The sequence below is a fragment of the Trachurus japonicus genome, chromosome 3 (assembly GCF_045865225.1).
Source record: "Trachurus japonicus isolate A0001 chromosome 3, Traja_1.0".
Classification (NCBI taxonomy): Eukaryota; Metazoa; Chordata; class Actinopteri; order Carangiformes; family Carangidae; genus Trachurus; species Trachurus japonicus.
In genome coordinates this window covers 5,933,967-6,078,145 of record NC_140909.1, presented here as the reverse complement: position 1 = coordinate 6,078,145, position 144,179 = coordinate 5,933,967, and the positions used below count along the sequence as shown (strand labels likewise).

Below are 144,179 nucleotides of genomic sequence, written 5' to 3'. Positions count from 1 at the left end.
GCCAGGATACCACTTCTGTAATGCACGGCCCTAATTGTTTTGACTGAGTAACAAGCTGTTTAATAAAGGCACCTTGTACAATGTTTTGATTCAGGTCATGCGCAAGCTCAGTGGATTAATTTGAGGAGGTGGCAGTTGGTAGTGGAGGGGCTGGTTGTGGTTTATATGTTCAAAACAGCCTCATGTAAACATGTACAACAATTATATTGGATGGTCATTTAAAGCGCAACATGGGGCGACAACAATACCTGTAAAGTGTCAGCTTTTATCATATAAAGGAGCCACTTTGCCTCTTTTTTTTGCTGTAATATGGCTCTAAAACAAGAATGGCATCTCACCAAGTGGTAAGGTGTTGATATGTGAAAGTTACCACTGTTTTTTCAGCTGCTGTACTGTAAGCCGACAATGGCGATAAGCCAAAATCAGAATTATGCCCGTGTAAAGCTTTAATACCTCCATGGACCTTGGTGCTGCTGCTTTTTTTGTGTGGTATCTTCCACCTCAACCCATTTTCCAATTAACAATGGCAGCTCTCTCCAAAAAGCCCTGCTGCAAAAGGTTCACAACTACTGTGAGCCTCCAGGAGAGAAAAATCTATTCCACTATATCCAGCACTTTGCACCAACATGTCAACAAAGAGGCAGCTGCTTCAGAGCTCACTATTAATTCGACAACCAGTATTCTTTAGTGTTTATTTTTAATCATGAATTTTACATTGTCTACATTCAATTAAGACCCATTTTGATTAGACACGTGCGCCTAGATGCATTTAACAGCACAACATCATTAACCAGCCTACAAATCACACCTATTACCATTTCATTATAATTTCTAAGTCAATCAGATTTGACTTTTTTCCATCCCAAGCACTGTGAGCTGTGCTGCAGCCCAGCGCCTGACTGGTTACTGGGGGAGGTCCACATGACTCCTGTCCCGGCTTCTCTCCACTGGGTCCCAAAATGTTTTCAAATTTGGTAATTTAAGCAAATACTATAAACTATGAAAATACTAAACATTCTAAAACAAAGATCTGTTTTCACTGACTCAATTGAAATTATCTATTTTTTCAATAGTGTATAAAAAACACATGTTGCTTCATAATGTAATAGTATTTATCTACATATATTATGGAAATCTTATAGATGAAAGAAGCTAAATTGAAATGTTCACACAGGTCAAATGATTCAGAAAACACATGTAAATGTGATTGTGTCACAATAAGTGGCCATTACTTCCATATTATGTACCGTTTGTAGGTAAAAATGTCCAGATGAGAGAGGCACTCAGTTGCACTTGTTTATGTTTAGGGTTATTTGGTGCAGAGGAGAATGCTCTTAGTGTTTCATCTGAGCTGCAACAACAACAAAAAAATCTTTAGATTATTTTCAAGTGCCTTTCTCTTGTGGTGAATGCATTAGCAATTGAATGAGCTAGTAGCTGCATCTACAGTATATTTTTAAAAATGCTAATCACAACTTTCGTGTCATATAAGTACTTCCACTTCCAGTATAATTGTTGCATAACAAGGTGAGAACATCAATAATTATTTCTATTCATGCACTGTACTGTCTCCCAAGCCAGCTCCCACAAAACCACATGTCGGCTCTGATGGAGACAGTGATGAACATGCAAAAAATAATTTCATGTCTTTCTTTAACAAACAGACCTATGCCCTCCAGTTTTTCTAACAAATGGTGACATACATGGCCTCTCTTTGCCCATCCTCAGTTCTTTGCACAAGATGTTGGAAGCATTCATTGCTGGTGTGTCCATCTTGACCATATTTCTGCAGATTCGTCAGCTGCACACTTGTTGCCAATCTGCTGCTCTACCACATCCTAAGTGATTCTGATCTCATCACAAGAGGAAGTCATTTAACTCATCGTCAAGTTCATGAAGCCAGTTTGAGATGACGATAGGTGGAAGTAGCCGTTGGATGATGGTAAATTTTGGGCATACAGAGATACTGTATGCTCTTTGGGCAGCAACTATACTTTGGCATTCAAACCATGATTGATTGGTATTAAAGAGGCTGGAGTCTGCCACTATACCACCACCAGCCAGGACTCTAGACTCAAGTCAAGGTTGAGTCTGTGATTTCATTTTGTTTATGCCAAGTTCTGACCCAACCATCTGTTGCCTCAGCAGAAATCCAGATTCATCAAACCACATCAAGTATTTTTCCAGTTTTCAACTGCAACCTCAGGTTTCTGCTCTTGGAAACTGTCTTAGTCGTCTGCTTTTCATAGCTCACCCACCTCAGTGTTTGAAGTGTTCGGAGATGCTCCCCACATTTTGAAAAAAGTGGCCATCCGTGTTTCTATCAGCTCCAACCAGACATTCTCATTTGACCTCTCTCAGCAACAAAAGCCTTTCTGTCTGCAGAACTGCTGCTCACTGGATGTTTTTTCATATTTTGCTCGGCCGTGAGTGAAGATATTTGCACGTGAACTATCCCAGGAGATCCGCAGTTGTCTTAACATGATGCGCCAGATGGTTTGATACACGGAACCATCAGGGAGGCCTTCATTGGAAACTGGAAAAAGGCTGCCGCTTTCAAAAAATATTGGCAGGTGATTGGAGTGAACCATCTGTCGATCATACTGTATGATGTGGTAAGGATGGCACCAAAGAGGAAACACAATACAACAACAAGCTGCATTCTGAAGAGCTACGATAACTGGTTAGCACACTATTCAATGATTTTTGTTGTTGTTGCTATTTTTAAAAGGAAAATCAACGCATGAAAGGTCCTTTTACGGAAATTCAGACAGTCACTTGTCCACAGCTGTTTGTAGTTCCACTCTCATGGATGCTGATTGGTTTAAAACCAAAGGATTAGATGGGTTACCAAGATAGAAAAATGGATTATTGCAAGGTTAACATACTCTGGGACCAACAATCCCATGGCATCATCACATTTTTACCCCATTTGTATGTCTGATATAAACATTAACTGAAGCTTCTGAATAGCAGGTGTACAGGTGTTTCTAATGAAATGCATAAACATAATGCAACACAATTTCCCCTCCTATAACACAGACTACAGCTGAATCAAAGTTACTTGTAACATGTCCCTTTTTTTTCCTTCCTCAAATCAACATTCGAAACACTTTTTTTTTTTTCAAATTAAGAAGCTCATTTACATTTAATGTATCAGACATTGCAATTTATTTGGGCAAATAAATCCTCAATTGCTTGAGGAAATTACATCTGGCAGGGCATTTTTAAAAGTCATCTCAGCATCTTTCTTAAAGAAATGACTTTAAGTTTTGGGAAATGGGTTTATAAGCATTTGATTGGGAGGCTGATGTAAATTTAGAAATGTATTTGCTTCTGGATTTATGGAGAAACATTTGGTGACTTTTTAAACATTTAAATATACTGTACAGTTCATGTTACAGAAAAGACTGAGCACCAGTTGCTCTGTGACCACATACAGTTGTTGTGTGGTGAAAATTGGTCCAATGTAGATTATGTAAAATATAACAGGCCTTTAGAAACATTACAGGTCTGTGTCAATAGCCACAGAATCAGATCAAAGACGATGCTCAATGCAATAAAGCATAATCCCTTCTTGCAGTCTAAAGGAAAATGAGTGTATGAATTAACCTGATAGGTCACATATATTTCAATCATTATGCAATTGAACCTATTTTATTATTACCCAGCGGCCAGTTTGGCCCACTGTCTCCTTACTATAATGCTACATTAACCTTAGTTAAGTGCTTATCATTCAACCTATTACAACGCTGAACTAACGAACAACTATGAGGACCAGCTTGTATCTAATGCTACATGATCAAATCAGTAACACAAAATACATAGAAATTAATTGCACAAGCCTTGGTAACTTTCTTTTTACAAGTCATAATAGATCTCAACATTTTGTATTAAAGATTAACAGTAATGTAAAGTGCAGCACAGTACAAAACAGGAAAACGCCTCATTCATTTACACTCTCAATAAGCCACAGTTCACAACTTCACTAACTGCAACTTCCAAACGAGAACATTTATGAAAAAAGAAAAAGTTCCCCACAGCTTGATCAAGAACGTAAGCGTACACAACAACAGCAATGATGTCACCACCGCCCGTGAAACAGGAACTCAGTGGGAGCTGCCGGATGTGAGAGGATTTTCACCTTCATTTTTTTTTTTTTTCCCCCGGTTAAAATGTTTCACAGTTTATACTGTTGGTGTGTTTTACACCCCAAACACACACGTACACACTAGCCAACTCTCATCTCTGTACGCTTATGAGCCACTCCAGCCTTATTAGTACATGCCCTTATTTGCCACTAATTCTATTGTCTGTTATGTCTAACAGTTAATCATCAGAAATATAAACAATTTATTCTATTCTTCAAATGAACAGCCAACAACCCAGAAGGCAAAACAAGTCACCATTTATCGATTATACTCCATCAGTAGTTAGACTTTTTTCCACACCAATAACAGAACACCGTATGATTTGTTTCGTTTAAATGAGAACACAAAGTCGTTCGTTAAAGATAATAGCTCTGAGTACTATGGGCGACCAAAACACACGCAAACACTGAATAGATTTGAAGTAAACCTATGTACGTTGTTGTACCGATGGAAAATTACCTCCTGTTTATAATTGTCAGTCAGTTTGAGCACAGGGAGGTGAGAGTGAGAGCTGCATGCTAATGACCAGGATGTCTCTGCCGGGGCTCCATGGGGGATGCTAATGTGAACATCGAGCTTTCTTTAGAATGCAACTCAGACTCAAGTGGAGTGCACACAAACATGAACTTATACCTGATGAGGTGAGCGCTGTCATTCAGATGCATTCGAACCAATCAGCATGTGACAGGATTACTGACTTTGCCCTTGCAAAGTCAGGTCCTCTGTGTCTCAGGTAGCTGTGGAAAACCACGCTATTTTTTTCAGTTGCCATTGGGCAGCTCATAAGTATTCATTACACTCGTGCATAAAAGTTGTTTTCCTTCATACCAGCCATAGATTATATTGTCTTAAACCTTTTCACACTGCAGTTTGCATGACTTGAATGCCCACTGGATATTTCATTTAATAGATTCCTTTAAAGTCCAAAAGCGATGACATTTCCCCGAGTATGAGCTGGATTTCGAATCTGAAATATCACGCTTACTTATTAAACTATTTCTTGTAATTGAAACACGTTAATTGCCCAAATATTCGGAACAAGGAATGCCATTTCCATGTTATCCATTTCACTTCTGCAAACCTCATTTAACATTAATCATCGCTGTAATTGAGGATGATGAACAACAGGGACATTATCAAGATGACTTTAGATGTTACGCAGACTGGTGCAGATTCTTGAAATGCTCAGCTATCAAAGTCAATGACAGACTGAGGATGAAACGTTTCTCAGGATCCTGTCTGTCTGATAAAATGTCTGGTAAATGTAGCTGGAGTCCACAAACACTTTTCCACCCACAGTGAGTCACATAACATCGACTGAGCGACTCCACCGAACACAGTTCTTACCGTATTCAAGTTTTTATTTAATAATCAGTGGCTGATATAAAGATAAACATTAGTAAATTTAGACAAATTCCTTCTGTGTCTTCTGTGGATCCTGTTAGATAAATGCTGTCCAAACATTGTAAGCAAAGTCAGTGACATGAGAAGCAGAAAGGTAATAAATAAGAAATCTCCACTGATACAACTAAACCATTTCCGTGCTCAGAGTCAGCCACCAAGCCATTATCAAGGGAAGACATGAATGTCACCGTAGGACACATACTGATAATATGACACTGCACTTAAAAGAAAATCCAAGAAACTGATTAGCCGCTCTCTTGTGGAAAGGGTGGGCCACGTTAAAAATAATCAAGTGTACTTGTTATAGCACAAACTTGGCAAATCATGCAAGGACGTAATCATTGGTCAATTGGACCAATTTCTGAATTTATAGTGTAATAAAAAACATCAATATTATAAAAAACAAGAGATTATAGATGTGCTACTACGTCAGGACAGACTGGACGCTACGGCATCTCACTGTCTAAAAGTGACAAGATGGGTCGACCGGGCAAACCGACATGAGCTAGATAGTCAGCACGCTAACCTCGGAAGAAGAAAGAAATTGATAGAAATAGAAAAAGAGATATTTTGATGCTGAGAGTTTAATGTGTTGCTTGGTTCACTGTTTACAGTATATTCTCTAAAACTTTTCAAAAGAAACTCTCAAAAGTCTCTGATACTCTCTTTGCTTCTCTGCTGAAAATAAACAACTTCAATTCACGCAGGCCACAGTCTGTAATGTAAGACTGTGACCAAAACTGTTGCCGCAGTCAAATTCAAAACACTGCAGCCCGTTGTTTCCCCTCCCCTCGCCCCCAGACAGACAGCTACACGCTAACCTCTGCCCTTCTCCAGCTTTGTGGCTATGGTACCCTGAGACTCACTCACACAGTCTCTACAGGCTCAAATTAAAGATGACCGTGCCTCTCTATAATATGTAGGCTGCATTAGTGAGAGGGATGAAGCAACAGCACCGCTAGTACATCTATTATCTCAGCAAAATATCTCCTACATGTTCACGTTTCTGTAGGTTGAGCAGGTTGTTGATGAATATTTAGCTTTTTACTCTGTTTTATTGCTCAAAGACTCACAGTGACGTCAACTCAGGTGATCTGCAGGTTATTGTTTCACTTCACCACTCCGACGCTATGCCCCATGTGTGTGTGTCTGTGTTTGCGCAGTGCTGGCACACACACACACACACTGTAACCCTGCATCTACAAGAGCCTTAATGCATATTCTTCATGCCAGAGATGAGCCAACACACAGACGTGTTACCGCAGAATAAACGTCACAAGCAGCTCCATGTTTTCACAGTCGGACTTTTCTCCTCCTCTTTCTGACCGTCGGATCATAACACATGACGAGCGGAGACAGGCGAACTGACCGGGCCGGACTCATCTCAACCGCTCCACACATTCACCATCACTTTATTCACCATCGGTTCCATTTCACCACATTTCCTCCCTCTTTTCCAACTTTGACTTTGTAAATCTTCCCTTTAGCTTTAGCTGCAGCTCAAACAAACAATATGCTCACAACAGGATGCGGTGTATCAGACGGTGACAGGCTGCTTATTTCTGCCGTGTGATATCAAGGAAATATTGATATCCAAGAATGCATGGACAACAACTACATGCTTTATTGTCAAAAACCGCCATTTTATACCTCTACATAAATCACTTTATGGATGACGTCAAATATGACCATAGCCGATAATCGAAATCGATCAACAGTTTTATCGCAATCTCAATTGGAGATCGTTTTATCCCCCAGCCGTAGCTGCAGCTCAGTGGTACAGTAGCTTAACTGGCAACCCAGAGGCTGAAATGCCACTGACACTGGGAGCTGTGGGTGGTGCAACAGGCCAAAACACAAAATCAAAACATGAACATGATTTGCAGGCTGCAAATAAAATTCAAAAATGTGAATATTCTGGCTGTAGCCTACTGTTGTGGTCAGTTAGATCAGTAGGCCTATTTCAAATTAATATGATTCCTTACATACATGAGTGATTTTATGATTAAATTGTTCCTCCTTTAATGTCTGTCAATTCAAATGAACAGATTAAATCAAGTCTGGTCTTCAAACAGCTAAATGGCAACTCCCTCCTTTCTTTGATCTCTGTCCAAACAACGTTGGTTTGACAAAAAGAAGAAGAAAAAAGGCGCTCATCTTAAGTCCATCCACACAAACCGGAAACACAACCTGCTGCAGCTCCTTGCAGTAACGCAGCTGTCCTCCCGTGTCGGCGGTCTTTCTCCCGTGGGCTCCACCAGTGGACACGGCGAAGTAAAGTTTCCTTTCCCTCGGATGTTGGTCCGTCAGCAAAGTGATAATCCAACAGATGAAGCGCCGGTAAAACCGCGGACTTTGACGCGCGCATCTGGCCGTGTTGGGCCGACAGGTGTCCCGGCCGTCCTGCTCTCTCGTTGGCGCCGGACGCCATTTTTCTTGCGTGGACCAAACGCCTCCTACCTGACGCCGCCGCGTCGGTATACGGCCATCACATGCTTCAACGTCAGAAGTGAGTGTGAGGGGTAAGTCAGCAGAAAACATAAATATATTTTATAATAGGCTCTATATCTAAAACTTTATTTCAAAAACTTCACTAAAGGGAAAAAAAACAAAACAAAAATAAAACACAGAAACACATTGGTTAAAAGTAGCTACAAAAAAATAGATAAATAAAAATAAACATTGTGCTTTGTTTTTATTTTTATTCTTTCTATGGAACATCACTTCTTGTTTGAAAGTTTTTTGTGATTGATTTGTTTTGTGGATGTGAAATTTGGCAACAAGCTACATTAGATTCTTGATAAAGAATATTGTTGTCCTGGTTTAGCCAAATCTAACATTCTTGGAGTAAATATGTTGTTGATTTATAAAGGCATTAATGTCTTTCTAGAGTTTATGCATGAATTCACAAGACCAAAATAAATGCGAGACAGTTTCATGGTGCACTTACTGTATATAAAAGCGCTTTTGTGGGGTAAAACCCATGGAGCAACTTTAAATATGGTAATATATTAAATACAGCTCAATTTCCCCATGTCCTCATCATTTTCCATATGGTCATAGCAAAAATAATGCAACAACTTATACTGTATATATTGTTCATTAACTGAGGTTCTGTAATGCGGGGGCAGTTTGTCACAGTTTCATTTTTTAAATTCTGGGTCCAGGCAGACTCACCCAACATGGGGTCTTTCAAAACTGTCACAGCGATGGATAAGTGATATAGAAACGATGCTAAGTCGTCTATTGACTTTATTCTATTCTCTGAAAATCACCAGGGGGTGTTATATGTGTCAACCTTTGAAAGCGCTGAATTCCATGAAGCAAGTCTATTTTAGTTCAGAGTGTCTGGTAAGACAAAGGATAAAACTAAAGTTGTCACAGGTTCAAGAAAATGAATCACTAACCAACGCCGGCACAGAACCCGATAACACCAGTAATTCTTTTTAAAAGCAACGTTAATCCAATCGAGGCCTAGTTGGGCCAAGAGGCCATCTTTGCAGCAGAGCTCTTCTGCTTTTGGCTGATAGAGAGACAGAGAGAGACGGGGATTACTGCCATCCAAACACCTGGCCTCTCATCGAGAGAAGAGACGCTATAAATCAGCCAAGGTCCCCATTTACCCTGCTCTCTTGTTTTCATCTCTGTCATATACACCCGTCCAGTTTAGATTGGTGCACTGAGTTTGCTCTTGTATTGACCCCGTTGAGTATGGACAAGAACCGAAGAGTGTGTGTTTGTGTGTTCACTCTTCTTCTGTTGTGGACCCACTACATGCCCAGACATTGTGCCAAATAAGAGAAGATTTACACTCCATAAAACACAGGAAATAACAAAAGACAAACTGGCAACTGAGTGACTGTGGGTTTGGGTCTTTTGGTAAGATCCATTAAATCTGCTTCAGTATTTAAAATACTAAAGCCGATTGGCAAATATTTTCAGGTGGATTGTCTCACAAACGAGATAAGTCTTGTGAGGTGGAAACGTATTAGTGGTACTTGACACAGCTTTAGAGTAAGCGGCAATGGTAATGGTATTTTCATGTATTTTAGATTTAAATGGCAAATACCAAAAACCATAACAAAACAAACATAACTGTTTTGTGTTTTTTTCATGTTTTTGAGTGAGATTCTCTGGGATCAGATTTCCAGTAGCCTATAATCTTCTTTGTAAAAACAGTTCCCAACCTTGCAGGCCCTTCGGAGATAAATGATTGCGGCAGGTTTGAGTAGATTTTTCTTTCTTAAACTGTAATTTGAAAATACTGAAATATCCCACATCCACATGGAAACAGAAAAAATAGAATTTGATTGATGCAATTTAGTGTATATTGTTTTCTCTCCATTTTGTTGTTTTCCTGACTTATTATACCCACCCACATACATGTGTTATATATTTTTTCATATGCTGTGAATTTGTTTGTTTCACGCTTGGTAGTGAAACTTATCAATATGTGTTTTGCATTATATGATCAAAACGATTACAAAGGTGTTATTTGGCACCAACCTGAAGTTTTCCTGTGATTAGTTTTTAGGACCATCTGTGTAGAATATTTCTGGATTATTGCTCTAAAGCATCTGTTGTGTCTCTGATTCAAGTGGCAGAAAAGTTTCATAAAAGGCACCAAAGACTTTTCAACCCATCTTCACCTGAATCAGACCTTGAGTTTTAATCAATAGACAGATGCTTTACCGTTGATTGTGAGGCTTTACTAATCCAAAATCCCCTCTCAATATAGACAAAACCACATTTTCTGTTATAATGTTGAAGCGTTTTTCAAGGATATTACTCTGAATATAGGAAAGCAGAAGAGGAGGTATAATGAATACAGCCTGGTACTGATGGAGAATAACCCTGGACTTGTGGCCAGAGACTCAGATGGACTGACTCACTCTAATGGGAAGTGCCCTTTAATGAGAAGTGATAGTGATTGTAGGTGGTAGTATTAAGAAAAGGCAAAGGAGGATTGAAAAGTCAAGGGTCGCACTTGCGCTCACCTCCTTGGGCTTTGTTCTCCATTACCACCGTGGTATACAGTCGTCGTGGCGCTGCTTGCATTACGCTCCCAACATCAAAGAGGAAACTCATTTTCTGCCTCTTTAGCGGAAGACCTGGGGAAACAGAGATGCTGGGGTGGGAGTGTGAGGGAATGGTGCTGTCGAAGGATAATGTGTGTTTTCAGTTGCTAAGGAACTGTCTGGCAGACCATCAGAATAGACGGATGCAGAGAGAAAGATCAACAGAATTAAAAAAAAAAAAAAAAAAGACTTTTTGAATTTTTGCATAGCCAAGGATTCTTGATTCTTCAAGTATGAGTTTATCTCAGTATTAACATTATGTTATAATGATCATTAATATTGTTAATGTCAAATTCTGTTCTCCAGCAATTGTGTTGACTTTTTAACTATCAAGTGTCATCGATTATGTTGATTAGATGTTGCCATCATCATGTTATGAGGAATCAGAGGGAAAAGCACTGAAAAACCCAGGTGAATATGTTTTTCTAAGCGGATATGAAATTATGAAATGTTCCAGTTAGAGAAAAGGATCTGGACTCAAATTGTGTTGACAACAATTACAGTGTTTTTCCCGTTCTGTAAAATCGCCTTTTCTGTTTCTATTGCCACTCTGAACTGTTGCTAGTGTGATAACATGTAACAATTCAAGAGGTGCACTACTACAGAGGTCCCATAAAAATCTCAGTAGATTGTTTCATTTAAAAAAAGAAGAAATCAGCCACTCTGAATCACTGCTTCATGTTTTGTTGCTGTGTTGGTGTACAGATTTACTTCAACTTTGTTGTGGCTCAAACCTTCAGGACTTTTAGGTTTTGCAGTTTTGAAACATTAAGGAGCTTCCGATCCTACAGTCTCATTTTCTCTTCCCTGATTTTTATTCTTTTCTGGTACAACTTAATAGGTTTCCTAATTAATTCCAACTTATCCTCAATACTCACCCTCAACTTTATTGTAAAAGCAGCTTGTGAAATATGAGATACTTATCTATAAAAGCATATATCTTCTTTGGCTATTCACCCTGACTTCGTCTTTAAGATGTTTTATGGGGTTCTTCTGACAACATGGCACCACTTTTATTCTTAGAAAGAGCAGTAAGAATATCAGCACTGATTACAGACATTGTTGTTGTGAAACTTCTATTATTCTGAATAACTTTCCTTGTATTATAAAGATCTTCATTCTTCAGTTTGGTAAAGATGAGAAAGCTGCTTGCCACAGCTGGCATGCATGAATGCACTAAGGACACCAGAGCAATTAGAAGCAGGAGATATGCTCAACAAATGTGTTACCCTGGCAAAAGCATAAACACTGTCTGCAGCCAACAAGACCACACAGTGTAACTGCTCTACCTCGACCTCGGCAGTCACAGTCGCTCTCTGGCTTTAGGAGTGAAGTCAAGACCAGAAAGTATTAATGGGAGAATATCAACAGGGGAAGACGATGATTAGAGACACAGTGTGTTATTGCATGGTATTTTACTGGTGAGACAAAGCAGCCTCTGGTTAAACTCAGCTTTGAGATCAGCACCATGGAGAGTTCTCCAGTCCACAGAGTCTAAACCAACTTCCTTCGCTAAGATCCATATCTTCCTATTCACTCTTTAAAAAGCAGCTAACTTTTCTTGAATTTCCCGCTCTCTTCATATCCCACATCCTTACTCTGTCTTTTTTATGATTTCAATCTATGAGTCTTTTGTACCTTATTTCCATTGTCTCTATTTGTTACTGATCATTTTGTTCTCTATCTCCTCATTTTTGCTGATATAACGTTGATTATGTATGCACTTTATCTCCTTTTTTTCTCCATGTTCATTTGTTAGCCATATAAATTTGTTTTGTCGTAATTAGTGACAGGGGTGGAAGCCAATCAGCTTTGTTCCCTCCTTGCACCATCGAATATAAATGTGTGTTAAAATAAATAAACCTAAACCAACTCTTCAACTGTAAAGTCAACAGAGGAAATAACAGAATCTGACTAAAATTTAACAAATGGCCGGAGTGAATCACACACTTGTGACGCAGGTGAAGCCCTCGTATCCATCAACTCTCCTCTGATTCATTATGTAAGTTACCACAGTGTATTTAGTGTCTGTGGCGGTGAACACTTGCTTCTTTTTGGTTTTATGTCTTTCTGTTTTTTATAAGCTTGGAGCGACATCAGAGGAGGTGTGTGTTTTGAAGGTTGTTTCGTCTCTAATCCAGCAAAACATTTGATTTATTCCCCCTGCTTCACGTTGTAGCAGATTGAGGCTAAATAATATTATTATTAATAATAATAATAATAATAATAATCAAGGCAGAAGTTACAGCATGATTGATTTTCAGCTATTGATATACAGACCGTGCTTTTTCTCTTGTCTCTCTTTGTTGCCTACTGTTTCCATGTGGGTCCCTAATAAGACTCCCAAAAATATCACGCTGCGATTTCATGCCTCCTTCTTCCTTGTGTCCTAGCAGAAGACTACAATTACATGCAGTGTCCATAAATTACTGTGTTTACTCATGCTTTTAGCTTGACCTTCACCACAGGCCTTACAGAACAGGGAATGGAAGAAAATGAAGACTAGAAGAAAAAAGACGACAGTGGAAAAATATTTATTTTATGCTTCATTGGTGATCATATAACTCTTAGGTATCAAAGGAGAAACAGTACAATAACATAAACCTTCATATTCAGTTCCTTTAGACATTTAGCTCCTGAATTATATTCATATTAAACATTCAAAAACACAAAGGATTCAAATTAACTTTTAATATTACTATTTTTGATGTTAGAAGTTCAACATTAAATTAATGAGGTTCTAGAAATATGTAATACAATCTTTTTTAGTTTTCCTATTTTGTGAAAGAGAAAATTGAAGAAAGATTCAGGAGAAACACAATGAGACATGGCAAAAGATATAAGTAAACTGAAAATGACATTAAAGGCATGCAGACAGTTGACAGAGTCGTCAATTGGTTTCAGAAATACAGTTGGTTAGTCATTCTTCGGCAGATTGCTCCTTCTAAAGTCGCAATACACCTGTTTTCTGGGGGTGAAAAGGGTAAATGAAATACAAAATGCTGTTACTTTTGAATAGGAGCCCGGTTACACAACAGTAAAAATGTAAATCCTCTGAGCAACAAGCTCGACGAAGCCATCTGTTAAAGCACTTGGATGCTGACATAAAAACCAGTGGCAGAAGACCTCTGACACTTTCCTCTCTTCTACAAATACCAGAACACCACTGTGTATCGCTGACATTTGGAGGGCTTTATTTTTATCTCTGGAAAAAAGAAAAAAAAATAGACCGCTCATTTCAGCACAACAATCTGTCCTTTGGTTCATATTTAAAAAAAAAAAAAAACTCCTAGAAAAGAAATCAAAGTGAAGTTTTTCTTATCAACTAGAAGTAGGAAATAGGAAACATCACAGAACTGAACCCTTACGGATCTTTAAACAATCAAATGTTAAGATACTTATTATGTATTGTATGTGCTCTATCTGCCTAATAACATGAATAATATCTGAAACGTGGATTATCTTTGCAGATACAAACAAGGACAAATTTGCCCCTGAAAGTTACCAGGCTACAAAAGAAAATGGTGGCACCAGTCAGATCATTGTGTATTCAACAAATGCAAAACTCCCACAAGAACAGCCTGTGCCATACCACAATTAGAATCATATCAATACCCTGACCACAATAATTAACTCCATTATGCAGATAAATGGCACATTTATTCTTGCAATCTGGACTTCCAGGCATTTAGATTTGACATGAAGTCTCCTACATTAATTAATAGGTACTTGTTTGGCTGGGTTAATTCTTCAAACAGCGAACGTGCAATTAAATATGGATGCCGCAAAACCAAATACATCCCAGAGGGAGTAAGACGGTGGTTTAACATGAGGCCAGACTGATTCAATATTTACCTCAGTGAACTTCAGTGCACTGCTGCTTCCAGTTTAACTCTCATAGATACAGAACCAAACAATAGCCTGGACCTCAAATGGATTAGACTCCCATTTTTCTACATGGAAACATCCACACTTATGATTGATAGCAATTAAAAAATCACAGGGTGATAACACCACGGTATGCACATGGAGAGGCTGGTTTATGCACATTGATGTCTTCGATTTAGATGGTGGAGAGGAGTCGTGACTTACATAAGCGAGCCTTATTAGTGGTGTATAGACACTCTGGCAAATGGGCTGATGTATTATATATAACGTGAAGCACTGGCACTTTCACACAGGTAAAGGGTTTTTTTTTTTTAAAGGGACACATTTGGAGTTAATTACATGAACATACTGGGAGTGAATTCATAATTTACTTGACATTCATAATTCTTTATTATCGACTAATTAACTCTAGGTTTGAGATTTCTGTTAATCAGTTGGAGCACTTCATCTGCATGGCACAGTGACAGCATGTCAGCTTATACAATCAAATGTAGATAGATAGATAGATAGATAGATAGATAGATAGATAGATAGATAGATAGATAGATAGATAGATAGATAGATAGATAGATAGATAGATAGATAGATAGATAGATAGATAGATAGATAGATAGATAGATGGATAGATAGATAGAAAAAATAAAATTTAATGTATGTAAATGAAAAATAAAAAACATGTGACTCTACATAATGAGACAGAAAGGCTCTTCTGAACTCACCACTAGATGGTACTAATGTGTTGCCCACCCTAGTCCTATTAGTAGATGTGGATGTCCTGTTTATAATACTTTGTACCATTAAAGGTTAAACAGGCTGAACATATTCATTTAGCAAGTTGTTGATGCATTTTCTACAGAACTAAAAGGAGGGAAAAAAAGACAGTAAGATCTGTTTGCATCTTCTGCAAGGACAGGAGGTAAAAAAAGAATATGTGGATGTGGTTTCCATGGACGACCAGAGATTGAGGTGTAGTATAAAGTATAGAAAAGTAGAAAGGACTTATTTACTTATTTCTTTTTCTTGTGCGTAAGGACATACACACTTGAAGTGGACAATGGAAACAATGGAAATTGAATACGACATATCAATGTAAATCAGCCATTTCTACTCAAACCACTCATCGTCAGCTCTGTCTCCAGTGAATAACACTCTGTAAATAACTCAGATGTTTGTGGGAAATGCGAAATGCGAGCGCCTCAGTCTCTTATTTTGCATGTTGAACATCATTGTGAGTAACACCTGTAGGCACTTCACAGCGTCAGAAGGTTGTCTCCTGCTGTTGTGTACATCAACGGATGACGAACACAACCCATATGCATACTTCAAGGCCCCCGAGAGTCTACAAAGACTGAAGGAATCGGGTGCTGCTGCTGCTGCTGCTGCACTCACACTTCAGCGTGATACACATCTAAGCGCAGGCACTGCACCGCTCTATGGGGATGGGTTGGAGTCTTTGTTTTGCATTCAACCCCTTTGATATCTCCTGGTGGGAAGGTGGGGTGGAGGAGGATGGAGGGAGGGAATAGGTGAGCGGGAGGTGGGGGTGGGGTGCATGTGTTTGCAAGGAGAAGACGGAGGTGAGAGAGGGGAAGGAACAAGGTGGGCGGGAGGTTGATGGGGAAACACAAAAATGTACCTCCTGTTTCGCCTCTGCTGTCCAGGATCAGAGCCGCTGTGGATTACTCAGTAGCTACATGTGTTGGCTTGTTGTTATTTATATAAGCAACTATTCAGTGAATGAGAAACAGCGGAGGAAGGCGTCATGAATGAAGAGACTTACTACATCTCTCCGTGACTGTAGATACAGTTCATTGTGAAGCTTCAGAAACCTTGCAATGTCATATTCTGACACGTGTTGCTGATGCCTTGTAATGCATCACATGTTACGTGGTTTTAAAGGTGTTCAGAAATGGCCTTTTGTCCTGTTTGCCGCGCCTCCTTCCATGAGTTGCCGCCATAGATAGATAGATAGATAGATAGATAGATAGATAGATAGATAGATAGATAGATAGATAGATAGATAGATAGATAGATGGGGGACGTCCGTGACGTCCCCCATAGGGGAGTCGTTTTTGTGACTCAAATATGGCGGCCTGAACAGCGCCATGTTGGATTGACCGGCCGAAAACCCGCCCACTGGCCTCGAAGCAGCTGTCCACGGAGCTGCTCGGACCTGTCACTCAACGTTTCCGCGCCCTAATTGGCCAGAGTTTTAACCTAATAACAGTAAAAAAAAAGAATTAAAAAAAAATTCACCCCCCTCAGAGTGTGTGCGGGGGTAGAAACTATCGATAGAGACGAAAAAACGTTCTGACACCAGGCTTTGATCATGTTTATTGAGGATGTAAAGTCGGCGATTTTAACATGGGGGTCTATGGAGAATGCTGCTTTTTGACACCAGCCCCCAGAGGAAGAAGAGGGGATTGCAGTTTTTTGAATACGGAAGTGAGCTTCACTTCTCAGACCGACAACTGCCCCCTTGGTTGCCGCACGAGTTTACCCGAGTAAGGAAAACAAATTTGATTGGTCGTTATCGAGCAGGTGGGATATTCAATGTTTGGGGCGGGACCGAGCTCGGTGTGTATATGTGTTTAACTGTTAGCTAGTGGACTTGCTACATTATAGCTTGCTAACTTAGCTAGCGAGGCTAAGTGATGGAGCGCAGGGATCTGGAGGAGGAGAGTGGAGTAGAGATGGAGGAGAGTTTGTGTCAGTGGTGGTGGACGAGTCTCCTCGTTTGTCTCAGACGTTTGATTTACGGATGACGGATCCAATATCTGGCTGATGAATTGTGAGCAACGTGACGCATTTCTGCACCTGCATTATCCAATGCAAAAACAAACTACCCCACTTTCACCCTGGATTTACTCGAAGATAGAATTTTGCATAAGTGATTCTACATTAAAGCAGAAGTAAGTGGTCCGGTCATTTTCGCTAATGCTGCGTTCCAGGCAGGCTTTTGAAATCGTAAATTACAGCTTCAAGTCACAACTTACGACTTTGTAGCGTTTCAGGCAACCCACTCGTGTTTTTCCGACCTGTTTTACCGGTGAAAGTCACTATAACGGCCACTCGTAACTTCTGACCTGTGAACTCGTACCAGATCCAACTGGTACCACTTCACGGTCGGAAAAATACGAGTTTCCTTGAACGCACCATTACAGTCCTCGTCCCTACGTCGCCACATTCACGGCGTCCCTTGGCTGCACACACAGCCCTGCATGCCGTTCTCTCTCCTCATTGGATAAAAACTGTAGGATACGATAAATGTTTTCTCTTCGGCTCAGAGCAGAGCAGAGGGACTGAGAGACCCGTGTTTCAGTCCAAACACTCTATGTAAGTGATTGCTGTCGGAAGATATAACTATTTAAGACTTATATTAACACAAATATATCACTTACTTCTGCTTTAATTTTAAGACCCATAGTGGGCTCAAATTCATTTTTCTTTTCTGAATACCTTTAAGCTATTTTCATATTGATTACAGCCGAAAAGAAAAATCCAATCACCCTCAGCTTTACTGTTTCTAGCTTCACTCTCATCATGTTGTCCAGATGCAGCAAGCAGGTGGCTGTTTTCAGGCAAAAAGAAAGACTCACTGTACGTCACGTCCGACCAGCAGATTATCTTGTAAACACAGTGAAGTATTTAGCAGCTAAATATCCAGATATTTCCCCAAAGAGTTGGTGGAAACGAGACCGGAGCCGGCCACAAAACATACAACTCCCAGTGAATGCTAATGCTGCTGCTTCATATTTGCAAGTCTTTTTAAATAGGCAATTGGTCGCTAACACGTTTACCTCATGACTGTAATGGAGGATAGTATATCAGTGTGGTGTTTAAAATGTGTTTCTGCTGCCGGGAGAAGCTGTAATCTCAGTTAATGCAGGTTTAATTTAAAAATACTGAAGTTGCTGATGAGCACAAAAAAAAGAAAGGAAAGAAAATCATCACCTCCTCTCTTTCCAGGATACTTTTAGGGATGCGTTTTCAGATTTAAATGAATATATATCAAAACTTAACCCCTTTGTACATGTGATAAAATGGCAAATGTGTTTTTGAGAGTTCAGTTCTTCAGCTGTATATGTAATGAACTTCTTCCTGCTTCCTCTTGAGAGCACAGCAGCTTGATGTGTTGGAGGAACCAAGCTGAGTCACTCTGCATTAATCTCCATACAAGTTCAGGAGGGGGAAAAAAAGAGCGATAGGAAAAAAAAAAAGAGGTCCTGGAAGCTGGTCACCGTGGCACCGCACTGCAGTGTCACTCCCATCACCTTTAATGGGTGGAGGAAGGTTACTCCGTGTGGGTGTTGTCTGTCTGCGTGTCGACTCCCTGACATCCAAAGCTGACCGAAGTGACTGTGGACCAGATGGACCTGGATGTGAATGGCTTGATCAAGTGGAGCGTTATCAGACCACCCACTCTGGCTGACATAAGCTGCGAGGGCTAAGCGTATTAGGAAGCGGGGGGTCCGAGGGGACCATGGAGACACTTCAGAGTAATAAACTCATCAGGAGAGAGACAGATACACCTGTTTGCTACAGGGTGTCTGAGACAGAGGGCACAGAGGAGGAAGGAGACGGAGGAGGAGGAGGAGGAGGAGGAGGAGGAGGAGGAGTTGGTTGGTGTAGTGGACGGACAGAGAGAAGGAAGATAGCAGCTGAGGAGGAGGAGGAGGAGGAGGAGGAGGGAGGGTCGGGGTGGAAAAGGGAGATAAAGAGGAAGAGACAGAGACGCTCAGCTACTGAGGGTGGGACTGAAACCATCCCTAGAGTCAAAATCGCCTTAGACAAGACAAACTGAGCTGGCCTACTTGAGTCCAAGTCATGCCAAACACCAAAGAGGAAATCTCAAATCCTGTTTACACCCCCCCCACCACCCACCCCAATCTTTTGAAATCGAAATGACAATGCTGCTCAGACGCGTCGTCGGGTAAAACAGCTCAATTAGGAGTTCATTTGGGGATTCATTAAGAATAGTCGTTTGATGTCAGACACCACGGCGTGTCCTTATACGCAGATCTCCAAAACAAGGCCTTGAGATAGTACCAGAAAACACCATGCAGTTTGAATGAATGGTTTTTTAAAATGCAAATGTGTACAGTGTTTTGTGTTTTCGTTGCCTTGACAGACGCGGTGAAGCTAACACAGACAGGCAGCCATGTCAACACAGAGAGAGAGAGAGTAAAGACTATTAAGTCCAGATAAAGTGAGCTGAGATGTGAAAGTGAGAGAGATACAAATCCACTCCTTCCTTCCTTCCACATACAGTAAGCCCAATGCAGGACAAATATAGACACTCTACTAGGTCACCTATATAAAAATTGGTTGGTAATTTTCAACAATCCTACAACACTTGTTCTTTCTGATTTTCCAGAAATAATGCAGTGACCTATATGGTTCTACTTCCTCTGTAGGAAATCTCTTTGACCTATTTTGATGCAAACTAGTCCATGTTCTTATTTCTGTGTTTTATCACACAAACCAATGAATTAGATGTAACACGGGAGTGAGCGAGTCTGGACAAATGCCTGAGCAGTCTAGACATTGTTCAGTATCATTTCAAAAAAAGGGCTGCTGGTGATCCCACTGCAAACAAGAGTCTGCTGACCTGATACCATCCTGAAGCATTAGATTTCTTGTTGTAATTTTTGTGATATTCGCTGCTTGGATGGTTCTTTAAACAAAAGTTTGTGTTGCGTTGTCAAGTTATAAAAGATGACAACACACAAGTTGTTTTTTTGTTGTCTTGTTGCAGCTCAAGTGTGCAGATGTGTATCATTTTATCCAAGCAAGTCTTTCACAAGTGGTAATGAGTGAACTTTTGATAGTAGCTTGCTCATGTTTTTAGAATAGAATAGAAAGCCTTTATTGTCATTATATCCCAAATACAATGACAATAAAGGTTTGCAACTATCAATGGTTTTCATCTTGGGATATGTTGGTGTTAAAAGTGATGATTGCATGTGGAAAAAAAGCTGGTTTTGAGTTCATTGGTGCGGGTTTTGACCTGAAACACCTGCCAGAGGTTCAACAGGTCAACCAATGATGATGCTAATGATGATGTCGATGCCTCTGGTGAAGCAGCGGGTGTTTGCAATGTCATCTAGGGAGGGAAGAGGGCAGCCAGTGATTTTTTTTTTTTTTTTGTGCTCTGTGATATGTACCTATACTGTGATGCAGTAAGTGATCAGGCTCTCTATGGAGGAGCGATAGCAGGCTGTGAGAAGTTTTCCCTGCAAACAGCTCCTTCTTATTTCTCAGAAAGTGCAGGCATTGCCGGCATCTTTTAACGATGGCGGTGGTGTTAGCAGACCGGGTGATGTTGTTGTTTGTGTACCTAGAAATTTGAAGTTGTTTTCCATGCAGTCTCCATTTTAGAGAGTGAAAGGGTCAGCTCTGCACTTTTTTCTTTTTTAATTTAATGTTTTGAAGCAGAGAGGCTAAGATGACATGACAAGTGTTGTGAACTTATCATTTTGTTTATTATTTGGTGCCATCGGTAAAATTGACGACCTGAAGAAAAAAAAAAAGGGTGGTCGGTTTCAGCTTGAGAAGATTTTGTATGCTGCTGGGGACGTCAGCATGACACGCACATTATTTGGAAACCGCTGTGTAAAACTTCACAAGTTGTTTGTTATCTGCCAGATGGTTTGAACTCAGTGGTTCACAAGTGCAAACAATTGAATCAGGTGATGCTCATGAAATTGTGTAAAGCAATACCTTGGGGTGCATCACTCAAATTGCACAATGAACGAGGGAACATGAACCATTATTAGACTGAGTGGTTCCAAATTGTCATGTTAATGGGAATAAAAAAAGACATCTTGCTAATAAGTGTTGATGAAAAGGTATTGTGTGTGTATTATCTCTCAGGTGGCCTCTTCTGTCATCTGGTAAGCCCTTTATGCTGCCTAATAAACACTTCTGTTGGTTGCTTTAATTAATCTCTGTAATATTAGTAAACAAAGGAAAAATGGCTGCAAACAAAGAGCGGAAACAGCCGGAGCCTGAACCAGTGGCTGCTCAGTTTGATTCCTTTGATAGAGTTTTGAAACTGTATGAAAGTGTTGAGGAACTTTCTTTAATGTTAGTCTGAGATTTTAAAGACCGCCCATGCCAGGGTTATAGACGTTGGTCTCTTTGCCTTGTCTCAGCAAGACACCTGGCTCTGCAGGTGAGAGGGAGAGGTAATTATTTAGCACCTCAAGGTGAGAAGACGTTGTGTGAAAACCACAGACACGCCTCTCATTACCGCAACGCTTTCCCCGCGTCCAGTTTCAGCTGCCCAAATGAGATTTTGCTCTTCATGTGCACTATAGGTGTTGCTCAGAAGCTGTAATAGGTGATTGCAATTCATCTCAGGTTGGTTTTCTGTCAGAGGAGAGCAGCATCCCTCCACTGAAAGAATCCTGAAAGCTCTAATGTATTGGATCCAACTCGATGACTCCAGATCTGTGCAATGTGCTTGTGGAAAAAAACAAACAAACATGTATGCATGATAAGAATTCTTCTTCTTCTTCCTCACAGTAGTGTTATAACTAGGTCGACTTATAAATATCTCCAAAAAAATAAACAAAGCCCCTTTCACAGAGGTAATCCAAGGTCATGCCCTCCACCCACAAAAGCTCACAATCCAGCAGCGGAGACTGTGATGAGGCAACATCAGCTGCACAGTGAGCAGCGATGAGGAAATGTTTCTCGAAACACTGAACATTTGCTTGACAGAAACACAAACAGCATCAGGTATGTAAAGAGATAGAGGCTCTACCTGACCATTAAACACATCCATCCGATCTAATGGGGAAAATCTGTTGAGGAAACATTCGTCACCCACAGCCCATGTAATTAGAAACTAGAAATAAACATAGACACATGTTTAAAAAGACACAGGGCTGGAACAGAAGAGAACAAGAGGCTGCATAGATTTGTAGATTCCCATGGACAGACCATAATGACTGGTACTTACTCTATATGGGCAGTGTGAGTGGACCAGTGTACTGACAACTGACCTGCATGGATATTTACCTGTGACATGGACATAAGTTTGGTCAATATGACAGTTATTAAAGCATAAAGGTCCCAAATTGTTATTTTCATTATCTATGTTCTAGCTTAATTCCTTGAAAACGCAATTACAGTGACCACTCTCTTTCCAGATGTCTGATGGTGTTCACCTTTATCCACATTCTTAGATTCACAGTATGATGCCTCTCTCTGTGATGGCATACTTTAAATAAATCTCTGTTTACCACCTGCAAAGTGGGGGGGAATGGCATTAAGCAAGATACACCAAAATAAAGAAGACCAGTTTCTATATTTAAACACAGAGCAAGAGGTAAAGGGAAGACAATCTGAAAGTAATTTAAAGTTAACTCATTCTTTGTGATGCTGTTGTTTACAGTTTAATAATGTAGTTTGGTATTAAACCGTGGGACTTACAGCCCCTTTTAGATGCTAAATAATCAAATAAACAGTATATGGGTTCAAATGCAGGTTGAACTAACTTTCAGTAAAGCGAGTCATATGCAGGTCACCTGTAGGAGAGGGATTAATATTAATAGCCTCGTGCAGTCAGGCTACATTATACTTGGGTGCTGCAACTACAGCGCAGATAAGGGCTGAGGGTCTTTCAAGAATGAAAGGAACACGACTCCTTAAAAATATCATCAATGCTACTGTCTCAGCTTTCATAGTAGTATCATAGGCAAAGACAAAGAGTTAGTCAAACTGTGTTGGGAAGCAGCTTTACTGCCGAACCACAGTAAAGTGAAGTAAACAATAAGATGCTACGCCCACTCTGTCTCTAACACGGCTGAACAGCCGAACGGTGTGAAGGAGAAGAGAGGCACGGATTCAGACGGCAACACGGAAAAATTTATGTGGGAGACAAACAGCAGGCAGGTAAAAAGCAGCGGTGAAAGAGGTGACAGGTTGCTGCTGGAGAAGCTCTCCATGTGTGAAAGTCAGCTCTGATTTTTCTCTTCTTTTTTTTCCTGACAGAGGTTGTAGAGAGAAAGCTTAGTCTCAGACTCCACATGGTCCATCTTCACGGTTTAAATGTCTTTATGGCGAAAGGGAGTGCCATCTTTTATTGCTCCAAGGGCGGAGGAGGAGAAGAAGAAGGAGAGGAGGAAGAGAGAATTCAAAAAATGGGTTAAATAGTGTAGAGGCAGGAAGAGGCCTTCTCTCTGTTATTACCACCTGAAGAAAGGCCATCACCATTAGATTGAAATTTAATTTACGGAATAGTGTTTTAATGCAGCTGTTCACCAGCAGCCCATTCCAAATACGCTTTCTGTCAGTGCATTTCCTGAGGGCCATTTAATTGGGCTAATGAAGAAAGCTGCTAATGGCTGGGTTTATCTCTGGCAGCACTGGTGACATTTCATCAAGGCAGGTGATTTTCCAGGCATTGTTTAAGCTCGGTGTGTAGCATTTCATGGTTGGAGTGGAGAAGAGGAGGGAAAAAAAAGTAAACTTGTTATTTTGGACGAATTATTTTGAAAAAGAAAAAAAAAACTGCAGAGGGAACAATGTGGTTCCCAGAAAATGGATGATTCAACTTCACCCAAAAGCAGATTGAATTATTTTCCAATTATTTTCCACACATGTTGCTAATCATATTTAGAAAATTACCCATGATACTCGGCAATTCGTCTTGGGCCGGATAATTTGGGGAATGACCACATAACATTGAAGACTTCAGAGGCAGGCATACAAAGTGAAAAGATGCATCACACACAGACACACACACAGAGTATGCAGATAGAGACAGTGATGTGACATTTACCTTCATCAGTTATCAACATCTTGACATTAGTACATCAAACCTGCTGTTTCATAATGAGCATCAGTCGCCATCTGACTAACGAATGATTCTGACACTCTTGTCATTCCCTCCTGTCAGTTAAAGGTCAGTGGCAAAGTCAAAGAGGTTGAGACCCATGTTTATACATGGACGGACGACAAGATTAAACTGAACAAAGCTGACATGTTGAAAGAGCAATACCAAATGAAGGGCATGGTTAAACTCTGGAAAAAAAGAAGAAAAGAAAAAAGCTGCAGGTCCATGACAAAGCAGCCGAGTGACAATGAAAGTTAAAAAGGCCACGATCTGATATTTGTCAGATCCTTAAAAGCTAAACAATAGAGATGTGAACAGCATGGTGGCTCAGTGATAACACTGCAAAAAGCTTTTTATAGTTGTTTTGCATGTTTTCTTTATTCCTCCATTGACCCCAGTGCACTTGGCATCCATCCAGTGTCTTTCCCTTCACTCCCAGTAATGAACTGCAACCAGATCACTTTGATTGTCGATTGATCTGTTGATCACTTTCTCTGTTGATCGCTTGGTGCATGAAAAAAAAACAAGGAAATGATAAAACACATTTATATATTCATAAAAAATCTGAGGTGATGTCTTCAAATTCTTTGTTTGTTCTGACAAACACTTCAGAACATGAAGCAATTATGTTTTCCATCACATAATCTTAGAAACGAGAAATGGAGGAACTGTGGAACAGGAACTGGAATAAACAGACAAGATGAAATTTGTCGGTTTCAAACTGTGATTGTGAGATTGTCCTAAAAAGGAAACGGCAGAATCTCTTCATCAGCTTCAGATCTCTACTAATTTTCAATCATATCATTTCCAAGGGAACCAGTTCTGCTTTTAATTACATGCAACAACTGCTTAATGCAATTCCTGCTGTTCATCATTATATTAATATGATACAGTCTGCTACAATCCAAGTAACAATGCAACTTCAAATCAACACTATGTCTATAAATAGAAAATAACGCTGCTCTTTTCCATGAGACACATCTTGTCACGTTTATGTGACTTTCAGAATAAAAGTCAGTCCCGTTATAATGAATTCATTTCCGTTGAGTTCAAATCTCATTGTTTGCCCCTTTTTTGACAAACGACTTAACTGAAAATTTCAAACCACCTCAGTAACCCCCCTCGCCCCTCCCTCCCTCTCTCTCTCCTCCGTGCACGTCTCATAGCGGAGCGTGTTCAACGCACGGTTTCCTTTTTTGTAAACAACAATGAAGTGTGATATTTGAAAAAAACAGATGCGCCACCGGTGAACTGCGAGCCACCAATCATCTGCGGTCTGCATCCAAAGCGGCTTTTGAATCCCTCCTTCTCTTCCCCACCTCTTCAAATTCATTGGCCGCCGGAGGAGCAGCGACAATGTTTAATGCACCATGCGGTGTCCGGAGTTCAGTCAGTGAGAGGAAGCGCTCGTTGTGCTTAGGGCTGTGTTACGTGCGGGAAATACTAAATAACGACTGTGCAGTATATATTGAAGAGAAAATCACCACCTTTTCTCCCTGACAGCTGCCGAGAGTCTTGGAGCAGAATGCGGCGTTGTTGCTGACCACCTCTCCAGCAGCTGTCTCTCTCTCTCTCTCCCTGTGTGGACTTTGACGGGTGTGTGTGCGTGCGTGTGTGGGGACGGACGGAGGACAAGGACAAAAAAATGCCACTACGGGGAACAGTCACCCAGCGATGTGTCGGACTCGGACGGGGAGGAAAACCACTGGTTGTCTTTTAAAAAAAACCACTCTGGATCAACCTTGTTACACATCTGGATTTTTTTTCTTTCTTCTTTTTTTTTTCTTTTTCTTCTGTTTTGTCCCCTTATAGAGTATTTCTGAGAACAGTTTTCCTTCGGTGGTGACTCACTGCAGGCAGAAGGCGAGCTGCTGCATCCTAATCAGACAGCGGATAGGACTTCAGCTCATTGACATTACAGTCATACTTTTCTGGAGCACTTTTTTTTTTATTTCCACTGCGCTGCACTGTAGCCTGCGTGTACGGAAGCTTGTGGGGGTTTTTGCACGGCACAGAAGGGAGACGGAGGATACGGGTGGTAGCCTAACGTTGGTGAAGTGGTCAGGGGGATGAAACTCTCTCTGAGCCTTGCTGGAACTGAGTATTTTGATTTTATTTTAATTTCATTTTTCCCCACTTCTATTTCTCGGACTATTGCAGCAGTTTTCAGGTAAGTTCATGTTTTTTTGTTTTTTTTTTGGTTGTCCTTTTTTCCCGTTAGACCCTCCGTTTCTCATTTCCACACGATTCTTTTTTCACTACCAGTCCGTGTCCATGCGGATGCAACAGCTTCTCCGTTGAACGTTGCAGCTAGAGGGAGAGAAAGAGAGCAGGGAGAGACAGAGAGCAGCAGCAGCAGCAGCAGAAGCAGGGAGAGAATCACACGACTGTGCTGAGATGTTGGCAGCTCATTTCAGAACATTTTTTTATAAGGCTCATTTTAAATATCCGGATTATGCGGATTTGTTAATGCTTGTAAGAGGCTCATTTTTATACACACTTAACTCAAATAGCCGCCCCCCACAATAGGACATCCTCATTTGTACGCCTGCAGTGTTTCCATATTATTAAAGTTGCCCTATTACAGTTTTCAGTCACCGTTCTCCTAATGTGTGAATGGCCCATTATCATGCCAGGGTCAGGTCGGGCATGCATGCATTGCACATTAGAGATAGATTAAGAACTGCATCCTCAGTCCTGTGTTTATGATAATACATGTGGTAAATAAGCTACAAGCGGAATCATTATTTCCCTGTGTATCAGGGCTGCGCCGAGTGTCTTCCCAAGGTTAACTAATTGACAAGCTTCCCCCATAATTGTGGCGATGAATTACACATGAGCCCTGTTTCATTTTTGGCTCAGCGGTGGATCTGATTTCTTCCTGGTAGAATGGCTTGTGTAGCGTGCTCTGTTTTTCTTTGGCTGACCATTTCACTCTTATACATTATAATAAACATATATTTTTTCTTTTCTCTCCCCACCTCCCCACCCCTCCTTCTTAGGTGGTATGAGTGAACACTTACAATGACTATTCTGTTTGGAGACTGGATCGCGACTACTGCTCAGATGAGTCTGGGCACTCAGCTGAATATAAATTAGGTGTTCAGCACCACAGATTGCTGGAAGAGGCAGAGGAAGAGAGAGACAGAGCAAAGACAATCCATAAAGACATAAGCCAAGGCCTCACATGATGAACAGAACTCTTTTTTTGATCCCGAATAATAGAAATACCAAATTTGAACAGAATATCAACAGGTCAACGGAGGCATAAAAGACAACACAGATTACTGCAGCTCTCTACGGAGTGGGGATGTATCTTTCTATTTTCTTTTTCCTCCTCTTATGGGCTCAAGCCCTGACATTGAAAAACTTGAATTACTCTGTCCCAGAGGAGCAGGGTCCGGGGACAGTGATTGGGAACATTGCCAAAGATGCCAGACTCGGACTCGAACAGACTGGGCAAGGACAGGGTAAGAAGGCTAACTTCAGGGTGCTGGAGAACTCGGCTCCGCATCTCATCGACGTGGACCCCCAAAGCGGACTGCTGTACACCAAGCAGCGCATTGACAGGGAAACATTGTGCAAGAGGAATCCCAAGTGCCAGCTCTCCATGGAAGTGTTTGCCAATGACAAGGAGATCTGCATGATCAAAATAGATATTCAGGACATTAACGACAACTCACCCACTTTCCCCTCAGATCAGATTGATATTGACATTTCTGAAAACGCTGTGCCGGGGACGCGCTTTCCCTTGACCAGCGCGCATGACCCAGATGCCGGAGAAAATGGGCTGAAAACCTATCAAATAACACGCGATGACTACAATCTGTTTTCCTTGGAAGTAAAATCCCGCGGGGACGGGACAAAATTCCCAGAATTAGTTATTCAACGACCACTGGACCGAGAAGAACGAAGCCATCACACCCTTATCCTGTCAGCCACGGATGGGGGGGAATATACCAGGTCAGGTACCATGCAGATTAATGTTAAAGTTATCGATTCCAATGACAACAGCCCTGTGTTTGACCAGCCCTCATACGTTGTGGAAATTCCTGAAAACTCACCTCCTGGTAAAGTCCTTATTGATTTAAATGCCACTGATCCTGATGAGGGCAACAATGGACAAGTAGTCTATTCTTTTAGTGGCTATGCTCCAGAGAGGATCCGGGAGCTGTTTTCCATAGATTCCAGAACAGGGGTCATAAAGATTCAGGGGGAAATTGACTACGAAGAGAGTCCGGTTATTGAGATTGACATCCAGGCAAAGGATCTAGGTCCCAATCCAATCCCAGGCCATTGTAAAGTCACTGTGAAAGTGCTTGACAGGAATGATAACTGGCCATCTATAGGCTTTGTGTCTGTGAGACAGGGAGCCATCAGCGAGGCAGCACCCCCAGGCACTGTCATTGCTCTGGTCCGTGTCACAGACAAGGACTCGGGCAGGAATGGACAACTTCAATGCAGAGTGCTTGGTAACGTCCCTTTTAAACTTGAGGAAAACTATGACAACTTCTACACGGTGGTGACAGATAGGCCCTTGGACAGAGAGGTGCAGGACGAGTACAACGTCACCATCGTCGCCAAAGACAACGGTATTCCCCCTCTAAACTCTACGAAATCCTTCACCGTAAAGATTCTGGATGAGAATGACAACGTTCCTCGTTTTACCAAGTCAGTCTATCTTCTTCAGATCCCTGAGAACAACATCCCTGGGGAATACTTGGGTTCAGTTCTGGCTCATGACCCAGACCTCGGCCAGAACGGCACAGTTTACTACAGCATCGTAAACTCCAATGTGAGTGGGGGTGATGTCAACACTTATGTTAATGTGAACGCTGCTAATGGAGCCATCTACGCTGTGAGATCCTTTAACTATGAGCAAATCAAGTACTTTGACTTTAAGGTTCTTGCTAAAGATGCTGGATCTCCACATCTGGAGAGCAACGCCACGGTGCGCATCAGCGTTCTGGACGTCAACGACAACATCCCCGTCATAGTTCTGCCCTTGCTCCTAAACGACACAGCTGAAATCCACGTGCCGCGTAACGTCGGTGTGGGCTACATCGTCACCACGGTGAGGGCAGTGGACAACGACTATGGCGAGAGTGGGAGGCTCACCTATGAGATCTCAGACGGCAATGAGGACCACCTGTTTGAGATCGACCCCGTGACCGGGGAGGTGCGAACAGTGCACCCGTTCTGGGACGACGTGAGCCCCATCGTGGAGCTGATCATCCGGGTGTCGGACCACGGCAAGCCGACGCTCACCGCCGCCGCCAGACTCATCATCAAGGCGTCTAACGGGCGTCCCCCTGATGGACTGCCACGCACAAAGGACAGTCAGAACTGGGACATGTCCCTGCCTCTTATTGTAACTCTCAGCATCGTGTCCATCATGCTTCTCGCTGCCATGGTGACCATAGCGATCAAGTGCAAGCGAGAAAACAAGGAGATCCGAACGTATAACTGTCGTATTGCAGAATACTCGCACCCGCAGCTGGGGAAAGGCAAGAAGAAGAAGATTAACAAGAACGACATCATGCTGGTGCAGAGCGAGGTGGAGGAGCGGGATGCCATGAATGTGATGAATGTGGTAAGCAGCCCTTCCTTGGCCACCTCTCCCATGTACTTTGACTACCAGACACGCCTGCCACTCAGCTCACCAAGGTCAGAGGTCATGTACCTCAAGCCCACTGCCAATAACCTCAGCGTGCCCCAAGGCCACGTGGGATGCCACACCAGCTTCACAGGCCCAGTCACCAGCACTACAGACACACCTACTAACCGCATGTCCATCATACAGGTAAGAGAAATTGCACTCTTCTCCCTCACTGTTGTGCCACCGTTTTCACGTCACTATCTTCAGAAACCACCCCCCCCCCCTCCTCCTCCTCCTATGTCCTATATCAACGCTTGTAAAATGAAAGGAAAAAGAAGACAAGGACAGGCAGAGGCAGAGAAGCCCAGGAGCACAGAGCGAAGGGAGGGGGGGGCGAGCATTAGAAGGATTAAACAGTCATTCTGGTGCTCTCATAGAACACAGGCAGTGACATCAACACAAATCAGTTGTGCTTGAAATATGTCACGACAGGCTTTTGAAATCTGTTTTCCTGTAAAAAAAAAAAAAAAATGTTCATAAATCACTCAGTCACTGTCATTTCATTCCCGTGGAGGAAACAGTTTAGCCTGTGGCTCAGTCTTAAGCAGTTTCCATTTGAAACTATCCAATTATCACACAGACATTTGCATGTCCTAATCTGATAACAATATATATTTTGAAAACGCACTTTAAGGTATATAAATGTACCTGCATGCAATAGCAGTTGCAGTTGTAATGCCACATCATTAGGGCTGAGTGACTCCAAACGATGGCAGGTGCTTGTTTACTGCCTTACGCCACCGTTCATTACACATCACTCCGCCAATTCGGTCGCTTTGTGGTTAATTCTAGCGATTTTAATTCCTAGAGATTAGCAGATTGTACTTATTTTCACGGCTTCTTTATACGTCTTTGTGTGGAGTACTTGGGTGTATAAGCCTCTAACGTGATAACTTCTCTGTGTCTTTGGCCTTAAGCCCATTAAAAGTCTGTCGTGTCAGACGAGGATTAAGGCCTGCTTAAGACGGTGGTATGTAACACTAGGGATAATGGGCAGTTGTAGCAAAGTGAACTCTTTTCCTCACATTTACCTATTGTTAATAAATAAAAATGTTTTGCCGGTGATGTAATTTGACAGAGCGGAGAGAAAGAGATGCTCAGTGAGTTTTATTTTTATCACTCTCTCTGCCAGTGGCCTTGTACTATTTGGTAGAATAGGAGAATGAGTATTCGTGCAGTTACATCCCTGTGAACTGTAACTATTAGTGTCTTGATTGGACTCACTGCTGTCTTTTCTAGCCAGCTATTTGCACTGGACATGGATGTGACGATGACTGTGATCAGATGTGACGTGTTCCCACCAGGGAGGAAGGCCACTGTCTGTTGTTCCCACTCTGTGTCTCAGCTCTGCTTCTATTATGAGCCAGCTGCATAGGGCAAAGGTCAGCTCAAAGACCGTTAAGGCTTCCTAATCAGAGGGACAGAATAATTGCTGATCCATTCTGCAGGCTGTTTCTCTGCCTATGCAGTGATGATAAATTAAGACTGTGTGAGGCTGTTGCACATCCATTTCAAGCACTTCCTTTCTCTCTTCACCCCCCCTCCCCTCCTCTTTCGGACTGTCAAAGGGAAAAACAAGCAAGAGCAGCAACAACACATTCCTTAGTGTCTTGTTTACAGAGGGTCCCCTCAACGCATCAGGCGAGCAGGGTGCTCTATTGTATTATTCAACAGAAACCTGTGTAGAGGGAGATGGCCTGAGGCATTAAGTTTCCTCAGAAGCTGTACAGAAGCGTATCACTTTCCTCCCTCCTGCCTGCTTCCACCTCCTCCCTCCGTTCGTGTGGACAGTAAGTAACCTGAGTCAGAGCAGAGTGGCTATGGGAAAAATGTCAGGAAACAAAGACAGAATTCCCCGTCCATCGATCCCAAGGCCTCTCGGCCCATCTGTCACTACAGTTGCCACGAGAGGAGAGGTTGAATAGGAAAAATAAATAAAGAGATTGATAAAGCGGCAGAACATATATCGCCTGCTCAGTGCTTCACAAGGGCACCTTAGTGCTGCTGTCTTCCTCTGCACCTACTGTAGCCGCCTGCAACTCCCAGTCTCCCTCCACACACTGCTGCTGGTCTCTAATGATGTTTTATAGTGGCGCACTGGCAGACAGACTGGGTTTGGTCTCTAGCTGGGAGAGGGGAATAATATGAACATATCAGCAGAGCTCTGCTGGCCTTATCATTGTCACCGCCGTGCCAGCACCCGGCCCAGTGGAGAGCTTCATTTCATTTGTAAAGAGAATTCCTGGGATAAGGAGATGGATGATACGTAATGATGCCTAATTCCGCTTAAGGCGTTGAAGGGAATTACTTAGTGTGGAATCAAGGTTAAAACCAATCTGCTGCAAAATTCCTCAATGCTCTGGAAGAAAGGATTTCAGTAATTCGCTCCAAAGAGTGAGCCTGCGCCCACTCTGTCTTTGAATACATTTTAGGATTTTGTCCCACATTGTGTTTTCAGCTTCTGCAGCTGTGCCAGACTCTGACCCACTGACTGCTTCATAAGTTTCTCTGCCGCTGTCTCGCTGCCTTGTTGCAGGGACTCTCCTCTTCCTCCTCCTCCATTTGTTGTCGAACATTCAAAAGAATCCCATGTCATTCGCTTTTTAAATGGCCCATAATTTATCATATTGATTTGTTTTGATAAGTTTTGAGTGTTGTAATTTGATTCGCCATGAAACTCTAATTAAACAGTCGCGTCTCGGTGGGACACGATCCGTGTTAATAAGGTGCAGGTGGTACAGAGGCAGAGGGGGTCTGAAAGGCTATAAAAGCTGCCTTTAGGTGGCGGCATTCTGCCTTGTGTTGTGTGGCATTGAGAGGAGGGTGTCAAGGAGAAAAGGGGCTCCAGTGTCTGCTGACTTGACATTGTCATTTGATATGGAAAATCCTAGTGCTCTAATAAGAATGGTGATAATAATAATAATAAAAATGTTAGACATACATGTTTAACAAACATTTAAGACTGAATAGTTTCCTGGAAATGCCTGTCTGACAAGCATTTTGAGTGACATGCAGTGGATTTGCCAAGCAAGCAATGTATCCATGGTATTTATAAATCTGCTCAGTTTCTCTGCATATGAATTAGAAAGACCTGGCAGCTTTTCTCTTGTAACGATTTCTGGTAAACCAAGGTTTCTGAGTGGTTTCTTCAAATGACTGGCAGCAATAAACCTGTAGTGAATTTATAGGATACTGGACGAAAAAAACAAAAACAAAACAAAAACCCAAGCTGAGAGGTTTGATAGTGATCATTTAAGCAGCGTGTGAACAATATATGAGATACATTTTTCACTCCTTTTCATCTGTTTAGGTTGAGCCTATGTATGCCAACAATGTAGCTGGAGCAGATGTTGAAAGTGGATGCTTCCAGGAATGGTCTTAGTCTGCATAATTTAGGGAGATTGTGGTGTATTTGTGTGTCCTTGTGTGTGCGTGCGTGTGTACGTGCGGGGGCGTAACGTCATTGTGCATTCCAGGCATGTGATTTAAGCCTTTAGCTGGCAGACTCCATGACAGAGCCCCTCTCCTTTTATGAGTGTGACAATCTTGCATTTGTCCGAACCTTGAAACACCCTTCCTTCAAAGTAACACACACGTGCACACGCACACACACACGTGTGCACACCACACAAACACACACAGATGCATATGCAACCAGGCTTGGGCTGTTTTTAAGGATTCTACTGCAAAGTCTTATCAAAGCCTCCGTTGTATATTGTATTGAAATTGCTCCCACACTTCACTGGCCACTGAAGCAATGAATAGAAAAGCGCTCTTTATTTCATTTCTCTCTCCCTCTCCCTCTCCCCCATCATCTTTAGATAACTTCCCTCTGGAGCTTTCCATGGAATGAGTTTGGTAAACCTGTATATGTACTGAAGCCGTCTCGCTGACGGGATTGGGCAGCTCAGCGGCCAGATGCACCAACAGTCATTTACATGAATGAGAGGCGGTTCAAGAGGCCATTTGTAATTTTTGTACTTTTGTCCCCCAGTTGAGTTCTGCTGGGCCACTAGGCCAGATTTATTTTATTTGAGCTTGCCAGTACGTTAAGAAAAAAAAAATTATCAGCTCGCCTTAGGGTGTATCTTCATATTTCCTCAAATAAACCTGCTACTACTGTACACAACACTACATGCCGAAATTCTGAATTATTAATAGGCAGTTTTATTTTTCTTCATCTCCCCCAAGCGCCCATGATAGATACAAGTGAGAGGAAGTGAAGTCAGACCACAGAATGTCGCTCCAGGGAACAACAGTAAATTATGTTATCTCTATTAAAACAAAACATAGAAGTTTTTGTCGTTGAGTCATTTTCATTTTTTATTAGCTGCCATCGCTGCTGTTTTAGCGGTGGTGGTGTTAAAGGCACCGGCTGGATGTGTCGGTGCGTTTTGAAGCGGCGCGGTGCAACACACAGCACAAAAAAAAAGAAAAAAAAAAACATTTTTCATTAATAAATCATAACATTTAACAAATCAGCGGAAAGTGGAAGATGTCACGATAAACATCAGAGGTCTCATGCTACATATTTGTGAACACGGGGGGAGGAGGAGGAGGAGGGTAGAGCACAGTGAGTGGAAACAGAAGCTGCTTATTTTCTGGTATAAGCAGAATTGGAGCATTCATTTACTTTTTTTTTTTTTTTTTACCCTGGCTCTGTTTACAATGTGAGGCAACTCGAGTAGAAATTACTGTACTAATCTCCTACATTTCCCGTTCTTCTCCGCTCTCTTTTAACACTGTAACACCAATGCAAAGTTTATGTTTTACAAGGAGAAGTGAAGAAAATGTGCTCTGGTCAGTGCAATTCAAAATTTAAACAACTAATAGTTCGTGTGCAGATACATATTATAAGTACTAGTAGGAAATTAGTTTGGGATTGGAAGCAGCTGTGGAAGTTAATGTTTAATTTATAGCCAAGTTCTCAAAAATCCAAGTCACCCTTCTAAATAATTGAATATAAACGTGGGCCCTGACTATACCCAAGAGTAGACACAGTTTCTCCCTGTAACTTATAACAACCCCAGCAGAGTCGAGCTGTGGACAGAAGAAGGTGGATGTACATAGATGAATAGATGGATGACTGGAGTCAATAATTTATGTATGTGGGGTATTGTCTTCCTGGTCAGCCTCTGGAAATCCTTTCACCCAGCTGTTGTGCATTCATGTGGACACAGCACTTAACTGTGCTGCATAATTTCATTATTTTAACAGACCTCCCCATCTGACAATGCTGGGCAACAAAGGAATTTTGTTTTTTTGTGCCACTGCAGACAGGATATGAGAACACAAGTTGACCTCCGTGATGGCCAGATTGGCCGGACACATTAAACCAATTTGCTTGGTTCAATAGGAAGCAGCCTATTGGAGATGACATGGGCACGATAATAAGACTGGGGAATGTCAGTGGATGTTCACTCCAGACTTTTTGTGTGTGTGTGTGGGTGTGTGTGATAAATGGGGTTGTGGACTTTGCAGGCCTCCTTCTGCTTAATTCGCTGACACTGCTTCAAAATATCTTGTCATTTTGTCATGTCATGTCGTCTGTTCAGGAGCCAGCGCCGCTGTTGAGCTTAGTTTACCTTCATAGGGAGACGGTTCCAGATCAGGACCTATCAGACTTAGTAATTACTTTTCTTTCCTGTCGTTACACGGCTGCAGAGAGCACGGCTGCTGTTACTCGTGTTGTCAGTCATTTTTTGTTTATTGTGGCTGCTTGTTTGACAGCGTGTCTCTCCTTTTCCTGACTATGCTGATACTGTGAGTTATGTTGCATGTAAGTGCCCGCCCACACCAGATGGATCTGAGCTTCTTCCACCAAACAACCCTTTTAACCGTAATGTGTTTTCTCTTTAATATCAATAGGAGCTATTCTGCATAGGAAAAAAGAAGAAGGTTGTTGTGAATTTACAAGAAATCCTTTGCATTCTCCCGTTGGAGTCTAAAACATTTACCTCTGTGCCGCTGCCATTGTGCTCAAACAACTCAGGCAAGAGGAGCCAACCAAGCATCAATGAGGTCACAAAACAAGAGAAGAAAACATAACCTTCACAGTGGAGGAAGCTAAGATTCGGCTGCCACGGCTCTCTGACGGAGCGTGTGTGTTTGGACGTGCACACGCACACATGCACCTGTGCTACCACCAGCTGTGCTCTGAAGCACCGGTCTCGCTGGTTCCCTCAGATTGAAATGGTCTTCCCTGAAGCGGCCGTCTGCCCCCTGTGGGCCCTTAGATCCCTCCTGGGGTCTTTAGACTTAACATTTCCGAGCAGCGGGGGGGACGGAGGGCCCGATCTGAGATAGACGGTTACTGATAGGAGTGACCTCATCGTAATGCGCACCGAGATGCACAGCACACAGGCGTACATGGCGTGGAGATGTATTCTTTGAACTGCCAGCAGCTCGGTCTCCTTGCTGTAAATCAAACACTTTCAAAGTCAAACAAAGTGGAACTGGCTCTGCTGTGTCTTGGCACCGGTCCAACCTCAGAGAGCTTTTATTTCTTCCACATCTTCCTTCACTGTGCCCCCTAGGCATGTGCTGTAGCAACAACACGCAGCTCAAAGAATGAGTTATGTGAATCTGTTCTCACCTTCTATCTCATTAGTATAAGAGAAATGATTTATCCCTCTCAACCCTGAATCCCCCTCTCTCTCTCCCTCTCTCCTCGTCCTTGCCGTCTTCAGTTCAGCACTTCTTCGGCTTCATCAGTAATGTGATTAATTGATCAGAGGGATATACCGTGAATGCCATCTCATTAGCTCTGATTTCACCTAAGCACACGTCAAAACAAGCCGCCGTAAATCGAGTTTCTCCTCCCCTCGCAAAAAACCCACTGGAGTTTATTACGACGACTCGTTTCGGAAATAACAATTTGCTTTTGCAATTTGAAGACTATTTTGCAACACACAGCGACGTGAAAAAGTCCAACGCTCTAATAGCAGAGATCCCACTGTCTCCTCTGCTCCCGGTTTATTTCTGCAGCACAGTTTGAAATTGGACTCCCATGTCTAAAGCCCTGCATGTGTCTGAGGGGAATTGACAGCCACTGTGTTTTGCAGTGGCTGCTACATGTTTGTGGAAACAGAAGGTGAATGAGTCGGCACTCTCAGATGTTATTTCCTAAACAAAAGGCCCCACTAAGTGGTGGGCGCACAAGATTTGTTGTCAGACGTTGTGACTGTGTCTGCTCTTCGGGGGGAGCAGCGACGTCGCCGAGTGCTAATGGCATATTGAAAGCGGTATACTCGGCCCCCGTCTCATCTTTTCCCATTGTACCACAGACAGTACTCGATCGGCCCCTCGCTGGGTTCATGTCTTGGAGAGGAATCTTTTTGGGGCCTTTAGCATTCAGATCAATTGCTGCTTTGCTCCATATCTTATTGATTTTTGCTCCGTTTGGTACTGAAATACTGTATTTCATTATCTCTGAGCATTGTTTAGCGTAATAAAAAAAAAAAAGGCTGTCTCCCCCTCTCTCTCGCTCTTCTTCACTTCCCCACTTCTTGCTCTGACTCTCCCCCCTTTTTGGATTCCCTCTCTTTCTCTGTGCTCTTGTCATCTCAGATAAGCGTTGCAATTGCTCATGTTACTGACGACCCGAGCCAAATTCATAATGATGAGATTATCTTGTCAACAGTACAGAGTGTATATGTCTGCCGTATTGATCTCTGCACAGTCTTAATAAATGAAGTACCACGATGGAAGCGTTGGCTCAATGATAACTCTGAACAGATCTCGCTATTTATACACTCTCAACACTGCTGAAATGATGAATGGAACTTGTGTATTCTGCTCGTCTCCTCTTCCTCTCCTCCTCCTCCTCCTCCCCCTCTCCTCCCCCCTCTCCTCTACAGATTGATGGGGTAAAACGGCCCCTCTGCCCGCACACGCTGTCTGAAATGCGTCCTCTTTGAGGTCACGTTGACATACTGAGTCAGTGTACTCCCAGGTGGAGAAACATGGGTGCTGCTGCTGCTGCTGTGGGAGGAACCAATCAGATAGACTACGAGAGAGAGAGAAAGAGAGAGGGGAGGGGTGGAGGGTGAAATAAAATTACGAACCGCCAGAGCCCGGGCCTATGTGTGTCTTTAACTGACTGAGCTTTGAAAGGGAGTTTATCTGTGCATTTGAAGAGAAGGTCAGCAGGGCTTAGAGGCTGAGATTATGTGTGATTGTTTCTTCAGTGGGCAGGCTGATTAATGCTAAAGCTGCTCTGACAGATTCTTAATGCACCATAGACGCACTTAAAAGAGACGGAGAGGAAGTGGCGTCCAACACTTTGACAGCGGAGCATTATCCTAAAGCTGTTTTTGTCAGTTTTTCTTTTTTACCCAGGTGTATGGACAGTATCCTTCCTGTCTTCCACTCCTCCTCCTCCTCCTCCTCCTCTCTCCCAGCCCCTCCTCTGCTCAGATAACTCATCACCACTGACCCGATACATATACACGAGATAGGTCACCTTGAAGTGAAGCTAGGCATAGTCCATCTGCTGTGTGTGTGTGTGTGTGTGTGTGTGTGTCCGGGAGGGGAGAACCCAGGTGTATGTGCACTGATATAACACATACATATGTGCACGGTGCACTTTGTGTGTCTGTGTTTGTGTGCATGTGTGTGTTTTTGTCTATATCTGTGCCTGGCCTTGGTTCTGGGCTTTGGGGAAATATCTCAGATTCTTTCATCTACGGCACGGCTCTTCCCTTCATCAATTCAAACGGAATAATTTTTTTCTTTTAATGTTTTTGTTCACAAGCTTTCAGCTTTGCTCCTGTTAACCCGCTAACTAGACAACATGTTGTGGATGGTTCCTGCAGGACTATCGTATAAAAATCCTTGTTTCTCGTTAGTCAAATTTGATTCGTTGTGCTGGATAACAGGGATTAGTTGATGTGTTTTTGTGTTGGCATTTGTTTGATCATATTGTTCAACTCTAAAGTAATTTCTACTTATTTGTTAAAAAAAAAAAGAAAAACATCGTCTGATGAGGGGAAACCCTGAAACATGATATTTCCTTTCTTGCTGAAACCTGGATGAGAACATTTAACAACGTTTTCATCGCTCTGCAGTCTGCACAGAACCTGCTTAGCTTAGCTTAGCATACAAACTGGGACCAGGTGGGGACACCTAGCCCGGCTCTGCCTAAAGCTCTCTGTTGAATCACAATATATAAACACAACATGTTGGTTTTATGGAGGTGAGTTTGTTACCTTTATTTGTCAGTGCAAGCTATTTTTAGAACGGCGGAGCAGAGCCGCAAGCTGCTCAGAGCTACGCTATGGAGGCTAATGGGATTTCTTGGTTTCCCTCATCAATACACAATCCAACAACTCCAAAACGCTCTGGTGGACAAGTTGTGACCTGCACATTCACCACGCTATGAGATAATAACAGATAATAACAAAACCGCTGATGCGCATTACCATCAGGGGCAGTTTTCCAGCAAGCAGTCTCTGCATTTGCCTCAAAAACGACCTATAGAGATTATGGCAATGGGCCAATTTGACAAAATGTTGAACTATCCCTTTAAGTGTCTGACTATTTCTTGATAGTGATTTTTCTGGAGTCCTGTCGTCACCATGAGGTTCATATTTAACACACAGACGTGAGAGTGGCACCAATGCTGAACTAACTTTCAACGAAGTGGCAAACAAACACATTTACCAAGCTGTCAGAGCTATAGCTTTAAAATGTTGTGTGTCAGAGTGTGTGTGTGTGTGTAGCTGCCTGTGTGTCTGTCTTCATGGGTAAAGTATGATTGGCCTGTAACAGCTTTGGATTTTTGGGCTGACTTGGCTTTGGACTAATGTGGGTGAAGCAAGGTCAGTGCTGACTCAAGATTTCCGTTAACAGCAAAGCTGTTGGACCTATTGATGAGCAAGTCCTGAATGATTAGTGCTTCAGACACCAAGATCACATACTGCACTTTTTACTTTCTTTCTTTTTTTCCCCCATCACAGTTTCAAAGGTGTTTCAGTCATTCAACATCATGTCTCATATTCTTCTTCTTTTTCCACCTGTTTTCCTTAATCAAAGATCAGACCGGTCCCAGCTGTGTGTATGTGTGTGTGTGTGTGTGTGTGTGTGTGTGTGTGTGTATACCCAGTCCAGCTGGTTAAACGTGTCTACATTTCAAGTAGAGAGGGTAAATCAGCTGTTATTTTAGGAGAGCTGGCAAACTGCTGCGTTAGGGGTTTTTTCTTGTGTGTTGGAATAAAAATCTATGCCAAAAGCTACATTTATCACTTACTCCTGAGGCTAAACTGCCACAGATGTGGATTGTGTTGATAGGAGAACAAACGTGCTGTCTTGTGTCGCCCCTCCTCTTCGCGGCACAAAGGTTTCCTCTGCGCCGGCTTTTGGAGATGGCAGGTGTGACTGAACCGGCTGCTGGATTGTTGTCAGAGCAGTCGAATCGCTAACAGTCGTACATGTTGGAACCGGAGACGCACAAAAGTCATGTTGCAGAGGAGAATGTAACAGGTAGGAAGATCAGGAGGAGGAGGGGGAGGGAGAGAGGTCGTCTTGGCCTTTTGAGATCATGAAGCAGCTTTTTGGAAAAGAAATTCCAGTTCATGTCAGATTCTCTCTGTGTCTAAAAGATTGAGATTATTTTTTATTTTTCCATCCCTATTTAATGAGTTCTGCCTGGAGTGGAGGCTGCTGCTGCCACACATGATCACACAGTCTCAGCCTTCAGTATACTCAAGTTGTGTCCCAATTCAGTGGCTGGATCCTTCAGGGGACTCAGCCTATACACAACATCCAAGCGTAATCAAAGTCCTCATGTTAAACATTTGAAAGTGTTGTTTTTTTTTTTTCAACGGCTCCTCAGCTCCTGGCCTCTGGCTGTGCAGCCAGCAGAGCCTTGACCACCACGCCTCCAAGCCGGCCGCAGAGCGCGGCTGGCTACAGCGTGGACCCGCCGCGACTTTCCAATTGCTAGCATGCCAAGTGCTAATAATTAACAGCAGGCAAAGAATCTTGGGATATGGGAGGTCGTGAAGGATAGGTGTGAGATGAGGACGCGTATGGAGGATCCTTTGAATTGTGACAGCTTGTTGTGACGCTGGGACGTAATCGGCTTTCAAACGTGTCCTCCAAAGGATGCAGCCCCTGAATTGAGACACAGCTATAGAATAGAATAGATGCTTTATTGTTGTTGTCATTTACATAGCAATGAAATTGAGTTATGTAGAAGGTTAAAACAGCAATACGGAAAGTTTAAGACTATAACAGCATCTCCAACTTATTCAAAACAGAAAAACAGTCTTAGTGCATTTAATCATTATTTAGTGTGATCATTGTCTATGGATAACAATTTTACTTGTTTCTATTTTCCTGCATCTTCTGCAGCTGAAACAGTTTGTGTCAATAAATGTACATGCTGCTGTTTTCCACTGTCAAATAGTCATAAGAGACAGTTCACTTTACTCCAAAGACAAACTCACTTACTCCACTTAACTTCTCTGAGACGTCACCTGAACACACACACACACACACACACACACTCTGGTAGCAGAGGACTGTAGCAGACGTTTCACTAAGTTTCAAAACATCAAGGTCGGTCGTATAAATTCACTCCATTTGAAAGTAGTTTGCAGCTTGTTATAGGAACTGTGCCGGTGCCAAGGTTATGAAACTGGAATTAATTTTGTTGATTGACTTTCCCACTCACATGGTGTCTCAGTGACACTCCAGTGCCTATAGATAAATATAACACCGGCTGGTCAACATAGTAAGGTTTATGTTTACTTTTTTTTTTCCAATATAAAAAAATCTGCGGTTAAAAAACAAACAAAACTGCAGTAAAAATCTAATCATGAAGATCATATCATTACAGCAGCAACAACAGTGTTGGCTCTGCAGATGTGGCAAAGTCGTCCTGTTCCACCTTCAACTGGTAATAACCTGTTCAATCAGGACGACACCACTTGTTGCACGTACAAACACATAACTGACTACTGGATGTCTCAAACTTATTGAAACGTTATTTTTCTGCTCAGTTTGTTGTTGTATTTAAGCAGTAGCTCATTTGCATTCTGGTTCCATCCACGTAAAAAGATATGTTAAAATCAATCTGCTCTCTAAGAAGAAAGTCTGCTTGGATTTTGACAGGGCCTTAGAATGAATAATAACAACAAAGCTGTGGGGTCCATTGACTGGATGCTCATCTTGAATTTGGTTTATTTGATTTCTACAGGTGCATTGTGAGTCGAGCTGCAGCCAGATTGGTTTCTGTATACCTCCCATTTAGCATTAGAAAAAGGATGTTGACAGTTTGCTGCGGTATAGAGCCTCAGTTGTGTGCATCCAATGTGTCAGCTTATTGTAATCTTCACCCGAGGGGATGTTGGTCAACATCATATCGGTTTGTGGGTTATGTTCTTTCTTTTTAGTTAGATAACGATGATTTATTCAATAATAGCTCAATTCCAATTCCCGGGCCCCATTAATAAATCAATTACATGCACAGAAGTTAAAAACAGATTATATATTTTTGTAATTTGTGGTAAACAGATTATTCTGTATTACTATATGCCTATTAAGACAAGCCTTTTGAGACATTTTTGTATAATGCAGGATTTAGTTTAGCCCGTCATTTGATTTTCATGCTTCATAAAATAGACTAGACTGTAAGATCTCCAGCACCTTAAATGGTATTTGTGTGTGTGTGTGTGTGTGTGTGTGTGTGTGTGTGTGTGTGTGTGTGTGTGTGTGTGTGTGTGTGTGTGTGTGTGTGTGTGTGTGTGTGTGTGTGTGTGTGTGTGTGCGTGCGTGTGTGTGTGTGTGTGTGTGTGTGTGTGTGTGTGTGTGTGTATTCAAGTTCAAGGCTGAGCTCTGTCTCAGGTGGTCCGCATTTTATTATTTTCTACGCGAGTTGATTCTCAAGATGATAATGACAGGCTTAAGATTGGAGTTTAACAACGCTTTGTTGACCATCCCTCTGGTTCAGCCTTTGTTTTTATCCCTCTGTGTGTGTTTTCTCTTCATGCTCTTTTTAAGGTGATTTAGTCTCCAAAATTAAATGACAAACATTATTATAAAGGATAAGTGTGCTCGACTAAAACAGGTCTTTTTGGATATCTAAGAAGAAAAAAGAAAAAGCACACTGTTAGTCTCTTTAGATGTTGAACTCTGCAGACGTCCCTCTTGTACATAAGGATCTTAAAAATGCGACCAAAGTAGTCATTTGTAGACAGAAGAGAAAATTGCGCCCACTCGGGCCACTGCTCAAATAAAGGAATAATAAGGTAGTGCTACCCGCAGAGGTTGAAGGACACCAGCTTTGAAATATATATTGTTTTGTTTTTTTTGTTTAGTTTTAAATGAAAAGACAGAAGCAGGACCTCTTCAGCCCTCCTTTGGTCTGTTGCATCATCCTTCTTCTCTTATTTTTCCCTCTTTTGTTTTTCATGCATTGATCATTATGGTCAAAAAAAAAAAAAAAAAAGTTGTGCCACTGAGATGACTTGACGCTTTCCTCTGGGCTCCTAATAGGCAACTCTAATGACGGTGCATGGTCAACTAAAATAATAGGCAATCAATGTGAGTGGGTGCATATTAATTATGAATATTGTGCCATTGCTGGTGAGCAGTGAAAATGCGAGAGGTCATGCTGTTTATGCAATGGTATATAAACGCCTCCAAAGTGCTACTTAGCCCTAGTTAATGAATGAAAAGAAAAACCCTATTCCCCACAAAATGAACATGAACACAAAAAATAGGAATGCAGTTATTCAGTTATGCATTATGGCACACTGTGATTAACAATATGAGAATATTGAGTTGGATTAGGGCTGCCGGAGTCACCAGCTTCATAATAAACCAGCAATTTTACAACAAGCCCAGTAGTAATGCCGTTAAAAACACACACATACACACACAGCAGCAGCAACATCGCAAGGCAGCGGCAGAGACAACACATGCAGCTGTAAGTCGATTTGTTTAGTACAATAAGATATGGAGACAAGAGAAGAGTGTCGGCAAGAAAGGTGCTTTAAGTTGGACAAATGATCAATATATTCTGCTATAGTCATAGTATATTATCGTTATCGTATTATGTTTCACTCACTGGTTCATTGTGATCCTTCCTTCCTTTACTGCAGACATGAAATATTTCTTGTTAGTCCAAAAAAAAAAAAAACCCAACCGAAACATAAATAAACAAATCATTTCATTCTGGCAGAAAAGATGCAAGTATTGCACATATATCAAGTCTGTTGAGGGTTTATGTTTCTTTATACTGAGGCTTTAAACATAAGTCACGTGTGGTGACGGCTCACTCAGTCATGTGACAGTTACAGTAACCTGCCATCCCTGTGACAAACATGGTAGTTTAGAGGAAAATCAACACCGTTCATGCAGGTGACTCACAGCAGCAAATCATACTGCAAAGGCTTCTTCCTCTTCTTCTTCTGACTGGCCAGATGAAGAGCAGATGAAGTCAGTCAAGACTGCATCATGGCTTAATGCTGTGCAGATCCAGAGCAACGGAAGATGATGCATCCCAACATATTTAGATAATGAGGGGTTGTAACTCTGCACAAAATTCACAGTTGAATACCCATCATGCTTTGGGGGTCAGGGTTCAGTAGCTGTGTTTTTCGGTGCAGCTGGAAACAGCAAAACACAGAATTTCTTTTAATTTATTGTGAAGAACAGCACATTTGCTTGTGGGCCTTAGATCCTGACTGTCAGACAGAACTAAAGGAGTCCAGTAGCAGCTGTAAGATTCAGGTGAATAATCCAACAGACTAAGTGTGAACGCTCCCTTACTTGTGAAAAGAAACACCTCTGTGTCTTTTTTTCCTTAACTCTATGCATCAGCGTGCTTCGCCTCTCATCATCTAGACAGCTGTATTTTTTCACAGGTTTCAATTTTAACAGCTATTTGGTACCACTGTCCACAAACACAACCTCCCCCAGCGCACGTTATATAAAATAAAGGATCAGGCTTTATATAAAAGGCTTTACTTTATATACATAAAATAAAGTGTGATGTGTTTGAGTTAGTTACAATTTTGGAGCTCAAAAGAAATTGTAGAAATACGATACACTAATATGATCCTATAACATGTTGTCACTGTTATTTCTTATAAATATATAACATCATCATTGGCATCATAGTTGGTACCAGATGGTTGTAGAATTTTGGAAACCGTTGATTTCCATGAGGATTTTCATGCTCGTTCAATCTCCAGAGTTTTCATGGTGCGAAAAAACAATAAACGAGAGCCTGTTCTGCAGCCGTCGAGTTAGAGGAAGTTCAGTGGAGAAAAGTCCGACTGGTTGGAGCAGACAGGGAGACGATGGTGAGTCAGAAAGCTGCTCTTCACCACCGTGATTATCAGAAAAGCTTCTCAGGATGCAAAACACGTCAAACTTTGAGGAGGATGAGCTACAGCAGCAGAAAGACTTCGTCAGGTTCAGCGCCTGTCAGCAGAAAATAGATGTATGACGCTGCATTTGGCTCTGAGTGTCCAAAACTGGACAGTTGACGACTGAGGGGGGAAAAAAAAACAAAAAAAAACGACGCCTGGTCCGATTAATCTGGATTTCTGCTGAGGCAGCAGATGGTAAAGTCAGAATTTGGCTTCAGCAGCATGAATCCATGGACCCAACCTGCCTGGTGTCAACAGTCCAAGCTGGTGCTACTGGTGGTGGTGGTATTATGGTGTGGGGGGTAATTTCATTTGGACCCTTGTATATCAATAGATCACTGTTTGAATGCCACAGCCTGTCTGAGTGTTGTCACCACCCACATCCGTCCTATTGTGTCCATGATTGACCGTCTACTTCCTGCATGATAACGCACCAGGTCACAAAGCGAAGCTCATCTCAGACTGGGTTTAAACCAACGTGACGATGAGTTCTTTGAACCAGGAGATGTGATGAGGCAACACAGGAGATTGGCAGCTACCTTGTGTGATGAAGTCATGTCATCAGAGTCTCAGAGAGATTTCCAGTATCTCGTCAATGTCATGAAACAGAAACACTGAAGCTGCGTTGAGAGCAAAGGGACCAGAACTGGCAACCTTGGAGTGGCCGGGCCCGTGGTCCTGCAAGAAAAGCAGAGAAAACCACATTATATCGTTGTACAGACCATAATATGTTATGTTCTTCATGCACTTTGAGGTGTGCCTGGGTTTAGATATGAGCAAAATGTTTATTGTAATTCATAAGGGAAGCAAGTTTTTGCTAATACTGAGCAGTATTTTGTGTTTTCATGCACTTTGGAGGTGTACCTACTAGTTTAGATATGACCAACATGTTAATTTTTTTATTTCAAAAGTGGAGTTAAGTATTGCCTCTGTTCGGTTAAAGCTTTTTATCATGCACTTTTTGATGAGCCTGTGTCAAAAGTGGCAAAAAAAGAGAAAACTCGTTGCAACACTGTCTTCTCCCGAAATAGAAAATATATTTATTCAAGGGCTACATAAAAGAGCGACTGGCTCTTCATCAGGTCAATGATTTGAACAATTACATTCAGTTGCTTCTCATATTTTTTTTTTTTTTGTCAAATGTGACCAAATTAAACATTACCAGTCGCTGAACATGTCCATCCTAGATAAATGTCTTAGTTTGAAAATCTGGCCCATCTCAATTAGTAATTGTAAACAGCCCTGATCCAAAAGTATTAGTGTAGTGTCCCTAATAAAGCGCTACCGTGTCACCTTGAAATCCAGAAACATGTCTTCAGACGGGCCGATAAGACCTCGGCGTGGACGAGATCTGTCTCGTCTCCTTTTACGACCATCAGTGGCACTTCCTTACTCGTCTAAATTTCATTTGGACCAGACCTCTCCCAAGTTATTTGGAAGATACTGCGAGATATTTAGCGAGCAGGAGACTTTGATGGCTTTAAGTTCACTTAAGCCCATTGATTGATTGGTCTGTTATCTCCAGGAAGATGTATAGGGCCGGCTAATTAGATTTGATCACTTACAATTGCTCCACAGCCACTAGGTAATCGATACTGTCTAATTATTGTTTAGGCTCTCCACCCCTTTTCCCCTTACTTTCTTTATCGTACTCTCTCACTCACTCTCTCCTTTCTCTGTTCTCAGCTTCAGTTGCTGCCTTTTTTTTTTTTTTTTGTTGCCGCATCCTCCTTCACCGCTGTGTTTTCTTTCCCGTAACCTCAATTTCTCTCTGTTTTATCCTTTACCCGCTCTTCCCACTTGGCTGTTGCTGAGCTACTTTGACAGTTTTCCAAGAGGAGTAAACCAGCGTTCCCTCGGTGCTGACGTCCCATCACACACACACACACAACACAGATACACACACATTAAAGCACACAACACAGACACTATAGTTTATCAAATTAAAAACTACATTCCAGATCTTTTTGGCTTGCGCACAAAAAGATGGCGGGTTTGGACTGACTCACACACATCCTCTCTGACATGACGAAACACAAAGCGCTCACGCAGACACGCACAAATGCACTATGTGTATTTTTGGAAGACAGTAAAGGACAAATGCATGTATCATACCTAGCAGGGTAGGTAGAGGGAAGGAGGGAGGAGGGGAGGGGGGGTGTACTGTTGTTCCTGTGAATAAAAGAGAGTTGTCCAATGATGTGTGAAAGAGAAGCTGCAATTTGTCCTCGTTCGCCACCCCTACCCAAGACATCAGACACACACACACACTCAGAAAGCCTCAAATACACACACTCATAGCCACCACAGAAATAAACAGCGCCCCAAAAGGCACCAACAAGACCTGAGAGTAGAACAGCACTCCAATACGCTTGTCCCATTTGTCTCAATCGGCCGCCTGTCTGCTCAGTCAGTCTGAGCTCCTCAATGGGAATACACAATAGTGTGCAGCTTTTTACACTTACTCAGCCTCACTGTGCACACTGTCCCTCTGACCTCTGTGGCCTTGCTGCATGGATCACATACAACGGATCATTCAGCACAATTCAACCACGTGTAAACTCTAACAAATCCAAACTAAACATCCGCTGAATCACACCGAACCTTTTTGGATTCATCTCGTATTCACTGTGTGTGTGTGTGTGTGTGTGTGTGTGCTCAGTGGTTTTGTCTGAACCTTTAAGGTCAAAGACTCGTATTTTAGGTCAATAAAGCTTAAAGGTCAAATGTACAAACGCTACAGAAGAGTTCACTTCACTTCAGTTCACTTAGAGACATCATGAAACGTCTCTCTGAATGAAGCCGGTCAGTTCCACATGATCACGCATGTCCAGTAGAAACAAACTGGTACAGTAGGGAGGGACTTGTCATGGATATTGATTGACTTCTACAGTAGCCAATACAGTGTGTGGAAACAAACCACTTGTGGGATTGGACAGTAGAAAACAGGCTGCATTATGTATGTGAAGGATTTCTCTCCTCCTCCTCCTCCACCTGCCGATCTCATAGATGAGTCTGGTGGAGGATGAAACGGAGGAAGATGACGATGATGATGAAGAAGTTTCTGTATGTTTGAGCCAGTAGCTGAAGGTAGCAGTGATGCTAGCAGGGGAGGGAGGGAGGGACACAGGCTCATGAGTTTGTCCACAGTGAACAATGATGGGGCAGAAAATCCAGCCACAGCCCAAACTCTCAAACTATAGCTAGCAGGTCCAACATCAAGGTTGCCACTGTCACAATTCATAGTTTGAGGAGAAATGTAAAAATTCAAGAAACTGATTCTAATTAGATACAAAATCAGGATGAGTCATCAAACATCTGAATTTGTTTCACAGGAAGAGAAAGTACATACATTTTTTATGTAAGAATACTAAAATAAAGATTTTCTATGAATGAATTTGGTTTATAATAAAAGATAAATGAAGCTTCTTTATAGTGGGAGGACAAGTAGTACCAGCATGCAACATGAAATACTCAATGATACTTGATGATGATGCTAAATGAATTTATGTACTGTAGAATACAGTGTGTAATAATTATAATAATAGAATTACTGGACATCTATCCAATATTTAACATCCCCCCCGCCCCCTCCCAAATTATCCTGTATTCATTGCTGGGTCTGACTGGCTGAGTACAAAGCAGCTCACTGGCCGTTATCGATCCATTAATTGGAAAGTGGCCCATTGTAGTGAAAGGGCTGGGTGGTATAGACAGACAGGAAGAGATGCAGGCTTAAGATCAGCCTGAACTCTTAATTGGCAGGAAAGAGGTTTCTATGAAGTGGTGTAATGTGCTTTTTATTGGCTTCGAGGAGAAGGGGGAAGGAGGGAGGGGGAGCACATGCTACTTTAAGTGTGACATGTTTTATTTTTCCCTTTTGTGGTGAAAGAAAAACCTATACCGTCACAAATACTATTTTATGGGATTCGTAGTTTCTTTCCATTTTAACACTCGATCAAAGCAAAGAAATGTTTCACCCTAAAGCACAGCAGACCGTCACCACAGTTTCTTACTTTATTTAATCAATATGAAGAAGACCGTACACAAAAGATGAACTTTTTTCAGTCTGTTGTAATATAGAGAGAGGCCCTGTTCACAAGGATTCAGTATTCAGATGTATGCTCCATGTGCACACAGCTGCAGAAAGTATACACAGCCAATATAACAAGCTAAGAAAATCATTCTCTGGTAGGCTAATGTCTTTTCATCCTGATCACATTCAATACTGATCAGGCCGAGTTGATTGAATAGCATGTCCAAGGATGAGTCCCTGGTCATAAAAGTACAGAAGGGGCACATCAATATAAAGACTTCCATCTTCCGCCCCCTTTTTTTTTTTTTTTTTGAAAAACTCTGGCTGTTATCATTTCAATGCCAAACGCTTTCAAACATTCATTCTTCTCTTGCTCTGTGGACAGATTCCAGCCTTTGATATATTCTGTGGGTGTTTTCTTTTAATCTTGGTGAGGGCTGAGGTGGAATACAATGTTTAGGTAGAGATAAAGGTGTTGGCAAAAGCATGGAAGGTCAGAGAACTGAGGTGGCCTGTCTGACCTTCACACACACCCTTTTTCATAGCGAGCCACCGCGGAGCACGGATGACATTGAAATACTCTATTGACTGCGAGTCAAGCTGTGCATGTGAAAAACCCTGGCACAAGGAGACATTACTCACTAAGCATGACATTTTACTGCTCTCGATTCAAGACAGAGAGTTGTGCACTACATAGGGTAATTATTTGTGTTACTATGATGAATACCTCAAACGCGGTATGAAAGCTATTTCTCATGAAGGTATTTTGTTTCCAAGCCCGTCTCCGGCTCCGTCTGACTGGGACTTTGAGATATTCTTTCTTGTATATAAATTTTCAGTCAGGTTTCTTCTCCTGTGTTCCCGGCGTCGGTCCATTTTGATCACTTCTTACCTTTACTTGTGTTCGTTCTGAGTTAAGGTCGGCAGGTATTTCTGTAAATGCCACAAAGCATTCTGGGATCACGGTGACCTTTTTATCCCGCTGATTAAAAACCCTCATATACCATACTTTGATATAATTAAAGCCCCAGTATGTAACTTATTTGGCTTTTTATTAGCAAAAATCAAATATGTCTTTCATAAATACATATTTCACTGAAGTGGAATCACAGCCGCATACAAATGAAAGCTTTCTGGTTCCTTAGAATGAGTTGTTACAAGTCGTTACAAATACACAAGTGGGCGACGCACCGAACCGAGGCGGCCATGTTGCATCGCCATTTTTTTTACGTCCGGTGGCAGCGTGACCCTACGTAGGTAACCACGGAAACTCAGCGGAGCTGTGGGCTCGGCCTGTTAAAACTGTCACCACTGTGTAGTGTGAGGAAGGACGGAGGCACTGGTGTTGCATTCAGGTGCAGTCAGGCAGACGGCCGTCGGCAAACCAACCGGATGTCATTTTACTCGGTAAAACGTGGGTCAGGTAAACAATACGACATCACCATGACAACATATTGTCACGCCTGTATTGTTTTGCCTCGTGCTGGCGGACCACTTGTTTACATAGACGCTTGTTTATCCTGTTACATGCAGCGTCTGTTGTCTGTCTGACGTCTGCCCGATTTCACGTGAATGCAACATCAAGAATACGTTCCAACCGCACCGCTAGATGGTCGGCAGGTATTTCTGTAAATGCCACAAAGCATTCTGGGATCACGGTGACCTTTTTATCCCACTGATTAAAAACCCTCATATACCATACTTTAATATAATTAACAACAGGCAGACAGACTGGGAGGGAGGGAGGGAGACAGAGTACTTTTGCATTGCCAATGTGATTGATCCGGTGTGTAATGCACTGCTGCATACAATACTGATGACTGATGAGTGTGTGTGCAGTTTATAAAGCACAGGGATTTATACCACTCTTTCATTATATACTGTCTTTTGTCATGTGTGCCATACTCTTTGTTTGTGTGCCTGCATGCAGGACTTTACCGTGTTAGTGTGTCTGTGTGTGAGAGAGTATTGATCCACGTAGCATGAAGCCCCCCTGTGTATGATCAGGTAGCTGCACAGCAAATAAACAGCAGATAGTTCAACAACACACATATACAAAGCTCCGGTTCCACTCAAACGATTTCTCCCGTGCAACTAAAAATGGAAAAAGGAAGTGTCAGAGACGATTTCCTCTAAATTGTATTTTAATTTCTGTAACATGTGTTGTGGTAAATTGGGTTACTGCATGTTTCCGTTGACACCACAATACGATAACTGCAAAGTTTTCCAATGCTAAGACTATTGTCCCAGCCGTTATTGATTATGTGCCGTCCGCCTGGATTTGATGTTCAGCTCTGCAGTTTACCCCCGAAAGGCTAATTAGACTGCTTTATGTGCTTGATGAAATGCTCTACCCTAAACAATATAGAACTCACATCCCCCCGGTGTTGTGTTGTGTTGTGTTGTGTTGTGCTCGTACTCCCTCCTTCACCTCATCTCTTTTTTCTTGCATAATTAATCATATGTCACAAGGAGATCTTGTTTCACAGCAGGACTCATTTCTGTAAAGCTCGCTACATACCTTTTTTTTTCTCTTTCTCTCTCTCCTCTCCGCAGACGGACAATTTCCCCACTGAGCCTAATTATATGGGTAGCAGACAACAGTTTGTTCAAAGGTAAGAGCTCGGATCTATAACCGTCACTACATCTCAGACCTTTGTTTTCGTTTCTCCAATAGCTCCGACACAATGCTGCACCAATAGTAACTAAACTGACAATTAAGTGTACTGAGTCGTTGCCTGAGAGGCTGAAGGCCGTGTACATTTAATTGGGTTTTAAATGGTCACTTACAGTATTTTCCATAGTGCATGACATAGATTCACACACAGGAGTCTCTCTCTCTTTATGGTGCATCGATGTTTTGATTCTGTCTTTGAAATTCCACTACAAATAAAATAAAATGAAAGTCTCCTTCAAATTCTCAGCCATGCTTTGTTTTTTTTTTTGTGTTTTTTTGTGTATTTCTGTAGCAGTTCCACTTTTAAAGACCCGGAGCGAGCGAGCCTCAGAGACAGTGGTCATGGCGACAGCGATCAGGCCGACAGTGACCAGGACACCAACAAAGGCTCCTGCTGTGATATGTCTGCAAAAGAGGCTCTCAAGCTGAAGGCCACGGGCGTGAAGCCGCCGCCTCTGGAGCAAGGTGAGTCCTCGCTGGGACATTTAAATACATAAAAAAAAAAGAGACAGAGACATGGAACAGCAGCCAATATTTGCTACATGCAAACCAACACACCATCAAGCTGTTTTCTCTGCTGCAGTTGTTTGTATTAAGGATCGAGCTCCTCTCTACCCTGAAAGACGCAATCCAAACTTATACTTGGCTACTTCACCCCCCCCCTTCTTCTGCTTTGTTCCCTTTGCACTTTTCACATTTAAAGTGTGTGTGGTGTGTGTGTGTGTGTGTGTTAGGGTGTGAGTGAGTGTGCATTCTATACACGTCCTCAGTTTATCAAAGCAGACAAGCCCATTATGTTTTTATAAGCCCAACTACTTCAGCCTCTCCATTTAGTCCCCCTTCCCTGAGCACCCGTCTCTGAAACTTTGATAATGGAACATGGAAAATGACTTAGTGAGCGGCAGGCGATGTAGCTTCGTACTGTGGTGATTAAATATGAATAATTATTCTAAGCGCTGTGGGTCGGGCAGATTACACATGACATGTGTAGAACAATAACTCCCCAGATGTGAGTTGTTGCAGTCCTCCCTCCTTTACCCCTTGCCACCTCCCATGATTAGTGCAGAGTAAGGGGAAGGCAAGGAAGTAAAAGATTACACATAGGTATGGAGAAAAGTAAATGGGGGAAAAAAAGCAGGTGTGGTGCAGCTTTAACCAGTCGTGTTATCCTGGTGAGGGGCCATTACCTGCATGACGAAACAGAAACACAGACACTGAGATGTATGTATCTCAGTGAGTGGATCCAGAAGTACAGCGCTGTGTACAGAACATGGATTCTTTGTAATGATGCTATTAATCCCGCGAACAGAAGGGCTGTTTTACTCCACGCGGAAGGACAATGACAATTTGTGCAACACTCTGTGCTGTAATATGCATGTGTGACTAGATAGCTTTTTTTTTTTCCTTTCCATTGGTTTTTAGAATGAAAAACAGCCACACACGTTGGCAAGAGAAATTGGCCAATTAAAAAGCTCCATATGTTTCTCATTTTGAAAATGTTCCCATTTAATTGTCCATGAGGGACTGAAAGAAAGAATCACATTTATACTCACAACACACATGAGATCAGGGAGGAGTTCGCAGTGGCAGCGTCTCGGGGTAGCAGTGGTTTTTGGGATGTGCGTCTTCTACTCAGGGGCGTGTCTACAGGTGGGCTGGGAGGGGCCTTGCCCATCCAATAAAATATCTCACTCATAAATCACCATTATAGCTTTTTTTGTTTGTTTCTATTTCTTTTTTCTTTTTTTGGAGCATTTTGTCATTGGTCATCAATGTGGTGAGACCAGCTCAGGATTAGTGAGGTGCTGGAGAAACAAGGGTTTCATTGGCCAGATGTAACATATCTGCACACTGCAGATTTCACTTAACTGTGCAGTCACACTTTCAGTCACACTTTTCATCACAGTGTGGTCTTCAAAAAACGCACTGCTTTTCTATTAGCCATTTTGGAGATGTGGATGTGCTACTCCTTTACATTATCACCAAACCACAACACTTCTTCACACACTTTACCAACACGGTTTAGTGAATTGCACACCTGTCTGTAGCTAGCTGCTCTTGGCGATCCAATTAAAACTGTTAATACCTTTGATTCTTGTTCATTCTTTTATCTGGTTCTTATAGGCTGTATTAGTAGTTTTCTTTAGTTTGACAGTGGAGTTTGCACGTTGTGCAAGCTGCGTGGTTCTTTTTTAAGTTTCGAGCTCATTTCAATTTTACCCCACCCCCCTCAACATTTTTGTTGATACCCATCCAAATATTCCAAATGCCCACCCAAAGATAAGATCCCTAGTTACGCCCTTGTTTCTCATCAGTTCCTGTCCATCTGATGACCTTCAATAAGAGGTAGCACCCACAGACAAACACACACACACACACACACACACACACACACTTGCACACACTCTGGAAACTCAGTGAAAGGCTATAACCTGCCCACGTTCCTCCCCTCTTCCTCCCCCCTCCACTTATCGCTGTCCTCCCGTTCACTCCCATCACACTCTCACTCTGCTGTGTTTCTCTATGACTTTCGTTCCACTTCTCCACCTTACCCTTGTTTGGGAGGGGGGAAATCGATTGATGTGAGATTAGACAGTTAACCGGCTGCAGCTGGCTGTGTTTAGCCAATAACATGTGGTCTGAGCTGAGCAGAGGGGGGAGGGGTCGGGGGCAGGAGGCCAAGGCATGGTGCAGGAGCAGCGATGAGGAGCGAGGCGTGGTGAACATCGCTCTGGCACTCTTCCAGCGGGCATCTTTATTAACTTGTAAAAAAAAAAAAATATATATATATATATATCCCAATATCCCAGCAGGAAGCATGTGCCTCAGGTTCAGCTGATATTTACATTAGATAACAATATTATGGTCTGCACTCTCCTGCCTTTTTCAAGAAGAAAAAAACAACATGAATAGACAAAACTGTGATGTGCAGCATGGCATCCAGACATCTGAAGGTTCCTGTGCAACAACAAAGCACACAGGTACGTCTTTTATCAAATGGAAAAAAGAAAAGAAAAGAAAAGAAAATGGAGCTCGTCATTGGTCAGTGTCCCTGGAGGTCGTTTTCCTCCAGGCTTATTTTCTTCACATCTCAGCACTTAGCATCTACTTCATAGGTCTCTCTCTCAACACCCTCCCTCCCCCCTCCCTGTTTCCCTCCTTCATCCCATCTTAAGTCCTCTGTTCCTCTCCAAGCATAGCCCTCCCAATTACTCTCTGTAGCTCTCTGCTTTCCTGCCAGGACACTGCGGCCTCATTCACTGGCTCAGTATAAACAGAACTACAAGTGCACAAAGCATGTAGTTCAAGTCCCAATCAATCCTCGACCCTGTTTCAGTTCTTGGCCTTTATAGCCACTAGGTTGTAGCCCACAGTGTCGACACAAGTGAGTGTCTCTCTCTGATTTGTTTCAGATTTGTACCGCCATGTTTTTTTTTCTCCCTCTTTTCCTTTTACTACTCTATTTTCCGCGCGGTTTCTTTATTAATTCTCTCGTCGGTAGAACAAACATGCAGCTCCTTATTTCCATGGATGTTATTCATCTTCTTCTCTGATGTTCGGTTCAGTTTCCTGCTAGACATAATCTGGACATCTTCGCACCAGGGACCAGACGCAAATTGATTAATTAGGCCTGGAAAATTGGTAGCAATGTATTAATTAAGCTTAAGTATATCAAATGCTTCTTTTTTTTCTTTTTTTTTTTTGCCAGTTTTAAAAAGGCGATTAATTGATGCTCCAATGCGCCTGCAGCAGACGCTGATACCGGCTTGTCTGGCTCCGGCGGAGTGGCTGGCAGCACATCGCTCGCCTCTGTGGAGACGAATGCCATAGTCGCTATCACGAACAGACAGGCAGCAGTGGTGTAGAGAGATGGTACCCACTGATAGAGCTGTCCAAGGGAAGGGAGAGAGAGGGAGAGAAGGAGAGAGGGATGATGGAAGAGGAGGAGGAGGAAGAGCGTGGTGGGACGGATACTGTGCGGCTGCACCAGCTGACCTATCCTAATTAGCTGCGATCGCGAGTGTGATAATCAAACCACCTCCTGCCTTGTTTTAAAGCACGAGGCCTGAGTGGGACAGAGGGGGGGCGGAGGGGGAGTAGGGGGGAGAGGGGGGGTAAGTGGGAGGTGGGTATGATACTACAAGGACAGCTCGGGTACAGTGGAGGAGAGACAGCATGAGCCGCGCTCCTCTCACAGCACACTGGAAGACAATGAAATTGACTTTTCTCTGTTATTTGTGGCAGAGTGATAGAAACCCACTCACCCACATCCCCCCCATCCCCCCTTCCCCTCCCTCTCCCTCACCCCCCAACCAGCTTTGTGAATAGCTTAAACAAGGGAAATGTCATGCTTTGGCTTTTGTCAGTCGCCTCTTGCACACATTCTACATAGACACAACTCTTGGCACATCCAAAACATTTGTCTAAATACACACATACACTTATTTGCTGTACACAAATAAATGATGATGTCGGCAGTGTGTTTAATTGTTGCTCGCCAACCCTATATTTATATGCAGCTCACCCCCCCCCTTTTTGCTGGTGTGTTCAGTAATTTATGAGGCTGAGGGCGTCTCTGAGTCCCGTGAACGCAGCTGCATCTACACTTTATATATCAAATGTGAGATTTTAAAGAGAGAGAGTTATTATTACACGTGAGGTTTATCTCCATCTCAACAGACCCGAGCCACACAACGAGGTACTGAGGTTGTGCCGTGTTTTGGCACAGTGTGGTTTATGTATTTGACTCACAACACAATCCTTAAAGCTAAAAACAACAACAACAAAAGACTTAAGTCCTTGTTTCTATATGAATCTTCAACGTAAAGCCATTAAGAGTCAGAAGTATTTTTGATTTAAAGGATTTTGCAGGATGCTTCAGTGTTAATCTTTCATTTTTTTTCTGCAGCTTAAGTTGATATTTTAGCCGTTATGTATTTATTCACATAACTGACATCCTTTATCCTGCATGAATGTGTCATGTCTAATATGCCGCCGCTGAAGTCCCGTTGACATGACGACATCACATGGATGCCTCGCTAAGTGTCTCATGTGAATGTGCCTCAGGGAACAACGAGAGCCCATAAGAGCCCATTTATTCCTTTTAAGACAAAGCACTGATGAATTTCACCACCATTGTTGTTTTTTGTTTTTTTATCATTAGCATTTCCAATTAAAAACAGTAGCCAAAATAATTTGCACAATAAATATTTTGAAAACCAATTCCATGTAATGGATTTTCGAGTCCTCTCTGGAATTATTGTGACACTTCCAAGCGAAACAAGGCCGTGACTTTACATTTATTCATCTGTAAAACATGAGAAAATGAAGTCTTTTATGTGTTGTTTTGCTGAATAATAGTTTTTTCCTTCTTTTTTTCCTTCCTAGTCCACAGCGAGCCCAAACAAACTAAATATTCAGACTTTAATCTGTATTAAATATTCACCCATCCTCCCTGGTGGCGGTCTTAATCTTAAGACTCTTAAGCATTATTATACTTTTCTGAAGTCTTACAAGTCTTCACAATCTCAGTCTCTCCCCCTTCCTCCCCCCCCTCTTCATTCACCACAGTTAATTTTGAATTATGAGTGAACCTTTGATTAAAAAAAAAATGCAATTGTAAGATTAATTGACTGGTCAGAAGTCAGATCAGATGCCCTTTTCACACTTGTAGCCATGGCAACCTCTATCCTGCTCACTCTGGCCTTCAATAAACCTTTATCTGACTGTTGGAAAAGGGCATCCCATTCAACATCATTCATTTTTCATGGACAGATAAATGCAGACACATTTTCCGTGGTGGTGGCTGGATGCATATAATCGGTGTGATGTGTTTTCGCTTCTGAGTTTTGTATTCAACATACAGAACGATCAGCATGTTGTGAGTTCACTATTGACAGCATAGTATGTCAGTTTTGTGCCAAATGGTGCAATTACTGTACAGCAATGGTGGTTTCAGTAAATAACCCATGCTTATACCATTTAGAGTGTATGGATACATATATTTACTATTCCCTTTAAAGCAGAAGTAAGTGGTCCGGTCGTTTTCGCTAATGCTGCGTTCCAGGCAGGCTTTTGAAATCGTAAATTACAGCTTCAAGTCACAACTTACGACTTTGTAGCGTTCCAGGCAACCCACTCGTGTTTTTCCGACCTGTTTTACCGGTGAAAGTCACTATAACGGCCACTCGTAACTTCCGACCGGTGAACTCGTACCAGATCGAACTGGTAAGACTTCACGGTCGGAAAAATACGAGTTTCCTTGAACGCACCATAACAGTCCTCGTCCCTACGTCGTCACATTCACGGCGTTCCTTGGCTGCACACACAGCCCTGCATGCCGTTCTCTCTCCTCATTGGATAAAAACTGTAGGATACGATAAATGTTTTCTCTTCGGCTCAGAGCAGAGCAGAGTGACTGACAGACCCGTGTTTCAGACCAAACACTCTATGTAAGTGATTGCTGTCGGAAGATATAACTATTTAAGACTTATATTAACACAAATATATCACTTACTTCTGCTTTAAGTCCTCTGAATGAAATATTGAGCTTGTATTGTGGCCAAATGATTGCAGCTTTACAGAAAAAGAGACTAAGCCACTTCAGTTTATGATTAGTGCACTGGAAACACAGAAAGTGTCTAAATCCCAGTGCTGCTTCCTGTAAACGAAAGGTTTTAGTGGTAGTTCATCACCGTCTGACGCACGAGTTTGTATCTTTGATTGTTTCACAACAGTCATTTTCATGCGAGTTCCCTTTTTCGGGGATAAATAATTGTTTACAATGTAAAGTTTTCAGTTTGAAGCCGGTGAAAGAAAGAAAGAGAGAGAGACAGAGGAAGAGAGAAGCACCCAGTTCAGACACGATTCTATTGAATCCTGGAAACAAATAAACAAAGCGACACAAAATCATCTGGCTCCTGAAAGACTCACTTCTTCTGAGACATCGCCACTGGCCAGTTTTATCCAAAGTAGAGATGTGACGGAGCCAAAACATGACTCAGCCACATCCTGTGGACAGACACACACTGACTTTTAGACATTTCATCGAGTGAAGGCGAGGTAATGCAGACAGCACATTTCATACACAAAGGTAACTCTAAGTGATTTACATAATGCATTAAAAACATTAAAGGAAAAGGAAAACAACATAAAAAAAACCCATCAAAATGCAAATTTAAACAATAGAGAGGAAATTAAAGAGGCAAGACCAGAGACATAAATGCAGGAGAATAAAGATGTATTGCTTTGAGATTTAAGGAGCAGTCGAAGGAAAGATAAACGTTCCCAACCTGGATGTAAATGTGACTTGAATTGGGACACGTCTAATATCCACTGGAAGCTTGTTCCATCCCTGCGGTGCTCAGTAAGTAACAGCTGCTTGTCCATGTTTCACTCTACACTCAGGGAACAGTTAGCAGCAGCAGACGACCACCATCCTGAGACCTGAGAGGCCAAAAAACTGTTCATATGGTAAAAGACATGGGAGAAGTATTATGGACCTAAGCCACTGAGAGATTTATGGACAAGCAGCTGCACTTACAGTACACTCCGGATGAAAAAATATAAAAACACAACTGTTGCTATGAGGAAGATCTGCTCCATCGATGTTTGGAAGGAGAAAGTCTCCTATAGACTGTCTGAAGTGTGATGTTGTATGTTCTATTAAGATAAGACAAGTGATGCTAACATGACATTACAAAAAATAACATATTCCTTTATTAGTCCCATGAGGAAATGTCCAGTATTGCATCAGCCGACATCCCGTGTGACCAAAAGGCAGAATTATATTCCTGTAAATAGTATTTTTGGTGCCCTGTGCCTTTATTTTGAGTCATAAACATAAACTTAGCAAGAAAACACATTGCTGATTATCATTTCTCAGTCGTCCACCATTGTTGTTGTTGTTACATGTCTTGTAGTGTGGCTCAGGCTATAGGTTAGAGAGGCTGAGCTATGATATCATCATTTCACAAAAGCTGCATATCGGTTGTCTACATGAAAACATTAGGCTTTCAAAAAATACGGTTTTAGGGCTCCCAAAACTAATCACATAAACTGTAAAAAAATAAAAATAAAAATGTTTGTAGATACTCCTAAACCCGTCTCTGTCTGATTAACATAGTAGTGCAGAAGAAGGTCAGTACAATCCTTTATTAATATCCATCATCAATGGCGAAACAGATATAACAAATTTATGTATTATTGATTTAAAAAATGCTAAAAGAAAAAAGAATCATCAAGAATTGTATCTTTATTCCTCCATGGATGAGCAACAACGTTTATTAAGTATGTTTGAAGCCTCTGTGAGGACAAAGCCTCTTGTGCAGACGCAGCTTTGCTAATGTGTGATTCTTCACACGGTGCTGGAGTAATTGTTCTGCAGGTTAATGGACAAACATCTGCTCGGAGAGAGAAGCTTCATTTATGAGCATTGTAATTAGTCGGTTTACAAACATTACTCTAAACAGGTAGCATATGGAGGAGTCATGGTTTCATGTGATGTTATCACATCTGTCTGTTTAAACATGATTAATTGAGGCCTTCACAGTTTGTTTACACTGGTTCTTCCATGTGTGTCACTCCACAGAGCATCAGTGTGAGCTACTCTTTGCTCCCACACCTCGTTGCTCATTCACTACTTTCATCAGTTAATCATTTATTTTTTTAAATTGATCATTTCTTTAGTCTCTCTTTATGAAACTTCACACGCCATGTCCTAATCTCAGAGCACTTTAAAGAACTTATCCAGGAGTCTGTCGTGTGGCCTCGGGGAAGGTGGAGAAGATTAGAAAAAAAAAGGTCTGAAAACAGCAGCCAGATGCTCATGTTTCTTCTCACTGTTTGTGTGAGCCATCGGACAGAGAGGATTTGTCTGGGAGCCTTTCATCTTCCCCCCTGCTCCTCATCTTCTCAGCTCTCCATGGCCTGTCCCTGGCTGGGCTGATAGTCTGATTCATGGCAACATCACCAGCTACTTTCCTGGTGGGGAAAATGAGAACCATCAGCAATCTGGACTTCTCCAGGATGCATCACTCAAAGTCAAATAAGATTTGTGGGAGTGTGTGTACGTGTGTGTGTGTGTGTGTGTGTGTGTGTGTGTGTGTGTGTGTGTGTGTGTGTGCATGTGTGCCCATACACATGTGCCAGATCATGTGTTCACCCCTATTCTTTGAGGATATGGCAGTATTGCACAGCAGTGAGGCGATTTGCGGCTAAGCTAGTGGAATCCTGTGGAAAGCCTAAAATCTTGTGGGGTGAAGGGAGGGGAAATATCACAGTCTTAGGATTTCTTCTCTCTCATTATGGAAGATTTAAAGGGATTAGTCTATTTTCTTTAATACACCAAGTTTTATTAAATTCCATTGTTATGATTGTGCCTCGTGAAGGGTAACGTCCATTCTTGTGTCCTTCTTCTTCTCCTGAGTGTGTGTGATAGTTGGGCCAGGCTTTGCTGTGGGGTGTGTGATTTCCACCTCTAACCCCCCCCACCCCCCCTCCCCCGGCTCGCCTGCATGGCGGCTCACCCCCCTGATCCTCATTCAGCCAGTGAAGCCTATCTGAAGCACTGTGGCACCACAGCGTTGGAGGGGATTGATGAGTATCTGTAACTCTTACCACTCGGCCCATAAATCTCTGACATTATCTCCTCACTCTGGTCGCCACGGTGAATAATTATGGCATGTTTATGGAAGCAATGAGTTAAAAAAAAAAAAAAAGAAAGAAAAACTTCTTATTTCACTCAGATCACCACCACCGCCTTTACAATCCTCTCATCATTACGTGATTGGACGCAACTTCTGCATGGAGAGTGCTCGTCCTGCTGCCCTGCTCACTCTCCTCACACCGCTCCATAATGAGAACATTACAGGGTATTAATCCAAGTGTGTGCACTCTCATATTAGACAGTGAAAAACACACAAAGCTATTAAATGCTGTGGGAATGTTATTCAAGGCCCATTAAAAAATGTAGGCGCGTTGAGTGTGAGGATTAATCCAGAGTCATGGAGATTTAAAGTTAATCGCTCTTCAACCATATTGTAAGTTTCATCCACTGTCAAGTCCAGTCCAGCCCAGTGAAACCTCAGCAATGTTATTATTATAATTTATTTTTGTTGAATAATTTTCCTCTGGACAGCAGAGTTTATAGATGTTTGGTATGTAAAAGCTGAACATGGTGGCTGCAGACGTCTTTGTCATTGTTCTTGCCAGAGGCCTCACCTGCAGATGAAGTGGGGTTTGTTTGTTTTTTTATAGCTCATTTGTGTGCAATAGAAGTCAGAAACTGAAGCCGGGGCGGTTTGATTAGTTTGCATATTTCATGTTTACACTTTATACATGCACAGAGACGCTAGCTGTAAACACATGTGAGATATATTCCCCCAAAGCAGCAGCAGCAGCAGCAGCAGCAGAGAAAGAGCAGAGAGAAAATCCAGTGCATTTATCAGCTCCATCATCGTGGCAGACGATTGTTTCTGCTCCCAGTTGTTCTCTTTGTAATCACATGAACAACAACCTTGTAGATGTGGCGTCTGTGCTATAAATGAAATTAATTAACATTTTGTGGCTGAGCCCCATGGCAGGGCAGCCTACATTTTTTTTCTGACTTTTTGTTTTTTTCTCTCCTCCAGGCATTAGCCTCTCATTGAAAAGCTTAGTTAAATTTGTGATTACAGTACATACAATTAGGTTGTTATCATATCTTTGGATGCTGATGTATTTTTAAGATAATGGATCTGGTGCTTGATTCAGAGAGAGGAGACATGGCTGCAGTGTTTTTTTTCTTCCTGTTTTCTCATCTCATGGGTGGTACCATGTGAGTTTCTGCTGAAAACAACAAACAAGCCGGATGGTGAATCACAGCTTTCCAGCCTTGTGTCTCTCTGTGTGTCTGTGTGTGTGTGTGTGTGTGTGTGTGTTGGAGATTGACAGTAATAGCTCCTGTGAGCAACCCCAAGACTGATTTGTAAAGGGCTTGCAGAGTGCATGTGTTTTAGAACATGCTGCTGCTTTCCTCTCACACTTTTGTACATTTCCTTGCTGCTACTTTAAAGGTACATTGTGTAGGAATTACTCCCATCTAGCGTTGCGGTTGTATATCGCAAGCAACTCAATCGTATTTTTCATGCTGCATTCACGTGAAATTGGGCAGACGGCAGACGGACGACATAAACAAGCCTCTATGTAAACAAGTGGTCCATCAGCACGAGGCAAAACAATACACGTGACTATATGTTGTCATGGCGATGTTGTATTGTTTTACCGGCTTTCTCTCGACTTCCGTGACTAAAATGACATCTGGTTTGTTAGCGACGGCCGTCTGCCCGACTGCAGGTGAATGCAGCATGAGTGTAACGCTCCATTCCTCCTCACTGCGTTACCGCGGTGACTTTTCACAGACTCCACCTCCACCTGAGCCGACAGCTCCGGTGTCTCCGCTGAGTTTCCGTGGTTACCTACCGTCACGCTGCCACTGAACGTAAAAACATGGCGACACCACATGGCAGCAGCACCGAGCTTACCCGCTCCATGGAGATATGAATGATATGAACGGCTCATTCAGAGCTGAAAGGAACACTTCACTTTGTTGATGGGGGGGGTTACTGATTAATGAAAAACAGACTTTTGAACAAAATAATCGATTTTCATAACAGGAGAAGTTACACAATGTCACTTTAAGAAAATACATGCGAACTTCTGAGTTGCACGGTGTGAAACGACCATTGTTACCCCCCCAAAGTTTTTAAAAAGAGGTTAAACAAAGGAGCTCTTGCAGCACAGCGTCTCTCTAAGAGTATGTGTGACAGAGCAGCAGAAGAGCTGTTCCAGGATCTGCTCTCAGTGGGTGAAACATGTTGTCCAGCACAGCAGTAGGGAGGATACTACGGAGCAGATTATAATGATACAGAACATCGTCACTTCCTGGATCAGAGCCACTCCACAGCCATCTGTCCTCTGCCTGTGGACAGCCGGGACGTCCATGTGTGTGTGTGTGTGTGTGTGTGTGTGTGAGCGTGCGTGCGTGCTTCGGATGTAATTCTACACATTAACCACACTCTTTTACATATGCTTTGATAGCCTCTTCTACTTCCTCCCTATCACTTTTCAGTCGTGTACATGATCATTCTCATCTCTCTAAGCACTGTTCACTGAAGAGCGCTTTCAGATGTTGATGATGTTTAAGCAGTTTATCAAGTAAAAGAGTTACAGCTTTGAAGCTGTAAACAAACTGAGATAAAGTCTTAAGAGCTGCTTGGTTTAGTCATAATTCAGCCAATAAGAATGAATTAGTTTATTTATTGATATTAGTCACAATTTTCTGTCTTTAAAAGGCAAAAAAATATTTGATTTCTGGTAGAAAAGATAAGTTAATGGAGTCAGTCTCTCTGCAGTCCTTGTAGATTCTGTTGGTATTGTAGCAGGCAATGCAGCGCTGCCATTAGTAATAATGTTGTCTCTATGGAGAGAGTTTTTTAGACTGAAATTGATATCATAGGCACTTTCAGAACTCATCAAAATTCCTTTATCAAATATTTCAATTCGCAATTGTACTTTTTTTCCCTCTTTCTGCTTCTTGTTTGTGGCGCTTCAGGCAATTTCAAAAGAAAAAAAGAGTTCCTATTCAAGCATATCACACTGTGCATGATGGGACACGCTGGACAAATAAACCTCACGTCACAGCAGACAACAGCAAAAATGCAGCAGTGAGTGTGAGAAAGATTGCACTGACGAAAGCTTTGCATAGATAAACATCGACCGTCCATCACATCAGAGCAGTAGGAACATTTTTCGATCACCTGAGAGGGAAGCCAGTGCTGAACATTTTTTCCGTCCACAAATGCTTTCGTACAAGCGGCATCTTTGCGACTTTAAAGGTTAAGCACAGCGGAAAACAGAATCCCATGTGCTCCACCTCAGCTGCCACTGGTGCTGCACCCGATTCTGTGACCCGTCAGTTTCTCTAACCTCTGGCAGTGCTACCATTTTGCCCTCAGGCAGTGTTGAGCGCACTGGGCATGCAGCAGTTTATTGAGTTGATATTTGTTGAATGATATAATATAATTAATATTATTTCCACTGTGTTGTCTTTGCTTGAGTTTCTGCAGCTGCAGCAGCAAACAGCAGCAGCAGCACAACCCCCCCACTGAGGAGCAAAGACATTTTTTCCTTGCAGCAATAGGGGGAAAAAAGAACAAGTAAAAAGCACAGGCAGGGTTAATGAATGCCCTGTACCTCCTCTGCTCACTAGAGCCTCTATGGATTAGTAGCCTATGCTGAGTGAAATGAGTGGAATAAAAACAGTGTTTTTTTTAAACAAGATGTCTTAATTTCCCATCAAACAGAACTGACACATATAATCGGATAATGGATTTGAAAGCACTGAGATTCAAAAACAGATCCAGGTTTCTTAAAGTCCAATCAAACCACATTGAAGTGAATCTCTTTCAGACCACAATAAATGAATTTTCCAAGAGCTCGTGGCAGAAAATTAAAGAAACATCTCAAGTAGCATCAGTTAGCATTCAGTTATATTGACATGTTTCTGTATGGATTTGGTGGAACGGCCACAATCAGCTCACTAATTCATATGTTTTGCCTTAGATTGTGGTCAGTTTTATTATATTGAATGCAGCTCTGTTATTAATTACCAAAAAAAAAGAAAAACACCTAGGTGACAGATTGTTTGATCAATCGTGTGCAGGCTGCGACAAAGCGAATGTGTGGGGGGGAAATTGGTCAGCTTTGATTGTGTGCAAATGAAATGCATTGTAAAACATTTCCCTAGACGGTGAATTCTGCACGACTTCCATTGAATCAGTTAGATGGAAGTGAAGGGCCCCCGTTTTGTCCAGGCTGTTTCCTCGGCTGATGTGAATGAATATTTGTGGTGCCCTGGGGCATTATTTCCCCATGTTACACTGCATCAGGAACCAGAGAGATAAATGGGCCCTGGCCTGTCCAAGGCATCAGGACTTCTTCTCTGTTCAACCATAACTAGTAATGTCCTTTCATCCACTGCCTGCAGTGCTACAGATAATGGAGTATTTGAAGAAGAGGAAACACTAAAACAAAGAGAGAGGGGATGTGGTTTATGCGATGACAGTGAATGGGATGATCGGAAATGTCGGGAAAGCAGAAAAAAAAACAAAAAAAACAGGACATAAGAAATGGTACATGTCAGTTTGGCTTAACTGTATGAAATACATGTAAAAGGGGTGGATTGAAAACAGGGAAAATCAAAGAGACAGCGGAGACAGGACGAAACACCACAACCAGTTGAGAAGAAAGAGCTCATGGATGGATGGATGGATGGATGGATGGATGGATGGATGGATGAAGGGGTGGGACAGCAGGCAGGCTCCATGGGAGATTGGCTTAAGTAGCATTGTGCCTGGCCCCCTGCAGTCACAGAGACACCGGTTCAAATTCAAAAAGAGAGACGAGCTTGAACCCAGTCATATGTACGCACACACACACACACACACACACACACACACACACTCTGAGATACAAACTCACACACACTGCGAGGGCATTAAAAGACTGTCATTAATCTGACCTCCACAGCTGTAATAAATATGTGTGGGAGCGTTTTTCACCATAAATAGGGCTCGGTGCGGTATCTGCGCAGATGGCAACACACAGCTGTATGAATGTCATCAAATATGTCGCTTACACTTGTGGCGCTGTGTATTATATAGCTTCACCCGCGCTGACGGAGATTGAGAGCGAGGGAGAGAGCGAGTGTGTGCGTGCGAGTATGCGCGGATGGTGACTGGGAGTGTTTTTCTCTGATAACCTCAGTTTGTTACTTTTTGATCCTGCTAAATTAAGATAAGGGGCTTGGTTAATTAAACTGTCACATGGCAATACCTTGAGGAATTGTGAGGCCAACACAGCTTTAATTGGGTGGCTGCTATTGTCCCTGCGCACTGGGGATAGCAGCCCCCACGGAGGGAACAACACCCTCATGGCTACTGGCAAAGGATGGAGGAGTTGGAGGAACGACGAGCTGGAACATTAGTGGGGAAACAATGTGCAAAAAAATTGATGCATTATACAGCAAAGAATATAAAGCCCATTAAGTTAAACCGACAGTCGAAGTCTTAACCACTGCTTCATTATGCGTGCATGAGAGTTGTGTGATTTTTTTTTTTTTCCCAGTGCATTGCGGTAATCTCTGCGGTGCATTAGTTGCAAAGGCGGGGTCTCCAAAGTCCCATAGACAATGTCAGCAAGCTTAAGATGCATCTGTAATTACCAGCAGCCAATTAACAGCTGACCTCGCCATCCCACCTCGTACCACAACAAAGATCTATTATGGAGATTTAGAAGGCTCGCAGTGTAAACAGCTAAATGCGATGGGTGTTCATACAGTCCTGATGGGTATTTGCACCTTGCTTCTGGTTTACACAAACACACATAAACACACACGTACACACACACACTATTGGAATTCAGACCACGGAGAGGCAGACGGTTGGATGTGTGTGCAGATGTGTAGGTTTCTCAGTAACAGCTTCTGAAGGAGGAGAGAACCTCTCAGTGGATCAGCCTGTGCATTTAACTCCCATACTGTACTGTATATATGCATTTTTTGTGAGGCACTATACAATTATACTACACAAATTAACTGAAATGTCTGCAGCTGTGTGTTAGGAAATCAACATTGCAGTGATTACGACAGGAGGAAATAGACATTGTGGGGGTTGTTACTGTGGAAAGGAACGATCCTGGAGAGCAGTAATTCCCGTTCTGTGGTGATGTTTTGAAAACAGTTGTCCATCTGTCCCCGAAGGTGATCAAAATCTGCCTTGATTAACAAGTGGGGGAATCTGGGTGACGGTCGGTCCCCCTGCATGGCTGCGCTGCCTCTCATCCCTCCCCAAGTGGGGATCAAAGAGGATGAAGTTTTTGAGCCTGGGGATAATCTAGTTCCCTAGATTGTGATAATGCTGCTCAGGATGATCATGTGGATGAGAAGGCGGTCCGGGTGCGCTCGCAGCTCACTGACTGACTGACTGACTGACTGACTGACTGACTGGTTGGTGGGGTTTCTTTTCTGTGAGTGCTAGAAGAGGCAGACAATAGCAGAGCAAAACCGGCGAATTAGTACACATACACTGATGGAGAATGCACACTTGCTGTTACTGTATCCAGGCAACCACATCAGAATTCAAGACATATCCAACAACAGGTGATTGCCACCATCTTCCTCTTTTTTTTTTTCCTCCTTTGAGATGCTAAATTATGACCACTTCTGTTCAAATATGTATTAATATACAGCAATTTTCAAGTGGCTGTAAAATTAGACAGATCCCATTGATGCTCATTCCATAAGAGACATTTACAGTGTGAAATGTAATCAAAGCATTTCAATCCGAAAAGTGCAATTTCTCGCAAAGAGCTTTGATTCATTTGGTTTGTTTGTGATCTTTGTGTGCTTTTTTTTTTCTTCTTTGCCTCGTGACTCTCAAACTGTTTGTGAAATGACAGCGGGGCTTAAGCTCTGTTGAATCTCATTTTAGTTTTAAGTTCCCTGTTGTTCCGCATGGTCTCTTCCCACCCTTATCCGTGTCTGGTGTTGGTGTCCAGCTGTTCCATCAGCACGACAAGTGGTTCAGGAAACTCCCTCATTGTTCACTGACCAATCGCAAAACCCACCAGAATGCTGTCAACGAGCATTTTCCACCCAGTGGTTTGCATTTGCCTGCACCTGTGGTTTTAGCCCAGGGGGCAGGGGATGGGGGGGGGGGGCGGTGGGGGCAGAGTCCGGGGCATTGAGGTGGAAAGACAGCCAGGGTTGGGATTAGGCTGTCTCTCTGTCTGTCGAGATTAAACAAAATAGATTTATTGTGAGTTTCCACCGTTTTGTCGTTTGCTTTCCTCAAAATGCAGCAGAGGACAGCTGAGCCTCGCCACCCGAATTGGCTTTTTTTGTAATTTGCATGAACTCGTTGGAGCTTGGAGGCAACTTACAGTTGTGTGCATGCATGCATGTGAGTGTGCATGTGTGTGCGTGTGTGTGCGTGTGTGTGTCTGGGCATGTGCTCAGTAATTTGACAAGCAAAATAAAGAACTTGTCTAAACAATCAGAGGCAGACATGACTGGAAAGAAAGAGGCCGCGCTGCATTCATGGAAATCCTGCACCTGAGCGGTCGAAGCGTTCGTCGAAGCGCCCTAAACATCCCATAATATGAAGAAATCCCTCAAACAGCCTCGGCCGACGTTACAACATGTTGTAACACTGTATCATCATACTGCAGTATAGAGACTCTACTGTAGAGAGTTACTAGAATAGATAGACTCTGCACTGCAGTGCTTTGCTAGCCGGGGTTGTGAATCTTATCAGGCGGAATTGTGGTAGTGGATTTTGTGTGTGTGTGTGTGTGTGTGTGCGTGTGTTTCTAAGTGTTTGTGAGTGTGTGTCTGTGGCTGCGTGTGTGTGTGTCCAGGCCCCTCTGGAGTCCATTAATCCCAAATCTAACAGACTTACTGCAGAGGCAGCCTTTGATGTGAGCTGAATCCCTCTCTGGAATATTGGATGCTGCTTCCATAATATCCACTTCCCCTTTTCTCTCGTCAGGAATGCATTGTTTTGTTTTCTACCTCCCTCCTTCCCTCCTTCCCCCTCTCCCTCCTTCACACCCCCCACCACCAATGATGCCAGGATTGTCCAGCAGGACAGGTGGCTGCTGTGTTGTTATGAGTTTGTTTACAATTCAGGTGTGTTTCCACCAGTTCTCTGATCTGTAATTTTACATCTCTGAGCTCTTTTAATCCCATTCTTATCTTGTGTAAGCTTTCTAATCTTTGACCCTAATCTTAAACCACCACATCGAATGGGGCAGCATGGATGGAGGAGAGTTGTTTTTCTCACCTTCAAATTCAATGCATACATTTGTCAGAGTGAGAGAGAGAGGCGGGGTCCTCTAGTCGGTGGGTTTTCTCTCTGAAGAACCAGGTATATCTGTTTTTGTATATTTCTATTTATTAGTGTTTGTATTGCAGTGGCCTAGACTTGAACCCGACCTATTTTAAAGTCTCGTGCTCATATAACCAAACCAGTCTCGGGAGTGAAAGAGATGGAGAGGCAAAGAAAGTATAAATTAGATAGTGAGATGGAAAACACATTTCTATTTGAAATGATTATCCCCCCTGACGGGTAGACTAATAGACCTTTATTGCATTTCCGTCAGTTTCTTTTAATCTAATCATACTTATAAACAGACGAGTGAGAGCGTTAGGCGTGCGCGTGTGTTTACCCACACGGAGACGCAGAGCAACCAGTGTCTAGACTGCAAACAGCAATTTGGCTGGGGCACAGAGGAACATCAATGCTAAAGCAATGGTGCTGAAACACAAGGCATGTCCCTGGGTCTTCTTGGGGGAGAGGAGATTGTAGTGACAGACAGACGGCGATTGGAGGGAGAAGAAGAAGAGGAAGCAGCAGGAGGAGGAGGAGGAGGAGGCACAGAAGAAATGGAGGAGAGGTTGGCAGAGCTCACTGTGGCTAATACATCCAAAGTGTGTCAGTTAGCTCTCTAAATGTGTTAGGCCCTGGGGCTGAGAAAGCCAACACCATCGACTCAACCTTCCTCCCTCCACCTTTCCACTTAGCCTCTGTTCAACAACTGCCAATATCCTTAGGGGAGGTACACTGCTGGTCATTGGCACAATTGATCAAATGCCGACATGCTAAAGTGTACAGTTTTCTTATTGCTCATGAGTACATGCACTAGAAAGATGGATTTAGAGCTGCTGCTGCTGCTGCTGCTGCTGCTGCTGCTGCTGCTGCTGCTGCTGCTGCTGCTGCTGCTGCTGCTGCTGCTGTGGGGCACGGCAGATCAGATTTACAGATGTTGTGTCTTCACTTTTCTTTGGGAGATTTACCACAGTGAAGCTGAGAGCAGCACTCTGTTGTTACAGAGTCACGATAATATTTCATTCGATGGTTTGATCATCCTCCAAAATAGTATCCCAGCACAAGATAGTTGAACTTTACTATTTATATTTTTTCAGCATTTATACTGTGCCTTAGCAGTGATATCCCTGTTTATTCACACGGTCGGTTTATCGAAGAAAAAACTTTAATATCTCATTAATGATAATATCCACAGTCAAAGTGTTGCACTCCACGTGCTCCAGTGAACCAAAGAGGAAAGAAAAATGAAAATATGTGCTCACATTAGTAAGCAGGCCGGGCCTGTCAGAGCCGGCTGTTTGAAAACATCTGACTGGTGTCATATCAGGTGAACGTGTTTAAGCTCTGTCACTGAATTAATGTGAAGAGAGGAGAGAGGAACACAACAGATCCTGCACACTGATTCCCCGGGAAATTACCAGCAGCCAGGAGCCTCTTCTCTTGGACTTGTGTGATTAGTTTGCATCAGTTGCGCAGCAGCAGCAGCAGCAGCAGCAGCAGCAGCAGCAGCAGCAGCAGCAGCAGCAGCAGCAGCAGCAGACTCTGACTCTGACTCGTGTGTGGTTAGAGCTTTACTCCATAAAGTCCTGTTGGTGGTCTCATCCTATTCTCCAGAAATGAATCTGCATTAATAATGATGCATCAGTGGTGTTTAAGGGTTTGTGGTTGTTTGACTTCCTGCATCTTATGTGGACTTCTAAATCGTTTCTTTGGAAGTTTATAGAGAGCCTAAGCGGAAGCAGGAAGTAACGGCACCATGGGACCTCAACTCTGAAAAACTCGCCATAGAAATGAACGGGACTGAAAATTTTATTTCATGATCCGTTTGAATTGCGCCATGAGAAAAAAATATGTCCCCTACCCGTTTAAAACATCACGTTTCATGCAGAGAAACCAGCAGTTTATCATAAAACGGCAACAGTAGAATGTATTTTGTGTGGTGACGCTCTACGGACTACAGATCTGTGTCCCACAAAAAATACGTCACCAACTGACACGGGAAAGGGCGGCATTTGGTGTGTGACGTCACCTACGCGACTTGTAGTCTTTCTGGTTACGGATTCTTCGGAATTTTATTTTACAATAGTTTTACAACAAACTGCTGATTTCTCGGGATGAAACGTGATGTTTTAAACTGGTAGAGGACAGATTTTTTTCTCATGGCACAATTCAAACGGATCACAAAATAAAATTTTCAGTCCCGTTCATTTGAATGGCGAGTTTTTCAGAGATGAGGTCCCATGGTGACGTTACTTCCTGCTTCCGCTTAGGCTCTCTATTGTCATTCAACAACAGCAACAAAATACCCTATAATATATATATATTTTCCCTATTTCATTTAGTTATTTTAGCCTTTACTCTGTTTCTCCTGCGTTATTTTAACTGCACTCGTTCTCATAGGCCATATCACACTTCCTCTGACACTTTGAGATTATTTGTCATGTGAATGGTTTTTATGCCAATAGACAATAGACTGAGGAAACTGAATTTGCTCTTCTGGGATAAATAAAGTTCTCTGTATCTGTAATAATAAATAATATTTTCCTAAAGGGAAATATAGAAAAACCAAGCAGCAACTAGTCATAATAGTGTAAAGTGTGGAGTGCAGACTGGAGGCATTGAGTTCATAAAAGGCATTTATCATGTTGTCTGTCATCTTTTTGACATCTGAAAACATTTCTCATAACGCAGCCATGACCAATTCATTCTCCCCGGCCTCGGCCACTTGTCTTTATTGCATTAGGCTTGAATGTCAAGCCTCTCGACACCCACCTTCCCCGTCTTTATTAAGTTTGATGTGTTTCAGCCGCTGAAAGGACGGTATTGTTGGAGGCAGCGAGCTGTCGGATCAGTGTGACGCTGACTCAAGTTTCCTTTTTTCGTGTGATATTTGATAATTTCGGTCGCCCTTGATTAATTTCCTGGAGTCTCACCTCGGAAACCACAGAGCGCTCGGTGCAGCAGTTATATCTGTTGTATATAGTGTGTTTATGTGTTGCTGGTGTTGTTGTTGTTGTTGGTATAACTGTGATGGTTCTGTGGAGACGGAGAATCAGAAGCACTTTCCCTAATCCTGCTAAAGCAGTACACATGGGAATGATTAGTTGCACAAAGCCATGACACCCTGAGTTGTTCAAATCCCTTTGTTCAGAAGCAGAGCGACAAACAGAGAGAGGGAGACAATAAGAGAACGTGACTTAATTCAGAAAATGTGACAGAATTGCGTGATGTCTTGTTATTGTATGGACTTCTGAATAAAGCCTCCACGATGTGTCATGTTTATCCTCGTTGTTGTTCAAGCAGTTTATCGGGGCGAGGGGGGGGCGGGGGGAGAAGCGACCACGGCTCCGAAATCCAATCAGGTTTTTTTTTAAAGAAAAGATCCCACAAATGGAGAGAGTTGGAAATAGCATCATTAAAAAAGGAGCATGGTTAAAATGTAAAAATATGGTGGAGTGAAGCACTTCAAAAGACGACCCTCTGTGAATTAGCAACAAAAGGTTTCCCTTCATTCTTCCTTTAATAGGGTGTTTTAAACCTGTTTTCTCCGTGGATAGAAACAGGATTTCTGTAATGAGCTGGTGACTCATAGATTCTCTCGGCTTAATTTTTCTTTAATTCCCTGCCCCCTTCTCCCTCTCTCTCTTTCTCTCTCTCTCTGCCTCTCTCTCTCTTTCTTTCTCACTTTCTTTCTCACTATCTTTCTAAATGGGCCAAGGCAAGTTTTCCTTTGCTGACTGTGGTGGGGAAGGAACTAGATTAAGGCTATTACTGTAACAGACAGGAGGATGCTGATCAGTCTCTCATGGTCTCTGCTCTGATGTCTGGTCCGTACTGTGCTCTGATCAGTAAGGAGCACCATTCAAACACAGTCTTTCTTCTTTTTTGGTGTGTGTGTGCATGTGGGGTTGTTTTACTGACACAGCCCATTTGATTCCCACAAATATACCCAAATACGATCTAAGAGTCTCATGCAGCGAGCAAAGCAGCAAAAAAAAGACCTTCCCTCCCAAAAAAAAACAAAAAAAGAAGTGCACTCTCACTCCTATCTGCAAACAGTAAGTAGTAGTGAGTAGAATAAAACATGGCTGCAGACCTGCTGTGTCTGTTTATGTTGCTTATGAGTGAACATGCTGCGTTGAGCACACACTAAAGAGAAGACACACACACACACACACAGGGGCTCGCTATATTTAGATGACAAACTGCCATAAACCCAAAAGCTAAAGAGGGAAGAAATAAACAAAAGAGAAAAAGGAGAGGGGAAAGAAAGAGGAAAGAAGAAAAAAAAAAGAAAAAAGCAAGGCGGTCCAGAAGCATCCCCTGTCACGGTGCAATCCCCCATGTCCTAATTACACAGGCTTAGAGGAAACGGAGGATTAGCCACTGATTCACCACGCTTCTCGCCTCATCTTCTAATAAGTCCCCTTCTTGTCTCCTTGCCACCCTTTGTGCCACCCTCCATGTCTCTCTCCAGGTAAAGGTAGCACGATACTATTGACCTGTGGCTTTTCTGCGTCTCTTTGTCGCCCGTGGCAACACACGTGTGTCTCAGACAACACGGTTTAATCCTATAATGTAAAAGTGGACTGTGCTGCGGCAGACTTGTTGTGTTTGCTGTTCTTCCTTCTTATATGTTCAATATTTGGACGCAGCACAGTGTTTGCATCAGTAAGACTTATACAATATGTGCATGCTGTGTTTTGTATGTATGGGTTGTATGTGTTTGTCTCCGTGCGCCACTTTATCACTGGTAAATATGCATATTTTCTTCTTTTTTTTTTTTCTCCACCGGTCAGCTTAGGCTGTAATCTCTGGAGAGCACGTATTCCTCAGTGAATGCGGGAAAATGATCATGTTTTATTTATGGCAAAATAACATTGTTTACATATCATGTAGAGACAAGCTGAGAGGGAATGCTGAAGTGGGGCTTTTACGCAATATCTCAGATATGGAGGTTTTTCTTATTTTATTTTATTTCATTTTCCAAACTACAATCAAATCAACAATGTGACTTTCCATTGTAAATGCACAAAAACAAGTTGATACAAGGCGTTTTCACACCTGAAAGTCCAAACCAAGATTTTGAACTTTCAGGTTTTTGCTGCTGATCTGATCCGGTTGGTTCTGGTTTCACTCTGCATTAATGCGAGCAGACCAAAGAACTTTTTATGACATATTGACATCCTGTCGTCATCACCTACGTATGTTGCATCTCCCTATTTGACATTGATTGGTTTGTAAGCAGACGTGCGTCACCAGAGCTCTCCTCAAATTAGCTGGTTAACAAAGTAGCAAGAAAATGAATGAACAAGTTTGTGGCATTGTGGTAACGATAATTATATTAGGTCATTGCAACCAGCAGCATCAACACACTGCCCAATATGCAAGTCTAGTCGGGATTCGGATAAACGTCCTGGTCATGCAAGTTTTACTGCGAGCCCTGGCTAATGTGTTTAGGCAAATCACTGCAACTTCCTATTAAAGGTATCAAAGTCCAAACCATCGGGAAAAAAAACTTTCACACTGAAAACATTTGACCCATGGTTTAGATTGGTCCAAAACGATGCCACCTCTTTTGGTCAGACTAAATTTCATGTTCAACTTTCACACCTTTTTTTTGTTTGGATCAACCAGAAAAGACTGAAAGTCCAGACCAAACAAGGTTGGTGTGAAGCCCCTGTAGTCTTAGATGTACATTTTATTTGTGTAAATAGTCATCATATGTAACAATGCATCTGTACTATTGCAGGTTTTAGCTTTTATATCTTTACAGCAACATATATATGTATATAAATGCAGAGAATGAATGTACATTCACCTTAACAGTTGTAAAATATAGATCACAAACTACAGTATTAGTTTTATTATTACTGTTACTGTAATCATTACCATACTCTCTTCCCAGGTAAAGCCTTTCTGTGTTAATTGTTTGATGGGTATAAATAGCGTGCTGACATCAGGGCCGTTCCTCTCAGACATCTATATCTAATCGCTCGCCTGTGGCTGCTCTGCTAAAATCGCTCCACCATTAGACACTTAGAACACAGAGAGTCGAGGAGAGTGAGCTTATAGCTGCAGGAAATGTGAATTATACAAGGCCTTAAGTCACAGGTTGGGAAACAGGCCCGGGTCTTTTGATAGGATTCTCCTCGGCTGACCTTGCAATATTTATTGAGTGCCTCTGTGAACCGAGCCACAGCTCCGAGCTGCTATACTATACGTTCTCACACCAACAGAAAGAAAAGAATGTAAAAATAGTTTAGTCTGATATTGGGTTTTTTTTTTCTTCCTCTCTGTTTCTTCTGTGTCTGCACCTCAGTGAGGAACCGGCTTGAAAAGGTTGCTCAGAAGCAGCAGCACTGGGAATTTTTGTTTCTGTTGTCACACATCACAGATGGAGTTACAGATAAACATCACTTTGCCTGTTCTCAGCACTTTTTGGCCTTGGAAACGTTCCCATGGCCGTTGATCACTGTTGAACCTGTTTGTAGAGGTTGTGTGTGTTTTTTTTTCTGTTTTTTTTTCTCCTGACTCTGAGTTCATTCTGATCGTCAACAGATAACAGAGAAACGGTGAGATTTTTTAGCCCCTGTTGTCTTTTATTTATTTCTTTTTCCTGACAGTTGTCTCAAGGCCTTGGAGACCTTGACTGCCAATTGAAGCTTGCGGGAACCTTGTGATGAGTCAGATTATAGCACGCCGGCAACAGCTGTGAATGGCGAGTCTGCATGCGTCGTGCAACGCAAAAACACACACAGAAGCCGAGGAAAAGCTATCCATATTTTAATGGAGGATCTTTAAATGAGGTTCATTAAAAAACAATCAATACGCCCTCAAGTTGCAGACACACTGACACTGCCAGAGCCTAAGTGCACATTCCTTTCTGCTGCATTCAGACACGAACGGGCAAACACACAAACATGCACTCACATGCTGCAGCCTTTATATAACCAGATAGGTCAGTCGCAAACAAATTTGTATTTATAAGGACCACACGGCGCTCTTCAGGGCCCTCAGCGCGGCTTTGTGTTAAAGGCAAAGAGCTGTTTGAGGACATCAACCTGGCGCTGGAGATGCCCCTCGTCTCCACAGCCCACAGACCTTTCTACCCACCCACCCACAGCGCTGTGCCGTTGCACAACCCCTCCTTTTTGCTCCTCATTGATCAGGCTTTGTGTGTTTGTTTGAATATGAGCTTATACACCTCTTCCTCCTCCTCCTCCTCCTCCTGGGTTTTTATCCCTCCTCTCTCTGTCTCTCCTATGCATAAATACTCTCTCCTCTGGGTCTTCTTTGAACAACTTAGCTTGGGCATTAGCTGACAGAAGGGGGCCTGCAGTTTTGTGAAGGGACGCCTGAAGAGAGGACGTGTTTGATCCTGAGATATACGTCCTTGATTCAGCGTCGGCATCTCCAGCCACCAGGCAGCTCCGTCGCCGCTGCCAAGCTTCGCCTGCTACGCGTCGATATTCTTTTTTGCCTCCCACTGTGATAAAAGCTATTAACACTGGGGGGAAAAAAATATCCTTCTCCTTGTGCTAAGCCACCAACCGCACGAAACAATGCCAATCTACTCCCTCAACACACAAACGCGCTCACAATAGAGCCGGAGAATAATATCATTAAATCATTTTTCATGATGTTACATTATTTATATATTTTTATAGAGGTTGCAGCCCTCTCATGACTCGGGTATTACCTGTATTTAAATTGTGAGTTTACGCTGAATTACCCTTTAAAATCCCCCCTCACCGAGGCCGTTTTTACTGTTCGGTTTCAAGCGGAGCAGCGGGCCGGTATAAAATGCAGGTCCCACAGCAAACTGTGATGACTAAACCAAAACAGCAGTTTTGTGGAAATACTATTGCATTGCACAGCCTCTTGAAAGGATGTTGGCAAAACAGACCAACTGTTGACTACAACCTGCTTTCCAGCGCCGCTCTCTGTTTTAGAGACGTTACAGTATCGGCTGCAGCACTATGAGCACGCTTGAGTTATGCGGTCATTTCCACCATAACAATGCAGTGTAAGGAGAAAGGGATAGAAACTGACTGGATCTTTATCTGAAATGATTGGTTTAATATAACACCCTGAACTCTGCAGTGGACCTGGACCTGATCCATCTCAGCAATTGATACCATATATTTTTTATTTTATTTTTTTTTGTATGTCCTTCATCTTGTGTCAGCTTTCTACTGCCATCTATGGTGTTTTAAATCAGCTGTAAAATACACAAAAACTTTTTTTTTCATCCAATTTGTTTTTCTTCTCTTGGTTACATTGTTAGGCTTCATTATCCATGCAAATATTGGTTTTAATATTTTTGGTGTGGGCCTCTGGGCCTGTTTCTGTCAATATACCCCTTGGCTTCAATTGAACCTTCCTCTTGTCAGCTTTCTGCTCCATCTATGGTGTTCAGGTCCTAAATCAGCTATAAATCACACTAAAACAATTATTTATCATCCCATTTGTTTATCATCTCTTGGTTACATTGTTAGACTTCCTTATCCATAAAAAGGTTGGTTTTGCACTTATGATTTCAGTTTTAACTCTCATTATTGTTATCTGCAGTTATCGTTATAACCAGAGCATTTTAGAGTTTTGTGAAAAAACATTTTTGGTTTTATTTTGTTCAAATAGAGGTTCCTGACAAAGTCAAAAAGCCTTGATGCAATAAACAAATCTATGTGGTACTTTTATGCATTCAAAACCTGAAAACGGCTCACTGGTGACCCGAATACAAGAGAAGGCAAGTTAAATTAGCCCCCATATTGACCCTGAAAACTGATTCCTGAGGAGTTTCTGAAAGCTCCCTGAAAGTTTCAGAAATCCTATCTGGAGCTGCAGTTGTTTGTCAGAGACGAGGGCAACCTGAGAAGTCAGGAGATATTTACTAAACATTAGGCTCAGCCACAGTGGAGACTCTCTCATCTGCGCAGTTCAAATATTTAGTCACCCTGATTGGCTGAGAGTGTCGGCGGCGTGGGGAGGGGAGGAGGAGGGGGGGGGGGTTTGTGCATGGATCAGCTGGGTGAGACAACAGTAGGCGAGGAGATTAAAAAACACAGTAACGCACACACACACACGCACACAGATATAAACACACACTGAGAGCTCCCTCAGGTGAACAGGTGCAGTCATGGTCTGTCACAGATGCTCTGCACAATTTGTCAGCTGCCATTCCTCCTGTCCACCTTGGGTGGGTAGGGGGAGATACTCGCCACAACACAACCTCAACACACACACACACACACACACACACATTATCTCAACTCATTCTCTAGCAGCTTGTAGTTGCTCATAGAGCCGTCTAATCACTACCCAGGTGTGCAGCAGGGTAAAGCCATTCACCATCGCTGCTAAATTGTTCTGTTCTCTGAAGCTTTTTACTTTCTTGAATTTTATTTTTGGAGCACTGCTGTTGCTTTGCTATCAGGACCATGTGTGCGTACGTATGTGTGTATATGTATGTGCATGTGTGTGTGTGTGTGTGTGTGTGCAGTTCCTCCCCCTCCCTCCTCACCCAGGAAGCACAGTGTGTGACAGAGGGACATTAATCACAGGGCTGGGTAATAAAGCGAGGAGGGATGGGCATGTAGGGCCAGGGGGGGCAGGTGTCTGGAGGGAGAAAAGGGTGTTTAGGGAAATCACACCATGCTTTATGACACACACTGATACACAGACACACTTTTTACACTCCCAGGTTTCGGTGCGCGTCGTCATTCGTTCACGCACCACAACGAGAGCTCTCCACCATGGAAGTTTTGAAACATTAAAATTGAGGAGTGGAGCAAAAACAACTCGCAGTTTACTTTTTATCAGGTTGTGTGTTTGGTGAGGGAGGTATGGGTCTGACTTCATGTGGCTTGTGGCCTGTTGCCCCCATTTATTAAAGGTATAATGTGTAGGAATTACCCCCATCTAGCTGTGCGGTTGCGTATCGGAACGTATTCTTGATGCAAGAAAATCTGTGTTTTTAAGTTGCATTCACCTGAAATTGGGCAGACGTCAGACAGACAACAGACGCTGCATGTAACAGGATAAACAAGTGGTCCGCCAGCACGAGGCAAAACAATACAGGCGTGACAATATGTTGTCATGGTGATGTCATATTGTTTACCTGACCCACGTTTTACCGTCTTTCTCGAATAAAACAGCATCCTTGGTCGGCCGTCTGCCCGACTGCACCTGAGTGCCTCCATCCTTAAATTCCTCACACTACACAGTGGTGACAGTTTTAACAGGCGCTACCTGGAAAACTTTCTCCCCGAACCGACAGCTCCGGTGAGTTTCCGTGGTTACCTACGGTCACGCTGCCACTGAACGTAAAAAATGGCGATGCAACATGGCCGCCTCGGTTCGGTGCGTCGCCCACTTATGTATTCGACTTGAAATATACGTATTTATGAAAGCAATATTTGATTTTTGCTAATAAAAAGCCAAATAAGTTACATACTGGGGCTTTAAAGTGTTCACTTAGTAAAGTAACGAGTTTTCTCCTGGAGGCAGAACAGAGGGGCATTTTTCTATAATCTCATTTTTTGGCTCAGTAGAAAAAGAAGAAGAAGAAACACTCCCCATGTTCATGATACTGATGTGGCGATAAAACGTGTCTGTTTATGGTCAGCTGCTAAATGACAGCAGAACACACAATTTAGTCGTCCACTGGGTTTTACTGCACCATGGCCTTTTTTTTTTTTTCCCTTGAACATTTATTTCTGACCTCTTCGGGTTATTGGAGTTTTTTAATATCAACCTCATTCCATCTTGACATTTTACAGTGGACACTGGGCTGTTAATCATCTGAGGCAAAAAGGTGTGATACTGGATATTGTGTGTGTGCAGGTATGTGTCACCACTACCCACAATGCTTTGTTTGTGTATTTTCTCCTGCATCTGCAGTTGCATGGTGGAGCGTAGTTAGAGAAACGAGATGCCAATAATAGTTTAATCTGCACAACAATGGCTCAGTGCGCTACGTCCTCAAGAGCTGTTTGTTCTTTTTTTTATTGTGCGCTCGCCTCGTTGATGAATTTGCAGTTCGTCGCTGTTAAAGCTGCTCTTTTTCAGTCATTGGTTAAAAGGTTCATAATATAAATGAACCCATCCAAGCATATTAACTGCCAAGCATAAATAAACACATATGTATATGTTTGTAGAGTTTGAATCGAGTCCTCTGTCGCTTCGTCCTTGTTTTTGAATCATCAGTCATTACACGCTGCGTTTTCAACACTCGTCTGTTTTTAAATAGAATTCATCATTCAAATTATTCATTCAAATGATTCATAATTTAATCTGCAAGGACTGCCTCTAAAAACGTCTCAGAGAGTCACGTTTAGGGACTGGGTTTTAGATAAGCTCACCTCATTGGCTTAGACAGTAATTAACAAACGTCTCACTGTCCCCATTTAAGTGAATAGGAAAACGGTTGGACCCCAGTGCATCTCCTCACCTCCACTGACCCGACTCACCCCGGCTGCTGTCAATATATATAATATACAACACACTGAACTGGGATCAGTCACTTCTTTCTCGCAGCGTTTCTGAATTAAGGATCTTTCTGAAATGATAAACGTTGCTGTGACTCTGTGTGTCCTTTTGCTGTTGCTCAAAGGGTTTCTTAGAGCAGCTTTGATACTTTTATATCTGTTTCAAGTGCTCTTAGCACTAAAGATAACTGGCAGCTACATAGCTGTCCTATCTAGCTCATTGTTACCCAGTCATGCTATTCTGCCCTAAAGCAAGGCAATTAACCCTGCCAGAGGTATAAGATAGGCTCCGGCTGCGCACTGTTAAGAAAAGCCCTCACAAGTACAAAAGAGTGTGCAGAGTTAATTAAACTTTTTTGTTGGAAATAGATGTGTAATCAACATCTGATTTCAATCAGATGGGATTTAAGTCAAGTGTCTGCAACAGGGAGGGCTGCGAAGACACAAACAGGAACAGCGCCTCCATCCATACTGGGCAGAGTATGGATAGTCGCCATGCATTGAACAGAGCTACATCCACAGAGCTGAGTGTGAGCGCTGGAGAAGAGTCTGGAGACTGTGTTTTAAATGTAAAAAGCAAATGTATGTCAGCAGCAACGTGACTGCACAATCCAAATCCTGTAGGTTGCAAGATGTCAGAGGTTGCTGTTGGTTCCCATAACAAAAGAGGTGACGAGCAGGTTCACACCCACAGCCGACATCAGCTGAGTCAGAGCAGAGTTCACAGAGACTTGTTACTGAATCTGAATCTGAATCTATTCTTTTCGCTCTGAAATCTGCGATGTTTCCGTCATGCTTTATGTCGGGTAATCTAAAGCGCTCGCTGCATATCATCACCTCATTTTCCTGCCTTTTTCTATTTGTTCCCATTTGGTTCGGGACCGTGGTGGTTATAAAAACACACACTGTCCTCTTCACAAGATCCGCGTATAAGATTAGATTTAAGGAGAATTTTTTACAGTATCAGCACTTGAGATGCAAACGTGATAGAAGAGTGAACACGGCGAGATAAAAAAGGTTGTCCCTGTTGCAAACACAGATTGATATCTTAAAGTACAAGATATCATGAGGATTTGATTTTCATAAAAGCACCGATGTTGCAAAGATGTCTGAAAATAAAAATAATCCCATGCACCTTATGAGTAAATTGACAACATATAGTTTGGAAACATGATTCTTTTTACTTATTGATTCACCGTGTGTCCACAAATAATGAATAAAGGCGAGACACTACAGGCAAAAACACTGTTTTTTCATGCACTGATCAATGAGATTTTGGGCTATTTTTCTTCCTTCTTCCTCCGTATTCTCTCAGTAAAGTCAAAAGAAATGGTAGAACATCCACATTAAGGTGGTTATTTTACTTCATTTTGTCTCTTTTGTTGGTAGATTTTTCCTAAATTCGCTAAAGTTAGCATGCTACTGTGACATTCAGTACTGTGCTGTGCTTGTTATCTGACCCATGTGATGTCAGGTATCATTGTAAAGCTCTCTTTCTCCTGAACTACTGTATTATGTAGGCTCAAAAAAGGTAATTTCCTTTGTATCCACAACCAAATCGTAAACGTATGATTTATATATTACAAAATAGCGCATATTTCATCAGATTTTGCCTCATTTACATATTTAAACATAAAATTTGACAAAACTTGTAATACAAAAAATATTTGCCTTAATGTAAGTGATAAACTTGGGAAGTTTCATGGTGATATCTGTTAGTTAAATTTTTTTTACCGTATTCACCTGTAGTGTCTCCCCTAAAGGCAGATTATTAGAGGGTTGTTGTTGCTCCGTATGAGATGAATCAACATGTGAGGAGCGGTTGTTAGTGCATCTATCAGTGTAATTTATCCTGGACTGTGCACACGCTGAGAGAGGAAGCGCCTGAGCCGACCCACGGTAGCCAAATCATTGCAGGCAAATGTGTCCTTGGTGGAGGTTTCTGTTGCCCATCCCAGAGAGAGCTGGAGAGAGCTGGAGAGGGAGAGAGAGATATGAATGTCACCCTTGCTCTCATATGTCATATTGTTAGCCATAGATATTAGGAGAGCGCCTCAAGGTTGAACGTGCGGCTGAGACATGAATAATCTATCACAGGTTTCCTCCGACTAAATAGAGGGAAATATGTCTGCATGGATTATTTATGCTTTAATATGCACGCGGCGGCAAATGGACAATCACCTCTGAGAGCATGAAGACGTTGTAGGGGCCAAGTTAATTGTGTGTGTGTCTGGAACGCATGCTAAAGGGCTGGCTGTGTGTGAAAGGCAGCGGTTGTCTGGCTGTTAAAGCTCAGTTACATACAGGACTTTTTTTTTTTGTGGCTCGGTGATGGATTACAGTAATAGCATGTTCTGGTTGGAAACTGTATTCAGGTTTGTATTATTTATGCACGACATCCTCGACCAAATCATCGATCTCGGCGCTCTGACGTGTCGCCGGCGCGTCGGTCGGTTCTCACGCCAGTTAAAAGCAGGACTGGCCTCCCTCCACTTCCTCAGCCAGACTCTAGTTGTTTGCCAGCGTCTGTTTAGTCTTCTTCAAACATTTTAAAGCTCATCTCTCCAGCTTAGGAGGACGGTCTCTCCGGAGTGTCGGCTGCTGCTGCTGCTGCTGCTGCTGTTGACCCGCAGCCCGGTGCAGAGGCAGCCTGGCCAAGTGCACTCAAGCACATCCACTCTGCCGGCTCGTTCGCATCAACGAAAAGATTGTATTAGTCCCAAGTTTGTGGTCTTTAAAGCAGCACTCTGGCCGCTGCTGTAAAAGTCCACGCATCCCATAATGGAATTGATGGGGTGGGCTTTACAGCTCCTAACAGTAATGTTGTTGTCTTCTCACATTTGGTTGAGAACGATGGTAGAAAGTCGAGCTCTCTGTGGCCTCGTTCTCCTTCTTATCGCTGGCTTTTTTTTAAAAAACGAGAGAACATTTTCAATCCCCGTGTTAACAATTTTTCTCTAAATTACCACCTACTGACTTTGGTTTCAGACTTCAAACCACAGGGGGCTTGTCACAGGAAAGATAAATTACCCTGATTTAAAATGTGTTTTTCATCCCGTGCTCAATATACGACGAGGACGACAAGGATTCATCATGAGGAATGAAGCTTTTTAAACCATTAACACTGGAAGGTACCAACGAGCTGTTTTCTCCTGTTAATTATAAAAGTATGGATTTGACTGCTCCGTTCAAATATTACCGTGCGCCACTTGTGTTACTGACACTTTGCATTGGGCTACACAAAAACATCAATACAGCAGAAATTAAGCTCCTATGAATAGACTCGCCTAATTCCTCTTAACAAAGAAAGCCGCCTCAGTTCTGTGACTGTTTGTCTATTTCTGCTAACCAGCAAAGTCTCACGTAGGAAAAAGGAAGCGTGGCGTTGGTCTGCAGCGTTGGGCTCCACAGGCAGACTGAGATGCATCACACGTCTCCAAAAACCAATATGCAAATCAGCCTTAGCTGCTGCATTTGTTTAGAGGCCTGTGCCAGCGACCTTTGGATTCTACTGGTGGGGCGGCGAGGGGTGGGGGGGGGGTGGGTCTCCTGTGTTGTGCATTCATGAGTTTGTCTAACCTGTGCCTGGGGAAGGTTACACTTCTCTGACAAATGAAGTGATTGATGGAAGGAGGTGAAGGCAGCAGATGGAGATGTGTCATGTGCAAATCAGACATTTCAGACCATTTTGCAGTCGTAAAAAAATAAAAGTCAGGAAACTAAATCTGTGTTTTTAAGTTGATATGACCCTGTCTACAGTGTATCTATCTATATATACAGGTGCAGCTCAATAAATTAGAATATCATGGAGGTCAGCGGTCTTCCCCCATGATGATGCAACCTACTGGACCAGACTAAGGCCTCGTCCACACTGCCACTCCTAATGGGATTTTTAGCATATCCACATTGTATACTGTAGATTCTTAAGTCTGAAGAGCCAGAAACCTGAGATGAGATCCGATTTTTCCAAACTTGATTCAAACCACATATGGAAGTGGTTTTAAATGCGATTCTGATCTGATTTGTCTAAATCTGTTTCAATGTGAAATAGGATTTTAAAGTGTCTTCTGTGTCACTTGCAACGCAGCAAAAACAACAATGATGACACAGTTCCATACATTAAAAGACCAATGTTGACAAATCATGCAGAATGCTTCGCTGGTCTTCCTGCACCAAACGGCCAGTACCGCTGTCGTTTCAGCGCTGATGGCAGCGTGAAAGGCCGCACAGCTCAGCAGTCGCCACGGTTGCTGTCGCTCCCGTGCAATAGCTGACTATTTGTCGTCCGTTTTGTTGGTTTGTTTCTGAGCGTAGCTTGTTACCATAGTAATCAATGTAGACAAGATACATGCAATATGGACACATGTAGACCGGATCTGATCACTTAAAATATGTAATGTGGACTGTCAGCGTCACTGATGTGCAAAAAGATTTTTTTTTAAAAACAAACATGTGAAGGCTCAGGAAACCTTTGAGTTAATTAGTTGATTGAAGTGTGACACCATTAAGTTAAAATACTGAACTTTTCCACAATCTTCTAACTGTTTGAGATACAGAATTTTAGGTTTTCATCAAATGTAAGCCATAATCATTATAATTACAAGATATAAAGACATCCAGTATCATATTTCCATAATGAATCTCTATATAATATACTGTATGAGTTTCCCTATTTGAATTGAACTACTGAAATAAATTAGCTTTTCCGTGATATTCTAATTAAGTCAGATGCACCTATATATATTTGCTCTGTCAACTGAACAATGAAATCTTTTGTGTCGTCTCTACAGTCAGGATTGTGTTTGTCTACTTGGTTTCATCCCACGCGACCAATGGAAAAATTCCATTTGTGGGACAACAGATGCTGTTTTTTTGTTTTTTTTATATTTCACTTCATGCCCAAGAGGAAGAAAAAAAAAGTGCTCCTTTTTTATTTATTTTATGATTTTTTTTTTTTTTGTAACCAAGTTCTGGATCCATTTGACACAGGCATGAGTACTCCCATAATCAGCCAGAGTGTGCATCCTTCTGAATAGAGATGAAAGAGGGGGAACACACACACACACTCACAATCACATTCACACTTATACACACATGCGTGCACACACAACAACAAGGAGCCTGCAAATAAACAGGCACAAACACACAGGGAAGAAGCACAAGCCATTTGGCACAGCCTCTCTGTCTAGGGAGGGCTTCAAAGCCCACTGACATGAATTTATGATAACGGCACTGTGCCTTTGCCAAACCTCAACTGTTGTTGTTTTTCTCTCGCTCCCTCTCCATCCCTTCTGTATGCTCTGCCATCCCCTTGATCAGAGCTTTGGAAAATGCTAGCAGGTGTCCCCCAGTCCCTTTGGAAAGGTGTGCGCTTGTGCTCGTGTCTATGCGTGCGTGCGTGCGTGCATGCGTGCATGTATTTTTACGTGTGTTTTGGAGCGGGACATCCTGCGCTGGCTCTTCCCTCCTTCGTCTCACTTGGCTCCACTTCTCTAACTTTGGGCCCCAACTCTTTGTACAGTTCATTTTCGTAATAGTACTATGATTGTGTTATCCTCCTTTTACTCCTTCAACATGGACCTGTGGTTGATGATGTTGTCCGCTGGTGTGATGAGTCTTTTCTACAGCTGAATGTGACTAAGACTAAAGATATGTTAATCAGCTTCAGAAAGTCCTGTACTCACCAGCATCAGTGGTATTGTGGAGATTGAACTTGTGGACAGCTACAGTATAAATATCTTTGAGTGGTTCTTGATAAGAAGCTCTGTTTTGACCAACAATAAAAAAAGTTCAACAAAGTCTTTATTTTCGGAGGAAAATGAGCTCTTTTAATGTGTCCGCTGAGATGATGACTCTATTTTGTAGAAGTTTTATTGAATCTGTTTTAACATTTTGCATCATTGCCTGGTTTGGAAACTTGACTGTAGCTAACAAAAACAGGCTGGGTAGCCTCGTCAACGTGGCCAGTAAGATTTCTGGGAGGAGGAAAGCCCATCTCATAGACCTTTATAAAAGGCAGGTGATCAAAAAGGCCACGTCCATTCAGGAGTGTGTAGATAATAACCCTAACCCCCTCCAGACTGAGGTTGAACTGTTACCTTCAGGTCGGAGGTTGAGGGTGCCTCCTATCAGGACAAATAGATGTAGGGCTTCATTTGTTCCTTCTGCTATTATAATGTTGAATAGTATTAAATAATGAGATAATTGACAGCTGTCTTGATCTCACTTCGCATTTGAATGCACTTGAAAATGAATTACTCTGCCCACTATGTGCTGCTGTATGTGCTGTTGTTCGTAACAGATGCTGATTGTTCTGAGTGTGTTTTATGTGTATTGGATGTTTTTATGTGTTTTTGACGTCCTGGCTGCAAATCAATTTCCCAACAGGGACAATAAGGAGAACTTTGAACTCTGAACTCTGAACTCTGTTCTGTGCTGACTACTGACATGCATATCGCTTTCTTCTCCTTTTCTCTCCGTCTGCAGATGAGGATTGTGTGAACTGCACAGAGGAGTGCCGAGTCCTGGGCCACTCCGACCGCTGCTGGATGCCCCAGTTCCCCGCTGGAGGAAACCAGGCGGAGGGCATCGACTACCGCAACAACATGTTCGTGCCGGCGGGGATGGAGACGGTGCCCGAGACGGAGACCTACGAGACCGTCAACCCCAACGGCAAGAAGACGTTCTGCACGTTCGGTAAGGAGAGGCGCGACCACACCATCCTGGTGGCCAACGTCAAGCCCTACCTGAAGGCCAAGCGCGCCCTCAGCCCGCTGCTGCAGGAGGTTCCCTCGGCCTCGGGCAGCCCCACCAAGGGCTGCTCCACCTCGTCCCCGTGCTCCGCTGTCAAGAGTCCTGCCGACGGAGCCGAGGGCAAACCCCCTCCCGCCACCTGCTCCGGCCACTACGGGCCCCCCGACGGCCAGTACCTGTCGCCGACCAAACAGAGCAGAGAGCAGGGGGGGGGCTACCCGCCGCTGCCTCCCTCAGACCCGGTGGCCAAGGTGCTGGCCGAGGCCCGGTCCAGGATCAGCCAAGAGGCGACAGGTGAAATGGAGTGTGTCCTGGAGCAGGTGGAGCCCGACGGGAGCCGCGACGGGATGGACGCCGACCAGGTGGTGAGAGACATCGACAAACTATTGCAGGACTGCAGAGGAAGTGAGGCCACCGGCACGCTCAGGAAGTGACACGAAGGACAGACACACAAATCAGTAGGGAAGGTAGAGAGAGGAACAGGAGGCTGCTCCATGAACTCTCGTACCAAAACTGTCACCAAAACAAAACAAAGTTGAACGAACGGCTCTCCTGAGTCCGACAGGAGCTCTTTTCACTCTACTTGTTGTTGAGAAGCACCGACACGGACGGACGATGGGAACATTTAATATGTCCGTCATGTGGCACCGGTTTGGGTGCTGAGATCCCTACCAACGAAAAAAAAGAAACTGTGTAACAAACATCTGAATTCTGCAGAATTTATAAACTCCTTTTTGTTTTGGATTCTTAAGCAAATTGCAGAGGCTTATGCCTCTGGCAACCTCGCAAGCTATTATCTAAGTGCCCACCAGCTCATAAGTGTGTCGTTCATGGTCTCTTGTGAAATCCTACATATCCTACGTGTGTGTAGATGGATTTCTGTTGTGTGTGACGGCCATAGAAACTGAATGAAAAAGGACTACTCATGGTCAGACATGACAATCGATTGCGGAAAACAGAAACAAATTCTAATCTATTCGGGACAGTGGAAGACCAAAATACACAAAACAACCTTATCTTTTCTGACTTTACTGTGGGTGTTGGACGTGTGACGGATCATGTGGTTGAACATGAAGAGAGATGGTTAATCAGGGCTATGTTCACAGGGGTTGATCCTGGACTGTGGCGGGCGGGGGGGCGCGAGGGTTGGGGTGGAGTTCGCTGAAGGAGAATTACTGAACAGTGTAACCATGTTTTCACCTGTCATATGTAGCCACATGTGTAAGTTGTGTCTCTCTCACACCTCTATTTAAATGTTCATATTGCTGAACAGTGTAGCTGCACGCACCGCGTTTAGACACGTGCACTACACTTTTACGCATACACATGCTGACACGCTCACATGCAAACACACACACACACATACACACTAATGCTTACACACAACTGGCCATCTGTGTAATTGTCTTACATGTACATCATCAGCTTTCAGTCCCTTGTGTACAGTGATTTATCATGTGTGTGACTCTGCCTTAAGGCAATCACAAGTTGTATAAAAAGGGACATTTTTCCTCAACTGTGAAAAGATGATATCTATATGATGATATAGATGACTATATGTATGAATCCATGTATAGTGTCCAAATATTAACAAAATATTTATACATTTTATAAGAAAAAAAGAAGAAATGAGGAATCTCAGCGGACGGTGTCCTGGAGTTGAAGGTGAAGAGCAGGACACCGTCGCCATTGTTTCGAAGACAAATATCCAAAAATATGAATAAACAAGAAAATGTCCCTTCACATTATCACTATACATAATATCATTATATGTGTAAATGTATCCAATTTAGATGTGTTTACATCAAAAAATTGACATATTTTTATTGATTTTACTGCAATTTCTGTGCATTTGAGCCAAATTGTTATGTGTACAAAAGCTATATTGTGTATTTTATTAAATTAATATATAGTTGTGTTGCAATATACATGGGCTTATATTGTATTTGGCAAAAGTTGCCTTAGTAGCTGTCGAACTCTGTGAGTTTGCTTTAGTTTGGGTTTTTTGGTTGGTCTTTTTTTTTTCTTCTCCTCTCTATTCTGCATCTTTGCAGGCTGGCTTCAGTGCTTTTGAGATGTCGCCTCTTTTTACCCAGAGATCCAGCTGGATCGCAAACAATAACTGATGAAAGCTTAATGAGCCAGCTGATCGAGAATACAATTCAAAACCCGACGACAAAAAGCAACAACCACACAGAAAAAAAACAGTTTGAAATATTTTTACTGAGCAGATTTTTACAGGGCAGCTATTTTCTTTAACAATAACTAGTATGCGTACTTTGTGTTCATTATTATGTTTTTACTTTCTTTCCAAAAAAAAAGAAACCTGCCATATGGAACATAAGAGTGGTTTCCTTGGTGATCATAAAACTGCCTTACTGTCTCTGCGGAGAGCTTGTTGTATCTGTGGAGCTTGTGACTGCTTCTAAAGCCCTGGTCCACCAGAATGTGCATTTTCTATAAAGGACCAAAAAGAGGTTCTTTCTCAGCAGTCTGTGTTGTTTCTGTATGTACTCCTTCCTTCCTTCCTTCCTTCCCTTCTTCCTTCCTTCCTTCTTTCCTTCTCGATACGTGTTAGTACTCTTCATACTTTGCGGGTGGGAAACTTGACATCTGAAATTCTATCTGAAGTTCCTTTGGATTTGATGTGTTAGCTGTTTCGGTAGACGGTTTATATAACCAAATGTCTTCACATTCAGGCTTTCTTAAGAAAAAAAGAAAATGATAGACATTTATTTTTGAAAATTTTGGCACATTTCGGCCACTACTGAAATAATAATAAAAATAACGGGAGGTGCTTTTTCTAATACTCTCTGGACGGTTAAAAAAGAAAAAGAAAAAAAAAAGTGCAGGACAGTAAGTAGGCTCTACTAGACCGAGGTGTGTTTTGGAAAATAAAATGTGACCACAATCACCAAATCTATGTGAGATGCAGCCATGAGAGGGAACAGTGACTTACATACACATGCTGTATTTACTGTATAAAGTGGATCTGAGCGTATAAAACATTTTATTATCATTATTGTTATTATTCTGCTGATGTGTTTCAGTGATTGAGTTACATGCTCAGATGTCCTGCTGTCATTTCCTCACTCTGTGGTTCCTCTTACCTGCTTTTTTATTTTTTTTTAATATCACTATTCATTTGCTTTCTTTTCCTGCTCTCCGGCTGTTTGCTTTCCCGCCTCTGAGGAGCAAAGTAACTGTTGCCTTTTCTCCGCTCTTTTCGTCTGTAAAAGAATTTGGTTTCAGTTTACCCATGCTCTTTTCCTGGGAGATGGCAGAGGCTGTTTTTATAGAGAGAAAGAGAGACAGAGAGAGAGAGAGCTGGGAGGATTTGACAGAAAGGAAAAGGAAAATATTTATGGTTATTTTTAAATTAGATTTCTCTTCTTTTTTTCTCCTGCTGTTGTTGTTATCTCTCTCAAATATCTGGATAAATCAAGCAGGTGTAACATTCACATCACACAAAAAGTACAAACAGTTAAAAAATGTGCCGTTCAAAGTGTGCGCTGCAACTGTGATCCTTAGGAAAAATAAAGTAAAAAGCTTATACATGTGCACACAGGAAAGAAAAAAAAATACCCAGGCACATCAGCAACACACTGCCTTTTTATTTAAACGCATCGCCTCTTAAAGGTGAAGTAAAGGCTGAGAGACATAGACAGAGACAGAGAGAGAGAGAGGGCAAAAATACTACCCAGACAAATGTGACACTTTCACACTCGTCTTCATGGTTTATTTTCTTTTTATCTCATTGTGCTCAGTCTTCATGGCGGATCAAGCCTCCTCTCTTCACCGTGTGCGTGTTTGCATGTGCTTGATTCGCTTTCATGGCCTCATTGTTTGACAAAACAATTCCTTTCTTCTTATCTAATTTCTATTACATGTGTACAATAGATTCAATCCCAACTCACTTTAAAGCTCCGTTGCTGTGCTGCTTCCCTCTCTATCCTTCTCTCTATCCTTCTCTTACTCTCTTTCTCTCTTTCTCTCTTTCATTCAGCCATTAATTAAAACAAAGAGCAGAGGTCACCCCCCCCACCCAGGATTGAGGCACCTTTTTAAAGTGCTGTCCCCTCTGATTGGTCCTTCACTGGCCCCCACACTGTCGTCTGCACACTCACACACTGTTGGGCAGGAAACGAGCTGGGTCCAGTGGATGGAAGGTGTTCTTTAAAGCCATGCCCCCCCCCAACTACCCACCGTCCCACCCCCCACCCACCCCCCCTCTCAGGCTATTTGCTGTTTAAGGCCGCTGCCGCTGCTGCCGCTGCTGCTGCTGCTGCTGAGGTCAACACATACTGTAGCTGGAGATTGAGCATAATAATGTAAGGCCTCTCATTATTGTCTAATTAAACACTGTTGGCATCACACACTGTTGGCAGTGCATTACTCAGATCTAGAGTGGGTTATTTTCTTTGCGCCCACTTGAGACCGGTTGAGTTTTTAAAAACCAAGTGATTACGATCCGGGCCGTTCTGAATGTGGAGAAACCGCCTCTGGTCTCTGACTCACACGGATGCAGGTGTACACACACACACACACACACACACAGACTCAAGACAGCCACTCTGTACTACAAAGGGAAAGTGCAGTATCTGTAAAAAAAAAGCCAAACTGAGAACAACTGCTTTTTGTGTTTTTCATTGTCAGGTTTAAGCATCAAATCATGAATAACTACCAAGTCTATAATTGATTAGATAAAGGTGGACTGAATTAAATGTATTTTGTAGTTTGTCTTTCTGACAAAAAATTAATGTTGACCGTTTTATGGCAGATACTGCACTTTGGCTTGGTATTAGCTGCAGATACTGTAAGGCACTTTGTCTTGGTTTTACTCCAATGGAATTATAGAGTAAATTATAGGATGTAGGAGTACTCTTTGCAGATACTGCACTTTGCCTTGGTTTCGTAGTGCTTTTTTGGATGGACAGCAAAATAAGAAGTCCAATAACTCTGGAAATTTTAGCAGTACCAATATCAAATTCTACCAGATTGAAGAGAATATGCCATTCCGGCCACTTTTGATTGGTCAAAAAAAAAAAAAAAAATTGAAAAAATGCAGATACTGCACTTTGCCTTTGTAGGGCAGCACTGCTTCACACACACACACACACACACACACACACATATTGAGACAACATGGCATTTTGGTTAGTTAAAACAAGCACCCAATGTTTTGTCAGTGTTGCCCCACCCCACCTCCCACCTCCCACCCCTGCCCCCCTCCCTCCAGCCCACACTGATAACATAGGGCTCCACGCTACAACGGGCAACTGGTGAAAAAGACCAGGGACATTCATTTGTATGGATTATTTCAACTGCTATTGTCTAAAGGCTGTGTTCATTGTGATCTATCTGAAAAAAGATGAAAAGATAAAATAATAATAATAAAAAAAACAAAAAAAACAATTACTAATAACGTTTGCTCTTGTCCTTTTTTTTTGTTGAGTTGGTTGAGGAATAAGCCAGTCATGGATTTGATTTGATTTCTCATATCCCAGGAGATAACCCTGCACACCCGGTATTTTGTGTCCTCTCCAGCATCTGCACAGCCAATTTTTGCCTTGTCAAATAGGATTGTATTGTTTACTTTCCCTGTGCCAGCTTACTTTGGGGGGGAAAAAGATAGAAATGGGCTTTTTTTCAATTGCCCTCCCCAGTGTTAAATACACATATGCATGCACCTCAAACTCAAGCACACACACACACACACCCTGACTTCAGATTTTCTTGCTTCAGGCAAAAAGGATTCTTCATCACATTAGTTCATATTTCCACCACACAAAGGATCACTGTTCATGCTCTGGGTTTTTTTTTCTTCTTCTCCCCCCTCTAATGGCTCACAGGCAAATAAATTGGTGCTTGAAATTATGTATACTAATTTTCCTCAGATAAGATGTAGCACTCCAGCCTTCAGCTAGAATCGCATTCACGGGCCAATTTGAAGTCTCTTCAGCAGCGGCCTGTGGTTAGACAGATATTCTGTTTGCTTCCTGCTCGCTCAGTCCAGATCTGGGTTGTTGAATTCCTAATTTACGGCTATTTGTTGGTGGAACGTAAACTGATAGCAGCAGATGTGACCTCCCTCACATTGTTTTGGTTCTTCATGAGGAATAGTTCCCCAAACTTTAAAGAGCTGACTGTTACTTAAAGTATTAGCGCTTTGCTTTGAAATGGCTTTTTAATGTCCCCTTTTTTACACAGTTTTTTTTTCTTCCCCGATACAGAATGACAGAGCATGGAAACTAATGATACACCATTACGTTTATCTCAGGAAACTATTCCATCATCACTGTTTAATTGTAGAAGTACATATGGCTGCGTGCCTTGGTGACTTCACGCATCAATCAGCCATACTGCTGTCTAAGGATTAAAGTTAGTCATTTCCCAGACTGCACTTTTTTTTTTTCTTAATGCTCACTCAGGACTATCAGTAACTGCACTGTGTCTCCACATAATCCACTGTTGGAGCTGAGAAGAGATTAAACTTTAGAAAACTTTATATATATATATAAAGTCAAAATATAACTCATTTGATGGATGACTCATGTCTGTAGTTCATTAAGATTGATCTCCAGATCCATCTTAATACCTGGATTAAAAAAAAAAAAAAATACAACTGGGATTTTAATAGAGTATCCATATTCCATGCCAAAAAGAGACTCATTCAGACACATCAGGATAAATTATTGGTAGAATTATTCATTATTTGAAGAGGAATAAGATCAAATTAATTTTCATTTTGACCACAGAGGGAGTGTTTTACCCTGCACTGGATTTGCAGACTATTGGTATGCACAAGGCTTTTTTTTCTGTTTGTATCTAACGAGTTGCCTCAAGGCAGATATTAATTAAAAAGATACCAGAGTTACTCTCTCTTAAAAAAAAAGAAGAAAAAAAACACCATTTCTTGGACCGCTGCAGCTTCGTTCAGCACCGTCTCATTTGGCCCAGTGGTATAAGAGTTTTCTGACAACGCACCTTCAAGCAAATAACAGCCTGTCCTCTTGTACATGTCAATCACACTCAGTCGTAGTCTTGTGCAAAGAGCTGCTACAAATATAAAATGTAAACATACCAGGAGTTCAGCGGCGGAGTCAGGTGGCGACAAGATGGCGACACCCTGCTGGAAATCCTCCTCTGAAATCTGTCACCTTTATTTACAGTCTGCAGCAAACACACAGCAAAGGCATAATAAGAACCTGGCAATGCAATAATATGTTATCACATTTAATAACAGATACATGCAACAAATTGGGAAACTCAATGTGAAATTATCAAACTGAGGTGGAGATAGAAAAATAAATCTTTGTTCTGCATTTTAATCCAGGTCCTTGATTCACATATCTGTGCTAACAGGATTTAATCAAGTGCAGCTCTGCAGCGAGCTCAGCTGAAAAGGCAAATGGAGAGGAGGTCTTTTCAACATGAAGAAGGGGAGGTATTCATCATATTGTGTTGTTAAAGGACAAGGGTCCTCCTTTCATTTGTGGTGGAGCTCAAGTAGGAGGCGCAAATTGAAATCTGTGTCTGTGTGTGTGAGAGAGAAAAGGCCAGTGTGTGTGTGTGTGTGGTTGTATAAATGAGACATGAGAAACACTGAGGGTGTAAATTTGAATGTACGTCTCACATCAGGGAGACTCAGCGATGCGTGACCACTTTGATTTGAAGCCACTGACACTGATGAAAAAAACACTCAAAATCGGTGTATCTGTGGCCACGGTGACACCTGAGTGGGTGTTTTAGGCTGGAAGAATCACTGCTCAGCAAACAGAGGAGGAAGTTATGCACACACACGATTCATCACGCTCAAATAACAATGTATGACACAATACAATGATCAATCACACGGTGATGAAGGTTTTTGTTTTTCCATGAAAATGTGACTTCGTATGGAAGCGTATTGCATTCACTTGAGTAATCTGTTTGTCGTGGTAATTTTTTTCTGTCTTAATGAGATTTCAAAATCCCATGAGAAGCTCACCTGCAAGTAACGTAAGGACTGATTTCAAACATAAATGCCCTGGGAAAAGTTTATTGATGCTTGTGTTCGAGCCATCAGTCATGAGAATATAGCAATGGTGAAACCTGTACCAAAGTGGAGTTTGAATAAAAATCCCTATCAGTGTATCTCGTGGATCTAAGATGTCATTGATCCGTGATGAAGTGGAGCTTTGACTGCAGCGGTTAAACGTTATTTGCAGGTGGAAGCTTCTCGCGGGATTTTGAAATCTCGTTAAGGTATAATGTGTAGGAATTCCCCCCATCTAGCGGTGCGGTTGCATATTCGGAACGTATTCTTGATGTTGCATTCACGTGAAATCGGGCAGACATCAGACAGACAACAGACGCTGCATGTAACAGGATAAACAAGCGTCTATGTAAACAAGTGGTCCGACAATATGTTGTCATGGTGATGTGGTATTGTTTACCTGACCCACGTTTTACCGTCTTTCTCTCGTGGAGTAAAATGACATCCGGTTGGTTTGCCGACGGCCGTCTGCCTGACTGCACCTGAATGCAACATCAGTGCCTCCGTCCTTCCTCACACTACACAGTGGTGACAGTTTTAACAGGCCGAGCCCATAGCTCCGCTGAGTTTCTGTGGTTACCTACGGTCACGCTGCCACTCAACGTAAAAAATGGCGATGCAACATGGCCGCCTCGGTTCGGTGCGTCGCCCACTTCTGTATTTGTAACGACTTGTAACAACTCATTCTAAGGAACCAGAAAGCTTTCATTTGTATGCGGGTGTGATTCCACTTCAGTGAAATACGTATTTATGAAAGACATATTTGATTTTTGCTAATAAAAAGCCAAATAAGTTACATACTGGGGATTTAAGTCAGAAAAAAATTACCCCGAAAAACAGAAAAAAAATAGTCAGAAAAACAGAAATGATTACGCTGAAAAATAAACCAAAAAATAAATGACTCAAGTGAATGCAATACGCTTCCGTATCTTCGTGCTTTGGTGAAGTTTTTTTCACACTGCATGTGCTGTATATTAGTTGCTAATGCTATACATACAGTATGTGATAAACAACATGCTGTGACACTTACAATGCTAATAATGAGTATATCACCCCTGCTGGGCATCTCCCCCCCCCCACCTCGTCCTGTAATCTCACAAACTGTTTAATTAAAAATCTGTAAATATCACTCTGGCCCCAGGTCAATAGGAACCAGAAACCTGAGAAACAGTTTTTCTTTTCTTTCTCAAAAAATAGATCCAGTGTGAATGAAGACACACACACAGACGGAGCAATTAACAAATGTTTCTTACATTCAGGAAACTTGGCGGCAGCGTGGCTGTTTGCACCCGGCACCTCTTTCACATTCAGTCGCTCTCTCCCTCCTTCCCTCCCTCCTTCCTTCCACAGTCACCTCCACTCGGAGAGAAGCAGCAGCGTTAAGTGTTCGAGTGTTTCTCACCCGGAGCTGAATGGAAAGCAGCGGAATAATGGCTCCAGACAGTTTCTGTGAAAAGGCCCAGCTACCATCAGTGAAGGGAAAATGCTAGATGAAAAGGTCAATAAGCAACACGGGAAACTTAATATGAAGTAGACATATGAATTCCATCACATGGATTAGTGCCCCTGGCAAAGTGCAGGACTGACTGACACTGCTGAATCAATTCATAAATATCCAATGTCTGGTGTGTAAGACACTCAAGAGCTAAAAGGACCTTTCACTAAATGTCACTTGGACTTTTAACCAGATTTATCCACCGATTCTGTCTCTAGTCTGTTGTCATTTTTCACTCTTGGTGTTTTAACTCAAATTGGATACCGTCTCTTCAGAAATGCGCCGCTCCATCAAGGTCACATATTACAGTACTGCTCATATTAGTCATCCACGGCACCAGAAACCACAATCAACATCAATATTATTGCATCATATTTTGTAACGTTGCCAAGTGTAATATGCTCGGATCAGTTACTTTGACAGTCACTGCTCAAGTGATTTTATTGTTAGATTTTGACAAGTTGCCACCGAGGCCATCTCACACACACACACACACACACACACACAGAGAGAGGATGTTCTGGCTGAAAGAGAAGAAGACAGAAGTCTAAACGGCTGCACGGTGATAACAACAGGATGTGATTTGGACAGAATGTCAGAGGGGAACAGGAAGGTCAATATCCCAGTAACAGAATATGACCTTGGGGACGAACGTCTTACTCCTGAAGCTGCTCTCCTCTTTGGCTGCATTGATCCCTCGCTCTAATATCAATTAGCTCTGCCATCATTAACTGAGTTTTTCCACAATGTCATTTTGACAGTGTTCTTTGGCATATTTCCTGAGCTGCTCCTGAGTTTGACTCCTTCTCTATATTTAAACAGAAGCTTGAAGAACTGAAGGCTGAAAACAGGAGGTAGAAATCCGAGCATGATAAAATCTCTTATTTAAATCCTTCTAGACTCATTATCCAGTGTGAGGTCAGTGCAACTCAGTAAACAGAATAAACAGTTCTGAGTTCAATCTAAACACATGATGAAACATGCAAACACACACACACACACACACACACACACACACACACTCAGACAGGCGTGTTCACCCCCTCACCAATTACTTTTTGCTGCATGATAAATCTCATGATAGGAAAAATAAATTAGTGCGGCAGATAATTAAATTTACCTTAATAGCTCGTGCTCTTTATCTGCCATATTGACTCTCTTTGTTAAAATAAGAACACAAATGACATTTCCAAGCAATTACGTGATTCGGTGTCGCCACTTTAGTTTAGTGTTTCTCATCTTTAGCTCCATTGTCCTCAGACAGGTTGTGTCCAAACACACATCACAAACACAAGCTTGTGTCGTCGTAGGGTCAGAAATGATCCGATCACCACATTTAACAGCAGAGGGGAAAAAAAGACTAACTTGAACTTAAAGCAGATATCATCGGCACGGCCGTTTCGGCTAATGCTGTGTTCAAGGCAGGCTTTTGAAACCGTAAGTTACAGCTTCAAGTCACAACTACGACTTGGTAGCGTTCCAGGTAACCCGTAGCTCGTGTTTTTACCGTCCTGTTGTCTGTGAAAGTTCCCTGTACGGCCACTCGTAACTTCCGACCCGTGAACTCATACCAGATCGAACTGGTATGACTTCACAGGAAGGAAAAACACAAAGTACGAGTTTCCTTGAACGCACCATGAGTTAGCAGCCCCCGCCCTTGTCAGGCATCAATTGGTCCTCGTGCTACGTCACCACATTCACGCGCATCCCTGGCTGCACACAGCCCTTCATGCCGTTCTCTCCTCATTGGATAACACTTGTATCCCACAAGGAAATTTTCTCCGGGTTACAGCAGAGCAGAGTGACGGAGAGACTCGTGTTTAGGCTGAAATACTTCATGTAAGTGATTGCTGACGGAAAATAGGACTATTTAGGACTTATATTAACAAAAACATTCCACTGATATCTGCTTTAAAAGTAAATCACAAAGACAAACACATAAAGTATAAGAATGATGATAATAATAAAAATAACCCCAAATTTGGTCAAGGAAACAGTGGTGGTGAGTGGTGGTGAGTCTTTCTGCAGTGTGAACAGGGAAAACTCAAAGCATTCATAAAAAGTGATGAATAACAGGTTGTTGCTTAATGCAAAATAGATTTTAGGTTTAAAATACAATTAAGCTGCTTTGTTTTAGAGCTTAGTGGATGTGGGCCATTTTTGACCTTTAAAACAAGGTAAGTACAGGAAGTTAGAGTAAATCCATGTTGGGAAGCAGTATCTGTATGTTTTGTGATCTCAATAATCAGAAAAAAAACATATTTTCTTATTCCACATAAAAAAAACTGAAGAGGCGGTTTCAGCAGGAAGACAGTCTGCTGAACAGTTGAACATTGATATTTTTGACAGCGGTGAAGTGTATTATTGTACAGATGCCTGCACCAGGACAATACTTCACATTGACGACTAAAGACTTACACTTTGACCTTGAGAGTCAATTGGCCACAGTGAAAACCTGTGAGACATTTGTCTGCTGGCACCTTTTCAAAGCCTCTGCCTTGGCTGGACCGCAGGCTTTTCTACGGTACAGTATAGATGATGTACAACAACAGAAGCTGGCAACTTTCAGTCGGATCAAAGCCCCGTGCCTCTGCCTTCCTCCCTTTGTTTTCAAAGTTTATGTATCTCCAGTACGAACACAGGGACGTCGGCCCCTCTCTGAACTCAGAGGCACGGCTGGCAAAGGCAATTAAAGCCTCTGACAGTGCAGCCTGCATACGATTAGACCGTCCTTTAGAGCTTTGAACCCCTGACTACATCCCAAACTTATACATTGAACCACTAGCGGGGGAAAAAAAAAATGAATACATGGTCCACATCAATGAGGAGTGAACGATCAAATAGGAATCAGCGAGGGAAAAACAAACAAAGAGTTGCTATATAAGCTGAGCGACAGACAGAGGTCTGTTCCTCGGCTAATGGCTAGTGCAAATAGAATGGGCCTTGAGGGATTTAAAGGCTGCGGCTGACAGTTAAAGCAGTCTGAAGCTGATCCACAACAAAGTGAGAATGCGATGCATCCACACAGCACCAACCTAGACAGGATAAGAGGGTGTAAATAACAGGCAGTCCCCCAGAGACGTGTGCCACATAACACAAAGAGTCCCCGGTTTGGGGTGTTTGATTTGTTTGAATGTTATCTGACATTTACTTAAACAGCTGAAGGAAAATATCTTTAAGGAATTCTCATTTGGCCAAACAATGGCTCTGGCCTCTGTCTGTCTGTCTGTCTCTCTCCATCTTGAGGGGGGGGGTCACCACACACACTAAAAACCTCCAGAGGCAGACAGGTGCGGCCAACAAACAGAGGAAAACTCCCGCACACTGTCTTCGCTTGCATTTGGTATTTAATAAGAGTTACAACGTTTAAGTCGCTGAGACCTTCATCAGGTAATGTTACGGTGTGGACAGGGGGAGAATCTTTAAGGGATAGTTCAACATTTTGGCAAATTGGCCCATTGCCATAATCCCTACAGTCATAGCAGTAGGTTCGTCATCTTTAATTGTCGGTGCAAGCTATTTTTAGAACAGCAGAGCAGAGCCATGAGCTGCTACGGAGGCTAATTCTTGGTTTCCCTCATCAGACTCATCAAATACACAATCCAACAACTCCAAAACGTTTTGGTGGACAAGTTGTGACCTGCACATTCACCACGCTATGAGATAATAACAGAACGTTACGAGACTCATGCAAAACCGCTGATATGCGTCCCGTCTAGGGCAGTTTTTCAGCAAGCAGTCTCTGCGTTTACCTCTAAAACAACTCTGTCTCGTAACGACGTTCTGTTGTTATCTCATAGCGTGGTGAATGTGCAGGTCACAACTTGTCCACCAAAACGTTTTGGAGTTGTTGAGATAGAGATAGAGTCCATCAAAGTAGGTACAGGACATGTATGTATACACAAGGCAAATATAGTATAAAAGCAAAGGAAATATTTATAAGATTATTTCAAAATCATTTTTAAATTAAGACTCTGGGAGTAACCACACAAAGCTGCACTCACAACATATACTCAATGAGAATGTGCAGCATGTTATTATACATATATGGGAAAGTAAATGGAGGCAGCGTAACACTGATGCACTGCTACAAGATGAGCATTTGGATTCAGAGTGAAATCATGCTAGCCCGAGGTTATCTGGAAGAAAAAAGAAAAAAAAACAGCGCTCCATTTCCATTTATGTCTCTTTCTGTTCTTATCTGGTCCAACATCCCTGCCATCACATCTCCGTTACCTTAATGGAAAACATAAGAGATGCCCTTCTAATGTTCCCCCCCCCCCCGTCAGATATACTGCTCTTTCTCTGCCTCCCTTTGTCTCCCTCTTCCTCCAGACCACCCAGACTAGCACAGCCAGTGACATGAGTGTGCACGTATCTGTGTGTCTGTGGTAGCTGCATGTGCGTGTTGTGCATCTGGGGGTAGTGTTACAGCTAAAAAAAAAAAGGAAAAAACAACACAGCCCAGTGAACATCTGAACACCCTGTTTTCAAGTGTCAGTTGAGTGGCAGAAGGACAGTGACAGCGCCGCCTCAGATCTGCTCTTCATGTGACACAATGTGCCCGATGCCACGTTGTAATAAAGTGTCACGCTGCACATCGGAGGACATGAACTCTGCGGCATGACTCAGCACCGATGACTCAAATGCACGTGCATTAGTGCTCATTGATTAATTTTATCCATTTATTGATTGGCTGCTTAACAGATCAGGCTATCGGCACCATAACTGGTGAGCACTGGGGATTAAAGCTTTTGTCTCCTGACAATAGTGTAGTGTTGGTTCTTGTTCATAACTATGGATCCCGTGATCTTTACATCTCAATGTGGAAGATCAGACGAGATATTCATCTGAGTCATTTCACAACAGTCACATGAGTTATTTTTGGAAAGGCGCTGACAAAACAGCGGTGATCTGATGTGTTGGTGTGAGGATTTAAAACTTCAATGTCATGCTTTAGTTTCTTAGAAGGATATGAAAAAGTGTAAAAATACACAATCAGGTGACAATACAACCTCCCTCTTGTAAGAGACACCTCACCTCACCTCTGAAAACTGTTTAGCTTGTGGTAAATAACAGATAATGAGACAAACTACTAAATATCAACAGACGACGGAAAATAGAGATACATCATGCATGTTCTGCCCTTCTTCCCTTTGTCCATTTCATCACCTGCAAAGTCATTTTTACATGCAAAAAGTCATCGCAGGGCCAGATGGTTCAGCCCCGACGTACATGAACCGTTAAATTTCAAAAGGTTGAGATGGTGCCACGGGTGGCAAAGCTGCATCTGGCGTGGTACTGTGAGGCCTGTGTGGTATATAGACCACATCCACTCCTGATGGCATCGTCCAGGATCGCTGTGCCACAAGCTGATGCCCGATGACGACTGGCAGGGTCATTAAAAGAGCCCCGAGCCTACAGAGAATATAGAGACTCTGAATATATGAATACAAAATGTGCCAAGAAATACTGTATATATGCAATGCATCTTTGTATATGATCCCTTTCTGGTTTGTAGTCACACACATACACATCGAGCTTGTCAATATCTTATCAACATATTTTATCATATATGAAAAGTAGACATATGCATGTAAAATGTATGTATTGTGTTTTTTATAAATCTATTTTGCATATATGATAAAACATATTGCATCTCTATTTGTCATTACTGTTTGGTGCTAAACATTTAACCCTTAACTGGCCAAGCGACCATATTTGATAGATTATTGACAAACAAAAGAAGTTATAAGCTGAGAATTTAAGTTCAGAGTTAGTACTTTTTCTTTTTTTATGTATTAATAAATATGTGTTTTTTTTAATATTTCTTATACACTGTTTGGAAAGGGTAAAGGACCATATGTGGTAACTTCATTGACCTTGATTTGCAGCAGGGGGAAAAAAACATTGAAAACTCATCTAATAGCCTCTAATAATGGTTCAGGGGTGAAATTTTGAATTTCCAAATATTTTAAAGGGTTAAACTCATTTAGTATTATGTTTTTCCAATGTGTTGACCTAAATACAGTGTGAGGTTTGTGTTGGATCATGTGGTCTGTGATCTCGTTACTCCGTCTGTTAGGCTATAACCCAGACTGTGTCACTGGGACACGGGATAAGAAAGCAGAATCCTTTTTTTTTCTTTTTAGGTTACAATGGTTTAATCCGTGAAAACATTTAGTGATAAGTCAGAATAACCTAACCTTTAACGATATTATTGTTGGTAAACAGCTTGACACAGCCTCTGCTGCCTACACCAGCTGGAATAAAGACGCAGTTGTTTATTTTTTATGATGTGATTCTCAATGCTTTGTGCACAACAGAATCCCATTCACCTCCATTGTATCCGGATGGCAACACAACACTCAACTGGCAGAGATCGCAAAACCTTGGCAAGTACAACCAAAACTATGTGCATGGTTAACCCCTGAAAAAAAAGAGTGTTTATTTGTGATTTGGGTGAAGTGACATGAGTTGTTTTTTTTTCCTGAGCACCTGTAGTCCAATGAATCAATTGTTTGGTGCATTAAAGCGAGGGCAACGTTGTGCCAATGTGTGAGGAAAACAAGACTTCCCCCTAGAGAGCCGACAGCACTCAACAGACGACCGCTTGTTGTCACACGTAGGTTATGTAGGCCAGGATATGTAGACTGGCGAGTACAAAGGAGAGCACTCAGCACCACCCCTCTAAAACTTGTTCATAAATACTGCAGGGTGACGCTTTGTCTTTCTGCTGCACTGAACCTACCAGCGCTTACAAGACAGCTGTGCTCTGGCAATGTGCTTCACAGCCGTACACAGCATACACCCTGACAGGCCCCATATATTCTGATGTATTGTAGTTAATGTTTAAATGCTTTTACTGCCATGCCAATAAAAAAAAAACCTAGTAATGCACTTCCTCACAAAGCAGGAGATGGAGAAATGGGGGAAAAAAAAAAAAAGGGAGCGTGAGGCTTATTTTGCAGATAGCGGTTTAAAAAATGTTTCGACCAGAACCTGCAAATCTGACGTGTTTCTGACGTGGAACTGCTGCATTTACCAACATCATTTATCTGGTTTGCACACCTGACAGCGTGAAGCTTTGCATGTACAGTATATAAGGCTCTGCTGGGGGAAGCGATGACGGTGCACTAAGCTCTTTAAGGTCACAGTAGTCTCAAATAGCAGAGCAGGTGAATCACACACCTGATTAAAAACTTAAACCCCTCCGCAGGAGATGTTACTTCATTAGAAAAGGTGTCTCTTAGGGGGAAAAAGCCGGCGTATGACAGGTGAATGTCTGGGGGAGGTTTACATTTCAGCATGAAGCCTGACACTTGTTTACACAGCGACTTCAAAGCTGTCCAGCTTACAACCTGATATAGCTGCTTATTTGGATGAAGTGTAAGAACTTTTATTTGCATAAAACCTTTGATTTAACACAGATGAGTGCACGAGAGAAAGCAACGGCCGCTTTGTTGGGATTAGAAGAGTTTATTTGTCACATTAGTCGGATTCACCTGGAGCAGGAGCAGAGAGGAGGAGGTCGTGGAGATCCAGAGCCACGGAGAAATAAAACTCCAAGAAGTCCCGTTTCCACTGAAAGAAAGTTAGAAGGCAGGAACTTTCCAGGAACGTCCTCTCACTCCGACTGCTGCATCTGCAGGCTGCTGCATCTCTCCACTGCAGAGCAGGAACCATATAAGGCCCACCGGACTCTTGAGGCGACGTAATCAATGTGCAACAGTTTTTCTTATTTTCTGGCAGTGTAGAAAAAGTAAGTAAAAAAAAAAAGTAAAAATGCTGCTAATTTTGACGCTTTCTGTTGGCGTCACATCCCGCCCTCATTCAGCACCAAGCAAACCTCAACCCCCGCCCAGGGATTGTCTAGAGTAGCTCAGAGTACCTTCCACAATCAGTCAGAAATCGCCATCATATCACTCCTTCCAAGCAAAAGCAAAAAAACTGGCTTGTTGACACCCAAAGATGTGAGCACTGAAAGCCATGTAAACTAGTATGTTGCTGCGTATCATCGCGAATGTGTGTTATTGTCTTCCAAATGTATATTTATTTATTAATGTGTAAAGAATGTGTCCTTTGCCATGTGATATTTTATTTAATTGTTGCTCTTTTTAAAGGTTGCCCTTTACAATCAGGCAGAGGGGCTAGCGATGAAACCTAGCTTTTTAAGCTAACTCAGGTAATTTTGTCTTTTTTTTACAATGTTTTATTAATGTGCATTGTCCCTTTTCAAATAAACTAAACTGAAACTAAAACTGAAGGCAGGGACTCATTTAGCCCCCGTAAGAATTTCAGGAGATTGTCCTTTTGGGGGGGGCGGTTCCTACTATGGAGACGTGAGCCAACTGCCCCGGCCCCTATAAAATTACCCCGAAGTTCCTGCGGTGGGAACGGGGCTGTGGAGGTAGAGAAGAAAGAGAGACATTTGTTGCCTCCTTGCCACATGAGGTGCTCCCTCACCTCCTCCTACTGATAATAACTAGCTTTGCACATTGTGAGCCACAGGAGAGAGGAAAAGCTCCCTCTGCTCCTGTTTCCTTCATCGTGGGGGGGCCCGATGTGTCGGAGAGGAGCCGAGCGACTCGAGCCGGACTGAACCTCTTCTCCCCTCAGTGTGGCGGCTGGAAGGATGTCTGCTTTGACAGCTGGAGGTCTGTTTTGATGAAGGAGGGCTGGGGAGTTAGATAAACTGCCAACTGATGTCTGCTTTACAGAGGAACTGGGATCTGTGATATGAACAACAACAAAACAACCAACAACAACAACCCAAACTCGACTGAACGAGAGAGAGAGAGGGGCAAAGAAAAGAGATGAAAGGGGGAGAAGTGTACTGTATGGCAGGGATCATGATGACCATATGCCTCCTGGCCTTCTGGTGTAACCTCTGCTTGTCCTCTTTGATTAGCTGGCTTAGATCTCACTGCACCAAAACCATAGAGGTCACGTCGGCATAAATCAACCATGTAAACAAAACAGAGGAGGAGGTGGACAAAGAGGGACGATCTTCATCATCAACCAGTCCTCCTCCTCCTCCTCCTCCTCCTCACAAGTCCTACTGTTTGTTCCTCTCTCTGGCATTTTGTCTGGTGAGCAGATGCTGCAGCAGATGAATAACATGACATTGAAAAGGCCATGGCTAACTACCATTTTAGTGATTATTATGTTCCTATCTGTGGACTCGGTTGTTTGGTGTAAAAAAAAAAAGATGGAAAAACTATCTCAGACTGTGTTGCTACTTGGACCAAATCAGACTCTCCCTTTGTGCAGCTAAAGTCCAATCTTCCCCACCAGGTACTTACTGTTCTACCCGTCATCATTTCTCACTTCTTAGGGACAAGAACCTTTTCCTGCCCCCTGAGTTTGTTTACACCGTCTTTTTCATCACGGTCAATCGAGAGTCTGCGCTCTGCTGGGACACCACGAGTTTCATGAGTGCTGTCTGTTCCCACTTTTTCTGGACGTGTTTGTTTGTTTGTTGTCTCGGTCTAAACCTCGGTCTGAACTGCTTTTGTCCTACAACAGCTGACAGGCCAACTCAAGTAGCAGCACGGCTCGTGGTCCTGAGAAAAACACATTTTGTGAACTTTCAGAAATTCCTAGGACAGAGCGTAAAAACTATTTTGTTCTTTATGCACTTTGAGATGTTCCTGGGTTTATCGCCATGAGCAAAAATGATTATTTTAATTCATAAAGGAAGCAAGTTGTTGCTGATACTGGGAACTATTTTGTTTTTTTAATGCACTTTGGAGATGTGCTCAGTTTAGATATGACCAACATATTTATTTTTTAATTCCTAAAGTGGAGTTTTGCCACTACCTCAGTTTTTAAGCTTTTTCTCATAGTTGTTATGCACTTTTTGATGAGTCTGTGTCAAATGTGACCAAGTTTTAAAGAGAAAGAATTATTATAGAAGCATTATTTATTTTTCCAATAACATTCATTTGTGTATTGTGTCTGTGCTGTGCTTTGTTGTATTGAACATTGAGCATGTTATATCATGGTTGTTGGATGTGTGTGGTGGACAGAGGGGTTGTGGGGTCTTCATGGGAAGCTCTGCTTTCCCTAAAATGTGAAAAAATAAATAGTCAAATATGAACTGTTGTGTTTACACTTCACTGACTAAAAGTGTGTTTGAACGCATTCAACTTTCAGACGAGTTTGTTTAGAATCAGCTTCTCATCACAGGTCGACTGACCTGATTTTCTCCTCCTACTGTACATTCCCATAGTGTCTCAGTGTATTAAACCTGTTGAAGCTCAGCATCTGTGGACTTGATGGGGCGGCAGAGAAACTAGATGTCATTGGTTAAATGCTGCAGTGTTGTCAGTGTCGAGTGAATGGAGCAGTGGGCGGAGCCTGGACTCTGGGCTGCTGCATGATGTAAGCAAGGCATATAGCGCATTTCATACCAAAGGGCAACTCAATGTAAAAGTATGAAATAGAAACGAAAAAAACAACAACAGCATAATACAGTATAAAAACGTACAATTCTTAAAAATTTAAATAAAACCCAGAATAGTAAAAACCGTAAACGTTAAACATACAATTAAAAGCAAGAATAAAGAATAAAGAAAGTACAAGAAAAAAAGAAAGGAATATACATAAATAATAAAATAAAAACTCGATTAGAATAGAGCATAAAATATGAGTTTGCATAAAAATGATGAGGATTGGAGGATCTGTCTAAAGGCTGAATCCCTTTTTGATTGACAGCGATTGTGAAACAAACGGTGGTGGTACCAGCCAGAGGATTTTCAAGTTCTGTCCCAATTGCGGATTTTGCAAGTCAAGCAGCACGTATTTAAATACATGGACAAATGTTATGATGTAGGCAGAAAATGAGCTTCTCCTCCTTGAAAGAGCAGCAGTCGTCACTGATTGAGAGACTGTATATGTTGTACTTGATTTGTGTTTTATCTTGGGCCCCCTCGAAAACGAGATGGTTGTTCATCTCAAGGAGCTATTATATATTATATCCGTGAATAAAATTTCTAAATCTGTGTTGTACCTGCTGCTCACCAGCTGCCGAACATGACCGGTCCAACTGTATTTGTAATTGAACAGCCCTGTTACACGCCACGCAGCTGCTGGTTCTCCAGACTCATCCTATATTTCATTCTTTCTCCCTATATTTTCACTCTGCTTTTGATTATTATTTCTTCCTCTTGACTTCACAGTCTTCTGCTAACTTCTCATTCCCCTCCCTCGTTCCCCTCCTCCCTCTCTCCCAGCACGTCTCCTCTCGTCTCTTCACACGACTCTGTTTCCACGTCTCGCCACACGCTTTGTGGATTGCGCTGTTTTTTTTTTCTTCCTGAAATTAGAGTCACATGCCGCCTCTTATCCAAATATAAGTATGTGGCAGGGCTCCGCATTTAGTTGTCAGTCACATCTACAAGCCTCCACTCATCACAGTGTCATAGGTGTTGATGAGAAAAAGACTGTAACCTCTACTCTGGTGCGAGCGTTGGGGAGCAGCTCAGCGGCCCCATCAATCCTGCCTCCATCAGCCTGACAGCGTCGTAATAACACAAATTGCTGTGACTTTCAAATGCAAAATGAAGGTAAATCAGTAGTCGGCTCGCATCTACTGCCATGCTCGCAATGATACAAGAAAGAAAAAAAAAAAAATGGAGACAAGGTGATGTTATGAATAATAAAATTTACTTTCATGGCTCCAGTAAATTTTCAGAGACAGATTTCCAGGAAGAGCTCAGTTCTGCTCCTTGTTCCTTTTAGTTTTTATTTTGAATACAACTGGTTTGCTAATGTTGATTTAACAAGGTGAGTCCATGTAGGAGATATTTTTACTCACATCAGCAGCTACAGCCGGCACTTCAAACCTGGAGAGTCTGACACCCACTCGGGGTGTTGCACTCACACTTACCCAGCACAATATTGTGTTGTTGTTTTTTTGGTTTTTTTACACCAGCGTTCCTACAGCTTAAGCCAAGTTAAATTTAAGACTTTTTAAGACTTTTTTAAAGCCACTTGAAATGAAATTTAAGACCGACTTCATAATAAACACAAATGCAGAAAAAAGAAAAAAAAATACCACATCAATTACATAGGGTTAGGGACAATTTTACCCACTTTCCTATGTGATCCAAGGTGAAGTGACTGCTATGAACATTGGATTGTGTCTCTTTCCAGCTGTCCTTTCAAAATAAATGCATAAAAAGTCCAAAAAAAATTACAACACTGACTCGAGAGCTGGTGGCGGTGAGAAATTTAGCTTTGACGGCCGCCACTAACTTCTCTATGTCCGAATGTTACCAATTATTTTGAGATTCGAGACTAATTACAACCATAAAATACCACTTATGTGTTAACATTTTTAAGACCTTTGAAAAATTGATTTAAGACATTTAAATGCCTTGTTTTTAGATTAATGAATTCAATGCCTTTTAAGACTTTTTAAGGATCCGTAAGAACCCTGTACTCTCACTCTCTCTCTCTGTGCAGTTCTGAGGGTTCAATTGCCGGTTCAGTGCCTTGCTCAACTGTACTTTGATGGTGGTGGTTGAGGGTGAGATGTTGTTTGTAGTCGGTCCAGGCAGCGCGTGTTTCTCTAACCTCCAGGGTTTGCCTCTGAAAACTATCGAAGCTTGTGTTTTTTAAATGTTTCACTTTGTTTAGAAGTGAGACGCTGAGTGATGCCAGATTAACTCACCCACCAGGCTGCTGCTGAGTACCCCAGACAATATACATCTGATGGTTAGTCGGCTTTGTTGTTGTTTTATTGGATCTAATTAGACTCTTTTTTTTATGTTTTTGCTTGTATTCCTGTCTCTTATTTTTCCCCCACTGCAAAATCCTCTCAGCACTGTCTTGTTTTTGACGAAGGGCTATTTAAATCACTGAACTTGAACAAGCTTCACCCATCAGTAGCTTACTAATGGTTTCGTCATCATTACAGATGAGTGGCGTGCAGTGACTTTTACAGGAGAACCAGATATCCCCTCATGCAGCAACCCACCAACTCAATGTGGATTCAGCTGTTTACTGATACAAACATGAAACCAATAGATTTCATATCAGTCGTCACCAAACAGTCTTAAACTCACAGCTTGTCCTGTCAGTTTACAATCCATGGGGTTTTGCACAAATGTACAGTATGAAGTGGGCAGTCAGTAATGTTGGAGGGTAGATGTGTGAGAGGTGGCGTTGGACGGCAAAATGGAAAATTAAACCAAACTAAACAGAAGAAACAATGTGATGCAAGGTGGAGATCCAACACTGGAGAGAAAGGCCATGTGCACACGTATCCATGGTATTAAACAAATATTTCCCTCTCTCTGTTTTCAATAACAACATCATACAAACCAGATCGTTCTCATAACGATCTTTATCGACATGAACCACACAGACATCCGGGGATCTAAAACTCTTGTTTTCCTCCTGTATACATAAAAACACGAAACTGGAGTTTTCCCAAATCTCCACTCTGGCCGGAGTTTTCAAAAATAATTTTTGGTGATGAAAAGCGAAAATACACTAAAAGATGTCAGTTTTTTCAGAGACCAGAGACAAAGGGGATGGATGGACTTAAATGAAATAAAGACTGGGTGGACTGGTGCAGCCAGTTGCACTGATGGTAACTCCAAATACCAGGATCTTATCAGTCTTAAACCTCCTGTCCTTCTGGGTCAAATTGACCCAATCTGTTCCCTTCCACCATCCTCCCTTCTTTCTTTCCTTCCTTCCACATTCCCTTTTTCCTTCCTTCATCCTTACTTCTTCCTTCCTCTTTTGATCCAATTGACCTGATCTGCTCCCTCCTTCCATCTTTTCTTCCTTCCTTTTTCCCCTTCTTCTTTCCCTTCCTCCTTCCTTCTTCTTCCTTCATTGAACGAATCTGTTCCTTCCCTCCATCTTTCTTTCCTTCCTTTTTCCATTCCTTCTTTCCACAATCCTATTTCCCTCCATTCCTTCCTTCTTTCTGTTCTTCCTTCCTTGAACGAATCTGTTCCCTCCCTCCATCTTTCTTTCTTTTCTTTTTCCCTTTCTTCTTCTACAATCCTTTTTCCCTCCCTTTCCTTCCTTTTTGACCTAGTTGGCCCAACCTGTTCCCTCCATCTTTCTATCTTTCCTTCCTTTTCCCCTTCCTTATTTCCTCCCATCTTTCCCTTTGTCCTTCCTTCCTTCCTTCCTTCCTTCCTTCCTTCCTTCCTTCCTTCCTTCCTTGACCCAGGAGGACAACAGGAGGGTTAAACTCAGCTTGTCCTGCCGAGATCCAAACCCATGTGATTTTGCACCGCAGAAGAGAGACTCCCTCCTCCATCTTACTGAACTCGTATTAGGATTATTCCTTTGAACTGACAGTAAACATATTACTTGAGCAGCGTGGAGGGAAAATATCTAAACCATGAACTGATAATGACACTCACCAGTCCTGTACTTCCCTGCCTCCTCTCCTCATTGTCCTACTACTATATACTGAGCTGAGTGATCAGTGGGACAACTCACTACAGTTTCCTTGCTACTGCTGCAGAAAGATTCTAGTGTGCATGTTTATTTTCAACACATGCGAGCATTTCATAATGTGTTTCATGTCATAAAACTGACATGCTTGACCACAACTCTTCATCAGTCAGAATAATCCATAATGCTCTGCTTCTGATGCCTCTGCTTGATAAGAAAACCACTCTTTACCATCAGGCCACGCCCCCACTGAAATGACAGAAATACAGCAGGTCATAGTGACGCTAGAACAAATACCCTCCTGCAACCAGAGGACTGAACGCTGCTCTGAGAAAACAATATCACTCCCACAACATTTGGTATCATATTTATATCGCCCTAATCAATGTGTATTTTTAGCTTGAACCGGTCAAGCAGTGTCCTGATGACACACCGCCACTGATCTAGATACTGTATGTAGGCTGTGAGCATATGCTGGACAGATCCTGCCTTGGGTTATTGTATCATTGGTGGTTTTTCCTTAGACGACTCTGTCAGTGCACTAGAAGCAGCAATAGACTCACTGTGGTTTGTCATTGTTTCAGTAGCACCGACCGTGTGGCCTTGTTAATATTGACACACACACATAATGATATACTGAAGTACAAAACAGTCTCAGATAATACAGCCGGAATCTTATTTTATTACACTTTCCACTTTCCAAATAACCACAACAGGTGAAAGGAAACGAGGTCCTCACAAGGCAAGGACGCCTCACTGTACCTATACATATACTTCATACAAAAAAACGGAGAGAAGAATGGAACAACAGAAGAATACTAACACCATCCTTCAGGTGAGATACTAAAATATTTATTCTTTGGCTTCATTCATTAATGAAGGTTTATTTATTTTACATTAACTTGATGTTAAAAGTCAATGTTTTTCCTGCTATTGAAAAAAAAAGCATATAAATCCGTGATTATTAAAATTACAACAAAGGTAGGTACAAGGTACAAAAGGATCCGTGCTCGTCTGCTGCAAATTGCTAATAATAATAATAATACTAATAATAACTTAACATCATTTAATTGTTTTTATAGATTAAAATAGGCGGGGGTTCCCTAAAATCATCCTATTATTTCCAAGCTAACACTCTGACTCTGACTGTGTGGGAATCACTGTCAGCCTGGTGCATTCCTTAACCCAACTAATGAATCCATCTCTCTCTCTCTCTCTTTCTTTTTTTATAGCATTATGATGTCCTATGGCAAAAGGCTACAGCTTGTCAGGAGCGGTCGCACTAACATGACAAACTCAACACACAGCTTCTTCCCCTCCTTCCTTCCTTCCTTCCTTCCTTCGCCCCCTGTCACTTGATCACATTAAATAAGCAGGAGGCCACTTTAAGCAGGGACAGCACCCTTCAAATAGAAGGCCTGGCTCCAGGACCCTGTGACTGGGAGCGTCTGACTTGTTTAAAATGTCTTTGAGCGAGATAACACACCAGTAGTCCACACTGAGCCCGCTCAATAACAGAACCTCTGTGACCTCCCTGTGAAGTCTGGATAACTGAGGAACAGAGTTTCTGCTTTTTGAGATCAGTGCAATATGGCAAAAAAAAGAAAAAAAAACTGAGATGGCTTTAGATAGAGATGAGGAAATGTATCTGTACAGTATCCCACTCCAGATGTCAGATTCAACTAACCATACATGATTATACCTAGTGACCAGAGTTCAGTTTGTCTATGTGATATTTTCATCACCATTCACCATCTGCACAGCATATAACTGAGCCTGTAGCGGGGGCAGAACAAGTCAGTATTAGAAAAATGATCCTCTATTTTTGTATCTTTTGAATACATTACACACGTTGCATCATAAAACATCTGCCGGTAGTGCTAAGATAATCACTGATGCTAAATATAGATAGACCTGTGCTGCCAGTATCTACCAGCAGAGAGCTATCAGGGGAGAGAGGTGTTTAAGGGAAGCTTGCCAAATGCGATTTCAGACAGAAATTCCCCAGGCCAACATTTGGGTTTAAAGTGCACAAAAAAAAAGTCAGCTGCAGATGAATCAAGCTGAAATACTGTATGTACGGGGCTTAATGGAGAAACTGAACTGCCCTCTGATTTTCTAATATTTTCCTTAATTTCACACCTTGCATTTTAAAAAAAAGTCTATTATTAATACACTGTATCTCCTGTGTGCCACGGTGTCTTTGTCTGGAGAGGAAGTACACAAAAATAACAGGATTGTTTCCCCCTTTTCTCCATGCATGAAATAAGAAGCGCGAAACGAATTAGCCATGTCAACAAGAATGATTACTGAGGAGGATTCACATTTTTGGGATTTCTCATTTAGAGGAAGACATGTGTGACCTTCTTCCTCTGTTTGGTGGATTTATGCCCTAGTGACACGGAATAGAGCAGAGTTCAGAAAGGTTACTGAATGGTAAACATTTAAAAAGTCTGACTCTTTACAATCTCTGCAACCTTGGTGTATTTTTCTATTACAGTGAATGAAGCTTGCTGTGTTTTTTTTACGAGAGCCAACTCGTCTCCTCTGCAAATCTGTATTTTCCCCTTTGTTACTGAGGCTTATTCCCAGTGTCCTTATGTTCTACTTTTAGAGTGAATGTACAAAGTTGTAGTACACCACAGCACTAACAGTGTGTGCAGCGTGTTGCACATCGCTGTGGGATAAACACTGCAAGTAGCATATTTATGTTAAGTAAAAAAATAAAAAAATTAATTGTGCTGAAATAATGTGACAACCGCAGGCAGATGATGAGAAATGACATGTTTTCTGCCTCCAAAACCAGCTTCTTTAAAAATGTTTTGACAAATTCACCATTTTCACTTCCAGTCTAAACACAGTAGCATCGTCTGGGATGTAAGAGCTGAGTTTTGGAACAGACTTATTCCTTTCTTTTTTTGTACTTGTTAACCTGGATAGATTTGCTGCCTGACATTTTGTCAGTATACTAATGACATACAGGTATTTCAATGTCTCATAGAAATCTTTACATTTATATGCTTGTATCATATACATGTATCTATATAAAAGTATATTCATCATGCTTACAGTGCACATGGAAAGTATTCAGACCCACTTCAATTTTTCACCATTTGTTATGTTGCAGCTTTATGTAAAAATCAATTAAAACAAATCCTCAATCTACACTCAGCACCCCATAATGACAGCACAAACCCATAATTTTAGAAAGTTTTGCATATCAATTAAAAAAGAAAAACTGACATATTGCATGAACATAAGTATTCAGACCATGTGCTGTGACATTCATGTACTGTAGGTCACTCAGGTGCCGTCAATTCCTTTTGTTCGTCTTTGAGATGGTTCTACATCTTCATTTGAATCCAGCTGTGTTGAATTCAATGGTTTGGACAAAGCTTTGCAGCTCATAGTGCACACCAGAGCGAAATGAGATCCATTAGGTTGAAGTAGTAGTGAGTAGTGTCCACTACTCACAAAAGGGTTAGGATATTGGGCGGCGCAGTTGAAATGCACTATAACCTTTACAGGTGAACTTAATTTGAGTTTCAGAGTTTGAGTTTGAGTTTCAGTACTTATATGATAACATGCTGTTCTCTGACAAGGTGATTAACCTCAAACATCACAACAAGAAGTGTATGATCCATGACCATTTCTGTTGTGGTATCCCCACCACTGTTGTTGGCTTTTGTTACAATACATTACATTCCATACTTCTACTATGAGAGAGCAGTGTTAACGTGTGTTTTTATCAGGATGAAAAAAAATATTTTGGATGGGAAAAACAGAGGTACGTGATAAAAACACACGTTAACACTGCTCTCTGATATTAACAGAGTTATGCACACTCAGTGTTTTGTGGTAAGGAACTGGTGGATGTTGCAAAGCATTTGTAGTGATATTTTGAGCATTATATAGAGGCAAAGTCACGGTGGAGGAGAGCTAGGTCCGGTCTGCACATATTTTTCTCAGATTTTTTCCTATGGTCGCACTCAGGGACCTAGAGCTGTAGAGCGTTACTTAGAAAATGACCGGAATTCTCCTTTAAATACCCTACATTCATGATACAATACCACCTTGCTATTGGCCAATATAAGTGATCATGGCAAATCCCCTTAACATTACTCCTGCTATAAGGGCCTATCTGCCATACTGTATGGGATGCGTCAGAACAGAACAGTGACTGCAACTCTTGGTTTGTAGATTTTGCAGATTCAGAGATCGTCCATCAGTTTGTGAAGTTTGCAGGTTCCTCTGATAAACAAGACTACCTTTATTCTGTTGGCCAAGAAGATAAGCAGCCGATAGAAACGTTGCCCAAATTTGGGAAGTCATTCTTTGGCTGCGCTATCACCCCTCTGGCTTTAGACACTGTGTTGATTTTGACAGTGTGCATTTGCCAAATTGCTTACAGCAAGAACCGCTGTAAGCAGTTTCAAAGTAATAGTTTTTTGGCTGTAGATGGGTCCAGGGACATATGGTGCAGGTGTTGCATGTGGTAAAGTGAATTCCTCTCATATTTGCAGACAAATGCTGCGGCAAGACAATGCCAAAATTTGAGCATCCGGAAGTGTACAGCATAGTTTATGGAAGAGATAACAAACAGCACAGTTTAAATGGATATTTACTGAATAAGCATAAAAAGTCTGTTCATTTTCATTCTTTAAAATAATACTGTACGTCTCACTGCCTCTGGGTGTTTAGTTTCCCTCTATTATCCACTTCTTCTGCACTTTATTTGTGGTTTGGTAACTGAAGCAGTGCAAACTGTCATCAGGAGCATAATCACATTCATGTATATTAAGTAACTGGTTTTGCTGTGCAGAAAATTAAACTCCTGTAAATTAACTGTATCACAGACATTTATAGTTGAAACTGGAGACTCTGTGAATCTATGTGGCCATTAACAGCTGGAACCCCACAATAAAGAGGCAGAAGACAAAGGTAATGCTGCGTGCTACTTGTGGCTTTTGTTGTTGTTGTATCTGTTTTTTTAATTATTATTATTATAATAGCATACTGTACCACCTCGGTGTAAACGCCAACACCTTCCTCAGCTGAGAGCCTCTAGCAGCTGTTCAAAGATCCCTGATGCACGTAATTGGCTGGAAAATACCACCTCCGGCTCTATAAGGGGGGAAAAAATAATCATATACAACAATGTTTACATAAATTCAACACCAAAAACAAATGTAATACAAGATAATAATTATATGAATTTAAAAAAAGACTTGTGGATAGATAAAAAAAAACAAAAAAAAACTGTTTTCTTACTTTCATTTGCAGATACTACTGGTGCAGGTGGAGTATTTATTTGTACACAGTGCTTCTTCCATAACATGCGATCAATACTGAGCGGAGACTAATACACGGTATATGGGCCAGGGAGGTTTCTGTTTCACTATAAACATTCAATATGGCGAGGCATTAAAGAATGTGAGCTGTGTGAAAACCAAAAGTAAACAAACAGACATTCACAAATATCCGGCAGTGAAAAGTCATTATTTGAAAATAAGCAACATATGTCGGGGGCTTTAACCTCGTCCCGCCCCGAGGTATCTGCAGCCAAACGCGTCAGTCTCACGCTCCATCAGTCGTCTCAGTTCTGGTCCAGCTCAGTTATCTGATGTGGCTGCATGTTTATGATCCAAGCATCCAGCCACCTGAGCAGATCATTCCTTCAATATCAAATCTTAAGTGTGAAATGTTTTTGTAATAATCGCTGCATCTGCTTTCTATAAACAGTTTTAGGGCTTTACAGCACTTGATGAGCTCCACGCACACACACAAACACACACACACACACACACACACACACACACACACACACACATTAACCGGCCTCTATACGCCAACAGGCTGCGTTCACCAGCGTACAGTAGAGGGCTTAAAAATCAACAGGCCATCTGTGAATAGATGGAGGGAAGGGCCGGAAAGGGGCGGCAATAATTCTCCATTCCAGATGTGACCCTGCGCCAGGCTTGGCAGGGACCGGGCCAGAGATCCAGGGGAGGGGGAGGGACGGAGGGAAGGTTATTGGGGTTAGATGGAAAGGGAGGAGGGGGGTGACTGTGGCCTGTGTTAAGTGGAGATGGGCAGATTTGTTGACAATGAGGACGAGGGCACTGGCTGGGTTTTATGTGGCAACACAATAAGGACTCGGACGCAGCCAATCGCTGGTTGGGAAAGAAAAAAAACAAAAACAAACTTTGGGGACTGAGGTGGGGAGGCAGATGGGGCAGGAGCCAGGGCCAGGCGAGGACAGGCCATATGTGAGAGGCAGCTGATGTGTGAAGTATTATGCCCAGCAGTCACCCTCTCTACACGCTGCTGTGTGTGAGGGCACCTTGGCCCCCTCAGAGCCGCATAGATAAACACTATCCAAGCCTCCTCATTTATAGCTTCTCATTAGTTAGAGTGGAGAGGAGGAGGAGGAGGAGGAGAAGGAGGAGGAGGAGGAGGGGAAGGACCCAGAGTCTGCCCGTAACCGTAGCTTTCCCACTGGAATGAATTTAAAAATTTAACATTGTGTTGGTGTTTTATAAAAAGTTATATTCTACCTCCAGAGCTTCCTTGACCCCGAGATTTTCATGCACACTGTATCTGACATTTTTTAACGTCCATCAGTCGGCCTTATTGCAATTCATACAGAACCCTATTGAGGAACATTCAGTATCTGTCCTTTGTAAAAATGTCCTTGAATCTTCTCTTTTTAAAAAGCTGCATCTCTGAGGTTAGATGGTTAAACTTGGATTTTGTTGCTCTCCATTTAAGTCAGGCTTTGAATGAAAGAACGTGTAAGAAAAACTGTTTATTTCTGACTTATGGGGACCATATGTCAGCATTCACCATTTTAAGGCAGGCCTATGATTTGATGGAGATTATCTTTAAGAAGAAAAAAAAAATCAGCCTGAGATTTTTACACGTTCAAGAGGAAGACGCTCCTCCGGAAAAGAGATCTCATACGTGTGCTTGTGTTGGAAGAGGTTTTATGGTTTAATATTTCAGATTCAGGGTCAGAAAACTGACCTTTGAGGAAATGTATGGCCTACAGTACAAGAGTGGTAAAATTAGCAAGCTGAAATAATTCACCTTTATGGTATGTTAGTTAAAGGGATAGTTTCCCTCATCAAAATCATCAAATACACAATCCAACAACTCCAAAACGCTCTTGTGGACAAGTTGTGACCTGCACATTCACCACGCTAGGAGATAATAACAGAACGTTACCAGACAGAGTTGTTTTAGAGAGAAATTCATGCAAAACCGCTGATCCAGTCGGGGGCAGTTTTTCAGCAAGCAGTCTCTGCATTTGTCTCTAAAACAACTCTGTCTGGTAACGTTCTGTTATTATCTCCTAGCGTGGTGAATTTTTGATGAGTTTGATGAGGGAAAACCAAGAAATCCCATTAGCCTCCGTAGCGTAGCTCTGAGCAGCTCACGGCTCTGCTCTGCCGATCTAAAAATAGCTTGCACCGACAATTAAAGCAGAAGTAAGCGATCCGGTCGTTTTGGCTAATTTCTTGTCAACCGATAGAGTTAGCAGTCCCCGCCCTCGTCCCTACGTCACCACATTCACGCGCATCTCTTGGCTGCACACACAGAGAGGACCGCCCCTTTATGCCATTCTCTCTCCTCATTGGATAAAGGTTGTAGGATACAAGGAAAGTTTTCTCCTCGGCTTACAGCAGAGCAGAGTGACTGACAGACCCGTGTTTCGGACCAAACACTCTATATAAGTGATTGCTGTCGGATGATATAACTATTTAAGACTTATATTAACACAAATATTCCGCTTACTTCTGCTTTAAGGTAACGAACCTACTGCTATGACTATACGGATTATGGGCCAATTTGCCAACATGTTGCACTATCCCTTTAAGTTGTGATAGTATTATGTTCCAACTTTTGCTGCCAAATACACAACAAACTGTGATGCTCTGTGTGTTGTGACACCTTTCTATCAGAACCAGCATGAACTTCTTCAGCAGTTTGAGCAACATTAGCCGGTCTGTTGGATCGGACCATGCTGGCCATGCGGCCTCTACTCCCCATGTGTCTCAATGACCCCGTGGCCCCGTAGTTCACCACTGTTCCCTCCTTGGACCAACTTTTGATAGATCCTGAATCCTGACCACTGCAGACCAGGAACAGCCCACCAGAGCTGCAGTTGTTGAGATGCTCTGACCCGGTCGTCCTTGTCAGACTGACTCAAATCCTCACACTTGAACCATCTTTCCTGCTTCTAACACATCATCGATGATCAAGTGTTATTCACCTCACGTGTCATTGCTCATAATGTTCTGCCTGATCGGTGAATGTCAAAAGAGTTGATGTCATTCTCAACTTTAATGAGAAATACAACATGTAGTAAGTTTGTTTTTCATTTTAATGAGGTAACTGGTTCAGATTTTAAGAGGTGTGTATTCAGCTTATAATAAGTAAAGAGACTGATGTTCATGCATTTATTGTTTTTATTATTCTGGCTGTATAAACATCTCGTTTTGATTCTGGCCTTGCTCTCACTTTGAATTTGCCTTCAGGATGTTAATATACAATTCAGTTTGGAGTGTTTTCTTTCTTTCTTTCATAACCAATATCCTCAGTAGTTGAACCGTAGTCGTTGCTGATGTGCTTATGGTGTCTGAACAAAAACAAAATGAGAGAGCACTAATGTCCACAGCAGCTCCTTTGATTCAAAGGTCTGAGTGTATGTGTGTATGTGCGTTTAAAATGATTTTGTTTTGTTATAAATTAGTCCAATCATCTTTAAGGATGAGACCAATTATAATCACGACTAATGTCACAGTCCCTCTCTCTCAGCACGATGCGTTTACGTGATGTATCTGAAGAGCTCTGCAGGAAGATGTGTTTCTTTTCATTTATTAGTGAAGTGAGATGTTACTTGAGAACCATTATGTCACAGCCATTACATTTTTCTTCCTTGATATATACTTTTTGATACAGAGGTCATGAAACTCACCCCGACCTCACTGATTGAATCACATTTCTGTTCCTTTTCCAGTGTTAAACTCACACTGACTTTATAATATCCAAGGTTTAGCTGTAAAATGTGGTAGTTTTTCTTTTTTTTGTACCTTGCTATGAATTTTACTTTTCTTTAATCCCTTGTAGCACTAAGTCTTAGTCACTTCCCCTTGTTCAGTGGGCTGGTGCTAATAATTAGTGCCACTTTAATGTGGGCAAAGCTTCCCAGTCATCACCTTGAACCATGAAAACAAATAAACCACACGCGGTATATTCAGTCTGGGTCTGTCTACATGTGTTAAGGAAAACATCTGTAATGCTAAGTGTTGTTACAGGGAAGGAAAACAGGTAATTAACAGGTCAAGGCTGATGTCAGCTTGTCCCACGCCCACTGATTTCGTATTCCTCCTGATCCCACCCATTGTCACACACACACACAGTCAGTCTAGATGTTCGTGTGTGCACCGTTTATTCTGAGCTACAGTGCAGAGCTCTGAGATATGGGGCTGTAAGAGCAGGTGCAGATTTAAACCAGTCTAACCCTTATTTCACTTGTTGACCTTGTCTGAGTTCAGCTCTGAATTATCTCAGGTCCTCTGAAGGATGTACTGTTTCAAAGCACATGCAACCTGTGCTGAAATTAATGAGAGCGCCCATTACCTCATTATGGGTGTGTGTGTGTGTGGGTGATGATGTCTTTTTGTTCTGGGAGTTCAGCCTTTCAGACCTGGATCTATTTTAAAATTAGAAACGATCTCTCTCTCCCTCTCTCTCTGTGCAAATAAAGGCTCACTCGGCCATGTCGAGAGATTTGGGGTAATTTCATGAGCAGCAGATCCGCGGGCAGAGGTGCAACAGCACAGTTGTAAAAGGGGTTGGATTTAGAGACATAAATTGTCTTTGGGTGTGGCAGGGGCTGTCATCAATCACAGCCAATTAAATCAGCTCCTCTCCTTCCATTTAATGAAGAGGAGAGTCCAGACAGGCTTCTCCTTGAGACAAACTTAGCAAAGAAACTCAAAGTACAGAACTGTAAAATCCAATCTGTAGCAACTCAAATTCACTGGCAAGGATGGACTAATGTCTGCATGAAGGTCCTCTGATATTACATACAGAGTTGTCTGTACTTATTAAAGGTCCAGTGTTTAAAAAAACGTGATATATAGCGTTCAGATTCTTCCTCTTCATTGGTCTATTTACAGTATGAATGTGAAACTTGCAAAACATGCTCTCTGGCTGGCTGGATTTTCTGTTCGGGCGACACTCTCTAAAGCAAGACCCTTGCTATGCATATATAAAAGAAGAATTATAAGGCTACAAATACCAAACAAATTTTATTTTATAGTAAGTAGTAGTAGTAGTATAGTAAGAGATTTTGCCAATAAACATTGACAATTATTACACACTGGACCTTTAACTAGAATAATCTTTGTTATGTATTAAATAAAAAACAAAACAGCAGGAAATACAGGCTTGCCTTTTGCAGGTTTGTGCTATAAATTTTAACTGTAAAAACATCTGGAATTCAAGATATGACCAGATTAAAACTGTATAGGAATATCCTATAACATCCCTTACATGAAGTTTTCCAAGTCGTCAGTCAATTCCATGTTCCCACTGGGAATAAAAAAAGTAGGCCTGTATCTGAGACATGATGGATTCATGCATCACCGTTGAAACTTTGCATGATATACCTGAGTTATATACAGTCAATGATCTCCCATCATCCATTGCTGCTGGCCTGTATACAGCTGCACACTGGATGGCTTTCATGTTGCTCCCTGCCTCCGTTTTCTATCCATCATTTTTAAGTACGCTACTCATTCATGCAAGTCGTGTCGTGTATGAATTGCTGGCGACTCCGAATGAAACGTCTGATTGGTTCAACTTTATAATTCCGCTTTTATCAATTGATTTTGTGTCAGATGCATATGACATAAACAGCTCGGTGGGAGGTCACTGCATTGATTAGGTGCAGGCTCATGGAGTGTGCTTTTACCACAACATCCAGCCACTGGCAGAAAAAACCATGCCTTCCCGTCCATAATTAAATGTGCGGCTTATGAAAATGGACCTTGTCATAATCATAAAATTACAAGAATTTAAATGCGGCACAATAAAACAGCTTGTGCAATACTTGTGGCAAATCACGTTGTTCCCATGAGTGTTGCCTGATGCATCTACTGCTGAAGCGATCTACATATTTACCCCTTGACACTTATGGACAATATGTCCACGAAATGATGAATAATCTCTGCATCATATTAAATACCAGATGTTGCTTTAAATGTCACCACACCATTTTGAAGAGTATCATGGGAAATGCTACATTCTCAGATGATGGTTGCATACCATACACATACTGTCCAGTGCACATACTTATGTCCTTATATAAACCGCCAGCTTTCTCCCCACTCTTTCTTTTCAAATGCACTCATGCACACATATAAATGTTTGCATCTGTACACTTACAGGTACACCCACTGAACACATTATCCAGCTCTTCACCTTGATTCAGAGGTTCAAAGGAGCCATGTCATTCAAACTTCAGCAATAAAAGTAAGAATGCTTTCATGCTCAGCCTGCCGGGGTCAGTCCATTTGATCTCTGGTGCAAGGGTAACAATTTGAATATGGATGTATTTACATTTTATTTTGTCCTTGCCAATATTTGAATTGTTCACATTATGTCAGAAGTGAAGTTGTTAGATAGTTCCTTCCCTGTCCTTCCAGAGACAACTTTTGTAGTCAGCACACGTGAAAAAAAAAAAAACGTGTGTGAAATAATTTTACTTTCAGAATCTCAAGGTTGGTTTAGTCCTTGGGTTAGTTGTGCACATGTAACTGGCCAGTTAACTTTCATCTCTCTCACACGTCCCACACAGTCTAACCCCACTTGATCTTAAAGGATAATTACCGCTTTTTACAATCTGGACCTTATTTCTAGCATAAAAGACTACCATTTACTCACCCAGATAACTTCGGTTTCAGTCGTTCCGACGAAATTAGATCCAGCCGAGAGCCGCGTATATCTGTATAATGCGAGTCTACAGGGCAGCGGAATGCAGCCTCTAAATAACACTTTATCTACAGCGAAACTCGTTCATTTCACCAATATTTTGTTATGATTCGCTAGTGCTATTCCCCTCTGAGTCCGGGGTTAGCTGTTATCAACATCCGGGGTCTGTAGGTTGACCTACTGACCTCTGACCTGGATGATGTCATCTCCGACCAGTGCCTGGCTCATTCTGATAATAATCATTCCACTTGGGCATTCGGGTCCATTTTTATCTCAACTAGCCGGAGCTTTAGTGAGTCCAGGTTGAGGAGAGGAAGCCTGTGGAAGCTGAACTTCATCCAGCTGCTGATTTTGTTTTGACATGTCGGAAACACACAGAAACGAACCATAGCATTAGCGGTAGCAACAAGCCGCGCCGCGCTCAGAGATGAGATCATCCAGATCAGAGGTCAGTAGGTCAACCTACAGACCCCGGATGTTGATAACAGCTAACCCCGGACTCAGAGGGGAATAGCACTAGCCTATCAGAACTAAATATTGGTGAAATGAAGGAGTTTCACGGCAGATACGCGGCTCTCGGCTGGATCTAATTTCATCGGAACGACTTGTAATGACACCAAAGTTATCTGGGTGAGTAAATGATTGTATTTTATGCTAGAAATAAGGTCCAGATTGTAAAAAATGGCAATTATCCTTTAACAACCTGCTGCAAAGGAAACATCCATGTCGGATGATACTGCAGGTGTAAGGGTGTCGTCTTTAACAGAGATACTATCAGTACGTACAAATGTATGCATGTCTCGCAAGTCCTCACAAAGATAGAGATGCACACACACACACATGTATATATTCACATGCAGACTGCAATGTCAGAGCCATCCTTCTGGAACTGTACCCACATATTCTCCTTGTTACACCAGTATTCCCTGAACTATACGCTGCTGATTGCACCACACAGACAGCTGGATCTAGACGTACGTGCAGATGCATTTTAAACAGAGCCAATAAATCTATATCTATAACACCTGCTGCCCGGAGCTCTCAAGTGTGTCTTAAAAAAAAACATATATGCATCTTCTTGTCAGGGCCTTGAGTAATCTGCTTTGGTCAAGACGGGAAAGCGGGTGCAACATGTTCGTCATGTCACAGGGAGTGCACTGCTTAGTTTCCTAGGAATGGACCAGGGGAATTTTTATTTTCATGCTGATACATCTGTTCAGGGAGTTCAGCTAATTCAAAATCACGTCTGTAGCTCAGTGTAGGAATGATTTTATATTCATGTTAAGTATCTTCAGGGATCATTTGCATGCAGTTGATTTGTTAAACATAAAATGGTGTAGACATGTTTTTTGGACCATATAATGGCTGCTGTGCTGGAGGATTTTTGTTTTAAAGAGTAATTCTGGAAATTAAGCATCAGAACATGCATCTTAATCAGATTGCTCATTTACACTTGCAGGGGAACTAATCCGGTGTGGTTTGTACAACACACACAATGTAATTATGTCTCTTCAACAACAACCAATAACCAATTATCAGCACTTGTATGAAGTGAAGATGGGGCTTTCACAATGACCTCGTTCGGTCCAGACCACCTAAATTCACCGGTGTGAAAGCTCCAAAGACCAAAGACCCAAAATCCGGTCCAACCAAAAGAGGTGGTCTTGGTCTGGACCAAACTAAACCATGGTTCAGACTTTTTCAGAGTCTTCTCCTTTCCTGCCGGTGAAGATAAAGCCTCCGCATGATGAGGACGTTCATCCAAATCCCAACTAGGCTCCATATTGGGCCTGATGGTGTTGATGCTGCTGGTAAGAAACGCCATAACAGTATAATAATCGTTTCCACAATGCCACGAACTTGCTAATTGAGTTTCCTATTTTTTTTTATAATTTATTTATTTGAAAGGGACAATACATCAGTATGCAAATACCAATGTAAACGTGTCGGAGTTAGCAAGCCTGCTAATTTACATCCACAGTCCCTTGGCAGGTAATAGACAAACAGACAGAAGAATAAGGGTTAGAATTAAAAAGAAAAAAAAAATACATAAAGAGTTAAGTTCCTAGACCGCTACTTTGCTAACGAGCTAATTCTAGGAGAGTTTGTTTAGAGAGTTTATGTCAGGCGCACGTCTGTTTACAAATCAATCATTGTCAAGTGTAGGGAGACACATGAGGACAGGGTGTTCATATGTCATAAACAGTTCTTTGGTGGACTCATATTAATGCAGAGTGGAACCAGAACCAACCGGATCAAATGTATGTAGCAGAACCACCAACCACAAAGTCTGATATTCTCCTGCTTTTGTTCTGACTGCATCTTTCTCTCTTACCCCCTTTTTGCTCAGCAGAGGTTTTTGTGGAGCTCATGAACGTTTTCCGCCGGTTTGATTTGCTATTTCTCACCTCCTGTCAGTCAAGCTTTACTCCTAAATGATTAATCATAGATCATTCACACCTGCAAATAATCACGGCCAAAATCATTAACCTGGTTGACCCCCGTGTTCCCCGTCCAGCTCATTTTTCTCTGCCGCTGAGCCTGTTCTTCTGTCATTCATCACTCCATCCTGACACCATCTCCAAACAGCACGAGAGCAGAACAGGATGTCTTATTGATCTCCTGTCAATTCCTGATATTGAGCACGGGGAAAGTGATATAATGCTCTCGCTTTGGTATTTTAAGAGTAAAAGAGAAACAGATCTCTGTTACTGAAAGCATACAACACAGTATCGGCCCATTTAGTCGGTACAGTGAGTCAATATGTGAAACACTGGCTTTTTCATTTTCCTCCACTATTTGCAGCAAATGTGTAACCAGTTAGTACAATACAAATATAAATACATAAGTAATAGGAAAACATTGCAAACCATTCTTTACTGTAACTTTGTTTTATGTTTGTTTAGTTTTCTTCCGCACCACGCCGGCCTATACAGTATAGACCCGTCTTCCTGTCCATTAGAAAGCTGTCTGCTGCTTTTAAAGCGAAGACAAAAAGCAGCTGGTCTGATGGGTCATTACTGTACTTATCAAACTCTATGAGATCATAATGTATTTCTAATCTAATATTCTATTCAATCTGTGCCCAGTTGCAGTTGGGTTGCAACCAAATTATAGAAAGTAACCACTTGTAAATGACCAACTATCCTGCAACCTAAATGACTCCAGTGATGCGCTAATGGCTCTTGAGGTGCAAAGCGTTACTACGAGACACGACAGGCCCGTTGGCATGGTTACTTAAGTATTTATCTCTGCAACACAGTACACAAAAACCACATTCTCTTGATAATTATCCATTTTTGAATATCTCAAACTAAACTTCTCACATGTTGTCACCAGTAAAGGCCAACAGGGTCTGTAGCTGTTTAACTGTCAGCTCAACATGAGTTGATCTGCCTCCATATTAAAGCAGGAAATGTGCACTTAGCCCATTAGCTACTTCTTCTTTCTTTTTTTTCCAACATGAAGCTTAAATTTATCACTGTCTAAATATTTATTAAGCTCATTGTACGATACACAATTTCCCTTTTACTCGCGAGGCCTCGTCTCAAAGCTCCAGACAGAACCTGCGTGGGAGCGTTTGTTTCATACTTGGGGACTGAAGATCTTGTCATCGAGATATCAGACTGGGTGTGAGTGTGAGTAGTGAGCACTCCTGCCAGACATCAGCATCTTGGGCTTAAACAGAATGGAGCCGTGGATTTGGCGGTGGAGTCATTGAGTGGCACTGTTATATCAATTACTTACTCCGTACATCCATCTGCACTCATGGCACCGTTATGTAATCCTCCTCTGAATACCGCATGTCGGTACGAGTCGCTACACCACAGCAGGATTTCTTCTGTAGTTGCAGGCGCCGCTTGTTTTTAAATGATCTGGAGATGAGACACAATACATACACAATATTTACATTTCTGTCACACATAATGCACAAATTGGAGGGAGTAACAGTCAATTATTAAAGTTTATTTCTAAACTCAGCTCCCCCAGGTTCTGTACAAAAGATATTAACATACAAAGTAAAGGTAACAATACAAAGTGACAATAACAAACAACCAAAAATGAAAAGAGAATTATTGTCATTACTACAAATAAAACATGAATGAGAGCTACTGAATATAAATGTGTCTTGTATTGGTGTAAAAACAGAGGTGGGTGGGGCACATCTAATCTCTACCGGTAACTGCTTCCATGGTCATGTGTTAGCCGTGACCGCTGGACAAACTCATTTGCATATTTATGCACCTGGAGTTTGTTCAGTTATCAAAGATATCAGAGAGAGATTAGCCTTTGTCTGAGGTGATAAATGCAGAATCCACTTCTCTCTTTCTCTCTATCCCTCAGCCTGTTTGCATTTTGGCTTTCTTTGAGCTGTCCACTTTCTGGGGCTTTCATGTGCCAGATGTTTTGCCAGATGAGCTGATCTGATATTTTTTGCACATTTTCACACAGATGTACTTCATAAAATAAACACTAAACAAATCCTGACCCGATCCACTGACTGTGTCCAAGTGTTAAGTGCATGTAGCAAAAGCTTGTCTGTCACACACACACACACACACACACACACACACACACACACCCTTGTAATGCTATCTTTGTGGGGACACTCATTAACATAATGTATTCCCTAGCCCCTTACCCTAACCTTAACCATCCAAAACAAATGCCTAACCTTAACCATTACTCTTAACCTAACTTAAACATAATTATAACCTAAAGTCTTAACCCTCAAGCAGCCCTTGGAAAACGTGAGGACCGGGCAAAATGTCCTCACTTCCAAAAAATGTCCTCACTCTGTTGGTTAAAAACTCTTCCCGGTCCTCACAACGTAGTAAGTACAAGAACACACACACACATTGTGCATGCAAGATATTAAAGTGTTAGAAAACTCTAGTAAGTATGTGTGAGTGTGAAAAACAGAGAGAAAGACGTGTAACAGAAGGGATGAGTTATGTTGTTGTCCCACAAAATTAAGAAAAAAAAGAGCAGACACACACACACACACACACACACACACACACAGCCAATTTATCAACATGTAGGTCAGCCTGCCTTCATCATGTGTGTGAGCCCGGCCCAGGTGTGAAGCTAATTTCACTAATGGAGTCTTGTTGCCTTACATGATCAATTAGATTATCTGTAATTAACATTTAGGACTTTTTTCTTTTTTTATAATCACAACTTTAGTAGACAAAGACACTGAAGTGGTGTTTTAAAGTGAAACAAAAAGTCATTATTATATTGGATAAATTATTTGTTTTGTTTTTTTCTTTAAAAAAAGAAAGAAAAGGAAAATAAACAAGAAAAAATAAGTTATTGAATTTTTGTCAACATGTAAAACAAGCAGGCAACAGCTCAGTGGTTAAATATTTACACAGAGTTTCTCTCTCTCTTCCTTTTTATTTTAAACGGTCTCTGAGGCAATTTATCAGCAATTTCAGGCACATGTGGTTCATTATGAAGCTCTGGTCAAGGAAATAAGTTATTATCCTTCATTTTGCCTGAAGTATGTAAACCCCCCACCTCCTCCTCTGTCAGACACTACAGGGGTTCATATTCATGTGTTGATGTATGAGCACAGTTTTGTGCCATATATGGAGTAACCTGACATAATTTACTATAACAAACGGAAATAAGCTGCTCCAGGTTGTAATTGGAGTTCCCTCTGCTCTTAGCCGTTGGAATAATGTCTGATGAAACAGAAGTGAAATGTTTTACGTTATATTGTTAAAAAGACAAAACAAAACAAAAAAAGGAATGGATTCGTTTTTCCTTTGAGAGGCAGAAGAATAAAAATTTAAGTCATCGCTTTCAGTTGAATCGGTGTTTCCCCCCCTCCTCTGTCATTTATCCAGCTAAATGAAACTTTGCTGGTCCTGACTCCCTACACGGGTCCACACCGAGGTCAAAAGCTTTAATCTGTGCAAAGTTCCCATATGGATTACTACCAGTCTCTACGGAAACGGTTACAATTACTTTGAGTTTTATTACTAACCCCAGCCACATTGTCCTGGCCCTGCATCTGAGCACAGTGTCTCCCCCGGCACACTTAAAATAATTACATCAATTCTAGTAGTGGAATTGCAACCATCCAACCCCGGCAGATGTAACACATCCCACCCCCTCTGAAGACAAATAAGTTGACGATGGTCCTCGATACTCAAGGACATCGGAAATGATGAATCCAAATACATAAATAAAGAATAATAAACTAACAAAGGACCAAGTATTTTACCATTTGTGTGATATGAAGCTGTTTGTTCCTGATAATCAATAAACCAACAGTCTCCAGACCAACATTTAGGTCAGCCCTTTCTTCCTTCAAAGACATTAACCGACCAATGTGTTATTGTAACTACAGTAAAGGTTATTGCTGTATTATTCAATCCTAAACTAGACAGTGTATGCCATTATACAAGCAAATCTGGATGGACAGACCTTAAATTCAGCTTTAAAAGGAACCAAAAAGTTGGATTTTTGTTGAATCAAATACATTGATGTTTAGTTATGCTTGATGTGTTGCTTTGAGTTTGAAGTTTTGGCTCCACACACCCCCCACCTCTACAGCCATATTCAGTGTAAATGCTGAATATTCTAGCGTGCTAAAGGTCAGGGTGTTTGTTCTGCTTTGGTACAGCCTCAAAGCTAAACTCAAACACTTATTGTCATGCACGTCATGTAAAACTGTGAGCACTGTGCATAGCTATGAGGACGACAACACAGACACTTCTGATATTGGTGGAAAATACAGAGTTGGATATATCACCTTTATGAAACATGAAATCACATCATTTTCTGGAGAGGAATGGTGCTGTGGCAGAACGTATAGGAGTCCCCTCGGGTTACTGAAAGAGGAAAGTTGTCGTGGTAGGTTTCTTTCTGCCTTTCTTTCTTCTTCTGATGGAGTGGGTGGTAGAAATGAAGTTGTTTTTGCTGTTGTGATTGCACGATGACCAAGCTTTGCCTTCCATGTTTCAGAGGTCACGGGGTTGAAGGATTACAGCCTTGAGGAATTGAGTTCACCCTTCAAAAGGTCCCCGTGTTTATTGAATCAAAATGCAAGTCTCCAATTTAGATTATGCATGACCGTTATAGATTTGACCACGGGGAAATCAATTTTTGTCTGTGTCCGAAAGGAAGGGGAGGAAGAGGGAGTTAAGAAGGAGCCTGTGAGTCCATTGTATCTGCCCGGCTCCTTGCATAAATTGTCCATTATCCTGAGAGCGGCTCAGAGCTGCGTAACGCGCTGGCAGAGGTCGTCTTTGGCTGCCTCAGCAGAGTCCAGTAGAAGCAGAGGCACAGGGCACGAAAACAGGCCTACACGGGTCACTAATAGTTCACCGGGGCTTTAGGTCAGCGACCTCTGATACTCAACAAACATGCCTGGTGTCGGCACATTGCACTACAGCGAAAGGGAATTCTTTTACATGCAATAAATCAATGTTTTCTCTGCCTGTTGTGCCTGAATGCATTTGTATGATTATGTTTTTCACAGTCCTGCCTCTGTCTCCCAGAAATCACTGATTACAATAACTATTAGTTTGTTGTGGTGTATAAAGTATCTTTAAACTTTAAGTTTTGGGTAGTTTCTGTGTAATTTTAACTCACTTTACTGTTATAGTTTAAAAACAGTGGACATCTGTTTATTCTGAATCCAATGTCGCCAACAAACAACTCTGTGTTTACCAGTGGTGGCTGGCAGTAAACCACTGCCAAGCAGCAGCATACTGTGAAAAATTAGTGTGAAAATTTTTGCATCATTAAGAATAATAAATTCTGAGTCATTTACATGTTAAATAACTGTGATCCAGTGACTGTATTTCTAAAAAAGCCAAGATTAACATTATTTTTTCCTGGGCTGTAGCTGCCAACTCACTCCAGACTGGAGGAAAGTGTTAATAATAATAATAAAAGTGCAGGTCTTCTAATGTGTGAGTTTTCATACCAGATAACAGGGAGATATGCATAAAATACTGTTTTGTTACCGGTTTGATGTAAACCTGAAAAATGTGATATCATTTCATGTAACTTATGCCGAGTACCGGTGCCACACATCGCATTAGTTATAGCTGTACAATTAATTCCAGTGCGACCTGTTACGCTGTGCCAGCACTTCTGCAAAGGATTTGTTTTTTTGGAAAGTTTGATTCGCTGACAGTTTGATGAATGCTCCCCTACGTTTCCCTCCCGAAATACTTCTTGCATCTGCAGATTAAAATAAGTCAAATCGGCCTCTGATGCGCTGTGATGTTAGGTGGCTTTTAATCTAACATACAATCATGCAGATAGTGTCTGAGGATCATATCAGCATAACTCTTCTGGCACCAGATTGTCTGCAAATTCAGACAAAATGACTTTTTCTTCCACTATGCTGAGCTTTTCCATCTGAGGGAATAATTCTCATGCATGTGACGCTTCCTACAGCGGAACAATTTCCCAGCATGCTATGATTAATCATGCTAATTCACTGGTGGGCTTCACATTGAGTCTGTTTTCTTATTTTGAAGCAACAGGGTGTGTGCATTCAGCGAGAATTAAAAAATTTAAAAAAAAATTCACTTCGGGTTAATTTAATGTTAATTGACACGAATCTGTGCAAATGTGTACGTCTGATTTCACAACCCATATTCTATACACATGCCACTTAATGTTTCGTGATTTAATAAGATGTCCATCTCTATGTCTATGTATATATGCAGTAATTCTAATTAGGATGTAGGGAAAGCTCTTTTAAAATCTATTATTGAAACTAGTGATATTGAGTGCACAGGGGTCAGGCCAAAATGATAATTGGATGACAAAATTGATTCCCACTTCTGTTTTATTTGCTTCAGGCCTAGCTTGTCCTATTTCTATTTCTTTTTCTATCCATCCAATTTCCCTCCATCTGTATTAGTAGCTGGCCACCATGAGAGTGTGGAGGAGGTTATTCGGCGACGGTGCACCCACTCAGACGTGAGGGAATAAGCGGGGCGGAACTCAGAGCTATTTTGGTTGAGCTCCTCAGTATCTAGGTCTAAGTGATTAAGACGGTGTCCTGTGCCCATATTCTTCTCAATGAAAGTGTATTTATATTGTTGTTGGATCCTCTCACTTTCTCCTGAACTAAACTGACACACAGAGAAATTTTCAATTATAGAAAAAATGTTTTTTTGTTTTTTTTTACTTGAATATCTAATAAAGCTTTTATATGCAAGTTTTAAACGTGTTTCAAGCAAAACTCTTCAGGTGTTAATTACTCTGTTTTACTCCAATAACATATCCATGATATATGAAGTGTTAAAGACAGATTGAATTGGATTCCCAGCCAATTACAGATGCATTTAAAACTCATTAAGACATCCCTGCATCTATGCATCCACCTGCTGTAACAGTGATAATTTATTATTCGCCCTTCAGCATGCTGTCTTCTCTTTCTTTCTTTTTCCAGCAGGTAGCTATAGTGCATGGTGCAAATGCCACATTAACTCTCATGGGCCTCCACATCTAACCCAAATCCTTCTTTTAACTTGAAAAATGGCTCGCCGTGCAAAACCACGAGGGACCGGGAAGAGGAATGCCTTCTCTGCCCACCACTGCGGTATTAGGTTACTTATTGACTGTAACATCTCTCTTCATTGTGCCTTACTTCATTTTCCCTGCCTCGCTCCCTTAGCCCCCTCACTCCTCACCACCCTTCTCCATCTGAACCGACGCTCAGCCCCCGAGGCCAAAGCACCATACAGTACAGACTGGCCAGCTCCAGCTCCAATGCCCCCCACTTTTTTTTTCCCCTTTCCACAGTCAACAGACTGAAGAGGTTTGTTATCGAGGCCCAGTTGAGGCAACGAGCACTGGAGCAAAGCCTGGTGGGGCTGGGCTGAATGGATGAGCTGTCAGACAAGCAGTTTTGTGATGAGAGACCTAGACTCGTGCCGGCTCAGATGGGGATGATATGGGTTCCTGTCAACCCCACAACAAAAGAGGCTCCCATGTCAGAAGTACCCCAAGGAGGGGTGTGAATGTAGGAGGGACAAGAGCCTGGGGAAGCAGCCAAGGGTCGACTGGGGAATATGGACTTCATCTTTGATTTATCAAGTCTGTCTGTGCAACACACATTTTAAATGCACATAGATGCACACATAAGAATACACTATGCACACACTCGCCACTACAGGAAGTTTTAATTATAGGAATATTGGAGACACCGCCCCCTCGCCCCCCCGCCTTACATGCTGCCGAGGCACTTCATTGTCGATGCAATATTCTAGATCCTCCAGTGTCTACATTCGTTTTAACTTGGCCCATGCTACATCGCTGTCTCTGGGTTGTTTGTTCCGAGATGTACCGCTGGGAGCGCAGGAAGTGACAGGAGACTCCTGGGGAAGAAAGAGAAAGTAGGAGGGGAGGAGCAGAGAGGAGGATGTAGAGGGAATAAGGAGACAAACAGGGCTCCCAGGAGAGTTAGCACAGATGAGACGAGGATAGCAGGACGTGGAGTGACAACACAGAGAAGAATTAGTAGAAAGAGAAATGGGGAAGAGGACGAAAGTTAAAAATAAAGAGAGAAAGTGATGGCGAGGACCAGAGATCCTGTAATTTCTGTCCCTCGCTGTGAAGGTGAAGGTTCGTCACTGCACGCACGATGAATGTAATTTATGGATTCATTATGTTCTGCTGCTTTTAGCTTCATAATGACTGTAAGTCTGCTTCAAATATTTTGCTGATTTAAAGCATAATCCATCATTTAAAACCTATCCTTTCTCAAGTGAGACGATTTCTCTTCATCTTTTCTCCCGGCGATGATATGATTTCTTTTTTTTCTCACTTGAAGCTGGAGATGATGTGGATGTGGATGTGGCTGCTGAGAGAACTGTGGATGTTTTAAAAGGAAAACTAGAGCCGACTCCTCGCACAGAAATGCATCAAGCATTTAAAATATTTAAGATTTACCTTTCTCAGGCAGTACCTGCTGCAAGGTCATAGCATTGCATTATGGGTTATATCATTTATCAGTATAGCAAGTGAGATTGTTAACTAGCTGCTTTAAAGATTGGAACATGCATGAGCAGAGAAAGCTGTGGTGCATCAAATAAAAGATCCAGCAATGAACATTGTATAATAAATGGTAAAGAGCCTGATAAGAAGATGGCAACTTAAAAGTAAAGTGGTTCAATAAGCAATTTTGACAGCATCCACACTGAAAGTTTGGACATAAGCTGCAGCATAGTGAGATATACACACACACACACACACACATGCGTAGAAACTGTCAAAAACGAATGCTCATAAATTCAGCGAGAGGATAGGAAGAAGAAGTACAAAAACACCAGACATATTGAGAAAGCGACTGCACTGTGGTTGAAGACAGGCAGGAGGGAAAAGTAAAACTGGCAGAGTTGAGAGGAGTGAGAGCAGGAAAACATCAGTGGAGAACTCATCACAATGCAGCGCGGCACAGCAGCTCCTGGCCTGCGCCACAGGAATCCCATCTTCAGGGCTCAGAGCAGGTAATAGGAATGCTCCAGCCATTAATGCTGCTAGAAGAGGAACAGGAAAACCCTGTGTTCTCTGTCGAAGCCTTAACCTTTCTATTGCCCACCTGATTCAGCGTCAATCCACAGCGGCACAGCTAAAAGAAACGGATTAAAAGCGGTTCGCGACTTTTATTGTAGCCAACTTACATACGCAGCTCTGAAATAAAGAGACTGAAACCAAAGGAAAAGGAGGCAGAGAGGAGTCATTGTCTTTGTGTTAGAAATCACATTTTCATTTTTCAATCACAAAAGCCAGACGTTGGAGCTTTGTTTATTCACACAGCTCTGCTAAATCCATTTGTTTTTAATGCTGATTGATTAAACCGGAGCTGCAGACAGAGAAAAATATGTTATATTAACTGATTATATAAAATATGTACAGGTTGATAGCATGATAACACACACACAATGTCTTTATACTCGCTCCGGTTTTCAGGTGTCTGTTCCTCAAAGACAAAATCATGAAGCAACATTTCCAGATCATTTACATATAGGAAGCCGTGCAAACAGTATCTCACCTCAGTTCTGTGTAACACAGGAAATTAAGCAATTTTCTTTCTTTCTTTTTCTGTTCATAAACCCACTCATGGGTGAGGTGTAGCAGGTGTGTGAGCATTTTATGATGAAAAATACATTTAATGGGTTTTCTAGTTGTCTTAATCTACTGCCAATTTGTAATGTAAGTGATGAGGAGATAAGGAAAGCTCATAATCTGCCTGAAAATATTCTCTGGAGCAGAGTTAGACGGGTTCAAAGGAAGGTTCTGCTTCCTGTGAGCACTGTCCAACGCTGCCCATGTACGTTTCTTTTACTGAAATGAGCTCTTTCATACTTTTTTATGGCTACAGTAGAATGTTTTCCCATGTGCAAAAACAAAAAACATGTATATTTTCAGGTTTTCATCCAAAAAGATGTGTGGGATTTCAGTCTAACTAAGATACCAAACTGTCCAACCCAGTGGATCCACTTTAATCCTGAAATAGATATCTTGGGTCTTTAGGGACCCAGCACCGTATTAAAACCTGTCTAATTCCCTCATTTTATTCAGTTAAGCCCTCAAGTAATTTATGTTCCTCAAATATTTTGTTTTGTTTTCTGCCCAAAATTTAAACATGGAGCTTGTATCTTAAAAGGACGGAGCAGTATGTGGATACTCATTTAAGTACGGTGCAAAACAGAACTTTTTGGGATGATAATAATTCAAGAATATAATCCTGAAGCATAACTTCAAAAAAAAAAAAAAGTTTACAAGCAGTGTTATTATAATTTGCAGCCTAATATGGGTCATACAAGTACAGTAAGTGACTAATTGAGATTCAGTTGTTATTGCAGAATAAAGCCTCACTATAAGCCCAGGCTTGTAAGCCAAACCATTAATATAAGCAGCTTATGTCAATATAATAGCTCTATCTACTTGCGTGTCCAGCAAATAAGTCAGTTGTTCATTAAGCAGGCAGGGCGTCTTCCTCCGTTGCTATTAGCGCTGCTTGTGTCTCCTCCTGCAAACACAATCAGCTGCATAATCAGCTCAATCTGTTTCATTCTCTGCTCCTGTAGCAGTGGTGGTGAAGCCAGCTTTATAGACGCCATCACATTTGGCCCTTTTCCGCTACACAGTTTCGGCTCTACTCGGCTCCTTTTAGGTCATTTTCCATTACAACTGAGTATTCATAGTTGTCATAGCACAACTCTTTTTTGGATTCTCTCGTCATCTCCAAACACACTCATCTGCACCTCATCGATGGACCACAGTGTAGTTTAAACTCACTGTACAGATCAGTGGCTTCTGTTGCCGGTGTGTTTTTAAAAATAGCCGGTCGGACATCGCAGTGGTCGGGAGTCGGTTGACAGTATCGACTCGCTCGCTTGGAACCTTGCCTGAGGCGTTACCAAAACAGAACCAGGTACTATCCCTAGTGGAAAAGCAAAAAGTGAAAAAGGGCTAATCGTATCTAGATCAACTGGTTTGGGATTCGGGTTACACATGTGGCTGCAGGCCTCCTGGTTGGAGGTTTTTGCCACTCAGACTAGTGTCCGATCACATCCCTGTTCTTACTAAATCATATGAAGTATTTACTATTTGTGTGAAATTTTGACATGATTGCAGTGTGACATCTTGAGTATAGGCTAAAAAATGTTTGGTGAGGTCCCCCTGACCTCTGAACTTTGATCTCCAAACTCTAATCGGTTTGTCCTTGAGACCAGGTGAACATTTGTGCCAAATTTGAAGACGAAATATCGAGGCGTTACTGAGATACTGTGTCCATGAGAATGGGATGGACGTATGAACGAACGAGTTCAACTAGTGCGGACCAGTGAGACTTGTTGCGTACCAACTAATGAAGCCCCTTGGATAAGAGGCGAAACGTCTTCCCAGATAAATACAAGTCCAGTTCAATTTGCCCAGAAAAGAACGATGACCTGGATGAATGAGAATATCCATAAACACGACATGAGGACAGTATGATTCAGTCTACAGTTGCCTCCAGGACAGAAAAAACTAAAACCCAACAAAGACAACTTCAGTGTTACAGAGCCTACAGCTAACAGAATATTTGAAATCAGGGAGACGAAAAGTGAAAAACCAGACAAAACTATAAAACTCTCACTAAATCAAATTCATTACAAATTAGTGATAAAACTCAGGGCACCACCCAAAACAAATCAAAACAAGGTTAAAAGCCTGAAATAACACTATTGATGAAATGAAACTGGGGCACTAAAAGAGCCAAAAACTAATTAATAGAGAGGGTAAAACGTCCAAAATATTCCAGTCTGAAACACACAAATCAATCAAAGTGTTAAAAGCAACCAAGTGATTAAAATAGACGAACATAGCAGGTAACACATCACTCAACCATGCAAAATGAATGAAAAACCAGCAGTGAAATAATAATATGCAAAAAGTATTTCTAACCCTGCCTCAGGTTATTTGGTCTTCACCTAAGATCCAGAATTTGATTTTCTAATATCTGTTCGACTCAGTGAAAAGGTTGATATTTGCTTCTACCTCCACATCACATTTCTCTGCTCTTGTTTCAGTTAACTCTAAGTAAAAAAAAAAAAAGAAGAAGAAAGTGCAGCCCTGATCCTGACACCATCTGTTTGCCTCCTCTCTCTGCTTTGCTTCCTCCCTCCATTCACGGCACCAATATTCAACAACCATGTCCCTGCCAATGAAGGGCAATCATAGCATGACTAAACAAGATTTCACAGAGACAATAGTTATTTGGCCACAACACCAGCTTGAAAAAAAAAAATCAACAGCAACTACTGGCTTCTTCTCTCAGGCTAAGGCTGCAATCTGCTGCACTGTCCATAACAACTTTAGAGTCGTGGATAGATATTCATCTGGAGCTTCCCAAAGATTAGGAAGCCAAGTGCTTCGCTATGTCTTATGGTAATGAAGGGTTGTTTTTAATAAGCTGCCTGTTCTCTCTCACTGGAATGAGAGACTAATATCTCAGCCTAAGTAGGAGGGTCACTCGGGTCAAATCCAGATGAAATTGCTGCTCACTTTTAATTCTGAAATCTTCACTATCTATTGAAATATAAAAGAAAAAAATTAAATATTCAGATCTTTTTTCTTTTCTTTTTTTTTTACAGTTTTACAGCACCAAGATAATGGCTATAGGATGGAACTCTCTGTTAGAATTAAACTTGCATTTTATTATTTTTGCTTTTACAACAATATATTTATGTATTTATGTGGTTGTGGAGGTGATTACGCAACAGAACCTGCAAAATGCAAACATGAAAAATGTCAAAGGGAGCAAAACGACAGACTGTGGGTCGAATGTTACTTGAATAATGGCACTATCAGATTAGATGTGGGATCAGGCTCCTCTACCTGAGAAGTATAAGAGCTCATCAAACGCTACTTTAATTATCAGATGTGACTTATCAAATATGGCTTTGAGCTTATTAAAGCGTATCTTAATGAGAAGTTTGATTTCACACTTTTTTTTCTCCGAGGTGAACGTCAAGAGTTGAGTTGTGTTTGTGGCATAAAGGAGAGCGGTCACATCTGCCCCAGAGTTTCCCCTGTCACTCCTCCGAGGGCCGTCCCCTCCATTTCCAAAATGAAGCAAGTACGCAAGAGGGACTCGAGATCGATGAACACTCATCAGCCTCGCCATCTGGCCCCAGTTTGTTTTCTTAGCAAATGAAGCTGATTATTGGGCAGGGTGGCTAATGGCTCTGAAATCTACTGGGCTGCTCCTGGTTTACTTGGCCATCTGAACTCATGCTGGGAAATTTGTATAATATCAGGTGGTATAGCCTCAGATGCCACACATTCGATACACTGGTGTGCTGGCATAACAGCTCATAATGTAGGCAGGTGTTTTCACTCAGCTTTTAATGGCTTTGACATCACTGATTGGGGAGTGGCCAGAAGTACAACATGCTTGAAAACATCAGCCCACAGAGAGCGGTGCAGCTGCAGCTGCAGCTTCCTGTTCTCTGGTTCTGAATTATCACCTGTCGTCAGTGGGAACAGGAGCGCCTCACAGCGAGAAGGTTTTGGGTTCAGTCCCTAAACCCTGGGGCCTTTCTGAGTGGAGTTTACACGTTCTCCCTGCACCTGCGTGGGTTCTCTTCTCTCCACGTTAGGGTGATTGGTGACGTAAATTGTGCGTAGGTGTGAATGAATGGGAGTGTGGATCCGGGCCTCCTGCAGCCCTGCATGGATACATGTTAGAGCCAACGAATGGGTGGATGAATAGATAATCTTCTCTCACGACACCTCCTGTGATATAATGTGTGTGTGTGTGTGTGTCAGCTTTAGGCCATGTACACCTGAGCTGGATATTTATAAAAACGAATACCCCCCCCTCAATTTTCAAAAATAACAGACCCCAGATCGTTTCATAAAGATCTTCATCTACATGAACCCAGATAAATACACCACAGAGTGCTGTCATGACCTGGCCACACCTGTAGGGGGCAGTGTGACAGGAAGCTTGGAGCCATTAGCCTGGTTGAATACAGGTGAACCTGCCAGCGATTTCATTTTGCTTTGCAGATCCGACTGGAGAAAAAGCCGTTGAGGCCGACTTTCAACCAAGAGGGCAGTTGTCGGTCTGAGAAGTGAAACTCACTTCCGGTTTCAAAAAACTGCAATCCCCTCGGCTGCCTCTGGGGGCTGGTGTCAGAAAGCAGCATTCCCCATAGACCCCCATGTTAAAATCGCCAACTTTACATCCTCAATAAACATGATCAAAGCCTGGTGTCAGAACGTTTTTTGGTCTCAATCGATAGTTTCTACCCCCGCACACACTCTGAGGGGGGTGAATTTTTTTTAAAACTCTACCGTTTTACTATTATTAGGTTTAAAATTCTCGCCAATTAGGGCGCGGAAACGTTGAGTGACAGGTCCGAGCAGGTTCGGAGACCGCTGCTTCGAGGCCAGTGGGCGGGTTCTCGACCCCCCCAATGGGTGACGTCACGGATGCTACGTCCATATTTTTACAGTCTATGCTTTCAACTCAGCAAAAACTAGAGAACCAATCAGAAACAGGGTTTTTACATAGGCGGCCACTGAAGAGATCATAATGTTTAATGTTTACAATTTTTACTATTCTGGGTTATTTACATTTTTTTAAATTGTATGTTTTTATGCTGTTTATGCTGTTCTTTTTCCATTTCTAGTTGTTACTGTTGAATGTTTTGTCATTATGTAAAGCAGAGTTGCCCCTTGGTATGAAATGCCCTGCCTTGCTTTGCTTTGCCTTGCAGAGGCATTTTGATCTACATCCATTGATCACACCTCTTGGAAGCCAGGAGGTCATTATATCTTCCCCAGACCAACTCTATTTAAAAAGAGAACATTCCCCTGTATACACACAAACTCTCAACCAAAGCCTTTCCAAACCTTCACTTTGGCAGAAGTTTTCAGAATTAATTGTTTTCTGTGCTTAGCAGAGTTTTCATATGGATGAAAGGTGAAAACTCACTGAAGGATTTCTGTTCAGATACCTGGCTACATGTTAACGTGCACACCTCTTAAACCTGCGATATCTGCTGTTAGTTTGTATATCCACAGTCCAGCTCAAAAAGTTATTTAGTTGTTGTTTTCTACTTTTTGCCAACCTGTCTCTGACCTCTGGATTAACTCCACTCTCTCCATCTCCAGGAATTGCTGACACTTAACCCGCAGCTCCACTCTGCTCTCCACCATTCATCCTCTGCTGTTTCAATTAAAACACACTGATCAATTCACTCGCACCACTAATTCATGACATCTTTAACACATGAGGAAAAAATTTCGCGCTCCTCTGTATCTGCTGTCATTTTCGAGTTTTTTTTTCATGAAATGCACATGCAAACTAAAATCACATTTAAACTAGAGACAAATTCTGTTCATCAGCTTGCTGAACAACTTGCATGGTAATGTGAGAAAATGCTATCACGATACAAAAAGTCGATCAATATATATCATACGAGGATGTGCTCCAGCAATCATGCATATGACCATGAAGAAAAAGACTGAATCAAGATAAATGTTACATGACATGAATATCACTTACACTGTAGGAAAAGAGCACTCTCATACTGAAACCCACTTAGGCTTAAACTCATTCCCTGGTATCTTTTGTTTTTCCTTCCACTGTGGTGGTAAATTAGGCCATGGACTTTTCTCCTCTCTGTGGCTTTGTTAGGAAACTGGCTTTACATATCCCACCTACAATTCACTTATTTGCACAGATTTAATTGGCATTGTGCCCTTGAGTCATTAGTGAGATGTGAAATATAAAAATATCTTAGATTAGTTCATTACTCATTCCACATTCTTAAGCAGCCAGCCTCTTGAAACAGACTGTTAAAGTAACATGACTCAGTCATAAACCTGAATACCTTACACACACTCAGTCAATAACACACAGTGGACACCGTTCCCTCCAACTACTTATTTAATTATCTGAAGAATCTTTTTCGTTTCGCTTTTTCCCAATTTTCAATTAGAGCGCGTTGTGCCATTTTCTTCTCAGAGACTCATTGTGCTGCCAAGTGTTTCTTCTCCTGCCAGTGAGAACCTTCACCTTGAGGGTATCACATACTCAGATGTTCACCGTATTTCCCCCCCGAACCCTGGATCCCTCCTCAGCACAGGCACACCCACAGCAGCCAGTCACCAGAGCAGCAACAAGGACATGATCCAACAAAAGCCTTTAGCTGTGTTTGATGAAGCCAGGATCAAGCCAGAGAGTGAACCCTATTCACGCTTTTGGTGGACAAGGATTTTCTCCCTATAGTGTTACAAGGCACCCTCCTCCTCCAGACATCTTAAATAGCCCTTTCCTTTCTGCAACAACAAAGGCCTTCATACAGGGCTGCTGCTAAAAAATTCTGGGGAGCATGGCAATATGGCAGCTCTGGGCTCCTCTGAGTCATTCAGTCCCTTCTTCTGCTCTGCCCTCAGGACTGCACATTCCTACATAAATCTCTCTTCATGCTGTTCCAAAAAAGGCTGTTACATGATGCAATTAACTATATGCATGGAGCAGAATTATGGCTATAATAACAACAATTCAATCCTGAGCCTCCAATGGCTCGGTTTCTGTTGACCATGTATTAAGCTCCCGGCAGATTATTGCTTGCTGGGTCAGTTATGTACTGTAATGTTGGCTAGCAAGAGGGCCAGCCAATTAAAACTGTGGCAGGTTCTCTGTGTTGCATTAACTAGGCTGAATGAGCCCACTCTCCCATGAAGAAAAGAGTTCTCTCCACCAAGACTCAGAAACTCAGGTGCAGCAATTTCAGTGGCTCCCAATAGGAGGTGGAAGAAAAGCCTCTATTCTCTCTATTTTCTGTTTGCCATGAAAAGATGCTGTGCTCCTATACCTATATTGAACACGTGTATGTCTTTCTAAAAGAGCCGCTACAAGAACAGCAATCAGGTGACTGGCTTACCACTGTTAACGTGAAAGACACTTTCAGTAATTTGATGTTTCAGTGGCTCCCAGACGAGAGGGATAATAGGCTCCTTGCATGACTCTCAGAGTCCCTGGGAAACATAGAGACACGTTGAGGCTTCATTGTTTGTCTGCCTGTAGCTTTGTGTGAGGTCAGCCGAGCTTGACTTGGTGCTGCCTAATGCAGCTCCAGCTGAATGGTGCTATGGAGCGAGAGTGTGAGGTAGTATTGGAAGTGATGGTCATTCATATGGCCAATAGAGAGGGTTTGATATGTCTTTATTTGCTGTACTCTTTGTTGTGTGTCCTAAAACACCTAATAACTCTGTTTGAAAAGTGCTACATAAATAAAGTTTATTATCATTATATAAATATGGATATCTAACTCATGACTTACTTGAGATGTTGAGCTCACAACATTCACTCATATCATACAAGACATTTAAAGGACTTCCCTCAATCTCAAAAAACAGATTATCTCTT

General features: G+C 42.0%; 1 protein-coding gene across 4 annotated transcripts; it reads left to right on the top strand.

Annotated features, from left to right (window-relative positions):
* The first annotated feature begins 25,664 nt into the window (after positions 1-25,664).
* On the top strand, positions 25,665-89,924 carry pcdh17 (protocadherin 17). Of its 4 annotated transcripts, none has more exons than XM_085805755.1 (5): positions 25,665-26,538; positions 27,371-29,961; positions 52,003-52,061; positions 52,419-52,588; positions 88,029-89,924. In XM_085805755.1, exons 2-5 carry the CDS (start codon positions 27,679-27,681, stop codon positions 88,727-88,729), a joined length of 3,213 nt encoding a protein of 1,070 aa, XP_085661881.1. In that variant the 5' UTR covers positions 25,665-26,538; positions 27,371-27,678; the 3' UTR covers positions 88,730-89,924. The 4 variants fall into 4 exon arrangements, with proteins under 4 accessions (XP_085661881.1, XP_085661872.1, XP_085661864.1 ...); XM_085805746.1 differs by having other exon boundaries at positions 25,669-26,538; positions 52,416-52,588; XM_085805738.1 differs by having other exon boundaries at positions 25,673-26,538; positions 27,371-30,171.
* Positions 89,925-144,179: the final 54,255 nt, after the last annotated feature.

Bases quoted from the DNA above. Each gene is read 5' to 3' on its own strand.
- pcdh17 (XM_085805734.1), top strand. From the start codon at position 27,679: ATGTATCTTTCTATTTTCTTTTTCCTCCTCTTATGGGCTCAAGCCCTG. The intron at 52,062-52,415 runs GTAAGAGCTCGG...GTATTTCTGTAG, and splicing joins AGACAACAGTTTGTTCAAAG to CAGTTCCACTTTTAAAGACC. The intron at 52,589-88,028 runs GTGAGTCCTCGC...CTCCGTCTGCAG, and splicing joins GCCGCCGCCTCTGGAGCAAG to ATGAGGATTGTGTGAACTGC.